The sequence below is a fragment of the Chiloscyllium plagiosum genome, chromosome 30 (assembly GCF_004010195.1).
Source record: "Chiloscyllium plagiosum isolate BGI_BamShark_2017 chromosome 30, ASM401019v2, whole genome shotgun sequence".
NCBI classification, from domain to species: Eukaryota; Metazoa; Chordata; class Chondrichthyes; order Orectolobiformes; family Hemiscylliidae; genus Chiloscyllium; species Chiloscyllium plagiosum.
This window is the reverse complement of record NC_057739.1, coordinates 23,681,823-23,808,603: the sequence shown is the minus strand read 5'-3', so window position 1 is coordinate 23,808,603 and position 126,781 is coordinate 23,681,823. Positions and strand designations below refer to the sequence as shown.

Below are 126,781 nucleotides of genomic sequence, written 5' to 3'. Positions count from 1 at the left end.
TCAAAATTGGCCTTTCTCCAATTTAGAACTTCAGCTTTTAGATCTAGTCTATCCTTTTCCATCATTATTTTAAAACTAATAGAATTATGGTCGCTGGCCCCAAAGTGCTCCCCCACTGACACCTCCGTCACCTGCCCTGCCTTATTTCCCAAGAGTAGGTCACATTTTGCACCTTCTCTAGTAGGTACATGCACATACTGAATCAGAAAATTTATTGGACACACTTAACAAATACCTGTCCATCTAAACCCTTAACACTATGGCAGTCCCAGTCTATGTTTGGAAAGTTAAAATCCCCTACCATAACCACCCTATTATTCTTCCAGATAGTTGAGATCTCCTTACAAGTTTGTTTCTCAATTTCCCCCTGACTATTAGGGGGTCTATAATACAATCCCAATAAGGTGATCATCCCTTTCTTATTTCTCAGTTCCACCCAAATAACTTCCCTGGATGTATTTCCGGGAATATCCTCCCTCAGCACAGCTGTAATGCTATCCCTTATCAAAAATGCCACTTCCCTTTCTCTCTTGCCTCCCTTTCTATCCTTCCTGTAGCATTTCTATCCTAGAACATGAAGCTGCCAGTCCTGCCCACCCCGAGCCATCTTTCTGTAATTGCTATGATATCCTAGTCCCATGTTCCCAACCATGCCCTGAGTTTGTCTGCCTTCCCTGTTAGGCCCCTTGCATTGAAATAAATGCAGTTTAATTCATTAGTCCTACCTTGTCCCTATCTGCCCTGACTCACTTCTGTTCTCAACTGTACCAGTCTCAGATTGATTTCTTTCCTCACTATCTCCCCGAGATCCCCCCAAATGGTTTAAATTCTCTCAAGCAGCTCTAGCAAATTTTCCTGCCAGTATATTAGTCCCCTTCCAATTTAGGTGCAATCTGTCCTTCTTGTACAGGTCACTTCTACCCTAAAAGAGATTCCAATGATCCAAAAATGTGAATCCTTTTCCCATACACCAGCTCTTCAGCCATGCTTTCATCTGTTCTTTCCTCCTATTCCTGCCCTCACTAGCTCGTAGCACTAGGAGTAATCCAGATATTATTACTAGAGGACCTCCTTTTTAAATTTCTGCCTAACTCTCTGTAATCTCCCTTCAGAATCTCAACCTTTTCCCCTTCCAATGTCATTGTCCACATTGGAACCAATGACCTCTTGCTGGGCCCTTTCCCCTGTGACAACATTCTGCTCCCTCTCTGAGACATCCTTGTTCCTGGCACCAGGGAAGCAACACACCATTCTGCTTTCTTCGCTGCTGGCGACAGAAGCGTCTGTCTGTACCTCAGACTAGAGAGTCCCCTCACACAATTGATCTCTTGGAACCCGACGTACCCCTCGTTGCATTAGAGCCGGTCTCAATACTAGAAACTTGGCTGTTTGTGCTACGTTCCCCTGAGAATCCAACACCCCCTACATTTTCCAAAACAGCATACTTGTTTGAAATGGGTATATCCACAAAAGACTAGTTGCCTACCTCTCTTACCTTTCCTGGAGTTAACCCATCTATGTGACTGTATCCGAGACTTTCCCCCCTTTCCTATAACTGCCATCCATCACATACTGTTGCTGTTGCAAATTCCTCATTGCTTCTTACTGTCTCTCCAACCGATCCATTCGATCTGATAAGATTCACAGCCAATGGCATTTATGGCAGATATAATCCATAGTAACCCTTAAACTCTCTTTAAACTCCCACAACTGACAAGAAGTACACATCACTCTATTAAAGGCCACCTTTGCTCATTCACAATCTACCGACCCAGTAAATAACACCGTCTTATTCCTCTACAAACACTGCTCCAGATTAAATTAATAGTCATGGCTTATATTTTAAGTTTAATCAAGAAACATATCTCCAAAAACATAATCAAGAAAGAACCCACTCTACTCAATACTGCAGATTCTCTGTAGGCCACACTTAAAACAACGGTTAACCTACCAGATTCTGTGCTGTGAACTTCGCCCAACAGTGCCTCCAAGATTAGTTGTGAATTTCACTGTTTGTTAACTTTCCCAGATGCACTCCAATGTCCAGCGATATACAAATTCAAACAGCAAAGGCAGTACTCTGCAGGTTCACACTCTCTCTCTCTCTCCTGCAATGACCTCAACATGTGCTTCCTTTGTCTGTTCTTTTTTAAACTGCTGTTGTTTTGACTTTTTTTTCCCCAACAGCATATAAAACAGTAATTGCTGCTCCAGGAATTCTAGGAAATCACCTCCAGCACCTAAAATACCTCAAAAAAAGCAGCTGTTAGTCAGAAATTTTCCTCATCCTCCATCTTGGATTACCCAGAATTTGTTATTACACCATGCGTATTGACAGGAATGCAAGTAAGATGCCAGCTTTGTACTGCCTACTGCAGTATCATGATTTTGGTGTGCTCTTTCACTGGTCATTGTCTTGAATAACTAGCGTTACTTAAAACTAGTTTACTCAGCTTAAAACTGGCTTTATCTTTTAAAGGTAAGATACACTGAAACTGCAGAATGTGCAAAGATAATTAAGGAAAGTGCTATGCTACAAGTAATGGTGACTGATCACAGAAGAGAGAATGGCCCAAATTTCCCACTAGTTGTACTGCAGCTGGAAGAAATTGATTTACTGCATCTCCGAGGGACCATGCACTTGCTCAGAAGATAAAAGGGATAACATAAACAGTTAATAACAGGACTATAGTTCTGGAAATCTGGGTGCAATGTAGGAAGTTTAACAATCTCAAAGGTCAGCAATGAATTTTCAAATGTTATATCATATCAAGTGCACTACTATCCTCAACCACTGCTTGATTCATTACATTCCTATCATTTATTTACCATCAATTAATCAGCATTTGCACACAACTTTCATAAGCTCCTTATCCTCACACATTTAGCACTGCTTCAGGTCTCAAATCTAGACCATAAAAATTGCATACGTCAGCAACTATCCAAGTAAATCAACCTATATATTTTTCATCATATTCATTGACATGCTTCCCTCTCTTTCATAGGAGATGGCACACAAGGCAGCAGGAACTAGCTGGAATGGGACGAGCACGTGTATATGCTCTAATGTTATGAAGAGATGATACTTTCCATTTTGGGAGAGCAATCTAAGGCTGTATTTATTTTTGGGGTTGGGTGGGGTAATGATTGGGAAAGAGGGGGGTGGTGAAGAAGATTGCTGAAGGAACGAGGATGAGAGCATCTGCATAGTTAATCCTCTTCCTCTCATTCCACATCTTCCTTCTCCTACAATTATTTCTGAAACGGATGTTGTGGTAGAGTGCTCCCTACCTCTGAATGATGAGGCCCAGATTCAAGTTATACCAGCTCCAGATATGTGCAATTATATCTCTGAACAGGTTGATTAAAAATATCTACTATCAATTATGACTAAGAAACTGCTCATCCAGTAATACGCACCTATTATTTTCTTCTTTTTAAATCTCACACAGTTTTGCTTCTTTTTCCTTTCAGATACCTAAGAACTGTAATTTGCCTAGGTAGTGGAGGCAGTGCAAGCAGCTAATGAAGATAAGCCACAAAAAGAAATCCAGATGCAGGAATGGTGCTCAGGCAGGGGTCAAATTGGTTTGTTATCATGTAATACATATATGCAAACTATCATTCAAAGGGATGTGATGGGTGGTACAATACTGAGGAACCACATTGTTGAGTATAACACCAGCAAAGACTACTGTATGAAAAATGCTTTGAATTCCTTTCACGAAGGTGGGCATTGTTACTCTTCAAAGGAGCGTCTAGGTCAATATACAGGTCATTCTGCTATAAACACAGCAGTTGAGTTCTTGTGACCTCACGCTGTGGAAAATTGCTATACCCGTTCAGTTGAAAGTTCTATTTACTGTCAAGAGGAAGACCTACTCATTTGGCATGTCTCAAATTAACTGGGGGTCAGTGCTTAAGAGTTTAAGACAGCAAAAACTTACTTCTCAACTCTTTCACCATTCCTGGTGGACTACTGAAATGTCAATGAAATGGAGAAAACACCAAAATGTGTAAAACTACAGCAGCCTAAAAGTGGTTAATGACCACGAAACGAGGAAAGCTTTGAACATATGATTTCTTATTCATAGCAGATCACGCTTCATGGCCACACCTAATACAGAGCTGAAAATGTGTTGCTGGAAAAGCGCAGCAGGTCAGGCAGCATCCAAGGAACAGGAGAATCGACGTTTCGGGCATAAGCCCAGTCTTATGCCCGAAACGTCAATTCTCCTGTTCCTTGGATGCTGCCTGACCTGCTGCGCTTTTCCAGCAACACATTTTCAGCTCTGATCTCCAGCATCTGCAACCCTCACTTTCTCCACATCTAATACAGCACAAATAAAGTTTTAATTTTGATTTTAAGTCAAGATTTTTAGTTTCTCTTCGATTGTTAGCTAAAGAACTAGTTCACAAAAATCAGGTTGGTTTGATAATGCTCTGTGGAGACTTGAACAAGGTTAAGGGTGACCTTGACTTTGAAAAGTTTCCTTCAAAAAATGTTTTGAGAGAGTCTTAGCTAGTGCAGCTCCAGCATCCTCCCAGCTATATCTGTCATCAGTATTGTCCAGTTTAACATTATGTACACAAACTTGCACTGATTGAGTCACCTTTTTAAAAGCCTATTAGGTTCGATAAAATTACATCTCAGTGTAAAACCTCTTAATAGTGTGAACAATATTAGTGAAGGTGAGCCCAAAACGATAATTGTATACTTAGGGTCACCATGTTCTTTGTAATGTTACATATCTCAAACCTTCAATTATCCTTGGGTGATATTTGAAATAATTTTAACATTTCAAATTTCAAGAACTCACATTAGAGTGATTGCAAATCATGGATTAGCATTTATAATTAGATACACAGAAAATAAAGACAGGGAAGTCAAGTTGAATTTTTATAAAGCTTTGGTGAGCCATATCTAGATCTGGTTGCCAAATTTTACTTAGTTGAGCTTAATCTTCCAACTTTTCACATGCGCTACCAAACATCAGACAAAAATTCAACAGAATGAGTATGTACAGTTTTTCAAAAATTATTTGTGGTAGTGCCCAAATTAGAGTTAGTAGAAAGAAAACCTACTGCATAGCTTTAAAAATTCCTGCAATTTTATTGTGCCCTTCAGGCAGGTCAAAGCTTGAGACTAGTTAACCCGATAGCACTATGCTGACTTTCCCTATTACTGTAGCAAATGTACACAAAGTATTTCATTTACTTATTTTCAGAACTAAGGTTTTGTGTTATACTTTATAAAGGTCACATCCCTTTTTTCCCAGGGCAGGTTGCACACACCAAATCTTGCAATGCTAGAACTTTACCTACATATCACCTAATTTAATGCGAAAATAAGCAAATTTCAAAGTAAATAAAGGCATTACAATTGTAGCCTCAAACTCAATTACCACAGAATTTTAAAAAGCTCAACCAATACTGTCAATAAAGATATGGTGTTTCACTTAAAGTTAGTGCTGACAGACATTTTATTTTGAGCCTTGTATTTTGTATTGTTTAGCACAGCTAGAATTTTATAATGCAGTTTATTATTCAAGCTTATTAAAACATGAATTACAGGAATACTTAAAATTAATTTTTGTTGGCAAAATTGGCATTGTGATTGCAAACTCACTATTTAGTTGTTAAACAGGCTCAACTGATTTTTTTTTAAAAACAAATCCCATAAACAAAGTTCCTTCCATCCAATTTAATTACAAAGCACTCATTTGATTAGATTCCCTACAGTATGGAAACAGACCATTTGGCCCAACAAGTCCACACTGATCCCCTACCCTATATTTACCCCTGACTAATGCATGTAACTCTGGATACTTTAGCATGACCAATTCACCTGCCCTGCACATCTTTGGATTGTTGGAGGAAACTGGAGCACCCGGAGAAAATGTGCAAACACCGCACAGTCACCAGAGGTGGGAATCAAACCTGGGTTCTTGGCACTGAGGCAGCAGTGCTAACCACCGAGGGACTGTGCCGCCCCTGCGTTGGAATGCAACATTCTCAGTAAGATTTTTATTGACCTGAGCAAACCCAGCTCAGTGATATTTAATCATTCAAGGAAAATATGGCATTGCAACATAAATCAAATGGACAGCTTTTTCACAATTTAAAGAATGAAATCAGTAAGAGATTGTTATAAACAGTTTGTTGGGGAGAGTTGACCACAAGCATGTCAATGGCTGTGAAGCGTGGTGATCACATTGTGGGGTGAGTATGGTGAGACCACTGGAGAGTGGAAGGTGGGGGGGTAGCAATCATGGCAGTGATTTGAGCTGTATCAGGTGGGCGTGTTGTTTTTGAGAGAGGGAGGGGGAAAAGGGTGGAAACAGGGGTGGGGTGGGGGAAGAGGGGTATTGGGCAGGACCTGTGTTTACTGTAGCAGGAGTAATACACAGGAAGGTCAACAGTGTTAGGGCTGGATGCACAGTATCTGGGGAGGTGTCTGGAGTGGATGGACTGCTTTGACTTTTCACCTGAACTACTGAATGATGTCGGAGAAATGGTTCTATGAACATCAGTCTAATCAACTGTTTTACCAAAGAGAAACAAAATTCACAGGCTTTTGAAAACCATGAGCAGCACCCAATCAGGATCATGGTATTAGGATGATTCTACCAAAATGCTCGAGAGCATGATAAACTATGATTTCTGTTGTGCCGTTTCTATATCATTTTTCTTTAAAGTAATATAGCATGATAATTTGTTTTGAATGGATGCTATGAGGTAAATCATTAGAATATGCAGCTCCCTGAACTGTTTTAACTGGAAGTGTAAGACAATACAGTTAATTTCTGAATGATGAAACCTCTGCACTGATGACTAAACTAAAGATTTATGCCATCCATCTGTCAGTTACCACTGCTAAGAAATGAGCTCAGGCCAATTGCAATGTACATTTGAAAGCTCAAGTCCAAACTTGAAGAAACGTTATACCAATTTCAGGTCACAAGCCTGATTACTTTAAAGTCTAAGACATAGAACATAGAACAATACAGCACAGAACAGGCCCTTCGGCCCACGATGTTGTGCCTAACATTTGTCCTAGCTTAAGCACCCATCCATGTACCTATCCAATTGCTGCTTAAAGTTCGCCAATGATTCTGCCTCTGCCACTCCCACAGGCAGCACATTCCATGCCCCCACCACTCTCTGGGTAAAGAACCTACCCCTATCCTCGTACTACCTATTCTCCATTCCAGGCAACATCCTGGTAAATCTTCTCTGCACCCTCTCCAAAGCTTCCACATCTTTCCTAAAGTGAGGCAACCAGAACTGCACACAGTACTCTAAATGTGGCCTAACCAAAGTCCTGTACAGCTGTAACAACACTTCACGACTCTTGAATTCAATCCCTCTGCTAATGAACGCTAATACACCATAGGCCTTCTTACAAGCTCTGTCCACCTGAGTGGCAACTTTTAAAAACAGTGACAACTTGAATGCTGGAAAATTACTACAGCCACTGACTTTAATGGGAGAAGGGGGCATCTGCTGTAGAATGGTCAAAGTACACAGCATGTCTGATGTGCTCCAACTGCACTATCCCAACAAAAATAATGTACTTTGAAAATTAAAGCAAATTATTTTCCAGATTGGAATGAATTTAATGGACTGTTGGTAATGCAAACCATAAGAGCAACACTAGATAAATACAACAGTAAACATCTTTTCAACAGATATGGAAGCCTGGATCACTAATACATCAAGATTATCCTGGTATAACAGCCACAATGACTTCATGCCATTTTTCCACATAAAATACCTAGTTTATTGAAAAGTGACGTTGGTGTAATCAGTGTTGATCAGATACACAGGCAAATATAATTAAACAAGCTTTAAATATGTATTTTTAATAGTTTCCAAAAGATAAAAGGCTTCACAATAACAGAAGAAATTTGCTATACCAGACAAAATCTAGAAAGAAAAACTAATACATTCCATTTACTCTTCAATGTTGAGCAACTGAAAGTTTAATATGTATTTTTTAATACCTAAAAAATATTTCATTACAAGTCATAAATAATAAATTTTACACAAAGAATGACATTAACATTTTTCCATTATACACAGACAACATCTTTAAAAGGGACTTAATCATAAAATATATACAGTTTCTAATTCAAATCATGATTTGTTCCAGGGATGACTCTTCAATGTACAAGTAAAAACCAGGGTTAAGAATTGGCCCCTTACCCAAGGTATAGGACTAAACCCATTGTGATTAGGAACATCCAGTCACTTTGGGCCTAATTTATATACCAAGGATTGCAAAAAAAGGAAGCAATTTTACCACTTTGGGTGGTTTACAGGAGGAAAAAGCCAGTCAGTTCCTGAGATCAATTTAGTGGCTTGGCTAAAAATAAGAGACTCAGTCTTCAAAAAGCTGGGTCATAGTGCTAAAGACATCTGGCTAACTAAAACAAAATCTGCACTTCAACCCCATAATATTAACCAATTTAATTCCAAGGCTGCTTGAAGTAATAGTATCAATTTCTGTAAATATTTACAAATCCACATTCACACATTACAGTACATGACTGATATGTTTAGGTTACTGCGTGGCAAATATTTTGTGACAAAGGATCAAAATTGCTTTAATGTCTTTCTGGCATGGGAAGGAGATTAGTGCAATGGATGATAAACCTCTCGTTACATGCAGCAAGCAGTGCATATCACAATCTCCAAAACCCATACTCCGTTACAATTCACGTCCTCAGCAAGTATATGCCAGATCAAGGTCTTCACTAGAAAGTTATGGATATCTTTAAAAGTACCAACAGGTCTTGTCTTATTTAAAAAAAGAGTAAAGTATTTTTCACTTATTCTTCAGTAAGGTCCGTCATATGCTATATTTGCCAACCCCAATCCACAAGATTGTGAATAATGAATAAAAAAACAATGGTTGACAGGATCATGGAAAAGAGTTGCTTTATTTGTAAAGATTATGTTGGATCTATCATAATTCAGAATAGGCAGTGTAGTGGTAATGTCATCGGTCTTGCAATCCAGTCTAATGTCTGGGGATGTCCATTCAGACTCCATGACACATGGCAAAATCGGAATTCAATAAAATGCACTGAATAAAAAAACTCGCCAAATGGCAATGATGTAGCCACCGTTGATTGTCTTAAAAATCCACCCGGTTCAATGCCCTTTATTCTGGTCTACATGTAACTCCAGATCCACAGCATTGCCAATGACAATGAACACGATGTGCAATAAATGCTTACCTTGCCAGTGATGCCCACATCCCATTCATGAGTAATTATAAAAAGATCAGTTGCGCAATACCAGGAATCTTGACTTCCGAAGTTTACGTTAGCTAAGTACCATGAGAGTTTATTTAATTACATTTAATTTCATGATATTTTACCATTTCTGTAATCTGGATCATTACCAATTCTCCTTTAAAAAGAAACTTTAATATGGCCATTTACAAGGTGTAAAACAGTTGAATGTTTAGCATTGTCACATCAAAACAAAATTGACTTGTGGAAAAAAGATAGCCAGAACATATTATTTTGGAAATATTATCTTAATCGAACACGCAGTACAATTTAACTACACATTCAGTATAAAACTTTTATTTCATTATCAGACTTTCCATGATGTATATTGCCATCAAATCTGCAACTACATTTGCATTCTTATTCTAAATTTGCAATCAAACAGAAAGGGAAATGTCACCATATAATCCAGGGATTTTACCAGCAAACCTTAGTTCAATAGAGAACTGCAAGATTATGGATGCCACTTGCATGATAAACCACAGCAAAATACCCTTGCACTGCAAAATTGCAAGAAATAGTTGAGACCATTACTCAAGTAACAGCCTTATTTCAGTCACAGTCGAAGTCATGGTCTCAGTTTTAATTAGCATGGCCAAAATTGACACTCACATTAGAAATCAGCTTTCTAGGATGAAAGGTCGATGAGCTCAGCACTGCTAATTACTCTGCTGGCATACATTTGAACCATATGCTTTAAAGACCAATAGCTTAACTTTTAAATTTTGTTTAGAAAAATAAATCATATCATACCAAGTCACTATGCAGTAATCATTGGATTTTGCAGTTCCACTGAATATCAAAGAAATCTGATAAGAAAGACTCTGAAGTACTCATGGTGTCAGTCATTGCTTGGATTTCCGAACAAGTCTAGAATAGGGAGCAGTTCGTGATTTGTTGCCAGGTACTTTGTCTGTGGGCTTATTGTACGAGTAAGCTGGGGGCCCTGTATACTCCACATCTGGGTTTTCAGCCATCATTTTAAGCTTGGTTTCAATTGCTTTTATTTTTGCACTAATGCTGCAAATAAAAAGAGATGACCATTAGAACAAGATTAAAGCCCCTTAATCTACATTATATCTGGCGGCTTTGAAAAGTCAATGGCAAAGTGACTTTTGAAATCAAGTAGGTTGCTATTAACATAATAGCTTAAGATATTGTTTGCCGTACTTTAGAAAATATAGATATGTAATGTCAAGCAACAAAATGAAAGCTGTCCTAAAATGTTTGAAGTTTTCATTTGAATACAAAAAAAAATTAACAATGGAATATCCTTGGTAGCAGAAAAAGCTAAAATCTGTTGAACAGCAGTACCTAGAATTCAATACAAACATCTATAATACAAGATTTGTTTTTTTGGTATCTTTAAATAACCTGCATGAAAAATGAACTGCAATAATGATCCAACTGCATCTAGCAAATGGCATCTATTCTATTTCTCCCCCCCCATTTTTACATAACACACTTCAAATTATATCCACTGTAGAACTAATTATTTCAGTCTATGAAAGTACAATTGCAATCAGAGTACAGAATTTAAATCTTAAATTTACATTGTCTCCAAAGACTGTCCCCTCAACGTTTTTTTAAAAAAAAGGTTTACAATTTTACAGCGGACCCAATGAAGCTGGAAAAAGTCTATTGAGACACCTCCAGCATGGGGTCCATACAAGAGAAATACTATTTTCTATCTAATTTTGCCAAACAGGAACTCTAGTTCTTAATCTGATTTTATAATAATATAAAGATTTGTTTATTGGATTAATATGGGATCTACAAATGTGTTAGATAATTTCAAAACTAGTTAGACTATATCACTGAATTTAATTTTCCTGTGAATGGCATGAGACCATGATCATTATTGCAGTCTTGGGTGTTGACTGGTGTTGCAGAGACATCTGAAAACACCAGCAGCTGGAAAAAAACAAGGGTATCAATCTCCCATGAATCTTCACACCGCTTATAGTTAATACACGTTTTAAAGCACTGACTGCACAATCTTAGGTTAGATTCAGTGTAACGAAAACCTTGCTCATCATCTTCTAGCTAGTCTATCAGTAGTTAATAGGTTATTCATGAATAGGTTGTGTCCTCTATTTAGTGATGACAGTAAAGTTGGTCTCAAAATGAATTTTAAAAATGCACTGAACAAATACATTTAACAAAGTTGGACAATACGGAGTATATGTGGTACTTTACAAGTGGTTGATTTGTCCTTTTGATGTTTATAGAAATGAGTGAAGAAAACAATCAGCTGGTCAAAGCAATCATTTCATATCTGTAAAACTTACATTGGATGACTTATTTCCTTCCCACTTTTTTTTGGTTAGTTCTGATCTTGCTCAGTTCATTATCATCATCATCACACTCAGATCACAGATCATAGAGATGGACAGTACGGAAACAGACCCTTCAGTCAAACTTGTCCCTGCCAACCAGATATCCCAACTTAATCTAGTCCCACCTGCCAGTACCTGATTAGGAATAGCCATGCTGACTATTCCTAATCAGTCCTTTCCTTTCCAAATACTTGTAAGTTGTGTCCCTTAGGATTCCCTCCAACAACTTGCCCACCACCAATGTCAGGCTCAGTGGTCTATAGTTCCCAGGCCTGTCCTTACCACCCTTCTTAAACAGTGGCACCCCATTAGCCAACCTTCAGTCTTCCGGGACCTCACCTATGACTATCGATGATACAAATATCTCAGCAAGGGATCCAGCAATCACTTCCCTAGCTTCCCAGAGTTCTAGGGTAGACCTGATCAGGTCCTGGGGATTTATCCACAGCAGAAAAGCTCTAGAACATGCAGTTTAATCTTCCTCACCCTATGCAATTCAGTGAAGTTCTTGGAAATACAGATGATCTAAGTTGCTACTATTTATTATTTTGAAACTTTGTTAATGTCAATTGGTCTGTGCGCATCCCAGCTGAACCAAATCCTACATCAACACGGACATTTATAACAGGTGTGAAGATTGAGCAGAAGCAGAAACGCTGGCTGATGACATGTCCTGACCTAACCCAATGCCTTAAGACTAATTTTAGAGTCAGATGTACAGCACGGAAACAGACCCTTTCGTCCAAATCGTCCATGCCAATGAGTGCAGTTTCTCCAACAAATATGAATTGAACCATATAGGTCTTGGATCTTAACTACTCAACGATATTGATTGAAGGTCAAAAATATGATATTCAACGTATTGTGCGAATTAAGCATAATTTAAATGTCAGTTGATAGCACCGTCACCTCAGTTGGGAGGTTTTGGGTTCAAACCTCACTTCAGAACTCAATATTACATTGAGTCTATGCTATGCTTTCGGAGGTGCCACCATCTGGATGAAACATTAAACCAGTGTTCTGAAGCCTCAGATATTTAGAAAAGATCCAACGGCAAATTTTGATAAAAGCAGGGGCCATTGTCCCAGAGACTTGACAATAATTATCCTTATACCAGGATCACTAAGCCAGATTTGATTGCTGCTACATTTGTTGTGGAACCTTACAGGTTGTAAAAATTAACTAGTCTTTCCTATATTACAAAGATTACACTGCAAAAGTACTGCTTTACATGCTTTGAGACATCTGGAGATCACAAAACTTACTGTTTAAAAGCAATTGCAACCACTGTGCCATCAATTTAAAAGACTTCACTATTAAAGAATAACATTTTCTTTCTTAGAGACTTGTTAATTTGTTAGACGAGTGAGGAACAGAAAAATGCAATTAGAATGGGCATTCATTGCAGTTTGTATTGAATCAGTTTAGCTTCTGTCATTCAAAAAGAAAATGCGACAGATGCTGGAAATCTGAAATAAAAACAGAACAAACTGGAAACATTTAACATGTCAGGCAGCTTCTGTGAAGAGAGCAAAGTTATTTCAAGTTGATAACCCTTTGTTGAATGAAAAGTCATTGACGTTGAGTTTTTTTTCCCCTTCAAAGACATGACCTGCGAGTAGCTTCTGCAATTGTTGAAATGTGCTACATATACATGAGAACGCAATGAAGCATAGTGAAAGACACGACACAGCTATAGTTTAAACTGCTTCAAGGCTCAAACCTACATTCAAAAGAGCAAAAGTAAAGACAATCAAGAAATCAAAGGAAAAAGAAAATATGCATTTTTATAGAATTTTACGTCCTTTACCAAGTACTGTTGAAATGCTGTCATTTGCTATAGACCTTGCACAGTAAGGTCTCTACAGCAATGGGACAAATGACAGTTTAGTGTTTGGTTGAAAGATAAATAATGGTCAGGAAGAATAGAACTTTCGTCCCCTTCTTTGAAGGGTGTCACGCATTATTTAAGCTAATCTGAATGGGAAACCAGAGCCTCAATTTAGTGTCAGCTGACAGACAGCAACTCTAGCTGCACAACACTCCCTGAAATGTCACCTTAAATGATGTGCTCAAGTCTGTGCAATGGAGTTTAAACTCAATCTTCCATAGAATAGAATATGGGGCACAAGAAAACTTGAGATTCCATTCCATGTAAACATGCCTTAAGCTTGGATAGTGACTCTTTTCAATTCTGGAGACTTCAATGTGCTTGTGACTAAATGGCTTAAATAACGTTCGCTACATTACCTCAGGTTGGACTGCACTGGCTCAGTGCTTGAGGAAGGCTCCAGGCTTATTGGAAGAATCTTGTCATTTTTATATTGATCATATCTCTGCATAAAACAGGAAAACGTAGACAAATTTTCATTAGATCAGAATATGCACTCCAATTTACAGCAGGAAGAAACAAGATCTGCATAAACAGTTAAAGAAAAATACATGATACTGGCATGAAAGATCACTATTTTAGTCAAGTAGTTACCCAAGCTGCTAGTACAAACACCAATTATAATTAAATAAATTTCTCTAACCTGTAAACAGAATGCTGCATTTATTTTGATCCACAAATGGTACCAGTTCTTAAAATGGTGAAACATTAACTAACCTACTTATTGATGAAACAATGAACTGCAGAATTGAATAACCGCCCACAGCAACAACTAGATTTTCAAATGTGTGATATGAAAGTATCAAAGTTATCCTGCACCTTCAGCAAAAACAACTGAAAAAGTTATCAGGGATACAACATTGGATCTCTGTCCTGTGCACATGTTCTTGGCATTTGCTCTATCCACATAATTGGAATGCATTTTATTCAGGCATGTTCAGATAAAGTTAACTTTGCAAAACAAGATATATGTATTGTACATGTATGGGGGAGGGTGAGGGCATTGATTTTGCATAAATATAACAATTCTCTAGCTAGTGCAGAAAATCCTGCTCAGGTCAAAGTGAACAGGTCACAGTACCAATTCCACCAGACAATTGGCTCAAGAATTCCACAAGAAACGCATTTCCCCTGCAAGAAAAACAACCGGGTTCTGTATTAAGCTCTCACTTTCAATTGTTATAAGAGAGGTGTATTCTCAATAGAGTGATATATTTAAATATAATTACATGTAATTCAATGGAGATTGTGCTCCTAAATCATTTATACTCCTTCCACCTGTTCCTTAACTGATTTTGAAAAATACCAATGTATTAAGAAAAGTTTTTAGCGGAGTACACTAAACCTCGTTATTTACCACTAGTTCTTGGGAGTAATAGCCTTTCACTATACATTAGATATTATTTGGGTAGACAAATGCAGTACAAATTGCAGTGCTGAAATGTTTCTCTAGCCTGACTCTAGAATACCGTTACTTCAGAACATTTACAAAGAAAAATATAAAGAATGCAGTTAATAGCTGAGTAAAAACAATTCAATGTGTCCAACCAAAATGTACATGCTAAAGTACTGAAGCCAAAAGATATTAAAAAGCTGGTTTCGGTAATTATCAAAATAGAAGGTGCAATTTTCAATTCAGCTGTAGGGTTCCCTTGAACAGAAAAGTTAGAAACACTGTTTAGAATCCTCAGTTTCAAGGCCCCTGAAACAGCACCAGCACATTCGATGCTCCCTCAAATGTTTTATTTGGCAGTTGTTCAAACTTGCTTTCTAGGTGGAACTTTTGAAATGTCCTGCAGCTGTTAACTGCTCCTTGCCCACGCAATTTTCATGAAAATAACCAGGATCCTCAATTTACCCAAGTTACAGGTCACAATTAGAATGCTATAGAACGTTCCTATTATTTGCAACAGCACTCAAAACATAAATTAGCATAGTTCAATAAAGTAATCAGTCTGTATGACTGCTGCAATCAAAAATATGGAACTTGACAAAAACAACCTTTGTTAGAAATCAGATGAAAGGAACTAGATCCGCTCTTACTTTCACTATTTCAAACTCAAGTTAAGAACCAGAACTTGTCAATTTGAAAATGTAATTAATTTTAGGGAAAAGAATAGCTTGCCTATTTTCTTCCTCACCACCCATAATGCAGGCTAAGACCACTGACCATCAACAGAACTCATTTTCTCACATTTATCGGAACTATTTTAATCTAAAAACACATTGCAATCAGAGCTTGATTTCTATTACATGCTTTGGCACATGAGACACAACAGCCTGCTTACCTCAGTATAGAGCACTACTGCCATATGCAATTCATTAGTCATAACTATTGGATAGATAACCAATGCCAAAAGTCTTTGACGCTTTGGACACAATTTGTCAGCGACTGAAATACTTCTGCGCTATCCATGAGACTGCTTGTGGTTTACAAATGTTCAAGTACCAAAAATCTTCAGAGACCAAAAATGGAAATTTACTTAACAAAAGGCCCTAACATATTTAAACTAAATGTTCAGAAAGTAAAACACTGCCACTAGAACGACAAACTGATCTCTAGGTATGAAATTTTGCACTTACACCAGGATTGAAGGCAAGATCTGGATTACTTAATGGTGCCAATTACAGCATTTGTTGCGCTAATTTTCTACAGCTTTAGTTCATTCAGTTGGGTGCTAAAGCACAAAATGACTAAAGTATAAAATTATAACCCTAAAGAGTAAACTCAGTCTGCACTTTTAAATCTGAAATCTTGCTGGAAAAAAGGGAATTTTACATTCAGGACAAAAATTCAAAAACAAAATTCACCTTCACTTGTGCATGAGCCCAACGCACTACCAGTTTCTTGGAGAGGGCAAGTTTGCCATTTAAGCACTGAATGGCTCGTTCAGCTTCCTAAAAGTAACAAAATGATACTAAGTTAATAGTGTGGAAAAATAACATTTGTTTCTTAAAAACCTCACTGGTGTACAGTCATCAAGTAATTTAAGATTAATTGTCAGTCTTAGCTTAGTTTGCAGTACTCCTGTGTTTTAATATGAAAGTCTTGGGTACAAGCCCCAAACAAGACGAGAGTACACAATCTAGTTTGGAATGTTTGTTCATTACAAAAGGAAGTACATCTTTCAATTGAAATGTTAAAAAGGGGCTCTGTCTATTCTCTTGTGGATATAAAAATCCAACGCAGCCTAAAGAGATGCATAGTTGGTGCCCTGTCTCCCCAATGTAGATGAGACCACATGGAGAATAACGGACACAGTGGATGACGTGTGGAGGTGCAGGAAAATCTCTGCTGAATGTGGAAGGTTCCTTTGGGGCCTTGGATGGAGGTGAGGGTGCAGGTTTTTATACCTCTTGCAGTGGCAAGGGCAAGTGCCGGGAGTGGAGGGAGGGGTGGTCCTAACGAGGGAGTCGTGGAGGGAATGGTCTCTATGGAATGCTGATGGGGGAAGGGGGCGTGGGGGGGAAGAATTTGACTGAGGTGGTGAAAATGGCAGAGGTGGATACATTGTATCTGTAGATTGGTGGCTGGAAGGTGAGGACTAGGGGGGGCTCTGCCCTTGTTGCAGTTAGAGGTGTGCGGTTCAAGGGTGAAGGTCCAAGAGGTGGAGGCGGTGGACTGCAGGGCATTGTTGACCATGTGGGAGAGGCAATTGCGGTCCTTGAAATTGGCAGCCATCTGGGATGTTCTGGAGTGGAAATGCTCCTCCTGGGAGCATATGAGGCAGAGGTGGAAGAATTGGGAGTAAGGGATAGCGATTTTACGGGAGGTGAAAGTGGGGGGACGTGTAGTCCATGTAGCGAGAGAGTCAGTGGGTTTGAAGAAGATGTCTGTGCTGAGTTGGTTGCTGGAAACGTAGATGGAGAGGTCCATAACAGGTTCAAGGTGTCCACAATGGTCCAGGTGAACCGGAGGTCAGGATGGAAGGTGCTAGTGAAGTTGATGAACTGTTCAACCTCCTCGTGAGAGCACGAGGTGACACCAATACAGTGATCAATGTAGTGGAAGAAAAGATGGGGAATGGTGCCGGTGTAACTACAGAAGATAGACTGTTCCACATACCTGAAGAACAGGCATAGCTGGGGCCCATGCAGGTGTCCATGGCTACCCCTTTGGTCGGGAGGAAGTGGAACCCACTGTACTACTTGGACAACATTCACAAGTCATTTGAGGTTCAATCATTATTTAGGATGCTATTGTAACCCCTTAATTATTATAGCTTTGACAAACTGCAGGTCAAATATTAAATACACTAGCTCAATTGCTATTATGTTAACTCTATTCTGAATGGGTGCAATGAAAGATTAAAATGCAACTCTGAAATCTCACTTAAAAGACATGTGCGCTAACTTCACCTGAAACCTATATATTGCCTAGTCAATTTAATATGATAATATTGCTAGATTTCACAGCCACCCACAGTCAAATGATAATGTCATATGATTCAGCCAATAGCAAAACGAATTGGGTAGGGGTTTGGCTAGTACTGCAAGTTTCTCACTGAACTGTCTCAAAAATCTATTTGTTTTATTGTCTTGGGAATTAATTTGTTTTTCCTCAATTGTTTTGGGAAATTGAGAATAATTAATAAGCATTCTGCTCTTAGTCAGCAGATAACAAATCTAGTAGAAATAATCCTTATTAGATCATCAATATTACTAAACTTCAAATGCTTACAAGATGCCAGAGAATGAGTTTTAAAAATTTAAATATTGGAAAAATAGCTGTACAAACAAACCAGGAGCCAGGATTTTTATGGCCTAGAATTCATAGACCAGCAGCTAGTAATTTCACAAAATTAAAAATGGAAGAACTTGACAATATATTTGTATGAAGAGAATCAGACAGGAGTGTGAAGATTCAAGGGTTGCATGCTTATTGTAAGAGCAGATATAAATGAGCAAATCATTGCCTCAGTTTTTACAATGGAGGCAGATACTGAAATTCAAACATTGGTGATTATTTAAAAAGAGATGTTTGTTACACAGTTACTTAACTCAAGATATTTAAGTTACTGGGATCTTTTCATACACTCATTGAGAAATAAGAATCTGGCTATATTATAATTTTCCAGAATACTTAGGAATGATTAAATTGTGCCAAAGTTAGCAAAAACAAAAGATAAGTAAGGAAGTTACAGATCAGTTAATCTCACATTGGTTATTAATAAACTACTCAACTGTACATATTACAAAGCTCACAATGGAACCCGAGTTATGGCATTTCAGCACAGATGCAAAAACAAAAAGCAAGTTGCATTTGACCAGCCTCACAATAAATTGAATAAATACCAGTGGAGGAATGGAAGTTGAAATGGATTTTCAAAAACATTTGGAAAAGGTAAAATGTTGACACTCAAGATAGAATTAAAGAGGAATGTAGCAACACAAGTTGTTGGAGGGTGTGAGCAAATGATTTGAAAGATGTGGCAAGTAATATTTTCGATGGTTCTGGCTTGGTGATGATCTTACGTAGTACATTCATAAATGATGCAGACGCGGGCTTTGATAGACCAATACGATGATTTGCTAATGACACCAAATTGTACCATTGATGACAATGAGTTTTTGACCACAGACCTGATATTACCAAGTTCACTTCTTCCCATTTCTGTAACATCACAGAACTCTGCCTGATACTTTAGATCTACAGCTGATAACATTTTTAATGCCTTAATTAGCTCTAGACAACTTTTCCAATACTGGTGGCTTACTCCACATTCTGAATCCTCTAAACTGGAGGTCATCTAAAATTCTGCCGCCCGTACCCTGTTCACCAGAACCCAGTACTCACTAACCTAAACTGGTTCCCAGTAAGCAATGTCGCCATTTTAAATTTTTTTAAATTAATGCCTGGCTAACCCACTCTAACCTATGTAATCCTTTTTAGCATTACAATGCTCAAAAAGATATCGACACTCAGTCACTTCTGGTCTCATGAATTTTTGATTTTAAACACTCCCAAACAAACCCACAGGTGAACTGCCAAAGACTTCAATCTCTGGAATTCCCTCTTTGAATCAGTCCAATTGCTTGCGCCTTTCCTTCAAGATGCTTCTTGACTATACTTGTTCATCTGTCCCATAGTCCCTTATGTGGCTCGATGCCAAATTTTAATCTCTTCCAAAGCACTGTGGAACAGTTTACAATGTTAAGGCAGCACATAAATACAAGTTTTGATTATTTCTGGTTGCAAAAAGCTGTAGCAGGACATTCACAGATTAGTTAGCTATAAAAAGGTCAGAGACTGGGCAGATGCAGTTCAATGTAGAAAAAAAAAGAATATATTTGGGAAGAATAAGGCAAGGAAATGCAGACTTCAAGATTCCAAGAAGTTAAATGGAACAGAGAAATCTTATTTTCGGACAATCATTCTTAAAAAGATGGATATAGGGCCATCAAAATGGATAAGCAAATCCTTGGTATGTCTATAAATACAGAATACGAGAGAAAGGAGGATAGCTCTTGTGCTGCAGTGATAATGTCTGAGCCAGGAGCTCCAGGTTCAAGTCTCACTTGATAACATCTCTGAACACCAAGCTTAGAAATACCTACAAAAGGATAAAAGGAGTAGTATTGGAACTACAGGACCACAATCTGAGATTACTGTGTAATTTTGAGCACCCTCAAAAAAAAGGTACATTGTAGATTTACTATAATATCATGAAGAACAAGCTGGTAGACAGATTTGACAAATTAGATATTTTCACTAATGCTGAAAAGAGCAAGGTACCACCCAATAAAGAACTTCAGAATTATAAAAGGTTAAGCTAAAGATAAAAATTGATAGATCATTTCTATAGGGATAGTGACAGTTAACAAGTGGGCAGAAATTAAAAGGAGGTGGGAAAGCATATCTTATTTAAGACTGGTTATATGTTGAATGCACTGCTGCAGACCATTGGTGAAACAAAGTTTAGCAATTCTCTTAAGTAGGAATTAAGTAATTATTTGAAAAAATATAATGGGAGGGGAAAAAAGTATGGAGAGAAGGGAGGTGCTCGAGATGACAATACTAACACAAAATTCAACCAAGTGGCCTGTTTCTGGACCCAGACATTTTATGATTCTTTGAAAACAGGGTAATATACAATTATGATTAGTCAAATACCATTTTAAAATGCTTTATTAACTAATTGGCCTCAAGGGTCTAGCATAACTAACATGGATGATTACTGGAATGAGAAATATATTCAAGCAGAATTAACTCCTGCTTGTTTTCTTTAGAATAGGGGCTTCTTGGTGACAATTTTATTTTTTAAGAATACTGAAGATGACTGACATAATTAAAATCTCCTTAAAAATGTGGGCCAAGCAACATGAAGCAAATTTTCACATAAAATGCTAGGAAGTAACTGGTCCAATAGGTTTCCCAGGAAGGCCACCAAGACAAAGAATAAATTGAGTGAACGAGTATCTAAAAACATTTCTGAATACAGCTCCAGAAGTGTGACAAGGTTGATTGGATTTCAATCCTATGAAAAAGGCAAAAGTTATTGGGCTGAATTGATGCTAAAGAGAATATAACTTAACACCTGCAGACATTTGTATATGAGGTCAGACCCACATACCTCACCTTACAAAGTGCTGGGGTCTACTCCAGCACTACACAACCTATGTTGTGTACTTCACTCAGGGCTAATTTCAGGTCTAGAAAGCAAAAAATTAGCCTAACATAAGTCTCACTTTAACATAATTATAAATATAAATCAGCATTCAAAATGAGGTTGGTTGTCCTTCACCGTCAAAGCTGTTTCTGATTGAGGGTTCTCTTTCTTTGTAGAAAAGTGCTAACTACACCTTATTAGTATGTAAGAGGAAGTGAAGTCAATAAAATAAAATACCTGAGGGAGGTCACCCAAGGTCACCAAGTATTAAGGTCTGTACAGTTGACTGGTAAACAGACTGGTTCAGGAGTTTTTCCTCATGTTTGTTGCAAAGGTTATTTTCCTTTGTTGCTACCATGTTCAAATATGTGAAGCCTTCTCCAAACTAATGGTTTATAGAATTTCCAGAGATATATTAGTTATTTGTGAAAGTAGAAATTCATATACACTGAATTTTGTATTATATCAAACTTAACTTTTAATTCTAAGAATTAAGCCAAAAACAGTTGCCCATGATAATATTCAGTGCAGTTTGAAATAAATTAAGTGCTATTAAAATTAAGTGCTATTATCAGTGTCTTTGGCTAGAACACCACAAACGGAATTGTTATTCAAAGTTTTGTAATATAAATATTAAAAATTAAGTCTGAAATATTATCTAAATTTAACATACAAAACCTTGGTAATTTATTAATTAGTCCCCTTTATGACGGTATGGATATGCTTCTGAAGCAGAGACTGTATCAGAAGGCCTTACCTGTCATCTTGTGGGTTGCGCTCAAAAGTATCAAATTTGATTTCCAAAAGTGAACCTTTACATTTTAATTTAAGCCAATAGGTATGTGGCACTGGTGCACACCTCCATATACAAAGTGTGACCTATTAATTAACTAGCCAATACACCAAGCTTTTTCCAACTGGACTAAGTTTTCATGACGAGGGTAATTGATAAAGTTGTTGTCGACAAATAATTTGTATATGGTGGGATCAATAAAAGTTATAAAGCGAAGTGTGAAGTTTGAAGGTAATAGAATTGCAAGCTATTGGAAGGACCAGGAATCTAAGTAGTAGATGGAAAAGACAGCTGTGATAATAAAAGGGACTAACGAATGCTGCAAGAAAAAGGAAAGATGGGAAATTAAAATGACACTAATTGTGATGGATAAAATAATTATTACTGTTTTATGATGCACAAAGCAGTTATTTGAAAACATTTTTCTGCTTCCTTGTTAAATAAAATTGAAATGGTTTTTGTATTGGGGTTGGACACAAGTGCTGTCAAGTCAAGTACAGACAATAGCATTACTATCCAGAGTTATTTAATTCCAAGTAAGTAGAACCAATATAAATACTACATTTAAGAGCTTTGATTTGATTTTTAATGGCCCAAAAGGAATAAACAACTTTGAAAAAATACCTACCTCTTTTGTCTCAAAGTTGACAAAGCAGTAGCCTCTAGGTTGCCCCTCAAGCGGACCAGATTTGTGAAAGAGGAAGTCAAATTGCTTCACTTTTCCAAATTTCTGGAGTAGCTTTAGAAGGTTGTATCTGAAAGAGATGAAAATACTGTTAACACCACTTTGGCTGCCGATTAAGATTTGAATATTAACAAATTTGAAAGAAACCTGCAGACATACACTATTTTAATGGTAGCCTGAACTGTAAATACAAATAGATTTTCAAAAAATGGAGGGTTCTGTTTAAAGCTTTGCTCCCATTCCAAGCTGACATGTTTTACTAGGTTCACTAAACACTAACATACAGGAACCTGAGATCAAAACATCAGTAGCATTGCTGAAATCTCTCATGCAACAGAAGAAAAACAAGTTTAATACACTCAACCACGGATAAATATTTGAGCAGGGTACAGAAGCAACATAAAAAAGTGAGGCTGTCACAGGAGGGCATATTTAGTTGTAGAAATGATCAAGTGTAAAACAGAATTTTTTTTATTTTGTCAAACAAAAAGGGAATACATAACAAGGGTAACATGGCTGGGAAAAACATACTTGGGGAATAAATTTAATTTTCTCCTGCCTGCAAATTGTCAATAAAACTATTAACAAATACTCTCACATGAAATCTCTTTCTGCCATTTTTCTTTCCCTTCAATTAATTTGGAGCTTTCTTTAAAAAAAGAAATTTTGGTTTTTCTATGTGTCATCAGGACGATTTTTAAAAACACATTCTCTGGTTGACCCCTCCCTGCCAAAATATGTTCATACAATACATTATTAGACAAGTCTGGTTAGATAGGTGCTATTTTGGGAGGAAAAAAGCTCTCCACTAATACAGATAGTCTGCACAATCATGAAACAGCAGTACACAAAAGCTGACACTTCTACTCTGTCTTTCAGGAGAGATTTACAGAAGGGAAAAAGCAGACTTACAAGTCTTTCTGGAAAATAAAGCTTTAAAAATGGTTTTGTACAGCTATTCATTTTTAAGACCGAGCTTCTGTTTTGAAGGCATGGTCAACAAGCAGCAATGGATTCAACAGCTGCAAACAACTTGTCAATCAAGCAAGCTATTTCTATCTAATTCACTGCCAATTTTCAAAAACATTTATCAGTGCCTCCAATTTTAAAGAGCTATTGTAGTAAATATGAACCCCCCCTCTTTTCATTGAAACAATAGACGGCAACTTTCTATAAGCTTTCAGAATCACAATGGGAAAGCCTTAACTGGGAAGTTGATAACGGATCTATCTTGAAAACTAGTAGTGAGAAACAAAATGCAGCCAAACATCAATGGAAGTAATTTTTGTTGCTCTGCCTTCATTCTTAGCATACAAAATTGAGTTTAGAATCAAAACAGATTAACTTGACTTCAATAGTTTATTACCAGGTTCTCTTATTTGTCCTTCAGCAGTAACCTTCACTTGCAGGGGGACTCACCTTCCCAGACACCATTCACTGAGATTGAATATATATATAAAGTTTTCATCAAGAGGGTTTAAAAAAAATTGCAAGGAACGCACAACACAAGAGAGATAGAGTTACAGAAATAGAACAAAGTTTATACACATTTATGGTTTGTGGTATTTTAACTATAATAAAATACAGAAGTATTATATGCACAGAAGAGGTAAGGAGTTGGGCTGAAAGAAAGATCATATTCTGAGACAGTCAGGCACACAGAAAACCAAAGGGAAATCAAAAACCACAGAAAAGGAGTGAAAGCATGACATTGATTTAAAAATACGAAATAGAGAGAGTAGACAAGCGTCCATAATACCCTGTACAGATCAGCCTCGGTTATTCGAACATCAATTATCAGAATTGATAATGCACCAAAAACCAAAAGGTAAAAAATCTTGGTGCACTAGAAAGTTTGAGCAGATGGTGATTGTATTTGGTTTATACTCAATACTCCAACAATTATGTTGTGAGGATATGCTTTATTGCAGCAGATCTTTAAATCCTCACATTGATACTTTGATAATAATCCACATGAAAATATTTCCTGGGCACGCCTGTTGCAATTTTTAAGTTTTCTTTTTAAACTCTATCCAATTTAGGAAACCACAATTCCAGCTCAGTCTGGTCCAAGGAGGCCACGCTGCTGCTTGTCAGTGTTGGATAACCCGGAAGAGGTTGAGACTTATTTTGGAACCTTCCTGGTTCAGGTGGATCAGATCGCTATGACAATTACTGTATCCAATGAACCTTCACGGAGTAACTCAAGTTGACACTTTGAAAATTCTTAAAATGAGACTTAAAAATTAAACAGCTTTTTAGAATGTATTTAGTTGCAAAGGGCAGCAAAAACATAGTCACATTTGTTTCTTATGAATAAGAAAAGTTCCAGCAAGTACTTGAGAATGCCACTATTCTTTATGGTGTAGCCAAAAGCATTCAAAAACAAAGGCAGAAATGAAAAACACTTTATAAATTGGCATATAAAGGAAACCTAGTGAAAATCCAGATGCATAGCATTATGAAAAAAAGCAGCTAACAGAAAGAGGTAGTTATAAGGAATAAAGCAGAGAGCAGGGTGGAGCTATAAATGGATATTTTCCAGACTAGCAGGATGTGGGTAGCAATAAGCCACATGATATGTGTAGGCCTTCTTTTGCTTTCCATTTATAAATTATGAATTAATACATTGCTTTGACGTGGACACAAAATAACAATTTGCTGATTGAGGCCATTGTAAATCAAAGAAGAATGGAAGGAGTCACAGGAGAAAACAGAGTTTAATAGACTGAAAAGTAATAGATGTCGCTCATTGCATAAAAATGCAGTAAAAGTTTAAAAACAAATGGCAAGATATTATAGGGGGGGGGGGGGGGACGAATTGCAGAAACAGAAATATTGGCATGCAGTCAATTAGGAATTTAAAAGCTACCTGAAAATAACATGAAATGCACATGGAATTGTACACAGGTATATTTCACACAAGTGCATACACACAGGGGTGGCATGGTGACTCAGTGGTTAGCACTGCTGTCATAGTGTCATGGACCCAGGTTCGATTCCAGCCTTGGGTGATTCCCTGTGGGGATTGTGCATACCCTCCTCCTGCCTGCATGGATTTCCTCTGGATTCTTCCCACAGTCCAAAGGTGTGCAGGTTAGGTGGATTGGCCATGCTGGATTGCTCAAAGTGTTGAGGGATGTGCAGATTAGGTGAATTAGCCATGGGAAATATGGGGTTATGGAGATACAGTGAGGACTAGGTCTGTGTGCGATGCCCTTCCAATGGGCCAAATGGCCTCATTCCACACTGGGATATTTAATAATAACAGCAAGCTTGTGACATTGCTGAGTTTGCGTAAAACTTCAGTTTGACTGAAACTATAATTGTTTTGGAGATCTTGAAAAAAGGATATTACAGAAACAAAGGATGCAAGGCAGATTCCTTTTGTAAATAATCAATGCAAGTGAATCTATGATTGAAGATAGGCTTCCCCCTCAAATAAGCAGAACAAAATTGGGGAAACTACTGAGAGGTTTTGAACTTTTAAAATTTGAAATATTGAGATATTAAGACTTTTTCCACTGGAAAATGATATTGTAACAAAGCAGAAGGGTAATTTCAAATATTGTAGATAGCCTAACCCATTCAGCAAGGAAAAAAAAAGCTTAAAGCCTGATGAATTCAACATGGATAGCATATATGGACTAAATGTTGGGACTGCACATCACAATAAGTTACTCTTCAAGACTAAATGAAGGAGTCAGTGAGAAATGGTTAGAATAGGTTAAGAACTCACTCCATCCCCATAAGCAAAAGGTTTTTATGAATAGTATGGATTTCTTTACAGGCCAGTTCCAAATGCCACTGCACATAAACCCATGGTAGGGTGATTGCAGAGTATGGTCTGTATGGAGGTGTGGATGCACAGAGTGTGACAAAGTCTGGCAGATAGTATTTAAAGGGCAATGTTAAGCATGTGGGAAGGACCAACATAAATATATCTGTACTTTATGTGGAACAGAGATTGGCCTTGGAGCTCCCAATTCTTTTGAAGTCAGGTCGAATATTGAGAAACCATAGCTAAAGCAAATAGAGTATAAAGCTGAAATAAAAAACAAACTGGAGAAACTCAGCAGGTCTGATAGCATCTGTAGAGAGAAAACAGTCAAATTTTGGCTCCAGCGAATCATCAAAATGCAAGACTATTTAATATTTAACAAAGCAAACCATTTTGTACTTACATAAACCTTGGCTAGAATACCTTTAGACATTTGGACCCCTTATATTGGTGGTGATTTGAGGCTTTGGAAAAAGTTCAGTGAAGGATCCAAATGCTTATTATATTTTCTCAATGCAGACTTTAACAGTGACAGCAGTCACAATTAACATGCTCCCAGCAGCCCAGAAAGGAGTGGCAATACGTAATACTCTGGCTAAGTTTGTCTTCTACTTCCTGATAACTGATGTGAACGTGAGTCATAACAGCAGCCTTCCCCATTCTCCTCTTTCCTCTTCCTCTTGTTTTCCGCCTGGCACTGTTGCAACTATTCAAACTTTTTACCATTACAGTCAAGGTTTCTTTCAAAACAATAATATCTCAAACACTGAATGCAATAAAACAGCAGTCAACCACATACGCTAAAATCATTAGAGTGATTATACCCTGAGGAACAATGCTAGCTTATTCTGACATAGCCCCTCAACACAGCATTAAAATTATGAAAGCTGAGACTTAGCTTAACAACAGCAACTTAAATCTACCTCTACAAATTCAACTTCAGTGTCATAATCTAATAAAGATTTCCAAATTAAACATTAGCTCTTTTGGAACTTGAGCAATAATCCTACACCAAACAAAGCAAGTTTTTCCATTTAGAAAAAAAAAGTGTTGAATTACTATATTATATTCTTGATAACGACAACTCTACTAAACACCTGTAGGAAAACAAACATTTGTAATACAGATTTATTAAGAAGATGATGGAGAGAGATACAAAATAATTAAGTAATCCATTAACCAGATTGCTTTAACCACAACTACTGATACTATTATTATAGTATGATCAGATCTACCTCAATATTCTAAAGACCATTGCAACTCATGTTTTAGACCGGCTTCCAAATCCCAACAGCAAACATGGAGCCTGCAGAGCTGAATCAAAATTTGCACAACTTACCTAATGAAAATACAACTTACGTTTCTCACTTTTTTTAAAAAACACCAGAATATTTTTCAGGTTCAGCGGGCTACAACTGCAGTTAAGCACTCACCCCTTTGCTGGCTTAATAGTTGGGCAATTCAATTCTGAAGGCAAACAGAAATGCTGTGGGGACAGTTTCCCAGCTTACTGATAATATCACACATCCTCACATGATTTAATTTTCTAAGGATTAGAATATTAGACGGTAGCTCAGAAGATAAAATTCTCAAATGCTTTGTTTTTAAACAAATGAAAAAGGCAGGTTAACAGCAATGAAACATTACACAGAAATTAAATCCAATATAAATTGGACCGTATATTGCCTTTGAATATGAATGATAAAATGTGTTTTATCGCTGACTGTTCAGAATCTTCTGATCCCTCTCACTGGTGGTTTAAATAACAAAGACATGGGAATTTAAACATGTACAGAGGAACCTAAATTATCTGGCATCCGATTATCTGAATTTTGGATTATCTGGCAAGATCACAATGCCCCGCTGCTTGGCTAAACTGTTATCTGGTATTGGATTATCCGTAATTTGATTAACTGAACGAAATACTCTCCCGCCCGTGTCCTTTGGATAATCGAGGTTCCCCTATATACCTCTCACTGAAATAGGGCTGTCAACCACCGTCAAATAAAACCCTCAAGATGCTTGTATTTGAATGAGGTTGCAGCGCCGTCTAATACCCCAATCAGAAAAAGCAAACATCCTGCTACTATTGCGTATTAAAATAAGTTGGACAATTATCTTCAATGTCTTAATTATGACAACAGCCAGAATATAACCTGTTATGTTAAACAATTTTTTATGTTACTATCGCACTGAATTCACTATAGGAATTTTGTGATGTGCTATCCTCAGACAACTGCTTGCAGCTTGATTGCAATGAAAAGTGCATGAGCGGAGATGTATTTTGTCTTGATATCCTGCACTCAGATAATATTCTTAACATCCACACAAAACTTGTATATTCCTGTAACCTGCTTCTGTAAGACCAAACAGCATTCAAAATGTTTGAATACTCACCAGTAGAAACACTGGCCAGATAGTTGCCGTTGTGCAGACTGAAGTTCTAGCTCAGATTCTGGAGAATGCCAGACACAGCTGACTCTGTGGGAATTTTGCCTGGGAAATTGAGAATTCCAATGGGTAATTCCCCTTTGTTGAGCCCTTTGAGAAAACACTAGAGAATTGAGGCTTCCACTTCCATCAAGTTAATAGTTACCCAGGAAAATTTAAAAACTAAATCAAAATGTATTTTTTAAAATTAAATTAAAAACCTAGTCTGCCTCCTGGGTAACTTTTAAAGTGACCCCCCTCAACTCTGTGCCAACTAACTCCCATTCCCCAACTACATTGTTCCCAGCTTTATAGACCCTCGAGCCAGCATTATTCCAGATCCACAGGACCCAACGTTGCTCGACATACCCGTTGCCTGTCAGGCCAAACTCCCCCCACCTCACTCAGGCAAACTCACCCTCCTTTCTCCACCACTGATCATTAAATCCTCCTGGACTTTCCACTGGCCCTGCCACACCCACCATTGCCCAACCTACCCTATGCACTATTACTTACCTGACACCCCACCACTTTAGCCACACTAACTCTTTTCTTACCCTTTCAGTGGTCGTTAAAGTGTCCGGCTGTGCTGCTGGACATTTTACATCACAGATCATGGCAACGGACTGCTGCATAAGGGAGTGTGGCTTGACTTCAAATGCTCCGCTATTAGGGAAACTGTTGATTTTGTAATTGCTCAGGATTTCTAAGTGGCTTGGATAAAAATTCCCAGCTATAAATGTGGAGCTCATGTGAACGTAAAGATAAAATGAGTGAAGTCACAATCCAACTGGGTGTGCCACCCTCAGAATATCTGGGCCAGACTTCTAAATGCATATCAGAGAAATAAAAATCATCCTAAACAGCACTTTTATGCTTAAGGTTTGTGAAGATTTGTAGCTCGGGTTATGGTTGAAGTTAATGGTCAGTTTGCCAAGCTGGTTGATTTCCTTGCAAATGTTTTGTCTCCCTCCTAGGTGACATCTTCAGTGCTATATAGTCTCCGGGTGAAGTGCTATTGTTGTGATCTGCCCTGAATTTACATGGTTATGTCTGCTGTAGCAGGTAGTTCAACTGGTTTTGTACTGTGGTGGTTCTTAGATGGGGTCTATTTCAATGTGTTGTTTATGGAGCCAGGGGATAAATCAGGCCTCCAGAAATTCCTGAGCTCATCTTTTTGTTACCTGTCCTGGCATGATAAGGTTGTTCCAATTAAATTGGTGTCCTTCACTGTCAGTGTGCATTGATAGGAGGAAAGACTGGTCATATTGCTTTGTTGCAAGCTGCTGCTCATGTATTCTGGAGGAGAGTTTCTGGTCTGTTTGACCCATGTCATGTTTCTCACGTTTGCCGCATAGTATTTTATATATCACATTTGTCCTGCATGTTGCGGGTATGGGGTCTTATGTCCTGGATAATAGCTGATAAAGTGTGGCTGTTGGTTTGTGCTGTCATTATTCCCAGAGGATGTAGAAGTCTCATCGTTCATTGAGACATTTCTAACATAGGGTAGGGTGGTCAGTGTCTTCCTTAGTTTGCCAGGCATTGGCAGATGAAGCTGATAGGGCACCCATTATTGGCAAAGATTTGTATAAATGTTCCTCTTCTTTGCCGAGTTTGGGGTATTGCAGTATTGCAGCTCGTTAACACAGGGCCTTGACATAACACTCTGGATTTTGGGGTGGTTAATGTTGTAACTGAGGTTCTGGCCTGTATGTGCAGACTTTCTATACACTTTGGTAAGGAACTCACTGTTGGTCATTTGTTCAACCAGTACGTCTAAAACAGGAGTTGGTTGTTCTCTTCTCTGGCCAACTTGATCCCAATGAATGTGCTGTTGAGGAGGTAGTGTGTACTTTCCAACTTGGACCGTTTAACAATAACAAAGGTATGGTCTGCGTATCGGATTAACAGTTTGGGCAGGATCTGGGGGAGAGCTGTGCTTTCTAGGCTTTGCATTATTGCTTCAGCAATGAGCATAGAGATGGGCAAGCCTATGATTTGTTCATATACCTGGTCATTAAAGACAAAGTGGGTGGCAAAGACTAGGTCTAGTTGTTTCAGAATATTATCTTTGCTGATAGACTGACAACGAAACAGTGTTGTCCGTTTGTTTAGAAGTGCAGTTAGTGTTTCCTTTGCTAGTGTTATATTGCTAGAGGTGAACAATGCTGCAACATAAGACCATAAGACATAGGAGTGGAAGGCCATTCGGCCCATAGAGTCCACTCCGCCATTTAATCATGGCTGATGGGCATTTCAACTCCACTTACCCGCATTCTCCCCGTAGCCCTTAATTCCTTGTGACAATCAAGAATTTATCAATCTCTGCCTTGAAGACATTTAGCGTCCCGGCCTCCACTGCACTCCGCGGCAATGAATTCCACAGGCCTACCACTCTCTGGCTGAAGAAATGTCTCCGCATTTCTGTTCTGAATTGGCCGCCTCTAATTCCAAGGCTGCACCCATGGGTCCTAGTCTCCTTGCCTAACGGAAACAATTTCTTAGGGTCCACCCTTTCCAAGCCATGTATTATCTTGTAAGTTTCTATTAGATCTCCCCTTAACCTTCTAAACTCCAATGAGTACAATCCCAGGATCCTCAGCCGTTCCTCATATGTTAGACCTACTATTCCAGGGATCATCCATTTAAATCTCCTCTGGACACGCTCCAGTGCCAGTATGCCCCTCCTGAGGTGTGGGGCCCAAAACTGGACACAGTACTCCAAATGGGGTCTAACCAGAGATTTATAAAGTCTCAGTAGCACATCGCTGCTTTTATATTCCACCTCTCGAGATAAATGACAACACTGCATTTGCTTTCTTAATCACGGATTCAACCTGCATGTTTACCTTTAGAAAATCCTCAACTAGCACTCCCAGATCCCTTTGTACTTTGGCTTTATGAAATTTTCTCACCGTTTAGGAAGTAGTCCATGCTTGTATTCTTTTTTCCAAAGTGCAAGACCTCGCATTTGCACACATTGAACTTCATCAGCCATTTCCTGGACCACTCTCCCAAACGGTCTAGATCCTTCTGCAGCCTCCCCACCTCAGTACTACCTGCCTGTCCACCTATCTTTGTATCATCCATGTCAGTAGCTCACCTCGAACACCATGGGCCCTCACCTTACTCAGCAGCCTCCCGTGTGGCACCTTATCAAAGGCCTTTTGGAAGTCTGGATAGACCACATCCACTGGGTTTCCCTAGTCTAGCCTACTTGTCACCTCTTCAAAGAATTATTGACAATTTGAAAGATGTTGATTTTTATTCTGAGGAGTATTTTTGGAGTCAGTTGATAAACGACTTAAGTGCTCTTGACCAATACTGTTTTGTGAATATGCTGTTTGTTTGGAGTTAGCTCCTGATGAATGGGCAACTGTGCAATCTTCACTTGTATTCCACAGTGATGTAATTTTATTGTTGTCTTCTTCCCTTAGACTAATACGTTGATTCTGAGAAAACAAAAATTCTTGAACTTTATTTCTTCCACTTCGTTCTCCTTTTGATGCTTCACAGAAGGTCGGTTGATTACTACGATCAGTCTGATTTTCACTATCATTCAGCCATTGATAATCGTAAGAATCACAATTACTACTACATTCATTCTGATCATCTGACCTTTGGACCGCACACTGCAGTGACGAAATAGATTTAATTTCCTCATCATCCATTCTAATTTTAGGTTGATAGCATTGCCTGAGAAGTTCCTTCAACGGGTGATAACCCAGCTCCTTTGTGTCAATGGTGATTGTTGAAGTTGGAGTTGATGATAAAGATGCAAATGTCTTTCCCGTTCCTTTTGCAGAAGGTGCATATTGACAGTTGACTCGAGTCAGGAGACACATTTTCAAAATTCTCAGAACTATTTCTTTTATTGGACAAACAGTTATTTATTACCTGTTCAGTACAGTGAAATCTAGTCTTTGAAAGGATTTCTTTCTGAATGGGATAAACAGCTTGAACTTTCACATTTTTAGTTACACTAGATTGGTTTTCTGAAATTAAATCTTTCCTTTGTCCATGTTGAATTATCTTGGATGTTCCAGGTTTGGATTAGTCAGAAAACGCTCTTTAGTCCTACAGCTCTTATCGGTTGAATCCTTATCCTTTGAACATTTTTTGATACTTAATGAACCTTTCTTAAGGATTTCCTTATTGGGTGTAGTGTAACTTAGCCACATGCCTTTTGAGGGGGTCTGCAAAAGCACATCTTTATTTGCTATTTTAGATGTGGAACACAGGACATTAGGTGAATGAAAAACTGATGTCGATTTTGGCTGTATTGTTTTTAGTCTCACAAGACGACTGTTCAATTTTCGATTTCACATTTTCCTGTATTGATTGTTTTCTCCATGTTGTACAAGGTGTTTCCTTAATACATTTCAGAGATGGGCTTCTAGCTCCTTGACATCCAGTATGTATTGTGCTGGATGTTTTGGTTCCTCTCTTTAGTTCTTTTATCCTATCTGCATAGCATAAAGTGTTCAGTGTAGGTTCTGTGGCTATATGGCTAGGTGAAATATTAGCGATCATACAGGTTTTAGAATTCCCAATAAATGAGTCTTTCAATACCAGTGTAAGCTTGCTTTGCCTAAAGGGTGTGTGAGGATGTTCCTGGTCCAAAGCTCGAATACACTCTTAGGGCCAAGAGACTGATTTATTTCAACTCCTTCTATTTTAGTTTGTTTGTCAGAATCCCTGGCATCAGCAGCTCTCTCACTCCCAGCTAGGTCAACGAAAGAAATCCTTCCAATTGTATCATTTAGGTTTTTAAGCTGGACTTGAATAATAGCATGTGAACATGAGGAATCTTGTATTTATCCCAGAAGCACCAGTACTCAGTGCTTTACTGCCCAAGAAATCACCTCGAACAAGGTTTGCACTGCATCCATTTGAATTTCACGCAATCCCACAATTTGTACTGCATAGTTGCCATCTTCCCTGGCAAACAATCTTTTTCGCCTATTCAGCAAGTCATATAGTTGGCCACAGTATATCTCAAAGAAGCTTATCCAGATGAAAAGAGGTCTGTCTCGCTCGGATGTCTGCAATTGTGTGAAGATGTCCTCAGCAGCAAGTGCATATCGCCCTGGATTTTGATCAGTCCCAATCATAGTATAAGTTTTTCCAGCTCTAGTCTGTCCATATGCAAAGCATGTTGCCATTCCATTGTTGGACATACTGCTTCAAATCAACCGCTTCCTTTTTCTCATGAAAAAGGACAGAGCTATTTTCTTCCACTTTTGCAACATCAATTTCTCCACGTCACACTTCTCGTACTCCGAAGTCGCTTTCGAACACAAACGTGGATTTTTTCAACCTCAATCCATGCCTGTTCTTTCCCAGGGTTCACAGGCCTCAAGACAGCACGTGATAGTCCATAATTATATCCTGAAACATGCAAAATCATTTTTGTAGTTTGGATTGTTGAGCAATCAGTTTCCTTCTCAGGAAGAGAGTGCATATCCTTTAGACATAACTTGACAGGTAGCTGGTCAACTGAAGGAGGTTTCGAAGGAGTATCCTGAAGATGATTTTCTGATGATAGCGGAGGATAGCTACTAGTTTCAGAAACCTGACTGATATTGTCCCTTTTATGATTAGGTATGTACTCAAAGTTCAACTGACAGAGGGCCAGGTTTAGTTCTCTCCACAAAGACATTAAGTGATTCTGGCTGGGAACAGTCAGTACTTGCACTGGCATCATGGTCCTCATTTTGTACAGCTTTTATAATTTGAATGAGTTGGAATAAACGCTTTCGATCATGCATGCTATGCATTCCCTGCACAGAGTAATCATTCATGGTCAGCTTAACGAGATCTTGCGATTTCAGAAAACCCATTGCTATGAAGTGAGTGTAATACTGCTCCAGTCCAGCTTCACGTGGACATTCGTTGAGACACGAGGACATTCTAGCCCTTATATTGCCACAACTTTGCAGCATTCCCTCATTCTGCCATTCTCCCTTCTACCATAACAAGAACACTGCTCGGATCCATGGCAACACCGCCAGCCGTTTGAAAGGCGCACAACACAGTGCGCGTGCACGTGCGCTGCGACCCCGCACATGGGGTCAAATGGATACCCTACCAGCTTCATCTGCTGATGCCTAGCATACAAACAACACCAAGAAAACACTGTGACCCCAAACACTGACTACCCTACACTACATTAGAAACATCTTAGAACGATGTACATCCTCTGGGAGTAATGACAGCACAAACCAACAGCCATACTTTGCCAGCTACTATCTCTGACAAATGACCCCATACCCATAACATGCAGGACAAATGTGATATATAAAATACTATGCGGCAAACATGAGAAACATTACATAGGTCAAACGGACAGGAAACTCCATCAGAATACATGAGCATCAACTTGCCACAAAACGACACGATCAGTCCTTCCTCAAATTCAAACTGAATGAAGGACACCAATTGAATTGGGACAATGTTATGATACTGGGACAGGCAAACAGACAGGCTTGGGAATTTCTGCAAGCTTGGCATTCGTCTGGTTCCATAAATAACACTTTGAAACAGACCCCAACAGACCATACCGTACAAAACCAGAAATAGAACCACCCATCACAACAGAACCGTACAAATTCAGGGCAGATCACAACGACAATTCTTCATCCAGAAGCCACACAGCACTGACGATGTCACCCAGGAGGAAGACAATGTTTGCAAGAAAATTAACCAGTTCAGCAGACCAACCAACTTCAACTTGTATGCTTAACAAATATTTTGGAACATTTTAAAGAGGTTCAGCAAATATTAAAAATCATTTAACAAACTGTGAAGTCAAATTGTACATATGGAACTTCAAATGGCCAACAATGTGGCACCGAACAGTAGGCTGATGAAAATGATTACTGAAGGTATAGTATGATCAAGATTGATGAACGGGTCAAAACTATTGCTCAATGGATAACATCTGAGTTAAGTAATCAAAGTAAACAGCTAGGCTAAAATATAGTTTTTCAGATTAGATGAAGGTAGAGTAGAGGGGGAGGTAGTGGGACCAATGCAAGTCAATGGTTTTTAACTGAGGAATGTTTCAAAGTTTATAGATTATAAACGACAGAAAGTGGGCCGAGTTGCAAACATTCTTGGAGAATGATCATAGACAGGTCTGACTAACCTCTGCTAGGCCAACAACCAATGAGTACAACTATCCTAAAACCTTCATCTGCAAATAAATACCAAAAAAGACAATTGACAAGTAACAGTTTTGTTACACTTGCAGGTGACTGGTGGTGCTATGCTTGAGAACTGTATATAATTGTAGTCAAACTATTAAACAAAAGAAGAAAATGCAACACTTACAGGGATAATACTAGACCAGAGAAATGATTGAATTAAAAAAGTTAACATTCTCTAGACATCTTATTTAAAATTAAAAAGGTAATTGGATAGCAAAATGGAGGAAATGTTTCCTTTTGTGGCAGAACTTAAAACGAGAGTCACGCATACAAGTTAGCTAACAATAAATCCAATGAGGAAAAATATTTTCACTCTGATTAGAATGTGAAGCACTAACACAGGGAATGGTTGATGTACGTGGTTTAGATTTTTTGAAAAAGGAATCTAGACGAGTGCATAAAAAAAGATTAGAAAAATATGCTGAAAGGTTGAGATGTGGCAGTCAGAATGAGGGGGGTATGCTCACTGGGCCAAGTGGCCAATTTCTGTGCTCTACGAAATATACTATGCATATGGTATAGGAAAAATATATTCTTTATAAGTTAATATGCAAGCATCTTAAAACACCGCAAGTATTTTTAAACTCCTTTAAGTTGGGCACATCAAGCAGGAACCCACAAGTTGAAATATCAGGTTGCTAGTGGTCCTGCACATATATTATAGACTATTCAATATATGATCAAGATTGATGAACGGGTCAAAACTATAGCTCAATGGATAACATCTGAGTTAAGTAATCAAAGTAAACAGCTAGGCTAAAATATAGTTTTTCAGATTAGATGAAGATAGAGTAGAGGGGGAGGTACTGGGACCAATGCAAGTCATCAATGGTTTTTAACTGCTTTATAGACTATTCAATATATGACTGAAAATATGCAGACAGAATCACAGAACAACAACAGGATGGAAACAGGCCATTTGGCCCAAAACGTCCACATCAACCCTCTGATGAATAACCCATCCAGACCCATTCCCCTACCATATTGCTCAACATTTCCCTTGACTAATGCACCTAACTTACATACACCTGAACACTATGGGCAATTTAGCATGGCCAATTCACCATCTTAGGTACAAGGTATTAAGGTACAAAATCTTGGGAATAAATGATGTAATCTATCTGGATTTCCAGAAGGTTCTTAAAGTGCTTCAATGAAGTAACAAAGAATTGATGAGGGCAGAGTGGTAGTTGTGATCTATACGGACTTCAGTAAGGCATTTGACAAGATTCCCAATGGGAGACTGGTGAGCAAGGTTAATACTCATGTAAAATAGGTAGAACTTGCCATTTGGATACAGAACTGGCTCTAAGGTAGAAGACAGAGGGTGGTGGTGGAGGGTTGTTTTACAGTCTGGAGACCTGTGACCAGTAGCATGCCACATGGATCAGTGGCACTATTTTTCATCAGTTAAGAAAATGATTTGGATGTGAGCATGAGGTATAGTTAGTAAGTTTGCAGAGGACACCAAAATTGGAGGTGTCATGGATAGCGAAGAAGGTTACCTCAGATTACAACGGGATCTTGACCAGATGGGCCAATGGGTTAAGAACTGATAGATGGAGTTTAATTAAGATAAATGTGAGGTGTTGCATTTTGGGAAAGCAAATCTTAGCAGGGCTTATACACTTAATGGTAAGGTCCTAGGGAGTGATGCTGAACAAAGAGACCTTGAAGTGCAGGTTCATAGCTCCTTGAAAGTGGAGTCACAGGTAGATAGGATAGTGAAGGAGTTTGGTATGCTTTCCTTTATTGGTCAGAGTATTGAGTACAGGAGTTGGGAGGTCATGTTGCAGCTGTACAGGACATTGGTTATGCCACTGTTGGAATATTGCGTGAAATTCTGGTCTCTTTCCTATCGGAAAGATGTTGCGAAACTTTAAAGGGTTCAGAAAAGACTTACAAGGATGTTGTCAGGGTTGGAGGAACTGAGCTAAAGGGAGAGGGTGAATAGGTTAGAGCTGTTTTCCCTGGAGCATCGGAGGCTGAGGGGCGACCTTATAGAGGTTTATAAAATTATGAGGGGCATGGATAGGATAAATAGACAAAGCCTTTTCCCTGGGGTGGGGGAGTCCAGAACTAGAGGACATAGGTTTAGGGTAAGGGGAAAGATATAAAATAAGACCTAAGGGGCAACTTTTTCCACAGAGGGTGGTCAGTTTATGGAACGAGCTGCCAGAGGAAGTGGTGGAGGCTAGTACGATTGCAACATTTAAAAGGCATCTGGATGAGTATATGAATAGGAACGGTTTGGAGGGATATGGGTCGGGTGCTGGCAGGTGGGACTAGATTGGGTTGGGTTATCTGGTCGGCATAGACGAGTTGGACTGAAGTGTCTATTTCCGTGCTGTACGTCTCTATGACTCTATGGAGAATGCTAAATAAGATAAGACCCCATGAAGTTAGGGGTACAGTACTGGCATGGATAGATGATTGGCTGACTGGCAGAAGGCAGAGAGAGAGGGGATAAAGGGATCTCTCTCAGGATGGTAGGCAGAGTTCAACATGAGACCACAACCATTCACACAATATATTAACAGTCTGGCTAAAGGAACTGAAGGCATTGTTGCCAAGTTTGCTGATGATAGAAAAATAAATTTAAATGCATTAATAATTAATAATTGATTGCTCCGCATCATGCTATAACATGCTTGAATGTTACATTTAACTTATTTTAAAGCTACTCCACAGGAGTCAAGCATAATATAGAACTGAATTTATTTAAACAGGCAACAGAAATATGAAGCACTTTGTTGTTTAGATAATGTTTATAGATAGCAGTGCCATCATTGAGTCTGAACACGATTGGAAAATAAAAGCAACAATTACAGCACTTACTCAGTTAACCTGGAATCAAGATTGCCAATCCAGAGTCGATGACCCTCTTGTGAGGAGCTTTCAGATAGAATAGAAGCATTTTCCAGTGGAAGAGATTCATTTTCAGTCCCCATATGTCACTAGAAGAAAGCAAAACTTTATCACAGTTTCAACACTTCCCGAAGTGCTTAAGTACTTTTGAAATGTGGTCCGTGTTGTAACATAGGAAACACGGAACAGCAAGGTCCCCAACATGACAATGAGATAAATGGTGAAATTAACAACTTTTTAAAGAGATACTGGTTGGGGAATAAGTATTTTTCAGCACCCCAGTGAGAAATGCTAGTATTTCTTTGAATCATGTTATTTGATTTCTGATGCCCATCCAACGGTAAATGGGGCTCTAGTTTAATTTCTCATCTTTCAGATGAGACATCAGACTAAGTATTGCACTGGTGTCAGCCGAGATTAAGTGCTCAAGCCTGTGGTGTGCAACTTGAACTAGACAACCTGACTGAAAAATGAGATCTATTCCGACACTACAAGAACAACTAACAGATACGTTGCTAATTTAGAATTACTTTTCAATTAGTTTCAAATAGTGATTGAAGACAGACAATACAAAGTATTTTTAATTGCACTCATTACTTTAGTAATAGCCAACTTACAAAACACACTGGCCAAATTAAGCTACTTTCCAACGGGACAATACTATTCTGACCTCAAATTACATTGCTTAGCATACTTTATCTCAGTTTAAGAAATGGGCAAACACCATCCTCCCCCTATGTGTACTACTGTTTGCACCACAACTCCTTTGTGAAGACTCAAGTTGGCAATGTGTAAGTCAGCCATCATGACCAAAAAAAAACAAGACATTCAAATAGTCACAAGGACCATGGCTGCTTAGAGAAAAACTGCGCACATGTGGATGAATTTGGCCTAACCAGTAGAAGCTGACATGTGAAATATACAAATTTAGGAAGAGATAGGAGTTGGTGGCCAGCATCCTGAAAACCAGAGCAGCACAAGATTTACAACATTCTAGAAATTCGGAAGAAAACTACCAAACAAGGTAAGCAAGAAAGAAAAGAAACCAAAACCTTAAAATTAAACACAGAAACGTGAAGTACTTTGTTTAGTGAAAAATAACATAATTGTCATCCAAGTGTGATTTTTGTTTTGGACGTTTAATCATTACATAATAGTCTAGACAATGGCATACTGTAAAGCCAAATTAACAAAGTCTATGTTGGAGGCTATATATGAAAATGTATGGAGCCAAAATCTGACAGCATCTCATGTAATAAACCTGGCCACCAACACACAAGACAGATACTCAGGCCCTCTAGACAATTAACACAAGAGACATAAAGCACTTTATGAGAAAGACCAATGTATATTACCTCTTCAGAAATAATTGCAAACGTTTACATTATTCAGACAGATTTGCATGGTCTACAATATGTATTATAATATTATTGCATTGTACTGCAAATGATCCTGCATAAATCAGAAAACGTGTTTGACAATAATTTACATTTCTCACACACTTTATAGGTAATATAACAAACAAAAATCAGAAAACAATGTGAAACTATCACCTACGGATGTGGATGACGTTTGTTGGCATGGGGATGTGCAGGGGAGAATCTAAAATTTGTTATTTCTCAGCAATGATTGAAAATACATTTGGAGAGTGTTCATGGGGAGCTTCGAGAGACAGGAAACAAAGTTGCAACGTTGATGGTCAGAGGTCAAATACAGTAAATGACAAATAGTTGCAAGTGCTGTAGCAAAGGTCGAATGAGAATAAACATTGACCCATGCTGGATCCAAGATCAAAAGACCAAGGTTGTGGAGGCTGAGGTGATAACACAAAGGAATTTAGGAGGGGGACCCTCAACCAATTCATTTAAGCAACCAGGAGAGCCTGTTAAGAACATGGGCTGTGAAGTGCAATTTGCAGAGGTTACAAAAGTAAGAAAGTAATTAAAGAAAACAACTTAAGCACATGATAATATTGTTGCTTGACACTGCTATGTTCCCCCTTATTCCAACTGGCGATGCTGAGCGTTATCCCATTTTGCCTGAAACGCATTTTTCTTTACAGAATTGCGCTAGTTGGACAGCTAGTTACTTCTTATGAAAAGGATTTATATCACACCTTTAGTTTAGGGGGAAGGGCTTCACAGCAGTGCCATCAGACAAAATTCAACACCCAGCCATTTAGAGACAGGTTACCAGAAAGTTTGATCAAAGAGGCAGGTTTTAAGAACCATCCAAAACGAGAGGGGGGGGGGGGAGCGGTGTTCAGTAGGAAATTCCAAAACATCTGGCCTTCGTAGTTGTATGGATGGGAGACGGAGAGGGAAGAAAGATAAACTTAGGGCGAATTGCAAAGGACTGGCATTAACATGAGGGGTCGAGGGGCCTTTCTCCCTTTGTCCTGTGGCTACTGTATGGACATGAAACAGGCTCGTCTGCGTCGGTGGGTCGAGATTAATCCCCGAGTGGGGTAAATCTCTCTCACTGCGAGAGTAACTCCCGAAGAGTCAAGCGTAAAGGAAAGGCCGCTCTAAGTTACTGACTTCGCCTCGGGCCCAAGTTTGTGGCTCATTCACTTCCGTTCGGATTCCGGGCGACCGCTTAAAGCGGCGCCATTTGGTTGATTTGAAACTCCCTCCACCCAGCGGCATTCCAGTTCCATCAACCTCCCTCCCTTACGCCGTCCGTTACCTGTCCACTCGGGTGAACCTTTCATTCCCTCGTCGCTCCCAGCTTCCCCCTTTTATTACATCCGGTCTAGACAACGGCCTAACCTTTCACCTCGCGGCAGACTCTTCCGGTTCGTGCCGTCACTCAATGGGCAGAAAAGACCACATCGCCCGTCGGGCGACGCGTGGCGTCCTCGCGCAGCCTTCCCTGCGCAGCCGGACGGAGCATTCTGGGTGATGTAGTCCTTTTGCCCCAGACACACTGTGGGTTTGCGTTGGCCCGGATGTGGCAGCAGGGTGAACGCTAGGAGCAACGGAGACTCTTGAAACTCATTGGGTAGGTAGTTGATCTTCGGGTCTCATTGATCCCATTGACAATAAAAACAACAATAATAACGGCCACTTTAATAGAAATGTATTGCATTAAGGTGAAACCATCCCCGATTTAAACTTTTAATCTCTTGAACTCTCTCCGCTTTCAGGCCACATTGTCCTTCAGTGGTAATACTGTTCCGCAGGGTCAGGTTGCTAACAGATGTCAGTGATCAGCCCCATGTGTTTATAAATTGTTATGGTTCATAGTAATCATATAATTTAAATAATAAGTATAATGGGGGAGTAGCTCCAGGGGTAATTGTTCTTCCGCGCCTAAAAACATTGTCTCCCCTCCTCGTAATAATGTTCGGGAATTTGCTTTAGTTTCTGTGGCGTAGCATAGTGCTACAGTATTTATTCTCCTTTTGATTGTTCAGAAAATTGGCCGACCTCATTTTGATGATGAAATTGATGCAAATTGTTCTATTTGCGTTAATGAAAAATACATTTGTAGAGACGAGTGAGTAGCATTTTTGGAGTTCTGCAGATTTCCGTCAATTGCATAAAAATGTTTAACACATTATTCTTCCTTATTGTACATGGCTTTCCGGTTTCATAATTTGTGCACTTTTGCTCACCTAATCATTGGAGAAGTATTATTGCCTTTGAGATTCTGTGATGAGGTGTTTCTGGCGAGGCCATCATTTGTTGCCCATTCCTAACGGTCCTCTGGGCCCTTTAAGTCTGGGGTCACACGGAGGCCCGACCGGGTGAGGACGGCAGATTTCCTTCCATCTTATTAGTGGATTCATGGTCATTCAGTTTTTAATTCCAGATTTTTTATTTTGAATTCAAATTAAATAATTTGTCATGGTGTGATCTGAACTTTGCTCCCCAGAATGTTACTTGGGTCTCTAGATTAATAGTCAACTGATAATACCACTAGGCCATCATCTCCCTTGTAATGAATAAAGTCAGAAGTCACACAACACCAGGTTATAGTCCAACGGTATATTTGAAATCACAAGCTTTTAGAGGGCTGCTTCTTCATCAGGTGAAGTAGGGGGAAGTGTACAGACACAGAATTTATAGGTGGAGAGATAATTGCAAAATAATTCCAAGAGTAATTAATAGTGTCAAAAGATAGTGCAAATGGTGTGAGTGGCGTGTCAACAGGCTGAATAACAAGTCTTGTTATTGACACGCCACTCACACCATTTGTACCATCTTTTGACACTCTTAATTACTCTTGGAATTATCTTGCAGTTATCTCTCCACCTTTTCATTCTGTCCCTATGTGCTTCCCTCCACTTCACCTGATGAAGGAGCAGCCATCTGAAAGCTTGCGATTTCAAATAATCCTGTTAGACCATAAGACATAGGAGCAGAAATTAGGCCGTTCAGCCCATCGGGTCTGCTCTGCCATTCAATCATGGCTTTTAAGTTTCTCAACCCCGTACTCCCGCTTTCTCCCCTTAACCCTTGATACTCAAGAATGTATCTATCTTGGTTTTAAATATACTCAATGATCTGGCCTCCACAGCCTTCTGTAACAACAAATTCCATAGATTCACCACTCTCTGGCTGAAGAAGTTTCTCCTTATCTCTGTTCTAAAAGGTCTTCCCTTTACTCTAAGCCTATGCCCTTGGGCCCTAGTCTCTCCTACCAATGGAAGCATCTTCCCAACATCTACTCTGTACAGGCCGTTCAGTGTTCTGTATGTTTCAACTAGATTCCCCCCTCATCCTTCTAAACTCCATCGAGTATAAACACAGAGTCCTCAAACATTCCTCTTATGTTAAGCTTTTCATTCCTGGGATCATTCTCGTGAACCTCTTCTGAACATGATTCAGGGCCAGTACATCCATCCTGAGATATGGGGCCTAAAACTGTACAGAGTACTCCAAATGTGGTCTGATCAGAGCCTTATTGAGCCTCAGTAGTACATTCCTTCTTTTATATTCAAGTCCTCTCAAAATAAATGCCATTGTTGCATTTGCCTTCCTAACTATTGACTCTACTTGCAAGTTTACCTTGAGAGAATTCTGGGCTAGAATTCCCAAATCTCTTTGCACTTGAGTTATAAATTTTCTGCCCATTTAGAAAGTAGTTTATTTCTCTATTCTTCCTACCAAAGTGCATGACCTCACACTTCCCCAAGTTGTATTCCGTTTGTCACTTCTTTGCTGTCCTAACCTGTCCAAATCCATCTGCAGTCTTCCCATCACCTCAATGCTACCTGTCCATATTCTTATCTTTGTAATGTCATTATGATTCACACATGTATTGGGACATAATTTTTAACCGTTTCACCACATTCCACTGCTTGGAATTTTACACCACAACATACCCTCAGTTCCTTCATCTAGATGGTTAATATATAAAAGTGAAAAGTTGTGGTCCCAACACTGAGCCTTGCAGAACACCACTTGTCACTGGCTGCCATCCTGAGAAGGACCCGGTCATCCCTACTCTCTGTTTTCTGCCAGACAGGGTCTAGATTAGCATGATGCTGAAAAAGCACAGCAGGTCAGGCAGCATCTGAGGAGCAGGAAAATCGACATTTCGGGCAAAAGCCCTTCATCCGGCCTTTCTGCCAGATAGCCAAGCTTCTATTAATGCTATCACCATGCCTCTGACTCCAAGGGCCCTTATCTTACTCGGTAGCCTCCTGTGAGGCACCTTGTCAAAGGCCTTCTTGAAGTCCCGGTAGATAACATCCATAGGCTCTCCTTGGTCTAATCTGCTTGTTACTTCCTCAGAGAAGTAAAGCAGATTTTGTCAGGCATGACCACCTGTTGATGAAACCATGCTGACTTTGCCCTATTTTACCATACACTTCCAAGTATTCAGAAATCTTATCCTTCACAATGGATTCCAAGATCTTACCCATAACAGAGATTAGGCTAATTGGTCTGAAATTTATCGTCTTTTGCCTTACTCCCTTTTTAAACAGGGGTATCATGTTAGTGATTTTCCAGTCCTCTGGGACGCTCCCTGATTCTAGTGATCCCTGAAAGATCACTAGTAATGCCTCATTACTTCTTCAGCTATCTTCCTTCGAATTCTGGGATGTAGTCAATCTCGTCCATGTGATTTATCCACGTTCGGACCATTGTTTTTCTAGCACCTTCTCCTTGGTGATGGTGACCATACTCAGCTCTGCCCCCTCACTCTCTTGAATTTGAATTTTTGGGATATTACACGTGTCTTCCACCGTGAAGACTGACACAAATTGATTATTCAGTTCCTCAGTCATTTTCTTGTTCCCCACTACTATCTCTCCACTACTATTTTGCCCTTTATACATGTAAACAAACTGTTATAGTCTTACTCTATATTACTGGCTAGCTTACCCTCCTTATTTCTTTTTCTGTTTCCCTCTGTTGTCTTTGTAAGCATCCCAATCCTCTGGTTTCCCACTGCCTTTCACCGCATTATATACTTTCTCTTTTAGTTTTATGCTATCCCTGACTTCCCTGGTCAGCCATGGTTGCTTCATCTTCCCTGTACCATGCTTCTTTTTCCTAGGGATGAATTCCTGCTGTTGGACTATAACCTGATGTTGTGTGACTTCTGACTTTGTTCACCCAGTCCAACACCTCCACATTACTGTGAGTAATGAAGAGGATTATGTGTATTAAATAATCGTAGTATTGAGCAAAGATTAAGGAAGTTAATCTGTTTGGCAGAGACTTTACCATTGTGAAGTTGATTTTTAATAGAGATAAAGCTACATTTTTCACTAATGGAGAATTCCAACACCCAAGACACAAATTTAAAGGTTAGGAGAAAAGAGATTTGCTTGTTCTTTGGAGAATAAACTGATTGCAAAATTTTAGTTGAAATAGGCCAGATTTATTAAGATGTTTTTTTCCTTTTCCTTGTCCCTAAATCTCTTCTTCATATTTATGCATCTATTTATGTGCGTCTTGTAAAATGTCCTAGACATGTTTTCCACAGAGGAAATTATAACATTAGTTAGTAGCCTAATTAAAGCACTTTGGGACAGTGCTTTAATTTGTGAAACACGCCATATGAATACAAGTCCTTTCTTTCAGGGACATCCATTTTTCTGTAAGTTCCAGATCCGAGATCTGATTTGGATGTTCTTCCAGATCTGATTGAAAACTTAGCAGTTAATGAAGCAGAAGGACTGCATGATGCAGTTGATATTGGCCTCTGATGTCTTAGAATAGTCCAGTTAATCTAAGTCTACATTTTTCTAGTCATGGATTCAGAATAAAATATAATACAAATAATTTTAAGCAGCTCACCAAAGCCATTGAAGGCATTGAATAATCTATGGCTCAGAAGGAAGACATTTGGTCCATCAAGTCTGTACAGACTCTAAAGCAAACCAGTCAGATTTGTTCCTATGCTTTCTGTTCAGCCTCACATGTTTATTTCTTTTCAAAGTATTAATTAACTCCTCTTCTGCACCCTTGTGGGCAATGGGTTTCAGATCATTACTACTCACTGTCTTTAAAAAGAATCTTATTCTCAATTTTATTTTTCACCCTTTGTTTTAAAATTATTTTAAATGAGATTTTTCATTATTTATTAAACAATGGAAGGGGCTTTCAAAAGGAGAGAAGCTGATACATAAATGTAACATCCCACAAGAGACAAAGGATGGGCAACCAAAGCTTGAGCCCACTGATTGATTAAACACAGAAATTTAAATATGGCAGAAATAGAACTTCAAATTTTTCTGAAGGGTAACTTGTTAATGAATAGTTTTTCTCACAAAATATATGGTAATTAAATAGTGCATTTATATGTTAAATGCAACTTTTTTATAAAATGAAATGTATGTATTCATATAAAACTGGTGGGCATGCTATTGCAATTGAAGGACACAAGGCTGATTCCAATATCAGGACTTCATTTTCAACACAAGTTGGTACCTCCCTTATTCAACATTCTCTAGACTGGCAGCAACAGTGCTTCCAGTTTGAATCATCCTCCAATCTCATTCCCTATAATACGTTTTTAAGTACCATTTTTAAAAAGTTAGTATTTAGTAATATTAAGTGGTTTATTGCTACAGAGGAAATAGTCACTAGTTACCAACAACATTTGCTAATAGTCATGGTTAGATCTGCACCTCCCTGTCACTCTCAGTACTCCACCGGGGATGCTGTCATTCTGAAGCACCTCCTTGAAATTGTCTCGTCCTTCCGAGAATGTCACTGACCAAGATGGCCAGACGGAGCAGGCAGAAGGCCACATGCCGGGCTTCAGTCTCTTTGAGGGGAACGCACAGGGCTGCAGCCTTGGATTGTGTGCTGGATATGTGACCGCTTGTTGTCTAGCATGTCCTCTGTTTTGGCACAGGCCTGGTCCCAAGGCTGGTACAATCTGTATTTTAATGTGCTGTTGTAGGCCTTGTGCTGAAGGTAGATTCTTGATAGGGAGTAAGGGCAAGTTTGTTAGAAGCCAATAAGCCTGTACACGTCCCAGCACTTAAATCTATGTGTAGGCAGAGCACAGCTTAGCCTCTGATTCACAGAATGGTGAAATGGAAGATGATAGAGATAAAAAAAGCAAATAAAATATCAATTGAAAATAGACCTTTCCAACATTAATCAAAAATATCTAATTACAGGAACCATACTTCCTGTGTTAGATAGAATTGAAATAATCTTTATTTCTGATATTTAAGTTACTGGGTTTTGTATTGTTAATTCAAAATATGGTTTCCAATAGAATAAAGGATCCAGTTATTATGATGCATATTGCTTGATGTTTGTCCATTAATGACTTCAATCATGGCACTGATGCAGTAACCTGCACCTGTATCATTAATGTCATCTAGAGTTTGACAAGCTGAATTTATTTTCTATTAAACTAGAGTTCAAAAGATAAAAGGAATGCAAAACCACTTTACTTCTAATTTTTTTAGTGGTCAGCAGTGGCTGTATTAAGTGAGGCTTCATTTTGATTTCGTACAAATGTCTCTTGTATAAAATTCTGTGGCAGAACTGAAAGAGGCTTAGCTCTTACAGTTGTCAGCTACAGAGTTTAATTCAATTTAAACATAATATAGCACTTCATATTAATTGGTTAGGGTCCATGTGCTTCAAGATTTTTGAAATTTAAAAAAAATTGTTCTTTCTTTTCTCCTGCACCCTGGTACTGTTTTACATAGTACTGGCCATATTCTGATACTTTGCCAAAGCTTGGCTATGCAATCTAAAAGGTCAGCCGTCGAACGACAGCATTGGCAAACACACACATCTCCAGTCAGGATGCTGTATTCCATTCAGCAATCATAAATTGTGGCTGATTTTCTCAATTTCTAGTTCAGTGTTACTTTCAACTGAACATTTATGGAACATTTAAATCTGTAATCTTAGCGGAAGTTGTATATGAACTGGGGAGTCTTCATCTGAGTGTGGTTCAGAAGCAAGGATTCCACTTTTGAAACAAAGACTTCTGAAGTCTGCAATTTTTGAGAAGATTTGTAGCTCAGGTTGAGATTCTGTTTGTAAGTTTGCTCACTGAGCTGGAAGGTTTGTTCTTGGATGTTTCGTCACCACACTAGGTAACATCATCAGTGAGCCTCTGGTGAAGCGCTGGTGTTATGTCCAACTTTCTATTTATGTGTCTTGGTCTCTTAAGGTGGGTGATATCATTTCCAGTTCTTTTTCTCAGACAATGGTAGATGGGGCCCAAATTGATGTGTTTATTAATGGAGTTCCAGTTAGAATGCTAGGCCTCTAGGAATCTCTGTGCGTGTCTCTGTTTAGCTCGCCCTATGATGGATGCATTGACCGAGTCAAAGTGGTGTCCTTCTTCATTTGTATGTAAAGATACAAGTGATAGTGCGTCATGTCGTTTGGTGGCTAGTTAGTGTTGGTGTATCCTGGTGGCTAGTTTCCTGCCTGTCTATCTGAAGTAATGTTTATTACAGTCCTAGTAGGGTATTTTGTAAATGACATTCGTTTTGATGGTTGTTTGTATAAGGTCCTTTAGGTTCATCAGCTGCTGTTTAAGTGTGTTGGTAGGTTTGTGGGCTATCATGATGCCATGGAGCCTGAGTAGTCTGGAAGTCATTTCCGAGATGTCTTCGATGTAAGGTAATGTGTCTAGGGTTTCTGGGTCTGTTGGGTCTGCTTGTTTGGGTTTGTTGTTGAGAAATCAGTGGACTGTGTTTATTGGGTACCCGTTCTTCAGAATATGCTGTGTAGGTATTTTTCTTCTGCTGTTTGCAGTTCCCGGGTGCTGCAGTGTGTAGTGACTCGTTGAAATAAAGTCCTGTTGCAGCTCAGTTTGTGGGTGTTGGAATGATTGCTTCTGTAGTTACGTATTTAGGAACCAAGGACACAAACACCAGACAGCACCAATTTCATCAGCAAAGACAACATCCTCAAGCTAGTAGACCTGTGCCTCACCATCCACTTTATATTTAATAAAAAGACCTACAATCAATGGAACACCAGGGATCACCAATATCAGGGTTCCCAGCAGAAGCAGTAATGCACAGACTTGAACAAACAACCCTTCCAACTATCTAAACCAAACTTTGGGTCCGCTACATGTCTGACACCTTCAACATCACAAAACGGAAAAAATTAAAGGAAACCTACAACACCCTTACTAACACAAAATTCACAAAAGAGGAGGAGAATGACAACAGACTCCCATTCCTAGATGTCACAGTAGAACGAACAGTTAATGGAGAACTTCAAACCAGCATCTAAAGGAAAACAACACACACAGACCAAATACTTAACTACTGTAGCAATCATCCCAAAACCCAGAAATGGAGCTGCATCAGGACATTATTTCAATGAGCTACAACACAACGCAGCACCCAGGAATTCCAGACAGCAGAAGAAAAATACATACACAGCGTATTCAGGAAGAACAGGTACTCAATAAAGAGTCTACCGATTTCTCAATGACAAACAAGCAGACACAACAGACCCAGAAACTCTAGCCACATTACCTTACATCAAAGACATCTCTGAAAAGACTTCCAGACTACTCAGACCCCTTGGCATCATGATAGCTCACAAACCTACCAACACACTTAAACAGCGACTAATGAACCTCCAGGACCCTATACAAATAACCAGCTAAACGAATGTCATTTACAAAATACTATGCAAGAACTGTAATAAACAGGCAAGTAGGATACATAACACCAGCTAGCCACCAAAAGACATGAACCAATATCACAAGTATCCTTACGTATAGACGAAGAAGGACACCACTTTGACTAGGACAACGCATCTATCGTAGGACAAGCTAAATAGAGACAAGCATGGGAATTCCTAGAGGCCTGGTATTCTAATCAGAACTCCATCAATAACCACATCAATTTGGACCCCATTTACGATTGTCTAAGAAAAAGAACCGGAAATGATATCACCCACCTTAAGAGACCAAGACACAGAAATAGAAAGCAGGACATAACACCAGTGCTTCACCTGAGGCTCACTAATGATGTTACCTAGTCTGGTGATGAAACATCTGAAAACAAACCTTCCAGCTCAGTGAGTAAACGTACATCCACTTCTGAGGTTATTATATGATTTGTGGAGCAATGAACTTTAGTTATCCTTAAAGTAGAATTGTTACTTGACCAATCTGACTGTGAGCTTCGGAGTAAATCGGTTAGTGGCATGTTGGTCGTATATGGAGATTTAACAGAGAGCAGTAGTTGTGGCTATACACTGTAACCCTGCTCACAGCCTACGATACATTTTCCTTCTGCTCGCTCAGTTATGGAACTCAGCTCTGAACATTGTGTATTTAAGTTTCAGTACAGAAATGCGATTGAACCGAAGGAGAGCTATCTTTGAGTCATAGAGTCATAAAGATGTACAACACTGAAACAGACCCTTCAGTCCAACTCATCCATGCCGACCAGATATCCCAACCCAATCTAATCCCATCTGCCAGCACCTGGCCCATATCCCTCCAAACCCTTCTTATTCATATACCCATCCAGAGATGCCTTTTAAATGTTGCAATTGTACTAGCCTCCACCACTTCCTCTGGCATCTCATTCCATAGACATACCACCCTCTGAGTGAAAAAGTTGCCCCTTAGGTCTCTTTTATATCTTTCACCTCTCATCCTAAACCTATGCCCTCTCGTTCTGACTCCCCCACACCAGGGAAAATACTTTGTCTATTTATCCTATCCGTGCGCCTCATGATTTTATAAACCTCTATATAGTCATTTGGACGGATATGGGCCGGGTGCTGGCATTTGGGACTAGATTGGGTTAGAATATCTTGTCGACGTGGACGGATTGGACCGAAAGGTCTGTTTCCATGCTGTACATCTCTGTGACTCTATGACACCCCTCTGCCTCTGACACTCCAGGGAAAACAGCCCTAGCCTATTCAATCTCTGCCAATAGCTCAAATCCTGCAACCCTGGCAATGTTCTTGTAAATCTTTTCTGAACCCTTCCAAATTTCTCAACATCTTTCCGATAGGAAGGAGACCAGATTGCACGCAATATTCCAACTGTGGCCCAACCAATGTCCTGTACAGTTGCAACATGACATCCCAACTCCTCCCAACTCAATACTCTGGCCAATAAAGGAAAGCATACCAAACGCCTTCTTCACTATCCTATCTACCTGCGACTCCACTTTTAGGAGCTATGAGCCTGCACTCCAAGGTTTCTTTGTTCAGCAAGACTCCCTAGGACCTTACCATTAGATGTATAAGAACTACTAAGATTTACTTTCCCAAAATGTAGCACCTCACATTTATCTAAATTAAACCGCATCTGCCACTTCCCAGCCCATTGGCTCATCTGATCCAGATCCTGTTATAATCTGAGGTAACTTTCTTCGCTGTCCAAGACACCTCCAATTTTGGTGTCATCAGCAAACTTACTAACTATACCTCTTATGTTCACATCCAAATCATTTATATAAATGCTAAAAAGTAGTGGACCCAGCACTGATCCTTGTGGCACTCCACTGGTCTCAAGCCTCCATTGAAAAACAATCCTGCACAACCACCGTCTGTCTTTTACCTTTGAGTCAGTTCTGTATCCAAATAGCGAGTTCTCTCTGTATTCCATGAGATCTAGCCTTGCTTTCCAGTCTCCCATGGGGAACCTTGTCGAACGCCTACTGAAGTCCATATAGATCACATCTACCACTCTGCCTTCATCAATCCTCTTTGTTTCTTATTGGAGTTAATTAGTTTTAGATGAAATATTGAATTAAGACCAGGTCTGTCTGTATAGGATGAATTAGAAGATACTATGACCTTTTTGAAAAAAAGAGCAAGGGGTCCTCCTAATGTCTTGGCCTACACTCAACCCTCAACCAACACTATCCAAAATATACATTAATTTGTAATTTTTGTTGCTGTACATAAGTTAGCTTTCATGATTACTGATATGGATGTGATTGCACTTCAGAACAAATTTATTAGTTGGACATAACAAAAACCAAATGAATGCAAATTCGTAGAAAAAAGCACATGGTTTATTAGCTGCTGCATTGTAAAAGCTCAGTGATTCTCAAGTTCATAAGTATGAATGAGCAGGAGAACGTGGTGTGGAACTATCTGATTTTGAAAGGTTACTCCTCCTTGTGTTCAGATGTGTTCTCACTTATCCCATGATAGCAGTACTGAACCCATTCTAGTGGGTTCCTATTTTCTAATGGAAAAGTGAATTTATTTCCTAAATACAGATATGGGGAGATGGTGGTGCAGTGGTAATGTCAGTGGATTAGTAATCCAGAGGCTCAGATTAATATCCTGGGGACGTAGGTTTAAATCCCAACACTGCAGCTGATAGAAACTAAATTAAGTTCATAAAGATAACGAAGATTAAATTCAAAGGTCATCTTGGTAATCAGAATATGAAACTATCATCACTTGACATAAAACCCATCCAGTCCATTCTTTAGGGAAGGAAATCAGCCATCCTTACTTGGTCCGGCCTAGATGTGACTCCAGATCTACAGTCAAGTGATAACTCTCAACTGTCCTCAAGCCGTTCAAGGGCCGTTCAGGATAGGCAATAAATGTGGCCTTTCCAGTATTGCCCACATCCATGTGAGAAACAATTTAAAAAATATGAACAACAGATATGTTTATTAGTCAGACATCTCTTTGCTGGAAAGGTACTGTAGCAAAGAGGCTTATCACAGCTGTGATTCTTGTAATTGTAAAGAATGATCCAGTTTTTATAAATAACTGTAAAATAGCTTATAACACAGTGCATAGCAGAATCAGTGGTTGTGCTGTATGTGATGGGACCAAATACTGCTATATACCATTTCTCACATTTACATCCTTCTTAAAGTGCAACACCAGCACTGCATACAGTACTCCAGCTGGGGTCTAATTAGTATTCTAGACAACTGAGTGCCGACATAGCTTGGATGTTGCCAGGAAAAAACATAATGCAAGTGATATTGTGATCTGAAGATGCTATTCTCATGCAGTTCATCAGCCCTATGGGAGCACTGATAGGGATTTCTACCCTCCCAAGTTTGTAAACAATACCTTGTCCTAAACAACAGTCATCAAAATTCTGGAAAGATTTCACGTTGGACAGTTTTGAATGGCAGTAATGTAAGGGGAGAAAAGGATGTTCAAAGAAATGTCTGTTGTCAATGCAGTAGAACAAAACTTCCCAATTTTAAAACACATGGTGATCCCATTTTTATGCTAGAAAATTGTCATGGCATGACCTCAGAGTCAGAAGCAAAGCAGTGGGAAAGGTCGTGTGGGAGAGGAGAGTGGTACAAGGTAACATATAAAGGCAGCAGATTGGCATTAAGTTCCTAGAGACAGTGAGGACACAATAGGCCATGTTACCTCCTCCTAGACAAAAAATTATTCTGGTTTAGGGGGTGTGAGTTGTCAGACTTGGGGGAATGAGAAAGTTGTCAGAATCAAAGAGGGCGGTGATGGGAAAGGGGAAGAGCATTCAGTGTTACGTTGAGAAAATGTTATCAGAGCATGAAAGTGGGAGAGCCACAGAGAGGGAAATGAGTTTTTAAAGCCAGTGAACGAAAAAGACTTGTACATGACTTGTACAGCCATCAGATCAAGGGGACGGACAGAGCATTCATAGCAGGGGGATGAAAGGGGAGGGTAAAGGCTGATGAAGCAGTTGGGAGAAGGTGGAGAGAGAGAGCGATTGGAATAGTGAGACAGGGAGAATGGTGGTGAGGGAGAGATGTAGGAGGGAGAGCACAGACTAAGGAAGTGGGGTGCAGCTAGGGATAAATGAATTCTTCAACAATATTTGCTGGCTCTAATAAGACCTCAGAGAAAAATTCTCTTTGGATGTGCTATCAGAATTATGGATAGAAATTAAAATCCATGTAAATGTACCAAGCGCCATGGAGTTTGTCCCAGGATTATCCCATTGTTGTCTTGAAGCTCATGATCCTGATTGCTCCTGAATGGGAATCATAACCCGCAGTCTGGAAACCCTACAATAGACTTCAAAACAATCAGTGCAACAACAACAGCAACCTGTCTTTAACAGATAGTCCAAACTTGACTAGGCAGTTTCTCTACAGCACATGTTGTTTAAATTTATAATTTAGTGTGGGACCTCATTTTCCTAATTAGACTATTCAAACACAATTCTTCATGCTTGTAATAGGCAATCTTTTTGTTTCCTACATAGGTGTGGAACAAAAATAAATGTAAAATACTTCCGAGGTACAATTATCCTACCCATTACTAGAATATTAAGGCTATGGTGTATAATTTGGGTTATATTCAGACATACGTTTAGCTGTTGTCCTCATGGTGAGGTTGTTTTGTGACTTAGGAGACACACAGGTAACTCATTCAGTAATGTGCCTAAAGAATGATCTGTTGTTGTATTAATCCACAGTTTTATTCATTCCAGACACAAAAGATAATGGTTGGAAGTGCTTTCAAACTATTGAGGTATTTTGTGTACTCCGTGACACTTGCAGCTTGGAAAATTATTTGGAATTTGCTGATGCAATAATCAACTTACATCTATATAGCACCTTCAATATAGTAAAACATTTAGTGATTCTTCACAGAAGTGTTAAAACCTGCAGTATTAGTCAATCATCTGGTCAGTCTAACGCCATGTATCGTAGCCCTAATTTCTGTGACACAATGGTAAGATGCGAATTTGTAATTTGCAGAAGTTCTACCTCATAGGTTGCTGGAGCTTTGAATGTTATCCTAGAAATAGAGAGACCATCTGCAGATAAATCACCTCAAACCATACTTCTAATGGCTGTCTTGAGCAGTAAAGCAAGTTGCATTTTGCATCACAACACAGGAAGAGTAGAGCAATGATACCTTATAGGAGAAAGAGGACATGAATTATAAGGAGATGTGAGAATTTTTAAAAAAAATCTGCTGGAAGAAATTTTCTGAGATTGACCGAGGCATAGTATTTTTACAACTGTATCTAATTGTGCAGTTGAAAAAATGCTGATTACATTTTGGGGAACTGAATTAGAGTTATATTCATCAGTTAAGCCACCTCTCATACATTAACTTACAAGGGGAAATTACAATGTAATGTTAGAACCAAAGATGTAAAAGAGCTGCTTCTAGAATGAGATTACAGCACAAATTCTAATTATTAATGAGTAAAATAATAATTAAGTTACAAACAATAATGGTGGCTGCCTTTGAGAATCTAGTTTCAGGAAGAAAGGGTTAAATATGCAGCTGCACGAATATAGTAATTACAGATTTCATTGGGAATTAAGATTGTTAATGAGCCTTAAATCCTTAATGCGGATGCTCCACAATTGCACCATTCTTCTTTTGTTTTGGTGTTTTACTTAAAATACTTTTACACAGCATATGTGCTTAGAAGTTATATTGAAAACCTAACTATACATTGAGATAAAATGACAAAAATAGTTAGAAAAGTGCATGAAAGGATTTGAATGAACCATTATGAATAAAGTGAAGGGAAACATTAAAATGTGCATCTCATTTGCTCCTGAAGCACTCTATACGTGATTGCTTCTGTATTTGAAGATATTAAGAAAGGTTTTCAGTTAAAACTTTGCATGTCATTTTGTATATTATCCTAAGTTAAAATCAGGTTGCTAAGGTTAAAATGAAGCTTGTATTGATTGGGGAGTGATCTGTGTGAGATGCTTTTATTCAGATGTGTTAATATCAAATTTGAAGTAGCTGTTTCAAAGCAGATTTTTTTGGCATTATTGCTTGTACAGTATTTAAACCCATTAACTACAATAGCACATCCAGTCTGCTGGGATATATTTTCCCACATGCTGAGCTCCTGGACTCAGGTCGATTCTAATGCTGAGGGGTAAGAGTATAAATTGATTTATTTTCAACAAGAGAGCCACCCTAGATCACTGTTGGGCACCTTCTAGTAGCCAGATCCAGAGCAGTGTAAACCTGGGAAATGGTTCATTAACAATTCTTTTAGTAGTCAGGAGGCAAAGCACTTAGCTCGTGGAACTATAGCAATATTTTTTCCACCAGGTTCTGTCAGGTTGCTGTATGTGGTGAATATTAATAGTTAATGAAAGATATCTGCAGCATACATGCTGAATATCTGATATCTTGGTGGCTACTGTGAGTTAGTAATACATTAAGAGTTCATTTGACGTCAAGCTAGAGAGCAGAAATTCACAGTATCTGATCTTTTGATACATAAACCACAGTTAACATGTTGTACTGTCCTCGTTGTAGGTCCTTTCTGCTACAGATTTTGTCAAAGGGGCTGGAAATTTGATCAGGCTCCTTACTTATTAAAAAAAATCACAGCCATGTTCTCTCTTTTGGTAGATACATTCTAAAAGTTTTGCTGTCAACAAATCATTGGGAATTTTACTTTGATTTCAGAACTGATAATGAATTGGTTGTATCAGCTAAAGTGAACTCCAAGTGATATACTCCAAGTTTGCTTGCTGCAGTTTGAACAACTGATAAAGAAAAATCTTTAGATTGTTGGAAAATCTTGCTAAACTATTCATAGTCAGTCCTCAAGTGACAAAGTTGGCTCATACATTTTCTATTTTCTGCACCCACAAAAGACATGCAAGTTCTTACGGCCAAAGTAGAAAATACTGTAAATAATCAGCAGGTCAGGCAGCATCTGTGGGAAGAAAAACAAGTTATTTTAATAGCTTTTCATCAAAAACTTTGGTCTGATCTGATGAGCATTTCCAGCAGTTTTTTTGTTTTTATTTCAGATTTCCAGTTCTGAGGTAAATTGCTTTTGTGGGAAGGCTCCTGCTTTTGTAAGAATGAATGATATTTATCCTCATATTTTGTTTGCTTTTTATATTTACGTTATGTTTGTTTGCAGAGTGTTCAAAGCAGTTTCAATTTCATCCTGTCCTCTAACTTGAAATATGAGTAATAATCCTGATGAGTGCCATAATTATTAACAAAAGACAATAATTGTGTGGAGAAAGACAATATATATGGGTGGTTCGAATTAAATGCTCAATATATGTTATGAAGCAAACGAATGATCATAAGTAGATAACTATACCCAATATTTATTTTGCAGTTGTGATCTACAAGCTTAGATTTAATTCCATAAAGGAAATACTTAATTTTGCAGCAGCATTTTAACATGTTTGTGAAATATGTTCTATCATTTCAATACGTTTGCCTCACCTTGAGCTCTGTTCGGAGGATAAGAGACATATCTATCTGAGAATATGATGGAGGCTAGGAGGTCCATCATTGAGGAAATCCTTTTTTATCTAACAGTGTCTTGTAGGTTTGATTCACACCCTTAGTCTTCAATTTGAACCCCATGAATAGGTTGATGAAGATGAAGTCAGCTCAGTGTTGGTTCATGATCACCCTGAGGAATACCAGGTTTCACTTATTACTGTTTTGCTGGACCATCACCAACTTCTACAGATGCACCTTTGAAAGCATACTGTCCACATCCATAATGGCCTGGACCACCAATTGCTCTGCCCAGGACTGTAAGAAAGAACAGAACGTGGTATTCCATCCATGGACTCCATTTACACGGTTTGCTGCCATGATGAGGTTGCCAACATCATCAAAGACCCATTGTACCCCGGTAATGATCTCCTACAACCTCTTCCATCATGTAGAAGATACAGAAACTTGAACACATGCACCGGCAAATTCAGGAACAGCTTATTCCAGGCCGTCATTAGACTGATGAATTTGAGGGAGTCTCTACTCTCAAATAATGCTGATCTTGCTAACATTGATCTCACCTAATGCACACCCTGTGCAGTGTAACTCGTATGCCTCTGACCAAGTTTTCTTTACAACCTCTGATATACAGCCTTGCTTTCTATGATCTGCCTGTTCTGCTCATAAACAAAGCTTTTTACTGTACTTCGGGAGAAGTGGCAATAAATCAATCAATCAATTTTATGCATCCTGCCCGCCCACTTCTCAGTAACTTGCCTCTTTTACTGCTGAAAATGTCAGGAATGGTTTTGTTGATCTAGTTCTCATTCTTGCTGCTGCCACTTGTAAAGCCATTACTTCTCATGCTGACTCTTTGAACACTACTACTACATCACATTAAATGTCAAAAGCTGCACCTGAGATTTTGGAGAGCTGCAGGTGACTAAATGTAGGGAATGTCAAGCCTGTTGGTTCTGGAGTCAGTGAAGACTTTAACTTCAGATTTTTACTACAAATATGATTGTAACCTTATCCTAATGCTTTCAGGAAATACCATGTTTGCATAAATAATAGGTGCTCAGGAGACATTATAAGACTGTAATCTATTTGCTACAGAGGGAGGTTCAGACTCCCTCATCATACCTATACCATTCGTGAGTTTGAACTGGAGTTAGAACTTCAGAATTATCCCTCTATTTTTCTAATGGCTTTAGGTTTATGTAAGGATTTTAACATTATAAGTTCCTTTTTTTTGCCATTTTTATATACACCTTAATGTTCACACAAAAGGATTTGCAATTCTGATGTACTTACCACAAGTATACTATGTATTCTGTAATTAGTGTGCATTAAGTAGATTCTGCCCACATAGTCATAGAATCATAGAGATGTACAGCACTTCGGTCCACTCGTCCATGCCGATCAGATAACTTAATCAAGTCCCATTCGCCAGCATAAAAACGTTGCCCCTTAGGTTCCTTTTAAATTTTTCCCCTCTCACCCTAAACCTATGCTCTCTAGTCTGGACTCCCCCACCCCAGGGAAAAGACCTTGTCTATTTACCCTATCCATGCCCCTCATGATTTTATAAACCTCTATAAGGTCACCCCTCAGCCTCCAACACTCCAGGGAAAACAGCCCCAGCCTATTCAGCCTTTCCCTGTACCTCAAATCTTTCAGTCCTGGTAACATCCTTGTAATTCTTTTCTGAACCTTTTCATACATATGAATAGTTTTTAGCAGTGGCATCATTACTAGTTTGTTTCATTAACAATTTTCTCAGGTTAGTGTTAACATAATTAGTGAATAAGAACTTTGCATGATTGGGCAGTGGTGGTTAGCACTGCTGCCTCACAGCACCAGGGACCCGGGTTAAATTCCACCCTCAGGCGGAATTTGTGTGGAGTTTGCACTTTCTCCCCATGCTGCATGGGTTTCCTCTGGGGCTCTGGTTTCCTCCCACAGACCAAAGATGTGCAGGCTAGCTGGATTAGACATGGTAAATGTAGGGTTACAGGGATAGGTTGGAAGGATGCTTCTAGGTGAGATGTTCTTTGGAGGTCGGTGTGGACTTGAGGGGCCAAATGGCCTGCTTCCCCACAGTAGGGATTCTAAGATTCTATTCTATGATAATTGATTGAGATTCTCCATCTTAGTCGAAACAACTGGATTAAGATGGAAATACTAATTGCTGGCAATGCAGTTTAAGTTAAGAACTCTGTTCATAGGGTTCAGAAAACTTTATGGAATTCTGTGAATATTTTTACAAAGTATACATGGTATATCAGGAACATTTAGCTGAGACTTTCGTACTGTTAATTGACATGAAACAGTTAATACTGATAAATGTATGCATTCAGAACTGAGTAATTTTTGTTCCAATAACAGGGAAAAACCTTTGTGATTTTGGGTGATAACAGATGATAATCCTATCTGTTTTAGGATACAAGGTGACATATTGAATTTAAACCTGTTCTTTGACCTTTGGCATATGTATTCATATCCAGTCCAAATCAATGAACAAATGCCTCATTTTTTTTCTGTTAGAAAGGTACTCCATAAAACAAGTTTGGACAGTTTGAACTCAGTTCCTAATGGGCATAGATCTACAGCAGAAAACGGCTTGAAATCGAACACTAATTAACAATCTAACTCAGACCACCAGGAGGTTTGTGTGAAAATTGGAAACATTCACACCCTGTATAGGGTTTGCTGTAGTGAAAATTGGTTTAAGGTGCATTGAAGGATAGAGTGGAATGAACTTTCCTTTGCATCTGGTGTGTGTTATACCTGAACTGGAAAATAGTTCAGTAAGTGTTAAAAGTGGAAAAGGTTTATATTTCCAGCACTGACCTCTATCACCTTGATCAGCATCAAGTTCAACTCAAAATTGAAAAGAATTAAGACATACCTTATTAGAGACTAATGCAAATTGTTCCAACTTGCAGGATATTTCCCATACTTCATGATCTTCCCTCTATCTAAAGCAGCAACATGAACTTTGTTAAAGCATGTTAAGGCTTTGCTTTCTATCATGCAAGATAGAAATTAATGTCATACACAGCTTAAATGTTTGGTGCAATAATTGCTTGGCGCTACCTTTTTTGAGGCAGTATGTGGTTTAATAATGCATTGAATTGGAGGTAGCTATTTAGGCCACGTGTAAAAAAGACCTTAAAGAGAAAAGCCTGGAATTAAAAGAGTTTTGCTCTCAATATTGGAAGTTGTTGAAGGGAAAGTCTGACTTGCGACACTGGGAATAGAGAGGTGACTCACTGACAGTAGACTGGGAAAACTAAAATGAGGGAGCAAAATGAAATTAACAAGCTGCTGAAAGCTCCTCAGTCTTGCGTGAGTTTCACAATCTTTTTGAACTTTTCCTCAACCCTGAAAATGCCTTTCTGCTATACTCCAGGTAACAATTAAAAGCAGTTTCCTGCACAATGTCGATTGTGCTGAGACAGATGTACCAACTAGGACCTTCACTGTACAAATTCCGGCCGCTTTTCATGCGCTCAGCAGTGGAGAACCGAGTGGGACCAGCAGCTGTGTTCCTGAACAACTGCAAGCAGTGCGGTGCCCTGCTTGAATCCCTGAGCCGACCACTTGCTACCAAGAAAGCCAAAGGTAACAACTTGCCTTTTTTACTTCTCCCTGTCTGATAATATATGTTGAAATTGAAAAAGGTGTGAATTTTACTGTTGATGAAAAATGCCTATGTAATTACAATTGTGAGACTTAGAAAGTCATCTGGTTCATTTTAGTTTCTAGTTTCAACTGGTTATGTTGAAGTATTGGTTAAAATTGCAATCTTAATTTGGGCTCAAAATCCTTTCACCTGGGAACCTATTTTGTAAGATGCAAGTGAGTGGAATAAATACACAACTTTTGGCTCCCATCTCTGAATTCAATATACATTACGTTCCTGCTTGTTTATGGGTTGCAGATGTTTCCAAGTAATTGCTAGATATCTGTTGGTTATACTGCCTGCAAGATGCAAATACTACCACGTGAATGTAAGGAGATTATCAAATGTGAATATTTGCCAATTGAGTTCAGTGAAGATTTTAATAAAATTCTTGGAACGTAAGCAGCATTGCAGTACTGTATGCAAAGAGCAGTCAGCAATCAATATAACCCTGTTTAATTTGATATACAGAATATAGGAGTTAAAATAAGTGATCTAATTACTGAATAACCCAAGTGCATTTCATGTACAAACATAAAATGACCTCATCCCAATGTTACAACTGTGGCAGGTAAACCAATGTAAATTTAGCTGATTTCAGCTATTTATAGATGAGCTCCCAATAACAGGTTATGGTAAGCTTATAACAGCTTATAATTTATTTGTAGAAGCAGACTGATGTACCCAATCTGATTATAAATTACAGTGAAAACTAAAGGACAACAAGGTCCTCGAGTGAACATCAATGCTGCTTTGGTCGAAGACATTATTGACCTCAACAAATTAAAACAAGATATGCTGGAAATCATAGACAATCTCAAGGATGATTATGGGAAGAATCTAAATATAAGAACTTCACCAGGTAAGCTTTATAGATGTACAATATGTCTTCATAATCTAAAATATTAATCATTGATCTAATTCCCAAACTAGAAAAATTTAAAAACTTGGAGCTTTAAAAATAATATACATTTTATTATAATTATAGAGTGTGTGTGTGCTTAATCATGCTGGTTTGTTACTTGGCTGGAACAGTGATCCTTCCATAGCTATTCTACAGGTATTGCCACGTGTCATTCAGAGATTTAAAATTGTCACTCACTACTTCCTAAAAATATTAACCAATGCATTTTTTAAAAAATGACATATACAGCCATCAATTGTCCACACAGCAGTACTATAGAGCAATTTTATAAGCAGTTTCCTGCACAATGTCGATTGTGCTGAGACAGATGTTGTTGAGACAGATGCTGAGACAGAAGCTGCTGTTAGCTAATGTGGTCAAAGTGGCTACCAGCTCACTACAATCAAAATGGACCTTCTTACCAAAAATGCACAGTCATGACATGCAAGACTAAATTGGCCTCCATTTTACATAGTTTTGTTCATTATGCAACAAGTTGATTTGATTCCCCATAATATGTTAAATACCTAAGTTGCTGCTCAAGTAATCACATATTGTTTGGCAATAATTGACATTCATTTCCACCACTGTGCATTTCAGAGAATGTTCTTTGCTGGTGGGTCATTACTTTTATGTTCAAGTGTTCCTGGATTTGCTGAAATCTGCCTTGGAATAAACTTCACTCTGCTCTTTGAGTTCTTGGAGCCAAAAAGTCAAGATGGATGATTGCCCAAACGTCCTATTTAAAAGATGTGTGGTGTAAAACTCTGAGAGCTTCCAGAAATTATTGACTGAGAACTATGTTTTTGACCAAAATGCACAAGTTTTCACTTTCACTTTTGGAGAATATGCCAACTAAACAGGAAGCCATCCACAATTATTATCTTTTCACAATACCATAAGAAACACAATTTTACTTCTCTTTTTCAAAAGAGTGTTGTTAGATTAAATACTACATACTTTTCTTCCTGATTATGGTCTTATGAAAATGAGTAAATATCAGTTATTATTTCCAAATTCCTTATTTCAGTGATCTAAATTTAAAACTTCACAGAAAGGGGAATGTGAAATGTTTAATTCTAGAAGTTAGCCATTTAATAATACATTTTTAAAAAATCATATCCGCTTTGAAAAGGACTCTAAATATCATCAGTTTAAGAAAGCAAATGGTGTCAGCTATCCCATATTCATGCTTCCCAATTTTTTTATCTACCTTATTTTACTTTATAAAATTCAAATACTTGGAGCATAATCATGCTTTGGATGTTCTGCATTATAATTTGGTCACTTTATGTGACCTTCCTGAGCTCCTCTTTACCATGGTCTTGACCAGGAAGAATCCAGTTTTGCTAATAGCTTCCTGAAAATGGTTTTTGTAGGAGGCATATGTCAAAACCTTCTAGTAGAAGTGTTTGCAGATGGTTTTCTATGTAAGCTGACAGGTAACAGCATCTCAAAACAGGAATAGAAGTGTTCCAAGTATCTAGCACTTTATCAAATACTTAATTCTATTATTTAACGAGTTGATTTTTTTTCACCTTGGTTGATTGAATGCTGACATGAAACTTCCAAGTAAAAATTTCTAATTGTATTAAACTGCAGACTTGGGGAGAATGAGCTGCCAATGGTAAAGTTAATTATAAAATGTTTCTGCCGACAAGTTAAGTGCATCAGAAATTATAGCATGTGGAATAGTAGGAGTAAAATATTACCTATCAAGTTATGTGCTGAGGTACCGTTCTGTACTCCCTTATTTATAACAGTCAATAGAAATTTTGATACCTGAAACTTTAATTGCCACGCAGTATGGTAGGTAATAAACGATTCAATATCTATTTGCTCTGCTCCCTCACAATAATGCAGTTTTTTTATAGCTATAAATGAATGGGTTAAAATAGGAGAACAAATGACAACCTGGATGTGAATGATTGATTGCTGATTTGGACTGCCCTGGATCTTTTAATTTATTCATAGTAGAACAGTCTTTAGGTACCAAAGTTCTTTTAGGATGAAATGTGAGGTTCTAAACCTGGAGCTATGTTTCATCAATATTTTTGTCCATGTTAACTATAAATAAATAGTATAAAACCTATTATTATAATGACTGAACAAGCATCAGAACTATTCAACCAAAATTTATTTTAGTCATATCTGTGTAGTGTGCTGTTAATTCAAGTAGATTTACAGAACATCTATAGCCCTTTTTGTCTCCTGAAAGGTAATAAAATCAAGGAAGATTTTCTGGAAATTAAGACCATAAATATTCCATTTTAAAGATCAGATATTTACAAGAAATTCTTCCTCGCTTGTTTTGCTGCATGATGTCCCATTATCAATAGGATTCTTGAATATGTTTACTTGAAGTAAACTAATTTATCAGTGATTATTTTATGTCTCATTCATTTTTACAATAACAACAGTAGCCCAAAATAGCACCATTAATATCCTGCTGTGTGGAAGTTGTGGTGAAAAGTCTTGAGACCTACAGGATTATATCTGGGTTCTGGCATTGATTTGTGTTGACAGCAGCTCACAAGTCATGATTATCCAGCAACTTGGAACTTTTTTGTATTTTAGAAGAAACTTATTTCTGATCACAAGAAAGAAAATGATAAAAATGTACAATCAGCAGCTTTAGGGTTCCATTGTTTTCTGCTTATTCCAAATTTGCTGCTTTGTACTTTCAGAACATAGCAGTCAGTGAGTTGTTGCATGCCATCTATCATTAGTTGGATTTGATTTTTAAAATTTATTAAGAGAAAAAATGGGCAGAATTCTATTACTTTTAGGAGATTGTGACTCTCGACCAAAGTTCATCTTATAAGTAGGATCAAGGCGTATGAATTTTGAAGTAGATTAATGGGATCAATTCTAAATTGAATACAGGGAAGACCGCTTTGCAATTGGATGAATATTCCAGTTTAGGAAACCTGGTCAGCATGGACAAGTTGGGGTAAAGGGCCTATTTCCATGCTGTATGACTATATGACTCTAATTTAAACATATACATCTATTACAATAGAAATGTTATCTAAAATGCTCCATTTTGTATTTACTTGATCTTGTTTGTTAAATATAGTCACCATTCACTGGAAATGTGATATTTTCTTTAGGTGCTTTGGATCATATTGCCGTTACTACTAATGATGGAAAATTTCCATTAAACCACCTGGGACAAATCTCCCTGAAATCCCCTCAACTCATCCTAGTAGATATGATGAGTTTCCCTGAGGTGAGTTAATGTGTAGAATATACACAATATGTTTGTGATATTTGAGATTAGTGTTAGGTGCCTTTTAAACCTATATTTAAAATGTAGTTAAGTATTGGTTGGGGCAAAACAGTAGAATTTTGTGTAGGTTATTGTGTAAAGAACTTGCATTTCAGCAATAAAATATAACAGTTCTTTTGTTATAGCCCATGTTTGCTAGAATAATAGAATGTACATTTTTTAAAAAACTAATGAACTAATGATCGTAGTTCTAAATCACTTGAAATCTTAACAGCCCAAGGCATCAGAGCTTGGAGAAGCTTTATATTTAATAGTCCACTAAATTGATATTCAGATTCAGGCTATCATCTTTAAATATAACCAATTGAAATAAATACACAATGGTTGTAAAACTCAACAGATCTGAAGCACTTACCTCAATTTCTCCCTCCCTACCTTGCATGCTATTGACTGAAATGTGAGCTGGTGAAGACATACTACCCCAGGCCTCTGTCAATACTGGTATCTACAAGCCATAAAGAGTTGTGCCTTTCCTTATTCTTGATGAGAAGTGCACTTATCCCTCACAGCATCCTGAAAGTTGGGAACTTGTTGTGTGGAGAATCATGGGCATTCAGTTGCAGTAGCTTAGCATTCTGGTGCCTTTTCACTGCTGAGTGATGTGATATGAAGTATTTTCCAGTCAGTAAAAGTACTGTGAGCCTTTTACGACATTTTAAAGTTTTCCAAAACTAGGAGATATTTGGAGAGGGCAGTGTAAAATTGTATCTAGTTGTATTTAATGATTATTAAATTGTGGGAGTACTTTATTGCAATTAGCTATTGGGGCAGAAATGATACTATTTAAGAGTTAGAATCAGCACTAAAAGAATATATAAGGATAATGGAAAAAACTGGAATAAAATGACATTAAAAATAGTTGAAGAGCTAACATCAGCCTGGTGAGTTAGACTGCATAGCTTGTGCTATAATTTGCATGATTCTGACCAATTTTAAATAAAGTATTCTATCAGATATTATGATTGTTCCTTATTTTCTAGGCCACCACCAAAAAAAAGAGGGTTATTCAGTTAAAATCCATGTCCTATTACAATAAAACCTTTTGTTTATTGTATGACAAGATGATGATTTGTTCAAAGCCTATTTTAACCTTTAAGAACTCAGTTCCAAAGCATCTTTCATGAGAAGGAAATAAGCCACACTTCCAGTGTAGATTGTTTTATTCAGAAACATGTTTGCTCGGTAAACAGTGGTCATGCAAAAGTGCCCTGCCTGTTCTGATAGCATTGTTTACTGTTATGAATGTAGTTAAAAAGACACAAATGTTGTTAGTAGAACTGTCATAACAATTAAGGTTCTGCTTTTTTTTCTATCTTCATGAACTACCATTTGTTCCGCCACCCAAGTTTGCTACTCTTTGGTGACACTAACTATTTCATTCCTGAATGTGCTACCTCATGTGGGTACAGTTCTGTACCATTAGCAACCCTGCAGTAACTCAAAGAAATGGTGAATCTAAAACAAGAGACCAAAAATTAGGGTCTGGTCTTCCAAAAGTGAAGTTAAGAACATTTCTACACATGGATTATGATAGAAATTTGGAACTCTGTTCTACTGGAGGAAGATGAGGTCAATTGTTAATTTTAAAACTATGGAACTAAATAGCCTATTCCTGTTCATATATTCCTAAATTATTTGTAATGTATGATTCTAAATGAGTATTAACAGGCTATTTATCATTGACAACTTTGCACCTTTGCCTAATTCTGTCATCACCTGAAGCAAGTTGATGTATTTCACACCAGAAGCTGCAAAAAAGATTGGGGTAAATAACTGATTTTGTTCATTTTCTTGCAATTCCCATAGGTTTATGCAGTACTGTATCCTTAATGGCTGAATTGGAATACAAAATTACTGCTAACTAATGACATTTATACAAATCTTATAGTACTGTGATTTTTCTAAAGTCTGTTTTTACATATTGATGTAACTGCATAAGATTTCAGTTCCACAACTTTACAAAATGTTACTGTTATACAATTAATACCATGCATAAAGGTAAGCATAAAGTGGTTTATCTTTATTTAATCACCACTTTGCTGTCTACTTGTGACTATTTGTCATATCAAGACATTGGTGTTTCTGCTTTCATCACCAGAAATTCAAGCTGAGCTTAGTATTGCATTCTGATTTGTCTTTGTCTCTGAATAAAAGGGAGCTGGTCTGTCAAAACAATCCTGATTTGTATCTACAGTACAGACATTTATGCAAGGACGACATGATACTGAATTATTTTGTCTCTGAACAGTTTGGGTGTTTTATTCAATGTTAAAAACATTTAGTGATTAATTGTGTCAGTGTATTTGTAGTCCATGCAATATTCAGAAGGCAATTAACACTGCCTCCCCTCATTTAATTTGACCTAGGCTTAGAAAGAAAAATTGTGTACAAATAGTGAAAATCTATGATAACTTTTTTTAAAATTATAGTCAGAGCTCTAGTTTTCCTAACGATATATTGAATACTTCAGATTGTAGATTGGGATCTAAATTGGCTTTTTTTTTTAGCATTCTTTCTTTCTTGATAGCACTGAGTAGGGCAAATGGACAACATAACAACTTTTATTAGTAAACGCCTCTTCTGTAATTTGTAACTGTAACTGAGTTAGTAATTGAGAATATTGTAAAGATACTTGAGGCATTCCCAAAAGCATTGACAAATAAAAAGATTAGAACATGTACTGCAACTTCATTTGTTGTTTTGGACAGTTTAGTGAACAAACCATTTAATCCCACTTGTTTGGAGTTAAAAATAAACAGATGCAGAAATAGCCTATAAGTAGTTTAGTTAATTAGTCTCAGTAAGTATGATAATTTACAATATCTGGCTGTAGGATGCACAAGCATTAATAGTGAAGTTATCCATTTCCTTTACCCATGATCGATAGCTGTGCCTTCACCCAGCCTTCACCCAGCTACACCGCATATTCTAGCATTCTCTCCATCAGCCCATCTATTTCTCCAAGCGTATTCCTTCATACAATCCACTCTGTCTACATTCTTTCACTCTGTGTCTATTTTCTTTTTGATTACACCTCTGTAAAGGAGATTCTTTTTTTTTGAAATTAGAAACACAATATGTACTAATTACTTGTTCATTTAAAAGGTCATTTCTGCTATGTTACAATTATTTACTGTTTGGTGGTTAACGCCGTGCTTCAAAAGAAAACCATCACTTCAGAAAAGGTTGTTCTTTAAGCATTATGTACATGTCCTGCTCATTCATTTACCATGGGAACCATTAGCGCAGTACAAGCAAAGTGTGAGATCTTTACTGAGATTTACAAGTAGCTTTAGCTTGGTTTTTGACATCTGGCTTAGAAACCACCTCTGCAGGAATGTTAAAAATATCCCTCAGAGGATATCAAATGTTTTTATTTGTACTCAGTGCCAGCATAATTAACATTCTTTGTTTCTCCCCAATTTTCTTTCGTATTTCGCTGCTTTTCTCTTCAAGATTGACTTTTGCTTGAGTATTGTTTTACAGAGATAGCAGTATTTTTCACAACCGACTGACCATTTTTCCAAATGAGTGATCTTAGTCAAACAATTTGACTATGTAAAGCTTCAGAATCCATTGATACTCATTGATACAAGGTGTTTACATTTTGCAATAAGAGTCACATGACAATGATCAGGAGTGAGAAACTTGGTTAACATTTTTTCTTCCTTACTAAGATTAATTGTTGTTCCTCAGCTGCTTTCATGACTGATTGTACCTAGACTGGGGATTAGTTTTTGTTGTATTTCATATGATACCCTTGTTTGATTTTTTTAAAAAAAGTCTATTGATTTCAATCTTGAGAATTTAAGCTGACCCAGCATCTACAACATTTTGGGTAGACAGCTCCAGATTATCACAACTGTGTGGAAACAGAGCTTCCTGATTTCACTGTCAAGCAGCTTCCATCTCTTTTTAACATTATGCTCCGTCATCTTTGATTTTTCCACCACACAAGATCATTTCTTTGTATCGATGCTACTGAATCAAAACATCTCAATTAAATAACTCATCAGCCGTGTATGACCAAGAGAATGCAGGCCATATTAATGCAACCTGTCCTCATAATTTAAATCCTTAATCTTTGGTATAATGCATTATATTCTCGCCAAGCCCATTACGTCCTCTCCTGAGGTTCAGTGTCAAAAATCAAGTATAGTTCTCCAGTTATGGTGTGACTAATTTCCTGCGCAACTAAAACATTGCCTCATCACTTTTGAGTTCTAGCCACCTTGAGATAAATGCTAAGAATCCATTAGTCTTTTGGATTATATTTTGTGCTTAGGGAGTACAATACAGGAAAACTCAGAAAAGGTGGCATCTTTTGCATGTCTCTCAGCATTTGGATTTGGTAAAATATTAGTGGAGACTTTAGAGCAGACCAACTTTTAAGCTGTGTTGCAAGGAGATTCATTGCCAAGTAGAAGGGACAATGAGACCAAATCTGAATGCAAAATTAGATTATTAGCTGGAAATCATTCTCACTACTTAGACTTAGGGGTATTTCTGCTGAAGTTTTGAGTTCCTGTTTGCATTGGCAAAGAGTGCCATGGTGGACACTGAGTTTCGCTACTTGATGCTGATGTGTATCGTTATTGCTACTTTGTCAAGAAATAATTTGTAGTTGATTAATGCACAATTCTGTGTCCAGTACATAATAAAATAAATGTTTAGCACAATTAGGGGCAAATCTGGTTTTGATTATGACGTTCTTTCTGTTCATTGCCTTCCGATCAGCCCCAAAATTACTCCTTCTAACTACCTACCTGAGTTTTTATTGATGTCAGATCAGTATCTTTAAACAATTATGTAACTTGCAGTTTTAGAGGTATTTAGATTTACACTTCATCCTAAATCTGTCTGATATTTTCGAAAGTGGATTTATTTCAATTAGCGCAAACACTGTATAAAACATTAGATGTCTAAATCAAACTTTTAAAAAAACTTAGATTTTAAAAATATCTTGGTTTTGTAACCATTCCCAAGGGCATTAATTTGTGGTTTCTAAAATAGATGGCCTCAAACCATTGAAAATATGTTCAAAGAGGCAGAACTTTTTTTCTTTCAATTTTTTTTCCCCTTCCTTTCTCCTCCTCTGCAATACCACAGTTTTATCCCTGTGTGTGCAAGGGGACTTAGCTTGCAATTCACAGTGGGATCAAAGCTTCTTGGACTGAATTTAACTTCCTGATGTTCTTGGTGAAAGAGGTAAACGTTTCCATGTTCTGGGCAAATAGATTAGCCGGACGGAGACGGAACAGTCATCTGTAAGTAATTATTCTGCTAATGCCCTTTACCTTTTGATCTGGTTCACAGGCAACGATGGCTGCCACCAAGGCCATAAGAGAAAGTGGAATGAACCTGAACCCAGAAGTGGATGGGACTGTGATCAGGGTGCCAATTCCTAAGTAAGTAATTTGAAGGTTATGCCTAAGGTTTCCGTCTTTGTCTGCTGACTGTCATTACAGGGCAGTTGCTGGCAAAAATACTTAAGGCTGAAAATCAAGTTTTTGAATTACAATGCATATTTTCTTGAAGATTATTTCTGTTTTGTTTTCTCTATTCAGGAAAATAATACAAATTAAATCCTTTAACTACTATTTGTTAAAATTTAGAATACTCTATCAAATGCAAAATAATTTATTATTTGATGCGTGGATTTGAAAATTACAAAGCCAATTCAAGAACTTGAAAATAAACTTGGTGATTCAAATGCTCACCAAACATCCAGTTTAAATGCTGCCAGAATGAGATAATTATTTTAAAATTCTTGGTTCCTAGTTTGAAGCAATGTAATCGTTTTGTCAAGTTTACTGATCTCTTCTAAATCTGTCTTAAATTCAGGACAAGTGGAATATTCAAAAACTATGCTGAAATCACTGGGGATAATCAAGTTATTAAAACAAGACTTGGTTTGTGTTCATTTAGAATACCACATGTCTTCTTTTAATCATGAACTCTCACACAATTTGAGTTAAGCTGTGTGATCCATTTTACTAATAATATTGTATAATTGAGTGTTAACACAGACCAAAATCATCCCTTTGTTATTCAACATGGACCAAAAATCTGCTGGTTGTTTTCATTTAGACAAATTTTCAGACCAAAAGTTTTGAGTGTGCATAATTAGTTTTTTAGTCACTGTTGAAGCATCACCATGTAATATGTAGTAGCAATAATAAATGGTGATTTAATGTTTCAGAATGCACATTCTTGTTGCTGTTCCTTAAATATGCTGAACTGCCTGCTTCAGTGCCATGCATTCAGCCTGAAGACAATACCATAGAATAGGGATGGATCAGTGGCAAAGGAACATCAAGATGGCTTTGGTTTTCCCACTGTTGAGTTAGGAGAAGTTGTGACATATTCAAAGGGAGACATCAAATAATTAGAGTGACAGCACAGAGACAGTCGCCCAAAATGCCGGGGTGGTACATCCAGCTGTCATTGTATAAGTATAGAGTGACCCTGTTGCCCTGTCTCTGAGGTCCAATATGTGAATGAAGAGGAGCAAAGTAAAAATAGCTTCTTTGGGAACACCAGTGTATGTGATGGGGAAGGAAGAAAAACCATTGCTAAAGTTTCCCAGGTCACGTTCCGCTAAATAGTAATAGAACCATACAGTACCAATTAGCTATAAAGCTCTTAAGTATTTGAAAAGACCCAGTAAAGTTTCTAGTAGGCACAGACCTACAGAACAAAGCAACTTAGACATAGGTTTAGGGTGAGAGGTGTAAGATATAAAAGAGACCTAAAGGGCAACTTTTTGACACAGAGGGTGGTGCGTTAATGGAATGAGCTGCCAGAGGAAGTGGTGGAGGCTGGTACAATTGCAACATTTAAAAGGCATCTGGATGGTTATATGAATAGGAAGGGTTTAGAGGGATAGGGCCGGGTGCAGGCAAATGGGACTAGATTAGGTTGGTATATCTGGTTCAGCATGGATGAGTTAGAACTGTTTCCTTGCTGTATATCTCTATGACTTTATGACTCTATAAGTCATGCTGCCCAAAAACCACTCAGTTTTTTCAGTGTCTACACCAGCCAAGTGTTGGTTCCTTTAATATATTTTGTTTCAGACCCAATAACTAAAATGCAAGTAACTTTATACAGGGGTACCTGTGTGTACAGTGAAAATCCACTATCCAACTATACCCAGGTTTCACTTTGATCCCAACATCCAATTAGTTAGTGCTTCTATATTGGTACCCGTAGGTTCTATCTTGTGGAGTAACCAATAATAAGATACTTTATTAAACATTTTCTATATATATATATGTATATATATATATATATATATATATATATAGGAGTCATTCATCCACAACCTTAATGGCTTCCTCAAAATGCTCTTAATAAATTTGTCAGGCATGATCTATCCTTTCAGAAATCATGCTGTACATTTCTCATGAACCTTTCTTTTTCTTAATGTCTATAAAGAACATTCCTTATCCTTCCTGCCATCTTCTCAGTTAGGATAGTAGTCTGATAGGCGTAGTTCCTTGGCTCTGATTATCCATTTTTCACCAATTATCTGCATAAGCTGACTTCCAGTCTAAAGAATCTGGGCAAGGAGATCATTAAACATGGAACATCTCTTTAATTTCACTAGCAGGATATCATCCAAACCTGGAATGTTATCAGTTTTAAAGTTTTCTAATCTATCCAAATCGACTTAACTATCTAATGTTAATATTGCGTTTCCATTCTGATCAGTTTTCATTTTGGACATACAGGAATAGAGGCTGATTCAAGATTGTCATTTAACATCTCTGGAATAATCAGAGAATGTGTTTTATTCCAGTATCCTTTAGTGCTATATACAGCTATTTAAGATATTATCATCTTGCTGTTGCATGCCACAGTTGATCAGGTATCATATCGGAATAAAATACATTGGCACATTGCAACCATGTAGGTTAATTGGCTTAGTCAGTGTTCCCTTGAAGTTACAAATTTGATTAAGTGATAGTGTAATGACTTGGCAAACAGCAAAAACTGGTATTGGTACAGTGTCTTGGAAAAATAAAGTCTCCACTGGATAGGAATATTAAACAAAATTTGGTATCAAGCGGCTTGAGATATTAGAAAACATGACCAAAACTCTAGTCCAAACAGATTGTTTTAAGGGTTTCTTAAAGGATGAGAGGAAGTTAAATGTTTTAAAGAGAGAATTTCAGAGGCCCAGCAACTGAAAGCATCTGAAATGATGAAAATTGCGGAGTGGCATGACTACTCAGAGTAATGCCATGATCGCAAAGGAACATGGAAATAAAAGAATTTGAAAATTGATGTATTATTGGCTATTGGTCCAGTACAGGCCAGCAAGCTTATGATTGATAAGTGAGCAGAATTCGGTGCAAGTTAGGATGCAGGCTGCAGATGTTTGGATGTTGTCGCCTTTCGTGTGTAAGAAAGGTTGACTAGGAGAACATTAGGCCAGTCAAATCTGTTGGTGACAGACACATGGATAACAGTTAAGCATCTTACAGTTGTACCTCTGATATATTTGTATTTATTACTTCATGTAATTGTAATAGTAGTGTACTGTTTGTATGAATCAATGTCTTGTAATTCTGAGGTGTAAGTTAACATCCACAGTTTGGCACACAAAAACTTTCAACAATGATAAAACTACTGGGTGGAGAAGGCCAAATAATGATTAGGTAAAAGGAGATGTTTGATATTAATGCATATTTATTATAAAATTCCTTACTGCTGGCTAAAAGCTTTAGTGGCAGGGTCCCGGGAATGGTGTAAGATGCTGCATAGATCAAATGCAAAGAGAGAGGAGAAAATAGGAGGGTTTTTTTCCCCACAATATGGCAGAATCATAGAACAGTTACACAACAGTAGGAAGACCATTCAGACCACTGCTGGAATACAGTGACCTACGTACAGATTTGACTATTCCAAAGCTGTCTTGGCGAGCCTCTCATTTTTACTTTCTGAAGGTTGAGATCATCCAGAAATCTGTTTTGGGCCTCCTATCCAAGGAAAGACATGATGGCATTGGAGACAGTCCAGAGAAGGTTCACTACCATGATACCAGGTATGGAGGGACTGTTTTATGAGGACAGGCTGAGTAGGTTCAGCCTGTACTCATGAGAATTTAGAAGACTAAGAGGCAACCTTATTGAACATACAAGGTTCTTGGAAGACTTGACAGATTAGATGCAGAAAGGTTATTTCCCTTTGAGAGAGAGTCTTGGACCAGTAGGCATAATCTCAGAATAACGGGTCACACATTTAAGACAGAGATGCAAAGTAATTTCTCTTCTCAGAGGGTAGTGAATGTAAGGGACTCTTTATTGAAGGTGGCTGTTGAGGCTGGGTCGTTGAGTATACTCAAGGCTAAGATAGACAGAGTTTTAATTAGTAAGGGATTCAAGAGAAAAGGATTATCATATCAGGCATGATTTATTTGAATGACAGGGCACACTCAATGGGCTAAATGGCCTACATTTGCTCTTACATCTTATGATCTAATGGTTATTTAGCCCATCAAGTCTATGCTCTGAATAGTTCAACTAATTGTGCTTTTTCCTGATAAACTTATCTTCACATGCTTATCCAATTCTATTCTTAAATACAAAATAATTCCATTCAATTGTGCTTTATTATGTCAAAAGTTAGAAAATGCTTCACACAAATAATTACTTTTGAAGCTCGATGGTTGATGTAGGCAAATACAAATCTTGCACTTCCCAAATGTTTTTGATTTACATGTAGAAAATACTTGTTTATAATGGTAGGTTCAGAATATTACATTGTATACGATATATTTGACTGTTGTTTACCCCGAAGAATTGTTTTGACAGCTAATCAAAATGAGGGTTGTGATGTACTGATTGATTTATTGAAAAAAATTATAAGTTTCACAGTTTTAATTTGTTCTAAATGCAAAGAATTTTGTGATTTTTTTTGAAAGAACTGATGGTAAGTAAGATGTGAGGGAAGGTCATAAATGCTTGTCTTCTAATTTTCTCTTCACAAATAAATTAAGATGAAAAATATTCGTATCTCAGTGATAAAATGCAAAGTGAATGTTAAATATAGAAATCTATTATTTCATCCTTAATATTCAAAAAGGCAAAGCAATTTATAATCAGTATATTTTATTTTAATCTCTGTGTTGTGAAGTACATTGTATATAATATATCCTATTGTTAGCCAAATCAAAGCTCGTTATTCATGTAAATAGAAATGTAACAAGTGTTTTTTTTTGCATCCTGGAAAAGAATAGGAACTTTAGATACGGTCTAATCATAGTTATTAAGGAAAATTTGTATTTTAAATTCAAATTGCTTCTTCATAATTTCAGTTGGCCCATTGTAATTATACTAGATGAAGTTCAGAGTCAATTCTAACCGCGGATCTTTCAGGGCTACTATTACTATGCGAGATTGTTTTTATAATGAATCTGTAACTCACACTGAGCTGGTGCCATAATGAAGAATAGCAAAATGTCAAGGTTTAGCCTAGCAATACAACTGACAAATATTTTTGTCATATATATTGTAACTGGTTTGCAAGATGAAAATTGAATATAAATTTGCACTTACTACAATTTCAAGATAAGTTTTTGAGGCCTAAGGACATAAGTCACAAAACTAGCCTGAGCAAAAACCAAATTGTTAAATATCTTCACAGTTGGTTTTACATGTGAAGAGACTTTATACTTGAGCTGTTTTGTATTGAATTTTACAAAAAGATAACATAAAAGTTAACCCTATGGTCATTGATGATCCACTTTGTCTAAGTATTAGCAGCATTTTCCACATTAAATGAATACAATGCTGTAAGTTTTCAATGGTAAAACTTCACAAGTAACATTTGAGATATGTAACCATCAAAATTTAATAGGGAATATCTGAAGACAAGAAATAATATTTTTAAACCTTCGGTTCAGAAAACTTCTGCATTGACATGATGAACAATAATTCTAATTGATGAGCTGTACATGGAATAAATGAACATTGCTTGTAGTTACAGTTAATGTTAATCTTACATGAGTTGCAGGAAGCATGCCGAAGGGAGACCAGGCACCTTCACATAAGGTTGGAAAACCAAACATGAGTTACTCCTTACCAGTCTTGAACATGTACAAGCAGATCACCGCCAACTCTAACTAAATGGCTTCCGTGCAAATCTACAGTTCACAAATGAAATTTTAAAAAAATAAAAATCTCCTTCATTGGAAGTTGTTAATAATTACAGTGAATGACCCTGTCAGTAAAATAAAACAATGGCACAATTATTTTGCTCAGCATTCAAGTGACACTTGCACATTCTGATCAACTATGTTTAGATTAGAAAATTTACCATTGAAAGTACAGAAAACAAAGTTGTTAGTGTCTGCATATAGAGCTATTCTAGCAAGATTCTAAATGCAGTTTTTGCTTTTTGAAGGCATATAGTGTGTGTATCTATATATGAATGCACCCTTCATTCTTTATGTTACTGGAATTTGCTTAGATATCTGTAACTATTTTTGCAGAGTGACCAGAGAGCACAGGGAAAATCTGGCCAAACTAGCCAAACATTTTACAAACAAGTCAAAGGAATCACTCCGAAAAATACGTACTAATGCCGTTGCTCAAGTAAAGAAATCAAAGGACTCTACCTCTGAAGATACAATCAGGCTACTAGAAAAGCAGGTTAGTGTTGCAACTTTTAACAGAGGTTGGATACAATTTTTCCATCCCCTATTTCTTTCTCTCTTCATGCTTTAGAACGTAAAGGGATTTTAAATGTTTCTTAAAAGCAGCGCGATAATGTTAAGACATTTGTTGTTCCCAATTGAACACAGACCAAGTACAGTATTATAATCTGTGCTTTTCTGTAGGTTGACAAAAATAGAATAAGGAATAATATTTGAATGCATCACTTAATTGTTTATGGCTAAAAGTTAACATATTTATAAACTCTTTATTTTTCAATCTTTTCTTTTCCCTAATTATTTCTTAATCACCGAATCCTTACAGTGTGGAAAGAGGCCATTCAGCCCAGGAGTCTGCACTGACCCTCCAAAGAGCATCCCATCCAGGCCTAATTCCCCACCCTATCACCGTAACACCACATTTTTACCCTGTGGCTAATTCACTTAACCTGCTCATCCTTGGACACTATGGGCAATTTAGCATGGCCAATCCACCTAATGTGCAGTGGATGGTGGGAGGAAACCCATGTAGACATGGGGCGAACATGCAAACTCCACACAGACAGTCATCCAAGACTGGAAATGAAACTGGGTCCGTATCACTGTGAAGCAATAGGGCTAACCACTGAGCCACCATGCCCTGCTTATAAATTAGCTGCTGGTGAGAAAAGATCACAAACTGGATCTGGATGTGAAGGATGAATAGGCCCATCCATCTAACTGGAACTTTAAAAAAAATTGTTCATGCAATGTGGACATTGCTGAGAAGGCCAACGTTCATTGCCCTAATTGGCCACCCTAGAAAACATTGGGTTTGAGCTTCCTTTTTGAAATGTTGCAGTCCTTGGGTGTAGAGTAGTGTTCAGTAGGGGGAATAACAGCTCTTCACCTTCCTGCCCCATCACCATAATCAGCACACCATTCTGTTTGAATTAGATGATGATATTGGATGTTAAAAAATACAGTACAAGAAAAGGGAAGTAATAGTAGCTAGGACTTTGCTCTGCATGACAAAGGAATGGCTGTTCACCTAGAGTGAGGTTACAAAGAAATCTTTTGAGGTTTTGTCATTTAGAAATTTAAGGGGGGTTGTGGTGTCTGTAAGCAGATCAAGCTGAAAGTTATTGGGTTTGATTCTTTAACTAGATTGAATAATCTTCACTGAATAGTAGTCTGTAAAGCAGGAAAAGTAAAATAAATATTGTTGTTAGTGCATGAATTAAGACAAAGATATAAGAAAAATAAGCTAAGAATTATTTTATTAAAACATGAGACTTTGTTTCTGAGAGAATGAGACTCCACATTTGTAAATTTTCAAGTGTCACTTAGTACCATTGATATATACCATATTGTTTAGTACTTACTTATTTCTGATTACACTAACCCTAACTTTGTCATGCATTTTTAGTCTGAGAGTAGTGGGTAATTACCCCCAATTCTCAGTGTTCCAGTGTTTTTTGTGCTGAGTCGCATCAGCAAAGGCTAAATTTGCACAGCTATGGAAAAATAGCACATCAGTGACAAATGACTTCTAGATTTCCACATATAATGTTCAGTTGCCATAAATTGCTGTTGATTTTGTCCTGTATTAACAATGGGCACTGATAGCCTCACTGTTAATAATGCGGTGAAATATGGGCTCTTGTAAATTCGGACCAGCAAGCATGAAAAATAAAATTTTCTTCTTCATCCTCCACTCCCTCACAGCAAAGTAAGGAATAGCTAAAGGGGCACAAATTATAGAAATAAGGCAGTGTATCATGTGAGACTGGCAATGAAATAAAATATCAAAGTAAGTCTGACTAGAAGCGACTCCAATTATGGCTTTAATGCATTCTTGCTTAAATTAATGTTATATAGAACTGTATTGTGTATATTCAATACTGTGTCTTAATTGCTAAAATGCCAGTGCTGTCTGATATGACCTGCAATCTTCCTGCTGCTGTAAACAAGGTAGGCTTGCTGCTTAGGGTGAATTTACTTAGCAGAGTAACTTAAGTTTTTCTACGTGGTGGGCCAATAATTTGTGTTGAAATTGAAGAATTGTAATGTACAGTAAAAGTCGCTTCTGGGTTTTTTTCTGGTGGTGAGTCAGACATGACATTGTTACAAAGAAGGAACAGAGATGTGATGGGCTTTCCATTTCTGCAGCAGTTCTAGTAATTCTGTAAACTGGGTTGAAATCAGATCAAGTTAATCTGCAGTGGCAACTGTCCACACAACAGCTAGTGGATTTAGACTTGAATTTCAAATCTCAGACTCTGATCTCTGCAGTTCAGGACAAAAATGGCTTAAGATTCAGTAAAACTACAGAGGAAAATGGTATTGATAATTTGTGAAATTGTTGTTTCAATGGTTGTCATTCCTTAAAAAAAGTTTAGAAAAAAATTAACCTCTGAAGTGTAGCTTGGTAATGACATTTGTGTCACCTGTATGCCAGATAAACATTAAAATTTAGGGAGGAGTTGTAGGCACAAACGTGGCCAGTCTCACATTCAAATAGCATAGCGTTTGAAGCCATATATACATCCACTACAACATTAAGTCTATTCCAGTAACAAAGTAATAGCCTTTCGTTTGTTGGAAATACAAGATTTGAATGTAATACTAAATGCTTCAGTATGAAATCTTATTGCACAGATGCAGACCTTCACGTTCAGTCCATTAATCACTAATCATCAATTGCAACCCCCACATTAATAAAATCAAAATAATTATGAAAATGAAAAAAACTAACTTCAATGCCCCCATGTATTTGTCATATTTTTGATAAACATACATTATTTTCTAAGCCACAAGATCATCTAAGGTTGCCCATGAAATCAGTCAATAAATCTCCCAATTGCATCTTGGCTTTACTTTTATTTTTTGCATTACATAGGAATATATCAATCTATTTTGGGAGGATGGTAGCTGTACAGCTTGATACATGCCAGAAAGTTTTGTTGTTGTTTGTGGGAGATCTCCCAAAGATGCAAGAAGTCAATGAGTCAAATTAAACCCAGAAGGTGGGAGCACATTTACTAAAGAACTTAGTCAATGGATGGAATGATCATCTATTCAGCAAATTTAGACTGTGATTGTGGATTACATTACATAAAATACAAATGCGTTGTTGCATGCAGAACTGTTCATTGTTTTAGTTTGAAGCTGGCAATTATTCTGCACGTTCATGTTTTGTGAGTTCAAGATCCAGTTTGCACAGTGCTCATGAAAAAGCATGCATGTACTGGCAGAGAATGTGCATTCTATGGAGGCCTTGAGTTTTTTAAATTTTCAGGACTTGGTTTGGATTTCTTGTGTTTGGTTGTGCTTAGTGAGAGAATGAAGGTTTCATACCTACAGATTGGACATGATGCCACATTAGGTATCAATTCTACTCTCCAATTTTCTGGATTTAGCCTTGCTACAGCAAAAACCATCCATAGTGGGGCCAATTAATCCATTGCAGAGGTTTGCCAGTGTGCCAGTGTGAATTTGGCAGCTAGGAGACACACAACAGACCAACAGTGATTCTTCCTTTGATTTTCTTTCTTAACCTGGACTGTGGAAATCTTAACATAGCAGGCCAATTAACATTAGCATATGTATCATATATATCAAAGATTAAATGCATTCTAAATAAAGCAAAACATAATTATACTGGCATTGCTACATTCATTTTCTGGTCAATGATATTCTAGCCTAAAACCCATTGAGGTTCAGTGTATGCAGTCTCTTGCATGAATTCCTGTAATTACTTCCTTCAGACTGAGTTATTTGATTTTCTTCATCATTTTATAGCTCTTTAACATTTAATTACAATAGTTTCTATACTAGTTGATCACATTTGTAATGTTAGTCTGAAATTGCAGACTGTTACGTTGGCGTAGAGGTATAGTTAGTAATTTTGCAGAACAGAATGTTACTTTGCAGAAGGGGGGTGTTTTGCTTTGTGTCATTTAAAAAAAAATCTCCCTGACTTTATTGAACTGTGTGTAAATTGTTTGCCATATGGGAGAGTTGGCACAGTGTTTCAAATAATCAAGGAATCCTCCTTTAAATAAATCTTTTAAACTTGGGCTCGGAAATTACATAACCATTTAAAATGGCTTGACACCTCCAAAAAAGTAGTGATGTGAGTAATTTTAATGGAGTGGATTACATTATTGTACACATTAGATTGAAATTAAAAATTAGTGGATTGAGTTTTCCCATTTTTGGCAGTGGTTTCTTTCAAGATATTTATGGCGAGCAGTCCACTTTGATCCGTGTCACCTTTTCTCAAGCAGTCTGCTATTGTTCCCTTTGTTAATTGTGCATTTGCCTCGATGGTGCCTGGCTCGTGAAACCTTGTGGCAGGATAATGCTCACTGTTACTGGGAGTTTGCAACATTCATACAGCTGGTGCCATATTTAAACCCGAGCTCCGCGGTATTTCAGACGCTGTAAGCCGAGGCCTGTGACCAGCTGCGTCCACTACTTTTTGTCATTTATATAAATGATTTGGATGTGAGCATAAGAGGTATAGTTAGTAATTTTGCAGATGACACCAAAATTGCAGGTGTAGTGGACAGTGAAGAAGGTTACCTCAGATTACAACAGGATCTTGATCAGATGGGCCAATGGGCCAAGAAGTGGCAGATGGAGTTTAATTCAGATAAATGTGTGGTGCTGCATTTTGGGAAAGCAAACCTTAGCAGGACTTATACACTTCATGGTAAGGTCCTGGGGAGTGTTCCTGAACAAAGAGACCTTGGAGTGCAGGTTCATAGCTCCTTGAAAGTGGAGTCGCAGGTAGATAGGATAGTGAAGAAAGCATTTGGTATGCTTTCCTTTATTGGTCAGAGTATTGAGTACAGGAGTTAGGGGGTTATGTTGTGGTTGTACAAGACATTGGTTAGAACACTGTTGGAATATTGCGTGCAGTTCAGGTCTCCTTCCTATCGGAAAGATGTTGTAAAACTTGAAAGGGTTCAGAAAAGATTTACAAGGATGTTGCCAGGGTTGGAGGATTTGAGCTATAGGGAGAGGCTGAACAGGCTGGGGCTATTTTCCCTGGAGTGTCGGAGGCTGAGGGGTGACCTTATAGAGGTTTACAAAATTATGAGGAGCATTGGTTAGGATAAATAGACAATCTTTTCCCTGGGATGGGGGAGTCCAGAACTAGAGGGCATAGGTTTAGGGTAAGAGGGGAAAGATATAAAAGAGATCTAAGGAGCAACTTTTTCACGCAAGGGCTGGTACGTGTATGGAATGAGCTGCCAGAGGAAGTGGTGGAGGTTGGTACAATTACAACATTTAAAAGGCATCTGGATGGATATATGAATAGGAAGTGTTTGGAGAGATATGGACCAGGTGCTGGCAGGTGGGAATACATTGGGTTGGGATATCTGGTCGGCATGGACGGGTTGGACCTAAGGATCTGTTTCTGTGCTGTACATCTCTATGACTCTATGACTCTACGACTGCACCAAGCATTCCCGCAATGTTGGAACCGAGAAGATGTCTCAGAAAGATGGCAACGCAGTTTCGCAGACAGGAACGTGGAGATGCTGGGGAACTGGGTAGTGAGAAGTAGGGTAGTGCTTTTTCCTCCTGATTGCCAAAGGACGCCACGCAAAAAGGCTGGTCTTAAATAGCAGCCTGTATCATTGTGGTCTCATTGGTCCAACACAATGCACAGCAGTGCCAAAATAAGTTTAATAAGCTTCTGTGCTCTCAAAGGGCAAGTGTCACCATTTTCTCTCTGCTACCTACTACTCAGTTACTTGAACTCTTTGACTGCACGTAACTCCTATCAAGGCTCATAGATGACAACTTGCATTATTGCATATCCACTTAAAAGCTCTCATGCACCTGATTCCTCTCAAATACTAACCCATTCTCTCCTCTGCATTTTGTATTCATACACTGGGGAGACCGAATCACCTCTTCTGTCCCTGCATCACCAATAATGGCTCTCCTCCCAATTCTATCATACACAATTGCCCCTTTATGTCATTACTCCAACAAATGTCTTATAACCTGGTTTAGAGGGCAAAGACATCCAGCAGGGTGGTAGACATTAGGTTTGTCATGCTATATGAAGAAAAATTCTGGAGTTTTCTGAAAAAGAGGATTACTGCTCAAGTGGAGATGTGGGGTCCTCCATGAGCAAAGAATTGAGTACTGTGTTATGCTGCTCTCCCACATCAGTACTAACCCATCCTTAATGTTTACACAAGTTTTTAGACCTTTTACACAGCTACTGGCCTTTTCTTCCTCTATGCAGGCACAAGTGGGGCCCAACATAAATGTAAGTCCCTCAGTGGAGACTCTGCATTCCACCTTTGAGGAGGCAGAAATTGATTGCAGAGAGTGCACAGGCTGGGCTTTACCTGTACCAAATACCAGCTTGGAGATTTGCACCTCAGTGGATTCACTTTTTAGATTAGAATCGGGAGTGCAGTCTGGTGAGTGTATAACTGATTCCTCTCTGCAGTTCCTGGAAGACTGCTCAGTCCCATGCTGTGAATGATCCAGTGGTCTCAACCATTAATTGTAAGGTCAGAATACACAAACAGTCACAGGTACAGCAGGAAGGTTTGTCAGAGTTTTTTGGTAAATTGGATTGATCATCATTATCAGTGGTGGCCCCTGTATATGTCAATCTGGCTACCATCATGGAGCGGCTATCTATGTGCGCTTACCACCCCCTCAAGGGCAACAAGGGTTGGGCAATAAATGCTGATCCAGTCAGCGATGTTCATGAAGGAATATTAAGATCGCTGCAGCCATTGGTGCTCAGTATCAGTAGCAAGAAGAGAAGGCAATGAGGGACTTCAAGCTCAGTGCAGATTATCTTGGGGACAGGGTGCTGCCTGCACATGACCAGGAGGAGGAAGAACCACACACAGGACCTGCAGTGTGACTGCCACCTAAGCTGCTGTTGGTATGACATTGACATAGCACGGTGTTGTGTAGTGATATGCCCATCTCTTGACTGTTAGGTACTCTGAATGATGACCTGTTACTTGTTCTACTCTGTACATTAAGTAGCAATGCAAGTCCCAAATGCTGGTTACCTGTAAGTTCAGACTGAACAGCCAGTGCTCTAAAAGGTAATACAAGGAGCTGACAGTCTCCACCTAATGCAAAGTGAACAAGTACAGAGGAACTTTAATTATCCAAACGACGCGGGCAGGGAGTATTTTGTTTGGATAATCGCATGTTCAGATAACACAGTTTAGCCGAGCATCTGGACCGTACAATCTTGTTTGGATAATCCGAAATTCAGATAATCGAATCCAGATAATCGAGGTTCCTCTGTGCTACAGAAGTTATCTAAGAACTATTTGATGCATTGAGCATGGATGCAAGAGATGTGTGGCACTGCGTGCTAAGTGACGGAGCATTGACATTAGAATCATAAGTATGTCTGAGCTTCAAATTGAAGCGCTGAAGTGGCGTGTAAGTTGGTCCAGAAGCCGTCTCGATAACGTGATGATGCTGATGGTTTGGTGGTGCGCACTTATATGGGTGTGTGGATGAAGAGGACAGTGTCCGCAGGGCATGGAGGAATGGCTGTGATGATGTGGTTAAATGAAGGCCCGGAGAAACAAGCAGCAAGCTACCAGCTAACTGCTGGGGCTTGGTGCCATCTAAATTTGTTTGAGGAAGGTGCGGTAAAATTGGAAGTTGCGTAGAAATGTGACATAATTAGCTAATAATGAGATACAAATGCATGCAAGTAAGGTAGTCACCGCACATAGTGAGATTTAAATCCGAGGGAGGGAATGTCATAAATATTTTTCTAGAGATTGAGAATGTGCGTTGTTCCATATACCAACTTTTCCCAACTTCCATGCTGCTGCCCACTCTGCTCAAGGCAATGGAAAATTCTTCCAGTGTTTCCCAGTGTTAGTATGCTAATGTTGTTGAACTGAATGAATTGAGCTGAACATGTTTATTGTAAAGTTCGATAACTTTATACCTTTACAGTTTGGGAATAATCCTCTCGCTTATATTTAAATATTGCAGCTCAGGTAAACTGGCAATGAAATTCTAAGAATGCTTTCCAGTTATTTTTTTAAAGGCCTCATTTATTTTGAACTCTTGTAAGATCATCCATTTGTATTAAACTACAACAATCAACATTTATCCACCATTGGTAAATTGTGGTGGCTTCTAAAAGGCACTGCAAACGTCAGACTTACTGGTTGTTTTCGTACTTTTCCAAATTATTTGCTTTGCTTCTTCCCTTCACTGATTTTTCAGTATTTATTCAATTTATAAGTAATAATTTGGTGTGGACTATTGATAAGTGGAATGAACTGGCGTTTTGAAGGCACTGCTGTTAGATTCGATCATCAACGGAAGTTAGTGTCAGTAGAAGCAGGCACAACTAATTTGTGGGGCTGTGGTAAATAGCATGGGTAATTGGATAGCTGTCTCAAAGACTCAGCAGGGATGTGATTGGCCAAATGGCCTCCTTCTGTGGTGTAGAATTCTACGCAGAGAATTGAAAAACGAAGCCATTAAACAATGGCTGATTAGAAAACAACAAAATCAGAAGCAGAAGTATGACGCATTTCACCCTGAAAATGGTCCAGCTTGATTTGCTGCTTGTCTGTAATGCATGGTTTCTACTTATTTAAAGCCAACTTTTGTTGAGCTAGATCTCCAAATCCTGCAACAATTTGCTGAACATGTTGTGGTACAGACACAAAAATATGGTGTGGCATTTAAGCCTGAGCATTTTCTGTATTGTTTAAAACTACAATTGTTACAAGCTCTAAGTCTTGCATACTGAAAAGAAAGGTTATAATAGACACTTTATGAACCTGGAGTGTACTTTGTTCTGTGTGAAATTAATTAAATTTACCGTACTTTGAAATATCTCACAAATTAACAAAATACATACTGACAAATGGTGACTGAGAGACCAAAGCAATTTAACAAAGTTAATTCAGATTACTATTGATTTGCTGGTCAAATTGTATTTACATCTTTATTAAATGACATACATACTGCATAACTGTGTTAAAGGCAACATCTCCCTCCTTATCAGCCTTGATCTACCGGAAGCCTTTGATGGGTTTGTTCATAATTGGGCCAGCACTCAGTGGTTAGCACTGCTGCCTCACAGCACCAGAGACCCAGGCTCGATTCCACCTTCTGGCGACTATGTGGAGTTTTCGTATTCTCCCCGTGTCTGCGTGGGTTTCCTCCGGGTGCTCTGGTTTCCTCCCACAATCCAAAGATGTGCAGGTTAGGTGAATTGGCCATGCTAAATTGCCCGTAGTGTTCAGGGATGTGTAGGTTAGGTGCATTAGTCAGGGGTAGATATAAGATAATAGGGTACGGGAATGAGTCTGGGTGGGTTACTCCTCAGAGGTTCGGTATGGACTTGTTGGGCCGAAGGACCTGTTTCCACACTGTGGGGATTCTAAGATTCTAATTGTCACCAGAGTACACTCGCAATGGATTCTCTTCCTGCTCCCACTCTATCCCCCCTTATACCCTATACTGTCAGTTTGCAGAGGTGGAAATAGGTGGTCTTAGTAATTGGCATGAATAGAATACGTGCTTGGGAGCTCAGCTGGTGGAGTAAAATAGAGAATTAAACATTTCCTTTACCACCTCCAATTTTTCATCTTCATGCTGCCTCTTGGCAATATCATCCAAATGCACATTTTATTACATTAAAGCTGATATACACATACAGGTTGTTGCTGTTGGTTTAAATTCAGATTTAACATTCCAAAAGTAAATTGCATTCAGCACTGTAGCAAAGGTTTTCTGAGAGATTAAGTGGTGGTTGCATTTGCTAAGGTCTTTTGTTATTCTTCGTAGATTCAACAGATGGCAGACGATGTTGCTGCCGACATGGACAAACAACTGATGGCAAAAACCAAAGAGCTTTTAGGATGAACAAGATGGGAAATATAAATGGATCGGAGCTGAAAAACAAAGCTGTTCTACCATACCTATTCTCAACCCTCTTTCCCCAAATTGATTCCTCCAGATACTTGCATTTCCATAGGTTCTGACAGTCAGCTGCTTCTGAGTTCGAGAGACCATTTTTTTGTAAGCTGTACAGAACCTTTGAAGTGCAGTCACTATTGTATTCTAGGGAACACAGAAGCTGGTTTTCAGCATAGCAAGCACTCAAAAGCAATAATTAAATAAATCAACTGCTTCTGGTGTCAGTTACAGAGTAGATATTGGACAGTGGATGTATTTCCCTTGTTCTTCTTTGAATAGTAGCATGAAAGGTACTTTTTGTTCATCTGAGGGCACACAGGGCCGTGCTTCAGCATCTCATTTGAAACACAGCACCTCCAGTGTTGCAGCACTGTTCTCAGTACTGCTAGCTAGATTGTGTGCTTTGGTCTCTGTACTGGGACTTGAACACATGACCTTCCAACTCTGAGGCAGGTGTAACCTCCTGAGTCAAGGCTGAGACTTGTTAACTTCGCCATTCAATATGCACTAAGTTCTTATCATTTAACTTCCCTATGCATTTCCTGTCCTGGCATCAGTGACAATGAGGTCAGTAGAGTGAACTCAGAACATTTGTCAAACCTGGGATATACCAGGTCAATTTATCTACTTGACAACAGTGACTGTACTTCGTTAATAAAATATTGCTGGTACTTAGTATGTTCTGGAGAGATGAAAGGATCTGCAAGTTCTTTCCTCCTTTTGTATGGCACTATATTACAAATTCATGCGCCTCTGAAGATCAGTTATACGTTAAAGAGGTTCCATACATTTTCATTTTACATAATTTCTATTTTGACCTGTACAAAATGAAATTGACACATTCTAAATTGCGTTCCTGATCAACTCAATTTTGTGGAATAACTTAATTTCACTGGCTGAAGTAAAATATATCATTTTATCTATTGAATCATGGCAATGATTGTCAAAAAGTATCTACACATGTCTTTACAATAAAAATATATGATTTCTTCACCATATCCTCGCTTTGTAATCTGTAATAGGTGTGACACCATGTTTCATAATTTTAAGACAATAAAATCACTAATGGGCGTTTTGTAAATGTTGATTCTCAACAAGTGATTTGTGTAACAAAATTAACTCAAATAGCATGAATATGACTAACAGAATCATTGGTACTTACAACACAGGAAGAGGTTATTTGGCTTATTGTGAGTGGGCTGACTTGTGTAAGAGCAGCTGTATTTAATCCAACATTACAGCTTTTGTCTATGACTGTGTCAGTTTCTCATGCTCAGTACCTGTCCAAAACCCATTTAAAATTATTTGTGGAAGCATCTTCCAGGTCCTTTCAAATTTCCTTTTTTATTCACTTGTGGGACATGAGCGTTGCTAGCTGGCCACCATTTATTACCCATCCCTAGCAGCCCTTGAAAGTTGGTGGTGAGCTACCTTCTTGAACTGCTGTAGTCCACATACTGTAGATTGACTCACAATTCCTTAGGGAGCAAATTCCAGGATATTGACCCAGCAACAGTGGAGGAATGGTGAAATGTTTCAAAGTCAGGATGGTGAGTGGCTTGCAGGGGAATTTGCAGGTGGCAGTGTTCTCATTCCTTCGAGATGGAAATGATAGTGGGTTTTGGAAGGTGCTGTCTAAGGATCTTTGGTGAATTCCTGCAGAGCATCTTGTAGGTATCATACTTCGCTGTGACTTAACATTGGTGGTAGAAGGAATGGATGTTTGTGGGTTTTCTTCTGGATGGTCTCAACCTTCTTGAGTGTTGTTGGAGCTGCAACCATCCAGGCAAGTGAGGAATATTCCATCACACTCCTGACTTCTGTCTTGTAGATGGTGGATAGCCTTTGGAGACAGTAGATGAATTACTCATGACAGTATTCCTAGCCACTGTTTATGTTGTGAGTCCAGTCAAGTTTCTCATCAATGGTAACTCCAAGAATATTGATAGTAGGGGATTCAGTGATGGTTATACCATTGAATGTCAAATGGTGTTTGTTATTGGAGATAGTCATAGCCTGGGATTTGTGTGGTGTGACTGTTATTTGCCACTTGTCAGCCCAAGCCTGCATATTGTCCAGATCTTCACTGTCTGGGTAGTCACAAATGGTGTTGAACATGGTGCAATCATCGGCAAAATTCCTCACTTCTGACCTTTTGCTGGAGAGAAGGTCATTGATGAAGCAGCTGAAGATGGTTCGGCGTAGGATACTACCTGAGAACTCCTGCAGTACTGTCCTGGAACTGAGATGACTGACCTCCAACAACCACAACCATCTTCCTTTGTGCCAGGTATGACTCCAATCTGTGAAGAGTTTTCCTAGGGCTCCTTGATGCTGTATGCTCACCTCACCTCTGGAATTCAGCAATAGAGAATTCCATATCAAAACATCTGAAAAAATTCTCATCCCCTTCTCCGTATTTTGTTTGTGGTTTTATATCCGAGACTGTCAAATTATGGACCCATTGCTAGAGGCACTAATAGGTTCTTTCCATCTCCTCTACCAAAACATTTTATCATTTTGAAAACCTCTTAATGTATCCCTTAACCTCTCTGTTCCAAAGATAATAGTCCTAAACTTTTCCAACCTCTCCTTATCTCTGGTAACATGCTGGTAAAATTAGAGTGTAATGAGGAAAAGCCTTTTACTCTGAGCTGAAGTATGCTGTCCAGAATTGGCCACAATACTCCCACTGAGACCTAACCAAGATTCATAAAGTTCTAGCATAATCCCTGCTTTAAATTCGATTCCTTTGTTTATAAATTCATGTAACTTGTATATACACCTTCAAGGTCCTCTAATTATCAAATATTTTGCATGAAAATAATATGTAAATTTAGTCATCAAATAAATATTCTGGGGTTGTATGTTTAACCTGGCTTTAATTTATAATTAAGTGTTAATGTAGGTTTTTTTTGCAGATGTTAAAGCTTTCATAAATTGAAGAATATCTTAGTTCTTGAAACTTTTAAGTTGAAGCTGAGCACATCTGCACCCAATCTTCACACATTGGTTTCTTGGAAAATGATGACTTTCTTCAAGATAAAAGAGTGAATTTTTAAAAATAGTCATAGATGACCGAGGAATACATGGGTGTTTTGTGATGGTTTAGTGATGCACAGTCAATCCCAATTAATCCGTATCCAAATCTAGTTGCATTTCAAAGGAGGCTCCTGAGATCGAATTTTCCCCAGTCCTTCGGGGATGGTCGGGGCAGGGGATGGGGCAGTTTGATAACATGACACATAAAGGGTTTGGGATGATTTATATATCACTCAGCAACAGAAGAAAGAAATAAAGAAAGAACCTGCATTTGGTTAAGGCCTTTCACGACCACTGGACATCCCACAGGATCTTTTCAGTCAATGAACTAATTATATGTGGCACTGTTGTTACATTGAGAGACAGAAGCCAGCTCATACAAAGCAACTCCTGCAAATATCATCATTGTAACCCATAGTTAATTGGCCCAAAGATCAATGGCAGTGATCATGATTGCAAAAGTTATACACCAATTTTAAAGAATTGGAAACTTAGAATTTGCAACAACAGCATCGAGGTTGCTGACAAAATAATGAACAATACTTGGATGAGAGAAACTGCCAGCAGACATCTTACTTTCTCATGGATGACGTTTGCCCCAATTGCTGTAAAGCAGAAAACAAGACTAATCTGTTTCACAATTCAATACTGAGATTCTAGCTTCTGGCTAATCTATAGGATGTTAGAAGCAGACCCTGGGTTCTGTTCCTGAGTTTGTTCACTAAAGTCAATTTGTACACAATAATCATAATGCAACAATACAAAGCAGTCTTTTGTAAATATAGGACATGTACATATGTTAGATATTTAAGATTACACCCCTGTATGGTTTGCATTCATAAATTGGACAGTCATAAATGTGACATCCCTCTGTTTTAAGTATTTAATTATGAGAAATGCACCTTGTGAGATAGGAATATTGCATGTGAATATTCAGAAAAGTTAAGTTTGGCTTTTTCCCAGCCTTTAGGATTTTTATATTTAAAAGTGTGGATTGAACAATGTGCAATAGAAGAGGTGTAGAACCTCCCTGAATCAATTCCAGGCTCTAATGTATAAAGTCTTGCTCCCCACAGACTTTGATGACCGAACTTGGAATGTGAGACATGTAAAAGGTGAACCTGCCATTTTTGTATGAAGCATAAAGTATGTTGCCAGATTCATATCACATAAACGTGGAGACAAATATTAGACATAAAGGCAGAAATGTCAGTTTTGGGCCAGAGAATTTCACCTGTAGATATGAAAAAAATTGTATGATACTTTTAAAGAAGCATTGTTAATTGGTTCCTGCATTTGTGTTTTTGATGATTAATTGGAAGACAGCAAGGCTTTCTGTATAAAGGTTTACTAATGCTCTACTCTACCCTGGGTAGAAATAAATCTTGCTTAATGCAGTGTTTGAACTCACCCATTTACTACTTTGGAGGGTCACTTTTACAAAGGACACAAGTTCAAACAATTCTAACAATTATTAAAGCACAAACCTGACTGCATAGCACCACTAACTTGATTAAAACAAGAACATAATTCAAATTCCCGAATCAGCATTGTTGCACTGAAATGGTAGACTTAGTTATGTAAGCAGAGGTGTCCAGGAACTCAGATTCTCAAACTACTCATTATGACAAAATAAAAATTACATAACAATGTTACTGAATCATGTTTCCAAATTGCTGTAACAAAATCTGAAAACATAACTACTAAAAAAAAGTTAAATTTTGACAGTAATTAAATCTTAATATTAGCTTGTGAGGACATTCTGATCATTGAAGTCAATAAGTTTTTTTCAGATTTAAGAAAAAAATAGAGCAGGATAGGTCGAATGTAATTTTGAAATAAATTTTCCTTAATAGATACTTTGGAACAGAGAGTCGACAGCTTTTTTTATCTACTTTTAAATCTGTCTCTTCCTCAATTGGTTACAGAAATAAAAAAAGTCTGGATCAGAAATCAGCTGAGCATGAAAATTCAGTTCTGCCTGCATGTGTTTGTCACCAAAAAGATGATTCGGTGTTATGAATGTGTTCTTAGAGGTTTTCTCAGTCAAATAATTAACGTCTATATTATTTTACAAATGAGTTTACAATAAACAGAAAGTACACTTTATGATGGCATAGCTGACCTTTGTAGTATCTAAGTCCTATTGACGTTTATAAAGCTGCATAATTTCAACCATATACCTCAAAGTGCTTCATAAATTTTCAAACGTGTAATTCTCCATCTAAAATATCCAGCATAATGAACTGTTTGCTAATGCACTTCAAAATACAATTACATCAATTGGCATTAATTCTAATTGCTGATACCATAATTAGAGAGTTAAGAGCTCAAAGCCTCTCCACAACTCTCCAGAGTAACAGTAAGGTAACGATTTTAAAAGTTTATTTTAAGTATGATGTCATTATGTATTATATAAAAGAACAGATGCCAAGGAGTTAAAAAGCTGCAATTAAATCTGTGTTCTGCTGATATCTCAATGACATCACTGTAATCCCTCTGCAGAGTTAGATTTATAGCACCCTTCTAGAATAGTATCTATTATACTGTAAACATCCAGCTAAACACTGGCACTGGTGCATGGACCAGACGAAAGCTGTATGTGATTTGTATGGCATATTTACACAGTGGGGGACACATTATTTATCCAGCTGCTGTCCCTGCCTGTACTGTAGTTAAATAGAATACTGGCTCCTCCTTCACGAATACAGCTTGTTCTGCTATCAGGTATCAGATTTTCTGCTGTGCTGGGCACGCAATTTAACACACAGTTTACAGCAAACGTAATTTTATTTGGCGCATTGCTGCAGCCATGAGAATCAAATGTGACTGCAAGATTTATTTTTAGCTAGGCCTCTAATATCAAGTAGAAATGCAAAACATGTATGTAACAGTTTATTCGATTGTTTGGATTGTTCAGTGAATAAAATTAAAAGGTAGATGTAAAGGAATAATCTCTCCTCAGAGACTTTATTAGCATACCTGTGGATACAAGGTGCTCGTTTAAAGCTTTACCAATTCATTTCCCTCCATAACGTTTCTCCTCAGTCTATTAAAAATGAAATTTTACACCTCTCCGAACTTTGAAAATAACTTTATTTTGCAGTCAAAGGTAGTGCTATAAAATTGATGCTTTTTGTTATTGAACTCAAATTGAAGCGCAATGTATTTTACCATAGTTTAGATTTTATGTCTATGCACAAGTTAAACCTTTCTGTTTAGAAAGGGCTGCATTATTATCTTGCAAATCAGGCCATGGTTGTAATCCTTCCTAATAAACTGAGGAAATTGCACACTGTTTAAGAATTGCATTAAAAAAACATCATTGCTAATAGCGAGAAAATGCTCAATGGTCTTCAAATAAACATAAGTTTATTTTGCCCAGGCCCAAGAAAAATGTGGGTTTTTTTTTGCAGTTCGTCTACATATGTCAGCAATTTTACTGCTTTGTGTATTTTGGCTAACAACAGTATTTCATGATAGATGAATGAAGGAAAATCATAAGCCTCTGGCAGTCCCAGGGCTATGCAAATTGCTTTCAGCTGATTACTTTATTTCATTTGACATTTATCAAATACTTTTCAATGGATCCATCGTGGTACTACTGTGCAAGAGTTGCTAAAATAATAATAAAAAATCTCAACATAATGTGTTAATAAGTTTAGCCAATGTAAAAATGTTAATCTGCTGAAATTAAGACACAGAGCTGGTGACATTTCTCAAGACATCAGAACTTTTCTAATAAAGCATGCTGCTCTTGAATGATTTTGTGCAGTCTTTTGCCCATTCTTTATGTTTTGCCCCAATACAATCCATGTTTAAGGAGGTGAAGATGGCCCATTTTGAAACAGTCAATAAATTATCCCACTTTTTTATTTGGAAATGCATGGGAACAGTAAGGCAACAGTTTATTCTTTGGCTTAAATTCTCTTGCCTCCATCATTTGGCTCAGATTGGGAAACTCCATCTCCATTGGGGATGGGGTGGGGGCGAACTAGAGTATCATTATTAATTAAAATTAGAATTTTAAGCTGGAAGATGCCCTCAGTAAGGTTAGCTTTAGAAATGATGAGTTTCCTTCTCCATTCTAGTAGATTTGAAGGGAGTGGTTCAGATATTGCTTGACATGATCATTCACCTTACTTAAAATAGGCACAAATAAAGTCACTGTAGGTGACCATTCATAAGAGTGCCTGACTTGTTTAACCTAACAAATACTTTATTCCAAACTCTCTTCTAAGTTCTGGTATATTTTTACATTATTTTTCTCTCCTTTTGGAAGTGAAACAGTGTTGTTACTGAAAGGCTTTAATCAAACTTTAAACTGGACAAAGTAAGTGAAGCTGTAAATAAACTATTGCAGAAAAACCCTTTTGTGTACATAGGTGGATACAACTGAATTCTCATCAGGAAGGCAAATAGTGCATAACATTGCAATTTTTCTAATGCATGGCAGAAAATTGTTTGGATTTCACATTTGCAAGAACATGGCTAGAAAGGAAAGGCTGTAAAGACAGGTAAGACTTTCTTGATGCAAACACTGCTTGGAATGAACTGTCATAGGAAGCAGTGGGATCTATTATGTTAGCAAGTTCAGAAATTATTTGAATATGTATCTGGAAAAATATTTTCTAGAGTGGGAGGCATCATGGATACCATTAAAATATTGCAGATGCTGGAAATCTGAAACAAACACAGAGATTGCTTTAGAAACTCAACAAGCCTGGCAGCATCTGTGAACAGAGAAACAGTTAATGTTTTGAGTGATATGACTTTGGAACTGAAAGGTTTTGGAAAACATTTTTATTCATACATTTGACGGAGGGGGAGGAGGAACAAAAGGTCACATGATGTCAAGGTATGGTGGGTTGTTAATGGTGTTGAAAGAGAAAAAGAGAGGCATCGTGGATTGAGATGTTTCCCAGCTACTGGAACTGGTCAGATTGACTGCAGTGGGCTTTTTTTTCTAGTTATTTATTATTTCCAGAGTTAGACTTTGACTTTTGACCCCAACTGGTCACCCATGTTTGCAGGAAAATGGGGGTCAAGATTTCCAAGCTGATTTATCTCATTGACACCTTGCTGATGTGTATAGATCATCTAGTGGGTGTCCTTCAGTATGCTAATTAACACTGACCAATAACAGGAGCCATTTCTAAACCACCAGTAAGGCCAAAAATGTGGAGTGAACAAAGGTAGCAGCCACGTCAAATTATCTTTGTGGTTCTAGAGGAGCACCTATTGTCCACCCACAACCTGTTACTCTTGCATCCTACCATTATCTGAACCATTTTACTTGCCATTTAGGTTTTGTCACCTTTAGGAAGTGATCCGTTTGAACCATGTTTATTCATTCATTTACAGGATTTGGACACCACTGGCTAGGCCACCATTTGTTACCCATTGGTAATTACCAAAGGGCAGCTGACAGTCAGCCATGTTACTGCGAGTCACATGCAGTCCAGACCAGGTGACAATGGCAGACTTCCTTCCCAAAAGAACATCAGTGAACAATCAACAATCATCACCAGCTCTTTATTGAATTCAAATTTCACCAGGTGGGATTTTAACACATACTCCCAGAACATTGACCTGAGGTTCTCGATTGCCCATTCAGTGACATTACCATGACACCACTGCCTCCCTCTGTTCTCCAATTAGCTGCAACCTGAAGTGAGAACTGAACATCTGGGAACTCTGCATCATAAAATTAAGGGAGCGTTCCACTTAATCATTTAGGTCCTCCAATTGTCCTGTGGCCCTTTTAAAATGTTGGTAGCACTGAGGTCAACAGGGCACACAAGATGTTGCTAACTCAATTTTGAGGCTGTTACTGGCCTGTTAGTGCCATGTAACATAAGCAACAGTAACATGCCATCAGTGCGTTTTTGGAGTTGCCTTGTGTCGATCATTGGTGGTAGAATCATAGAAAGAGGCAATGTAGTCTGTGTGAGCTGTTTGAAAGTGCTATCCAGTTTAATCCCACAATTCAGTCTACTCCCCATTACACTTGCAAATTAATCCTTTTCAAGTAAATGTTCAACTGCCTTCAAGGTTCAACAGCATCTAATTGTACGAGTCTTTGAGGATTTGAGATAGTGCAGAGGAAATTTGCTAGAATGTTGCCTGAACAGGAGGGGCTGGGCTACGAGGATAGATGGGATAAGCTGAGATTGTTTTCCTTGGAGCAGCGAAGGCTGAGAGGGGACCTGACTGAGGTGAATAAGACTAGAAAGGGTCATTGATGGAGTGGATAGAAAGCCTCTTTTGCCATTACTCATGGGGTCAGTATTCAGAGGAGCCTAGATTTATGGTGAAATGTAGAAGGCCAAGAGGAGTCATAGAATCATTGAGATGTACAGAATGGAAACAGACCCTTCAGTCCAAGTCGTCCATGCTGACCAGATATTCGAACCCAATCTAGTCCCACCTGCCAGCACCCAGCTTATATCCCTCCAAACCCTTCCTATTCGTATACCCATCCAGATGCTTTTTAAATGTTGTAATTGTACTAGCCTCAATCACTTCCTCTGGCAACTCATTCCACATACACACCACCCTCTGTGCGAAAAAGATGCCCCTAGGTCTCTTTTATATCTTTCCCTCTCACCCTAAACCTATGCCCTCTAGTTCTGGACTCCCCACCCCAGGGAAAAGACCTTGTCTATTTACCCTTTCCATGCCCCTCATGATTTTATAAACTTTTATAAGGTCACCCCTCAGCTTCGACTCTCCAGAGAAAACAGCCCCAGCCTATTCAACCTCTCCCTATAGCTCAGATCCTCCAACTCTGGCAACATCCTTGTAAACCTTTTCTGAATCTTTCAAGTTTCACAACCTCCTTCCAATAGGAAGGAAACCAGAATTGCACACAATATTCCAAAAGTGACCGAACCAATGTCCTGTACATCCACAACATGACCCCAAAACTGTTTTCACCCAGATTATGTTGGGAGTCTGAACATGATGCCTAAAAAGATGCTTGTGTGAGATACTACACTTATAGTTTTTAGATATTCACTTACATTGCAATAGCATCCAGGGCTATGGGCTAAGAGTTATAAAAAGGGGTTCATATAATCTGATCTTTATTGACTAGTGCAGACATGATGGGCCAAGTGGTCTTCTGTGCTGTAAATGTCTGTGAATCCAACCTGCTGCATGAAGAAATTATTCTACAATTGATAGTTTCTCCTTACCGGTTACATCAAAACCCCAGATAATTTGATGCTACAGTTGGTCTCCATATACGTCTGCTGTGTGGAGAACAATCCAACAATCTCTCCACATAACTGAAGTCCTATATTGCTGCTATTTCTCCTTATAACCTTAATGAGAGTTTATTATGGGAATAACTGAGTCGGCCATGTGTAAAGAGGGCTTACTGTGACATTAAAAAACAAACTTGCAATTTCTTTAAGTACTAATTTCAATAGACAATAGACAATAGGTGCAGGAGTAGGCCATTCTGCCTTTCGAGCCAGCACCACGATTCATTATGATCATGGCTGATCATCCTCAATCAGTATCCTGTTCCTGCCTTATCACCATAACCCTTGATTCCACTATCCTTCAAATTAAGCGTGACAAATTTATCCAAAGTTTGAAGAGTCATTGGACTTGAAACATTAATTCTGTTTTCTCTCCACAGATGCAGCCAGACTTGCGGAGTTTTTCCAGAGATTTCCATTATTCCAAGTCTAGTTGGCCTTTTTATTGCAAGAACAGGGGAGATGGTGGCATCGTGGTTGTGTCACTGAACTGGTAGTTCAGAGGCCCAGGCTATTGCTCTGAGGACATCCCGCCACAATGGCTAGTACAATTTGAATTCAATTAATAATCCTAGAATATAACTCTAGTCTCCATGCCAGTGTCCAAATTAAATATTGTTGAAAAAATGCATCTGCTTCATAAATGTCCTTTAGAGAAGGAAATCTACCTTCCTTCCTGGTCTGGCCCTTATGTGACTCCAGATCCACAACAATGTGGTTGGCTCTTAAATGCTCTCTGAAATATCCTTGCTAAACACTCAATTAAAGGGGCTATTTGGGTGGGCAATGCTAGAAACACCTAAATGCTAGATATATTTAAGCAGAAAAAAGAAAAAAAAATTATAAAGTGCTCACTGGAACAATATTGCATTCTAGTCACTGCAATTTCACAAACTATACATATCAAACTAACAACGAACATCAAAAAAGCAGAAAATGACATTCTATAAGAGCCTCACTTTTCTCCAACAAGTATAATCCTGAAAACTTTTTAGGTGCAGTATACAATCCAATCTAGATGACTAATTTCAAAGTCTACATTAGCATGCAACCAGAAACTGCATTTAGAACACAAACTGGACAGGCTTGCAGCCAGACTTGCTGGATGAATCACCATGGATGTGACAAACAGAGCTTTACTGAAACTGCCCTTATGACAAATTATTGGAGAATAAAAGGACCTTCAATCAAGCCTGCAATTTAGAACAGTACAGCACAGGAACAGGCCCTTCGGCCCACAATGTTTTGCCAAACATATACCAAATTCAACTAATCCCTTCTGCCTGCCCTTGGTCCTTATCCCTCCATTTAGGGCAGGAATTAGAGCTGTGACATCAAAACATCCATCCCTGATGTAGAAAGGCTAATTTCTAATACTGAGGCTGGGAAAGTGCACCATTCCAGAGTACTTGAATCACCAACAACTAATTGCAAAACAACTGAACTCCTATAAACAGCAATGTTAGATAATCTGTATATTTTTGTGATGTTGATTGAGGGATAAATATTGGCCAGAGCTGTTCTAAAACCCTGGAGAGGCACATTAGCCCAAGACCATGTGACTTAGAAGCAAGCATTCTACCAGCTAAGTTACAGTGGACACTCAATGTTTAAAAATATATAATTTTCTTAGTCTTGGTCCCAGAGCAGAAAGTGTCTCCTGAGCTTGGGTGAATTAGGGAGACTGTTTTTGCTTGCCACTTTTCACCTGTACCTTTATGTCCAAGATGTGGTGGACTATCTGTCAGCATGCACCACCACATCACTGCAGGGAGAAGGAACCAATCTACTAATGTTCTTGGCATGATGTGCATATTTTGCACTCTCAAAAGAAAATTTATTGTAAAGTAAAGCCAACACTTCCTTTAAATAAATGTAATCTAATAATAGAAGAGCAGAAGTCAACAACAGTATGCCTATGTGTGTGATATAGGGGAGAACATTCCAAATAAGTCCCAGATCTCAGCTCACGCAGTTTCTCTCTGAAGCATAAGCAAGTTCAAAGCATCTATTATGGGCCCATGAATAAAGATAACAGAAAACAAATGCAGCTCCTTTAATGCTATTGGGAATATATTATTAACATTTTGTAATTTGGTCCCCTTGGCATCCTGCCTGTCTAGCACACAGAAAGGATATTGTGTATTCTACACTTTGTTGCTCATATATATTTACACATTTTACTCATTATCCTACCTATTTTCCATTTGACAGTTATTATGAGCTATTTATAATTTGGTGCTTGGTTACACACAAAATAACCCTTATTTCAAAGGTTAAAGGTAATGTGATTTATTGAGTAGGCAGATATGAGAGAACACAGCACCCTAAGAAATAGCCCCAACTTCCTCATCCAAGATTGTTTGGTGATGCAGGTCCAAGTAAAAGGTTCAGAAGGGTCTCAATTAGTTTGTAAATAACATGGAAATAAGTCTTTGTTGTTATGGCCAAGCTTTTCCATTATCCACAAGCAATCCCAGGAACAGGGATCCTGTTCATTCCCCCTGTTTTTCATAAGTAGAATGTAGTTAACTGGACCTTTAGAAACCTCCATGATACCATCACTACCAATCTATCTGACCAATCTGGAGTTTTTGTCGGATGATGTCACCACATTTTTGGATTTTAAATGTAGATACTTTTGCAAGATTGAGTCATATATGGCCCATGAATGAGGATTCCCTCCCTACTACCCATTGTCCAATAACCTAATAAATATGAGTCCAGCAATCGAACAGAGACCCTATTGTATTGTATTTTGAGCTGAACAGCAGATATAGTTTTCTCAACTGCGAAACAAACATTCTAATGGGGGTAGATTTGGCTATGAGTTATTAGCAATGTATATGAAACAGATTATATATTAAATAGGATAAGATGCAACAACTAGAACAAATTTTATTGCTCCTCCATGGAACATCAAAAACAACAAAAGCAATTCTCCTACAGTAACAATATACAGCAGAACATAATCCCTGAAGTAACAGTTTTCAGTAGACTGACCCAAACTATTTGTTTCTGTCATGGTTCTGGATACTGACAAGCCATGCTAGATATAAACTCAGACTAGACTGCTCTTGGCTACACGTCTCTGAGTCAAATGGTCTGCAGGAATCACAGACCCTCCCCTCACAGTCCTTGGTCAGGACAAAAGACATTCCAAGCAATGTTTGCTGTTCATAGAGATTTGTCACTTACACTTGGTTCCAAAACATCTCTCAGCTCATGCTGGAATTGAATGGCTTGACTATCTTCCTGGGAAACAGATTAATCTCTCCTCAAATACTTGAAATGACCTGTGAGATAGGTTGCCATGCTGTAACAATGGTGGGTACAGTGTTCACAAGGCTAACCCTCAGCTTTCATGCTACTTTTAACTGCTTCATCTGTACAGCAGGCAGCCATTTGTTTTTGTGTTTGAACCTAATTTTAACCCGTGCACAGATAAACATTCATTGCTGTCAGCTTGTAAAACAAAGCCTTATGTTGGGAAATAACTTGTTAGCAGCCTGGAACATGATCACAGTGTTAAAACACGAGGCTTTAATGAACAATTCAGTCAACACCTCCCCCACACCCAAGCCACCCTCACCATGTGCAAGAACCAGTACTTGCTGCAAGAACAGCATTACAGGTCAGTTAATGGCATCAGATTCAACAGTTTGGTGAATAGTAACTTTTTACATGATTACAACAGCTACTGAAAGGTAATCGATGACAGCAGGATTACTTTATATATTCTTTTAGTTGAAATAATCTAGTGATCATGTTTTTCAAATTTAACTTAAAGCATTCCAATTCAAAGTATCACTTGGAGAAATAATAAAAGAATGATTGCAGCAAGCTGACAAATTAGGAAAACATTTTATTCATCCAGTAACTAGCTAAACTGTACTGGAAAAATGCAGTTGCGCATTGAAAATGTTAAAAATTTAAGTTTTAGGTAAATAATTTTTGTTTGGGTTTTTGAACACAAGCGTATGTTAACTAACTAGTCAAATCAGCCCCTCTTTGTTGCTTAAAAAAACCTCACTATTCAACCAATGCCAGGATATGTTAGCAAATAGTTCTGTTAAAAAGTAAATTTGGCTACATGCAGGAAAGTTAACGATCCTTGTGGGAATGCTGAAATCAATCAACCTGCAAAGCCCATTGACAGCAGTGTATTTTTCATGTCCATTGTTGTCTGTCTGCCAACTGTAGCTGGTTCACTTATGTTGCTTTATTTACAATTTTTGTTAATAGGAGGTGGGAGTCTCTGGCTAGGCCAATACCTATTGCCCCTTGCTAATTCTCCTCAAAAAGGTGTTGTTAAGATAAGAGTTCTAGGATTTTGAGCCAGTGACATTGAAATGTAATATAGTTCTAAGTTAGGATGGAGGAGAACTTGTAGTTGTCCTAGTCCTTCTAGATGATAGAAGTCACAGTTTTAAAACCAGGAACACCACAATCACAGCAGATTTTTAGACTGTGATCATTCTAGATGCATGTCACACCCATTAAATTTCAGTTTCATAAACTATAAATAGATTTTCTTTCATTAGCTAGCTACAATTTACAGCATCAAAACAGTTATAGATCAGAAATTCAAACAGGTTTGGTACATCAGAGCTGTTCCTATGTAGCCCATAACTTTGAAAAGAATCATGTTCGAACACTGCCAAAGTTCAGTGTGTGTCATCTTTGTTTTACCAATTAATTTTCTTGAAAAATTATATACAACTCAAATGGAATTTTCTTAGCTATAACACACAGTAAACCAAATATGGTGAACTTGATTATACTGTACAGACATATAGTATTAGCTGTAGGCTGCACTTATTCCAAATATACTTTATACTGATTCCTTGCTCCCAGGGTTTAGATTCAGAAAACTTCACTGCATTTAGCATTAGTCCCTTCCCATGGTCCCAAGCTGTTGGTAAAACAAACCAGTCTGGTCTGGTGCATGGCATTGAACTTTCTTTTGAGTCACAGAGTCATAGAGCTGTACAGCATGAAAACAGACCCTTCTGTCCAACTTGTCCATGCCAACCAGATATCCTAAATTAATCTAGTCCCATTTGCCAGCATTTGACCCATATCCCTCTAAACCCTTCCTATTCATATACCAAACCAGATGCCCTTTAAATGTTGTAATTGTACCAGCCTGCACCACTCTCTCTGGCAACTCATTCCATATATGCACTACCCTCTGTGTGAAAAAGTTGCCCCCTAGGTCCCTTTTAAATCTTTCCCTTCTCACCTTAAACCTATTCCCTCTAGTTTTGGACTCCCCTATGCTTTTGCTGATGATTTTACCTCAGATTATGAATTCAGTTATTTCTTTCCATTTTCTTTTCATATTGCTACTACAATAAATGTTATCTGCTTTTATTATCTGTTATTTTTTGAACAACTTTGGAAGATAAATTGAAAAGTCATTGGAAATGCCTTTAATTGGTGAATTGATGGGTGTAATGCAAATCAAACATACTTTATAGGACATCAGAGACGTTTTTGTAATTTTTTTTAGCTTTGGTTACCTTTTCTAACATAGTTCGCTGTAACTTGTGGTTTATGTTCATTTGCATTGCTACTTTCAACTGTATTGCCAGTCAAGGTAATTTTCTTCTAATAAAACTGTGAGAGAAGACATGGACACCCTAAGGGGGGATTCTCAGGCAGGTCCAGTTGCTACTGGTAATTTTCTACTGCTTTCATGTGGACCTTAGTTCTGCGGATTTCTCACTTGTGCTGTAAAAATTAAATTTTCACAAATGTTTTTGTCACCTCTGTTACAAAACAGCAACAAAATGGCCTTGATCAAAATTAGAGATAGGCTAAATAATTTTGTTCAGCTTGCCTATCTCTTCTGAAGGATTTTAAATCACAAACCTGAGATATATAGCTTTTATAAGACAGCTTGTTCACACCACAGCTGATGTAATGACGTTGTGTTTGACAAATATTAGCAGCTGGTATAATCCCATCAAATTCATAAGTTAGAGCATTCAATATTGCACTTACTTCAACTTTCTCTGGTTGAAATACACCTACTGTTATCAATAGTCAGATCATATGTAGTTTTGGGGAAACACTCACTGTTTTAATAATCAAAGCTGTGAATGTTTCATTATTTTATAGGCTGGTGAGCAGGATCAGGCAGCTAAAGTTGTAAAATCCCAAATGCTTTCACAATAAGAACATCTCAAGATTATAAAGTAAACACAGAGGTACCTTCCACTGTGTAAATTTGTGAAAAGCGTTCTGCCTTTAAGACCAATTGATTAATTCTGCAGCCTGGATGAATGTCCCAAGTTATTGAGCAAGTTGAGCTGTTATTTTAGTTGCTCAGTTTCCATGTATGTACTTTGGGAGTCTTCCATTTTCTAATGGGAAGATATTGCAATTTTGAACATGGGATACATATTTGAAAAAAGCGTAATACATTCCAGAGCTAACATAGATCAGTCTTTAGGCTGGACCACAGTAGGTAGCTAGAGTTAGATTTAGAATTAGATTTTATTGTCACTTGCACTCAAGCACAAGGGTACAGGAGTACAGTGAAAAGTGTACAACATTGACGTCCCTGGTGCCATCTCAGGTACAAAGGTATCTAAGTATAAAATTTTAAGTACAAAAATGGAGAAATAAAGAAATAAGTTAAAAAGTGTAACACTACAGTTCTTTTTAGCATAAAGTAGAAAAATGAAGAATTAAAGTTAAAAGTTAAATATTACAGACCTTCCTTAAGCCACAGGCTGGCAGATACTCCATGCTGGGCTTTTCCCATGAGGGCACGCTTTCCACTGCACGGAGCTCACTCTCACCCATGCTGGGCTAAGTCCTGCCCAGGCTCTCCAGCTGCTGCTTCACTGCTAACTGCTGTCGGTACCCAGATGGGTGGAGGAAGAAGGTATGAAAGTACATTTCAAAAGGGAATTGGATCTAAACTTGAAAAGAAACAAAGAAAAATACTTGCACGACTTTGGGGAAAGTGGAGGGGAGTGGAATGAATTGGGAAGTCTTTCAAAGAGCATGACAGGCTGAATAGTCTTCTTTGGCATTGTACAGTTTTATTATTTTATTATAATCCAAACCACACACAAAAAGAGAGGCTTTTAAAAATGGTAACATTGTTATTTTATGTCGACCTCCAAAGATTATTAATCTGAAAGAAAAGAAAAGTACCTTTAGACATGACGAGGCTGTTTGAGGTCAGTTTAATGTAACATTATTCAAATGTGAGCCACTTTGGCTTGGAAGAAATGAAAGAAAAACAACTTTGCATTCATCTATATTTTAAATGTTTCTAAGGCAAAGGAAGAGAGAGTTTTGATAAACAAGGGAGTGAAAGGACATTGTAGATAGGCAGTAACATGGAGTAGTCAGATCAACCGTGGTCTTATTGAAAAGCAGAGTGTACTCAAGCATTCTGGAGGGGTTGAGTGGCCAACATCTGCTGCTGAGTCTTGGGATTTTATTTACACATCCTCAAGGAGTGCTTTATAAATCAATGAAATCCTTTTGAAGTGTAGTCACTGATGTTTTTAAGATAAATACAGCAACCAGACTCAACAAAGAGCATTGCTAAGAGAAGCAGCATGATCTAATTCTTGTGATGTGAGTTGAATGATCATTATTAGCCAGGACATCAGGAGACCTCCCTCTTCTCAAGGAATGACCTAAGTTCAGGAAACCAGGACATAGAAGCAGTTTGGCTGGAAATGAGAAATTATAAAGGCAAGACACAATTTGTGGTAGTCTTATACAGGACCCCCAACACTAACCACTTAGTAGGATGGAGTGTAAAGGAATAAATAATGGGAGTTTATCGAAAAGGCACCAGGATAATTATGGAGGAGTTTAATCTACATTTAGGTTGGAAAAATCAGATTGGCAAAGCAACTGAGATAAAGAGTTCGTAGAATGTTTCTTGGGATTTTTTTTAACACAATTCTTTCTGGAGCCAACCAGAGAGGATGATGCACTGTATTTGGTGTGGTACAAGATAAGATAAATGACCTTGTGTTAAAAGTGCCCATGGGTGGCAGTGGCAATGATTGAATTTTACACTCCATTTAAGAGAGAGAAGAGAGGATCCAAGGCTAGAGTTTTAAACATTAATCTGAGCTGTTATGAGGACACAGAAGCAGAGCCAGCTAACATAAAATGGCAAATTAGGTTAAAGGGATAGGTCAGTGGAGATGCAGTGGCAGATATTTAAAGGAATATTTCACAATACACTGCATAGATACATTCCAATGAGACTGAAAAATTCTAAGGGGAAAGATCATCGGTTGATCTTTGATATGGAGAGATTTTATGAAGAGATGTTGAGTAGGTTGGACCTGTGCTCATTGGAGTTTAGAAGAATGAGAGGTGAACTTTTTTGAAACATAGAAGATTCTTAGGGGACTTGACAGAGTTAGTGATAATAGGTTGTTTCCTTTTGTAGGAGAGTTTTGGACAAAAAGGAATAATCTCAGTTGTAGTGGTCTTGTAATTTAAGACACAGATGAGGAGGAGTTTCTTCCCTCAGGGGTAGTGAACCTGTGGAAGTCTCTGCCCCAGAGAGATGTTGAGGTTGGCTCATTAAGAAAGTTCAAGCTTGATTTTGGATTGCTAAGGGGATCAAGGAATATGTGGAAAAAAAATGATCAGATTAGTCATGATCTCATTGAATGGCAAAACAAACTTAGTGGCTGAATAACCTTCTCCTGCTCCTATGTCTTTTGGTCAGATAGAGTCATAGAGATGTACAGCATGGAAACAGACCCTTCAGTCCAACCCATCTATGCTGACCAATTATCACAACCCAATCTAATCCCACCTGCCAGCACCCGGCCCATATCCCTCCAACCCCTTCCTATTCATATACCCATCCAAATGCATCTTAAATATTGCAATTGTACCAGCCTCCACCACTTCCTCTGGCAGCTCATCCCATCCACCTACCACCTTCTGTGTGAACAAGTTGCCCCTTAGTTACCTTTTAAATCTCTCCCCTCTCACCCTAAACCAATGCCCTCTAATTCTGGACTCCCCCAACCCAGGGAAAAGGCTTGTCTATTTATCTTATCCATGCCTCTCATGATTCTGTAAACCTCTTTAAGGTCACCCCTCAGCCTCCGATGCTGCAGGGAAAACAGCCCCAGCCTGTTCAGCCTCTTCCTATAACTCAAATCCTCCAATCCTGGCAACATGCTTGTAAATCTTTTCTGAACCCTTTCAAGTTTCACAACATCTTTCTGATAGGAAGGAGACCAGAATTGCACGCAAAACTATCTGTGGTTAACAAAAAATCTTAAAATTTGTGGCAAATAAAAGGATATATGACTGATCAGAAGATGAGACAGAATATTTTAAAAGTGTGAAAATTGGCTAAAAGATTAGTAGGGACTGCCCAAGAGAGAACTAGCTAAAAATATAAAATCAGATAATAAAAATTGCCATACTATTTAAAAAAAGGAGTTAACGAAGTGAGTGTTGCCCTATAGGAAGTGAGACTGGGGATTTAGTAATGGAAGCTAAGGAGATGGCAGACAATCTGAATGGGTATTTTCAATCGGTCTGAACTAAAGGATTCAATATCTTCCCCAAAGTAATGATAAATCTGGAAATGGAAGGGAGAATGGAAGCCAAGAAAATTACAATCACCAGTGACATGGTACTTAGCATAGTATTGGAGCTTCAGGCTAACATGCCCCTGATCCTGATGGATTTCATCCTAGGGTTTTAAAAGGAGTGAATACTCAGACAGTTGGTTTGAAGTTTGCAGAGCTCCGAGGTGCAAAGGGATTTGTGCACCGTAGTGCACAAGTGACAGGAAGTTATTCTGCAGTTACAGCAAGTAATGAGGAATGGTAATAGAATTGTGTTGTTAAGTTCAAGGGAAATTGCACATGGAAGTAGAGAGCTTATACTTCAGTCATACAGAGCATTGGTGAGACCACATCTGAACTCCTGTGCTAGTCTCCTTGTTTAAGGAAGGATGCAGAAGGTTTACCAGGTGAATACCTTGATTAGGCATGTAGTCTCATAAGGAAAGCTTGCACAGGCTAAGCTTTAATCCACTGCAGTTTAGACAAGTAAGAGGTGACTTGACTGAAACATATGCCTCTTCTTACACGAGTTTCCAGAATTAGGGATCACTGTTTAAAAATAAGAGGTTTCCCATTTATGACAAAGACATAGAGAATTATTCTCCTTAGAGAGCTGGGAGTCTTTGGAATTTTCTTTCTTGGAAGACAGCAAAGGCAGAGATAGATGGATTCCTAATAATTGAGGGATGAAAGGTTATCATTTGTAGGCAGGAATGTGGGGTAGAGATTGTGGTGCATCGACTCAAGAGGTAGAATGGCCTACTCCTGATCCTAACTCATATCTTCATAAGAATATGTTTCACATCCTTAAAATGTGTTTTATAATCGATGACATTTTTAGAAATGTATTCATTTTTAAAATTGTCACAAATAACAATGCTGCAAATAATATTCTGCTTCATGTATTTGGCTTTGAGTTATAAATATTTACCAGGACATCAGGAGATGACCCTTTTCCAAATATTTGGAAGGTACCTCATGTCATTTTAATATATTTGGTTCTTTTGTAACTATTCAAACTATTAAGGGATGTACCACTCAATTTTGAGCTCAGCACAGAAATACAATGGAAAGAACATTTCTGATTTCCTCTTTTTGACTTTACTGCAACTGCATCAATTTTCAGTGCATCTCAGTACATGGGCTTTGGATTGGACATGCCTATCTGCAGCACTCTTTTATAATTTGGTCTGGAAGAGGAGCAAGTTTTCATGTGGAGGCAGCTAAAGTTAACTTTTGTCTTTGTGATGTTTGATAAACAGACACTGCTCTTCTCTCCAGGCATTTAAATGCTATTTTAGTCTTACAGGTAAATGCATCTGCCTTCTTTTGAGGTGCTGATCAGTTAATTGATCTGGAAAGGAATATACATTCAATCCCAGGTGTGCAGGACATTTCCATTTCCCGAGGGCATCAAAGAGGAAGAAGAATTTTCCATAATTCCTGCAGTTCACAGAGATTCCTACTTTGATTTCAACGATATGTAAATGTTAATAGTTCTAAAGGAGATTAGGACCCTGAAAGACATAAATGCTCAGCCCAAGCTGCTGTCATAGAGGTAGTAACAATAAAACAGTAACTGCACATATGTAAATTATAATAAGAATTTCAACTCAACGCATAAGCTGCAGAATCTTTAGTGGCATAAAGCATTCAAATTTGGCATGAGCAGGGGCTTTGGTGAAATCTTTGCTGTAATCATTGTTACATTGATAATTATTACTGTGCAATTAAATTGATTTTTTTGTTGGCAACTTCATTGATATAGTGCCTTTTGCATTCTCTAGATGTCCCAAAATGGTGTTAGACTGTGAAGAATGTTTTGAGGTTTAAAAAGCATTTGGGGGCGGCATGGTAGCTCAGTAGTTAGCACTGCTGCCTCACAGTGTCAGGGTCTCAGGTTTGATTCCAGCTTCGGGCGACTCTCTGTGTGGAGTTTGCACATTCTCCCCATGTCTTTGTGGGTTTCCTCTGGGTGCTCTGGTTTCTCCCCACAATCCAACGATGTACAGGTTAGGTGAATTGGCCATGCTAAATTGCCCATAGTGTTAGGTGCATTAGTCAGGGTAAATATAGGATAGGGGAATGGGTCTGGGTGAGTTACTTTCTGGAGGGTCGGTGTGGACTTGTTGGGCCAAAGGGCCAGTTTCCATACTGTAGGGATTCTAATCTAATAATGTAAGAAATGTGGTGGCCAAAATGGCAAGTTTCTATAACAGCAGTTAGATAAAGGCCAGATTGCCCCTTTTGCATGCTGAGGAATAAGAGTTGGCCAGGAGACTGGGAGAACGTCCTTGCACTTCTTTGAAGAATTGGTAGATGTCAGATATTCCAAATTGAGAAGGCAGAACCGTCTGTGAATGTTTTATCTGAAAGACAGCACCTCTGAAAATGCAAACCTCTCTCAGTGCTGCGCTGAAATGTCAGCCTCGATTATGTGCTCAAATCTTTGGAGTGGAACTTGAACCATAATCTGAGGCAAGAGTGCTGCCAATTGACTCAAGGATGACATTTTAAGACAGTGCTCAGAGAAAGTTAATCAGTTGCTATTAGACTCAATTTAGAGAATTAACTTAACTATTATTTTCTCTTGAGCACAGGTATCCAATCCACAAAATTGAGGAATATTAGGTAAATCCAAAATGAATTATGCATTAATTCACATTTAAATTAGGACAAGGACAAGCATGATTGTAAGACAGCACAAAGTTTTTTTCTGAAGCAACAATGATTCTAATGTATGAAATTAAAATAAAACATTAAATGTGGATAGGTAACAGCATGGAAACACAACATTTTTGACAATTCCCCCATGCAATGTGCCTATTAAATGGCAGAATGTGCTATTTTACCAGTGATCTTCCACAGGAGAAGACAGTAGAGGCTGGAATTTATGCACAGGATGGGGAGCAAGATCAGTAAAAACAACAAATATGCAATTATATGGGGCTTTTTTTTATTCTTGAGATATCCTTAAGTGATATATAGCCAATTAAGTATTTTTCATGTGTACAATGCATTGGTATAATGCATTGGGTTATGCTTTTGATAGAATTAATATTATAGGCTACATAAAGCTTCACCTAATCTGATTATGCCATACAGTCTTACATGGGGCAATGAGCAGAATACAGTAATTCTAGATTTTACTGGGAATCTTGATGCTTACCTAGCAGTCTTAGTAACAATGTCTAGCTAGTTAAAGCAACTCATACCTAATTGCTAGCATCTTATTAAGACATGAACCACTTCTCACGAAGATTCATTACTCTACTACTGTAAGCCAAATAGGTCAGTTGACTCAGTCAAGGGAAAAGGAATTGTTGTACCTGTAAACATCACGTGGTGGGCATTGTTGTTTAACACCACAGAGCACAGTGATGAAAAGATTCATTGGATAGAAGAAGACATTTCCAAAAGACCAAGTCAGTTTGCAGTTTTATAGACTTTAAGAACTACTCACACAAACAGACTGCAGCTACAAGCGCCTGAACAAACAAGGAGACAGCAGGAACTCACAGAAAGACCAATAAAGGAAAATTGCCAATGTTTTTACTTCAGCCATATCAAGAAGTGCAGAAGAAGCAGTGTGAGCAAGAAGGACCCAGTCACTGATTATTCCTGACAGTTCCAGATTTCATTGAGAAACAAGTGTCTGTTGGAACAGTTCTGGTGAGAGATTTGTCAAGACAGTGGGCATATTTTGGAGACAGTTCAGAAGCTATTTACCAAGATGTTGCCAGGGCTGAGTTATAAGGAGAGGTTGGGTATCCTGGGATTTATTTAAACTGGAGTGTAGGAGGTTGAGGGGTGACTTTGTAGAGATTTATAAAATCATGAGGGGCATAGATAAGGGGAACAGCAAAGGTTTTATTTTCTTCAGGGTCAGGGAGTTCAACACTCGGGGGCATATTTTAAAGGTGAAAGGAGAAAGATTTAAAAGAGATCCAAGCAGTAACGTTTTCACACAGAAGGTGGGTTTGTACAGGGAATGATCTGCCAGAGGAAATGGTAGATGTAGGTACATGTGTAAGCTTTATAAGACATTTGGACATGTATATGAATGGGAAAGGTTTCGAGGGGCCAAAAGCAGACAGGTGGGACTAGTTTAGTTTGGGAAACTTGGTCAGCCTGGATGATTTGGACTAAAGGGTCAATTTCCATGTTGTATGTCTCTATAACTCTATATCCGAGCTTTGTGAATGTTAAATCCTTGTTGGACAAAGGGTCAAACTATAAACTAACAGTGTAAAAATCAGGCCAAAATGGAGAAGGACAGAAGTTAAGTAAAGGAGTATTCACAGTGAGCATTGATGCCATAACAAGCAGACACCATGGCATGGCTCTAGTCAGGAAAATAAAGGCTTTATACCAAGGTTGTATATTGCATTCCTGTTCACCAGAACTAAGCGCTTTAAAAAAGGAAAACAATAGAGCGTTACGGTATTGCATAGGGTAAAAGCTTTAACACATGGAAATACAACAGCATTGCTTTTTACAGAATTAAAAGTCTTCAAGGGAAATACTCTACAGCAGCGTAGATAAATTTCAAACAATTAAATTCTGCAGTAAGAAAAATAAGTGATCATGTTAAGAAGATGTGGCAGGAAAAGTTATTACTGTCTGCAAATTTTAGTAGTAGAGATATGCCAAATAGTACAAGGGATTGGACATCTTGATGAAATAGTTCTTAAGATGCAGAATTGCATCATGCTTAAATATGAAATCACAGGCTGAACAAATGTAGACACTACTGTCTTTAATAGAATATTACCTGATGATGTTATGGATCACCAAAACATAAAGTGCCAATAGTTTTCAAGAAAATCTATGAAGTTTTGATAATTACTTTAATCAAAGAAATAAATAAAATTCATTAAAGAGTAAGAGTTATCAGAAGAGTTCAGCATCTATGGTAATCCATTAATAATTTATTTAAATAGCTACAGAATATTGGAAAATTGTGACTTTAATCATTTGAAATCAGAATTCAGAAAAGTCAGTCTTGTTGGAATTGACAGAATTGTTTGAAGTTTCAATGAACTGTTGTCAGCTTTATTACAATCCAGAGAAGATTGACTTTGCAGAAAGCTATTCAGATTGTGCTGCAGAAGTAACCAGAAAGAATTATAAACAAATCCTGAGATGAGATAGACAACCATAATCACAGAGGAGCAACAGAACCTGTCTACTTTATAAGGACAGGTACCATACCAACACAGCCAATCTCAAGAATCATTGTAAACGAAACAGCAGAAACTAAACATTAGTGAAATACTATTGAACAAAAAAAGACTCAAGAACAAGGAGTACCTAGCTATGATATGTTGGTAAAACAAAATTTTGCTTCCATAGAATGTCTAGAGGCAGGACAGTTTCAGAGCAGTAAATCAAAAAATACCGACAAGGATGATAAAGCAATCGAACCATCAACATTAGAAAAGATATTTCAAAGACTATTTCTATTTTCTAACAAATGAGAAAATAAACTGCTTTAAATCGAAAATTTGTGGATTGAAGATACTGCAGTTTTTTTTTGAAAGGATTGAGTTACTGGAGCTCATTGTGAGTTGTATCTACAATCCTGCCATATTCAAGTGGTGGGGAAGGATACTAAATACCTCAGCTCTGTGGGTATATGTTCAGGGCAGGTTTACATTTAGTTATGCATTCAGGAGTGCTTAGTATAGTAAATATTACTTGATGGATGAATGACTACAGCCTTGTGTTTAGATTAGATTCCCTACAGTGCAGAAACAAGCCCTTTTGCCCAACAAGTCCACATCAACCCTCCGAATAGTAACCCACCCAGACCCATTCATTTACTCCCTACTAATGCACCTAGCACTGTATGCAATTTAGCATGGCCAACTCACCTAACCCACACATCTTTGTACTGTGGGAGGAAACCCACACAGACACAGGGAGAATGTGCAAACTCCACGCAGGCATGCTGAGGCTGGAATCGAACCTGGGACCCTGGCTCTGCAAGGCAGCAGTGCTAACCGCTAACCACTAAGCCACTGTGCCACCCAGATAGATAACCCAGGAGACACATCCAGCCAGAGAAAGAGAAAGCACCCAAATCTCTCTTGCTGTCTTCACACCCCCGCTTCTGCGAGTGAATTAAAAGAAAATTCTGAGTAGCTAGATAGTTTCTGTTTCTGCAGATTTCTTCTTGAAAGATTGAAAATCAGTGTGTACACAGCATTTTGTCCTCAAAAAGTCAAAAGGAATTGGAAGGGAACTGAAAGATCACAAATCATCAACCTCTGCAATCTGAACTGGTGCCAGAAGTGGGCTTCACTGATATTATTGTTCCTTCCCCACCCTTAATATCTGGGTCTCATCTAGGTAAAAACACTGACTGCAGATGCTGGAAACCAGATTCTGGATCAGTGGTGCTGGAAGAGCACAGCAATTCAGGCAGCATCCAACGAGCAGCAAAATCGACGTTTCGGGCAAAAGCCCATTCCTGATGAAGGGCTTTTGCCTGAAACGTCGATTTTGCTGCTCGTCGGATGCTGCCTGAATTGCTGTGCTCTTCCAGCACCACTGCTCCAGAATCTGGGTCTCATCTGTCTGTTTTGTATCTATTTGTTCATTAATGAGAAGTGCTTATGTTGTAGATGTACATATTAGCAATTCATGTTTCTTTCTTGACATTGGTTGAAACTAATTCATTGCAACAAAGTGATTTTTTTGTTAATGATAAAATCCTGGTGCACATATACTTGTAATCTGAATTAGACAGTTAGTGAAAATTGGGCTGTTTAATCAAATTTTCACATCTGTGATGACTCCAGAAATATTGGGTCTTGATTTCAATTGCATTCCAAGGAGACATGATGATATCAATAAAATCCTGGGAAAATTGGTAATGCTAACAACTTGGTTTTGACAAAACCTGCTCAAGTCAATGGATAGCTAATTAATTTTAAGCTTGATATAGATAACAGTGTCAAGAGTGTGGTGCTGGAAAAGCACAGCAGGTTAGGCAGCATCCGAAGAGGAGAGAATCAACATTTCGGGCAAAAGCCCTTCATCTATGACTCTATCTGCAGTCCTCACTTTTGCCTATAGATAACCGTGTCACTGTCCAATCAGATTGAAAAGAATGGCTGAAGAAATAGAATTACAGCCTACAAAGATGAAACTGCACAGTCTCAAAGGCATTACACTCAAGATTAACAGGTGGGCAACACTCTGAAATACAAAGCATAAGAGAATTGATAATATATAAGTGATACAGCATCGACAGTTCTTACTTCTGACCTAAACACACGTCTCTACATCAACATCCTTGAAATATTAGAAAATGTTGTAGCAAATTGGTTCTAAAAGACAGTGAGCATGTCGAGAAACAAATTTATTCCAAGTCTATTGAAAGAGAAGTGAATCAGAGAGTAACTGGTCCAGCAACAAACCATTGGTGTCAAACCAGTCAAGGAGCAACTGATAAACAATTTAACTGGACTTCCTATAATTGTGGTGGAACATAAATAAAATGTATCTTCTGAAATTATCTATGTTGGCAGAAAAGAATTGTTTTGTACTGTAACAGGAAGTCTGTGAATGTACTAGACTGGTGGAAATGGTTTCTGTTTCCATCAGTGAAGAAAATTCAGATGAAAGAAATTGACTGATTTTACAAGCCGAAACAAACAATGGTAACTAGAGTGAGCAGTATAACTTACTTGAGTTTATTGAGAAAACTTTATCTGAAATTATTCAGACTATGAAACCGTCTGCAGACCAAATTGTTATTGCAGGTTTGAATTTGATGTTAGACGATGAAAAGACATGGGAACATTTCCAATCTTAAAAAGCAGAATATTCAGTACCAACGACAAAGATAATGCTAAATGAACAGGAATTCATTTAGACCATAACTGAGTTCTGGTGCAACAGTAGAACAACCAGGGGCAAGTTAAAACATCCAAATAATCAATAATGTGAAGTAAAGAGTTTACATACTGCAACATAGATCTAACCTCAGATTGAGAAGAAACACAAACTGAAGGTAAGCTTCAAACAAATCCATGGAAGCCAAATCAATATCCACAGATTTAGGACATGATCGAAAAGAAGAAATTAACAGCCTCAGAAATGTAGGATACTGCAAAGAAATAAAAGCTTGTTTCCATTCAGCAGCCATCTTTTGTGATAGAATTTTATTTTAGATTAAAAGGTCTCCAGATGTTGTTATGGGGCAACTACCTGATTCAGAAGGGAAGAACTCCTCTATGAAAGATAATATAGTATACCAACAATCTGGATTTGCAGGAATGAGTTCTCTATAAATAACATCAGCAGATGAAAGTTTGAAGATCATGCTAAGCAGAGAATTTTGCTGTCCGAATGCCTTCAGACCAAGGTCAGAATCAGAGGCAATAGTCCTCAAGCCCAAAGATCCATCAATCATCCAAGTCCAAAGACAACATGTTCTGGAAGGATTGTGAAAACTCCAGACTAACTGAATAAGTGAAATCAGGAACTTGGTGGGAAACAGTGATAAATGTAATTATGCGTATGCTAACTATGGTGAATAAAGCTGCAGTAAGACATTGTATAAGGCAAAGATTGTGAAAGGGTTAACATTGAAGATTGCATTAACCTTCATGATGTCTTACTGTCTTCCATTGAGAAACAGGGAGAATGGTTCTGGATTTTGGAAGAGGACAGATGTGCCATCTATGTTTCCTAATAATCTTAGTAGTAGCATCTAACTTGCTAATATGTCTTGAATATAATTATAATCATGTTATCAATCTACATCTTGTTAAGACAAGAGCTTCTTCTTATGAAAATTCACTAGCTATTGTTTTTATCCCGCTGTAAACCAAATAGAGGCTTAGGTCCAGTCAAGTAAAGGGGCATCCTTGTACTCACAAATGCTCCAATCGCAGGAAATACAGCAGCCAATTTACTGAAGTTAACACAATATTCATAAACAACTGGGAATAGGTTGCCCAGGTGGTCACACTCTTAACTAGCAGCTGCAACCTAGCAAGGAGGGATGTAGGAGCAGGGAATAAAAAAAAACAAAAAGGGAAGTCATTTTAGAATTACTGAATTTCATGTGAAATCAGCCAATTTATATGTGAATGAAGCATGGCAAATAGGAATAAAACAGGCTTTGTGCATCGAGCAAGAAGGCATATATTTCTTACATTTCAGTACCTGTTGGCTACACTGTGCCCAGTTAGTTTGGTTCTGTCTCGTTTTATTATGATACAAAAAACAGTTTTCCAGATTACCTCACACTCTGCTAAGTATAAAGTGAACCTACTTAATAATACTTAATGTTCCTGATGAAGAGCTTTAGCCTGCAATGTCCTGTTGAAGGGCTTTTGCCCAAAACGTTGATTTTCCTGTTCTGCGGATGCTGCCTGACCTGCTGTGCTTTTCCAACACCACTCTAATCTTGACTCTGATGTCTAGCATCTGCAGTCCTCACTTTTGCCTACTTAATAAAGGCACATTCCAGGAGCAAATACTGGAAGAGCCTTAATGGGAAATGTTGTTCTAGAGAGGAAGCAGCATACAGGCAGTGCAAGTAGATAGGATTATGTTATCAGAATGCTTTCGGATGCTGTCAGCATTAACCCTTTCAGAGCCTAACATCAAATATGGCATCTCCAACTGCCCCTATCAATTACCTCCACCCCATTGCTCCTGCCTCAGATTTTCTCCCATCTTATTAGTGGCCTGAATATTCCTCTAATCAGACACTTACCAAGTATTTAATAGTAATCCTGGTCTCTTAATGGCTTTACTGATTGAAAGCCATTCTTTGGGGCTCTATAAGATGAATCCTGCTGCCCCTGAACTTAATAAATTCATATTTATGTCATGTTCTCAGTATTGTGACTTCATTTAAAATTACTTCTGTAGCTGCCAATTTTCCTTACTGCAGTTATGGTACCTGCCTAAGTCAGCAATGCTCCTCTGAGCTGTTGATTCTATGCCCACTTCTACCTTTCTCAGCTTATAACTGGACCATATTTTCAAAACAAACTCTCTTCGTCCATCAGGGATTTCAGCATTATTCATACACCATCCGATGTCCACTCACTCTTGGTTTGAACCTCCTCCTATATTCCATCAACACTCTGCAATCTGTAGCAGCCTAATGTTTCAGCTCCTAGCTCACATTTGTTTCTGAGAGTGCCTTACCAGCTCTGAAATGCTGTTCATCATTGACTTATAGCTGTATGACCAAGTAGCCATCTTAAAGCCGTATGTAAAGACTTCCTCACAGCTCACTGGAATCCACACCCACTGCTCACCATGTTGTATGATGACTTCAATAATTACCTTATGGAAGAATACATCAGGTTTGCTCTCAATATCCTCCTTTTATGTTGGGATCCAAAGGTCCTGGTTGGCCAAGTATATGAGAGGAAAATCATTTGGTTATCTCAGGTGAAGAAGCTCTTATCTTAAACAAGATACAGTTTATCACATGACTGTAATCAGGTTCTTTGGTATGATAGCAACAAAGTCTATGAGACAGAGTTAGATGTTAAGTTGATCTCCTTCATGATCTAGAGTTGTTCTTCCACCCAAGTTCATGACATCATTGTGTTGGGCAGTGCTTAATACAGTCTTCAGCATTAACTGTCTCTGAACCTTGCACCTAATAAAGTCATCACATCCTTGCCAGACCACAAGACTGCTCTCCTATTAGAGAGTGTTGACTGGTTGTGGTTTAACCTAAGGGTCACACCAAGCCTCAGGTGAAAGGGGAGATTGAGAAGGACAGTCCTTAATAGTAACCTCAGCTGGGGAGATTCCAACAGCATGGGTAACACCTAATACAACAATTGCATTAAAAATATCAATTTAGCAATCATATACCTGCCTATCAATCAATATTACTCTGTTAGACTTTGTGGTAATCTGCAAATGTGTATCAATGATTAAAGCCTCCTCCTTCATGTGGACCAAGTTCAGAGGGAAGTAGGAAAGTTAGAGTGTGGCTCACACTAAGCTAATGTCACATAAGTTTCGGTAACCTGTTACAGAGGATCAGATAGCATTTTCCCCATACCTCCCTGGCTGAGGTATGTTGGGTAGCACAGAGATAAGGTTGATTAGACAAAACCAACAAGTTATACATTATTACCACATCTATAGTGTATTTTTAATAGTTGGAATATTTTTAAAACAAAAGAAACGCTAAGGGAATGTACAGCAAACGTATAATTTCTATTTATGGATGCCACTTTCATATCACTTCTTTAAAAATGGAATAACCACGCATTTAAAAAGGATATTTTCTGATCTCTATCTTGGCTGCTTCCCTGCCTAGCCTTCCCGTGTCAAGCATTGTTGCATATCTGCTTACAGGAAACATCTTTCACTGGGCAGGTTAATCTTCATTACTTCCCTGCAATCTGTTAGTGCAGTATTTTCGACTAATGACTGGGGAAAGTCAAGTTCTCGAGATGATGGAGAGATTTCATCTCAAGTCTGCCACTCAGATCTGCCACGTTCAACATCCAAAATTCTAAGTCTACCTCATGGAGGAGCTTGCTATTTGATTTTGTAATCCACCATGAGTGAAACCAAACATTCTACCTAAAATTGAAATGTTACAGATGCTACATTGTTATTTGTAGTGCATATTCTAATGAACATATTCTTCATATTAATTTGGAACAAGGCATGATAAAATCATGCTTGAATCTGGAACAGGCAATGTTTAGAAAAGAATTGAAATTACATTATTTAATAAATTTGTTATTTTCTCAATAAATTTGCCTCATTCATTGTAATGATTTGGAATGCTCAGCAGGTGGAGTGTCTTTAATATGAAAGTTTATTTTTCTCACACATTTTAAGAGTTTCTCACACTTGTTTTAAGACCCAACACTTTGAACAAGATTTTGGCAGTGTCAAAGTATTTGATAGCCTAGAACCTCAGTTTGAGAATAAAGAGAAATAAAATCCCTAAGAAACTGAAAATAGTTCTGCCCATTCCATAGCTCAAAATATATTTCCTTGCCTTGATAGTTCCATGTTGAGATTTCTCAGGGGTGCATCTTGTATTCCCCTTAGAGGAGTGGCTCCTGTTGTGTTGCTGTAACTTCAATGGAAGTGCAATGGAACCTTATTCATGGAAAAATAGAAACACTGAGAAATTTCCAGGCTGAGCATTTTTCCAGAGTTTCAACAATTTAGAAACCATCCTGTTCCACAGGGAAAGAAATCTCAGTCCTGGTCCTTACTAGATATTCATCCAGCTGTGTGTTATAACATGTAGCTGAAAATGTGTTGCTGGAAAAGCGCAGCAGATCAGGCAGCATCCAAGGAGCAGGAGAATCGACGTTTCGGGCATGAGCCCTTCTTCAGGCTCATGCCCGAAACATCGATTCTCCTGTTCCTTGAATGCTGCCTGACCTGCTGCGCTTTTCCAGCAACACTTTTCAGCTCTGATCTCCAGCATCTGCAGTCCTCACTTTTTCCCTGTTATAACATGTAGCCTACTTCATGTAGTCCCTTCTCAGTAGGACAACACACTATGTTAATCAGCGACAAAACATAACAGATTTGGGAAATCTGAGATATAAATACTCAGCACTCAAAATGCTCAGCCAATCAGGCAGCATCCAAGGAGAGACAAACAAAGTCGAAGGGTTTGATTTTAACTCGCTCAAAATCCAGGCTTTTGAATAGAGTTAAAATTAGGCCCACACTGTTAAAACATTTTGGACCTGATGCATAATCCTTTCCTTTCTCCATAAATGTTGCCTGGTCTGCTGAATACTTGCAACACATTTGGTTTATGTTTCATATGTTAATCTCAAGATTGAGTTGTTAAACTATTTGACATTTTTACATTTCCTGCGCATTTTAAATAACCTGCTGGTTCCAGGTTTGTTAATTCCTGTCAGCATCTGTTTAACCACAATCATAACTGCTTCCAATCCCACATGACAACAAATTCTAACCTGAAACCTGTTGCAAGGTGTTAGTGGGAGAAGGTCAACAGTGCTAGTTATGTACGTTCAGCTCTGACAAGCATTGGAGAGCTACTAGACACCTGTTATGAAAAGTGGTTACCTGTCAGTCTTGCAAAACAAAACTTGCTTGATACTCAGTCACAGATTCATAGTCATACAACGTGGAAACAGACCTTTCAGTCCAACCAGTCCACGCTGATCACGTTCCCAAACTAAACTAGTCCTACCTGCCTGCGCTTGGCCCATATCCCTCCAAATCTTTCCTATTCATGAACTTATTCAAATGTCTTTTAAAGGTTGTAACTGTACTCACATCCACCACTTTCTCTGGCAGTTCATTCCACACACGAACCACTCTCTGTATAAAAACGTTGCTCTCATGTCCTTTTTAAATCTTTCTCCTCTCACCTTAACAATGTGCCCCCTAGTTCTGAACTCGCTCCCAACACACACACACTTGCCATGCATCATATCTATGCTCCTCATGATTATATAAACTTCTCTCAACCTCCTATGTCACCCCTCAACCTCCTATGCTCCAGTAAAACAGGTCCCAGATTATCCCAACTCTCCTTATGCGTCAAATCCCCCAGCTCTGGCAACATTTTGGTAAAAGTTTTCTGAACCCATTCCAATTTAATAATATCTTTCCTATAATGGGGTGACCAGAATTGCACACAGTACTCCAGAAGAGTCCTCACCAATGTCCTGTAGAACCTCAACATGACATCCCAACTCCTTTAGTCAGAAACAAAAAAAACAGAAATTGTTGGAAAAGCTCAGCAGGTCTGGCAGCATCTGTGAAGAGAAATCAAAGTTAATGTTTCGAGTCCGGTGAATGTTCCTCAGAACTGAAGAAGGGTCATTGGATCTAAAACATTAACTCTGATTTCTCTCCACAGATGCTGCCAGACCTGCCGAGCTTTTCCAGCAACTTCTGTTTTTGTTTCTGATTTACAGCATTGGCAATTCTTTCAATTTTTATTTCCTTTACTCTAAGGTCTGCACAATGAAGGCAAGCACGCAAAACACCCTCTTAACCACCCTGTCTACCTGTGACATAGATTTCAAAGAATTATGGACCTGATACCCCAGGCCTTTCTGTTCCAAAACATTATCCAATCATTAATCGTGTAAGTCCTATCCTTGCCTGTATTACAAAAAGGGCAATACCTCAAATACATACAAATTAATTGCATTGCCCTTCAATCTCTCCACATCTCAATATTGTGCCTGTTATTTCACTGAGCACATCTCCTCTTCAATGTAAAATAGTCTTACACCTCACTACATCATATTACGTTCAAAGCAAGGATGTATTCTGATTGATTAATCCCAGGGATTCCCCATATGTGGAAGCCATCACCTTCTTCTGACAATCTATGCCTTTTAAAAGGCATCATGCAATCATTTTTGCTTCAACCTGGGATTCTCCAAAGACAGCCTGTTAGTCTAGAAGTGATTGTGCAGCTGATTGTTGGAGAATTAGTTTCGACTGTGTATTATCTCTGTCGTTAGGAATTCCAGTCAGAAGAAGCCAAAACCACTCTGAGGGGTTTGGAGCTTGATGCACAGCTGATTTGTCATGTGCCTGAGCTGGAAGGTCTTCATTAGACACCATCTGCTCCAGCTAATACAAGTTGTCATTCATGTTGAGTATAAGATTATGAAATAAGACCTGTCATTCAAAATAATTTGTGGTTTACTACCGAAGGTATTACTGATGGCACAGCAGTGTGAATAGATTAAAACACACAGCAATTAAAATGAACTAATTAGTAACCACAATATCAGGGTTAAATAATAAGGTGAGAATGCAAAGACAACATGTGATTCTAAGCTGTGCGGTTGTACTTGTGCTTATTCTAATTATATAGTTTTAGGTTATCAAGACCCTATTACTGTACTGAAAATAGAGTCTTGTCAACCCAATCCTTCAATAGGATCTACATTGGACCATTTTCTTTTCTCATTCGTACCAGCGAGTCATTGATTAGTGTTGCCTCATTAGCATCTCAGAATGCATGGATTTTTAAAAAGAAGCACTTCCAACAACAACTGCATTTCTAAAGCACCTTTCATGCAGCAAAATGTCCCAAACTACTTCATAGGAGTTATAATCAAAATTGGATTTGAGAAACATAAGGAAGGATTAGGATAGATGACTGAAAGTTTGGTAAAAGAGGTCGACTTTAGAGTATTGTAAAAGAGGGTAGAGTCAAAGAAGTGGAGAGTGTTGGAGGGAAAGCCTTCGATAGCTGGCGGCACAGGCACCAGTGATCGATGTTAAACTTCTGGCAGCCAGTTGGTGAAAAAGGAGACCAGATATCAATCTTTTGGGTTTATTCACAGAGTAAGACATTACAAGTATTTAAATCCTATCGGCAGCAAATAGCCACCAATGCCAATAAAAGACTCTTTAAACATTGTCCAATGAATGCCCCTCAGCTAATTAACAAAAGATGTAAAAACGATGATATAGAAGCCAGAACTGGAGCAGCACAGATAACTCAGGTAGTTATAGCCATGGAGCAGATCAGAGACAATCGGGGTAACATTATCATGAAGTATTTAAAGACAAGAATGATAATTTTATAACTGAGGCAGTGCTTAACCTGCTGTATGTTTCACTGGTCTAACTCGGAGAGATTACAGAGTTTTGGCTAGGTTTGAACTAGTTTATTAAAAATCAGGGAACTATAAACAGCTTTACCAAAGTATAACTGATTCACTTGAAGTTAAAAATCACACAACACCAGGTTATAGACCAACAGGTTTAATTGGAAGCACACTAGCTTTCAGAGCGCCGCTCCGATTAAACCTGTTGGACTATAACCTGGTGTTGTGTGATTTTTAACTTTGTACACCCCAGTTCAACACTAGCATCTCCAAATCATGATTCACTTGAAGACATCATGTTTCTCTCTGGCTAAGTCTTTCTCTCATATGATCTCTTATGCCATCACAGTGGAAGGAGTTACATCATTTTCAGACATTAACCCTTTCAAAGCCTTATACTACATCCCTCCTCAAGTCTTTGTCCAAATATATTTCCATGCAATCATTTTTATTTTACATACAACCACATCTTCCTCCCCCAGTCTCTAAACTCCCAAAGAAAATCTGTCAGGATACTTCAGAACTCTCTCTGTACCTGTTCTTGTCAAAAGATCAGTAGTCATTCCCTCAGCACTTGTTTCTTGACTTTGATGGCCTCCATTGAGTTTTTTATAATCAACTTTTTTCCTGAATTCAAGCTCAACATCTGATCCATCCAAATAAATGACTAATAACATCTTTGGTGAAAATGAATAAGATTTATTTAGTTTCTTCTTTCAGTACGTTGAAAAGTATGTTCTAAAGAAGATCTCAATTGTTCATCACCTCTCTGGACAATTACTCCTCCTCTGCCTTGATTATATCTCGATCTCTTTTCTCCTACCTTTAACTGAGTAGATTTCTGATACAATATCTCCTGTTTGGTTAAAAGTTTATTGATTTCAATAAGACTTGTCTGTCTTCAATTGTCTGATAATCCTGGATTTATGGCCTTTGAAATAACATTTTGGATAGAACAGAAACTTGTGTCATAGAACATAAGAACTAGGAGCAGGAGTAGGCCATCTGGCCCTTCGAGCCTGCTCCACCATTCAATAAGATCATGGACTCAGCTCCACTTTCCTGCCCTCTCGATGTATCCCTTAATTCCTTTATTGTTCAAAACAAAAATCGACTTTAGCTTTAAAAACGTTTACTGAGATAGTGTCAGCTACTTCACTGGGCAGGAATTCCGTAGATTTACAACCCTCTGGGTAAAGAAGTTCCTTCTCAATTCACTCCTAAATATGCTCCCCCTAATTTTGAGGCTATGCCCTCTTGTCTGAGTTTCACCTGCTAGTGGAAACATCCTTTCTACTGCTATTTTATCTATTCCCTTCATAATTCTTCCCATCAGGAGTTCTGACAGCACCAATCTACATAGCAACAGGGTAGATCTGCAGCTTAGGAAGATTTTTGAAAATCTTCATTCTTTTCTAACAGTGCTTGAATATTTCGGACTCCTCTTTCAGCTTTACCATTGTACTGATGGATATCTAGGAGAATTGTAGGATATTATATAAATAAAGTGTTCCGCAAAATTGTATGAAGTAGTCATTTACAAACTGTGGATCATTATCAGAGACATCCTGGTTGGAGGAGTTAGGTGTTGCAAAATCCTTTGTTAAATAACTGTTTCAATGGTCATTGTGAACAAAGTTTTACTTCAATCAATGACAATCAAATGAGGTTTCCCACTAAACACAGGAGTAGTGGTTCAGCATAGGTTTACTATGAGCTTGGTGAATAAAGGAGTATATTTTAGAATTTTAAGGGGTTATCTTTTTTATATATAAAATCCAGCTACAGCTTACATGCAATTAGTATCTTACTTAAACTCTTCCAGGTTTGTTTGGGTGGGTCTACTCAAGTTCTGTACTGGTGAGAAGATCAACCAATTTAGTAACTGGTTTAAACTGGCCTAGTTCTGTAACTGCCAGATAACAGATTAACCTCAATCGCAGCAGTATATATAAGCAAGATTAAGTGTAGTGCACAAAGCATAGTGGGACAAAATGGAATTACTGAGAGTTTGGTGAGTAAGGGAGGGAGAAGGAAGGAGACCGGAGGGAGGCAGGAACGTGGGAGGAGCTTTTAACTTTCTATGTTTGTCAGCCGCCGGAGATCAAGAGTTGAAAAGTTACGAGACAGGGCTGAGATTGAAAAAAAAATCAAAGTGTGGCATCATTGTAAGTTAATTGACTTCTGATCTTCAGTGGGTTATCAGTAGTACATGCATTTGGGAAGGCAAGGACTGATTAGGGACAGTCAGCATGACTTTGTGCATGGGCAATCGTGTCTCACAAACTTGATTGAGTTTTGTGAAGAGATGGCCAAGACAATAGGTGAAGGCAGACTCGTAGACATTGTCTATATGGAATTTAGCAGGGCCTTCGACTTGATAGACTAGTTAATAAAACTAGATCACATGGGATCCAGCGAGAGCTAGCTAATTGAATAAAAAGTTGGCTTGATGGTAGGAGACAGAGGGTGGTGTAGAGAGTTGTTGGTCAGACTGGAGGCTTGTGACCAAAGGTGTGCCACAAGGATTGGTATTGGGTTGTTTGTCATTTATATAAACAATTTGGATGAGAATGTAGGAGGCATGGTTAGTAAATTTGTGGATGACACCAAAATTAGTCATATAGTGGAAAGTGAAGAAGATTAGGCAAGAGTAAAATAGGATATTGACCAACTGGACCTGTGGGCCGAGTAATGGCAGATGGAGTTTAGCGCAGATAAATGCAAGGCGTGGTATTTTGGTAAGACAAACCAGAGCAGGACTTATGCAGTTAATGTTAGGGCCTTGGGGAGTATTGTTGAACAGAGAGATCTAGGGGTGAAGACATATAGTTCCTTCAAAGTACTGTCACAGGTAGAAAGGGCAATGAAGAAAGCATTTGGCATATTTGCCTTCATCAGTCAGAGCACTGAGTAGAGGAGTTGAGACGTCATGCTACAGCTATTGGTAAGGCCACATGTATAAGATATTGGTAAGGCCACATGTACAAGATATTGGTAAGGCCACATTTGAAGTACTGCATACAATTCTGGTTACCCTGCTATAAGAAGGATGATATCAAAATGGAAATGGTGCAAAAATGATGTACAGGAATGTTACTGAGACTAGAGGGTTTGAGTTATAAGGAGAGGCTGGATAGGCTGGGACTTTCTTTCCTGAGAGTGTAGAAAGCTGAGGGGTGGCCTTATAAAAGTTTATAAAATCTTGAGGGGCATAGATAAGATGAACAGCCAAAGTCTTTTCCCCAGCGTATGGGAAAAGAAGAGAGGGCATAGATTTAAGTTGAGAGGGGAAAGATTTAAAAGGAACTTGAGGGACAACCTATCACACAGAGGGCAGTAAAGCACATTTAAAAAGATATTCAGACAGGTACATGGATAGGAAAGGTTTAGAGGGATATGGGCCAAACTCAGGCAAATGAGATTAGTTCAGTTTATGAAATCTGATCAGCATGGACGAGTTGGGCTGAAGGGTATGACTCTATGATTCTATGAGTAGAAAGTAAGCTGAAAGTCATAGCAAGGCAATGTGGCCATCCTGTAGCACATGGGGAAGCGTGAATACTCACGTGACCTAGACCAGCACATGTGCAAGAAGTATCACAAGGTGTGGAAGCTTACAAACACGTTTCAGAACTCGAGCAGCGATTAGAGTCATTGTGGAGCATCTGTGAGGTTCCGCATTATGTGGATAGCATGTTCAGAGAGGTGGTCACACCACATGTAGATTGTCAGGGAATGGATAAGCACCTCAGACTCCAAGTGAACCAGGCAGGTAGTGCAGGTCCCACTTGATGTCCTACTCAAGAATCATTTTTCCATTCTGGATGTTGAGGGTGACGGTTCCTCAGAGAAGTGTAGCAATCTCCAGGTCCATAGCAGCCAAGGTAAGCAAGCTGCACAGGAGGGAAGGAAGGAGAGGGGTAGATCAGAAGTGATATAAAATTTAGCATTTATTAATTTGGGGGGATAGACAGGCATTTCTGCAGCCACGTCTCTGGGACAGTAAGTTAATTCCCTTGTGCCAGGGTCAAGGATGCCACAGAGCTCCTGCAGGACATTATACAGGAGGAGCTTGATCAAACAGAGTTCAGGGCCCATGCTGACACCAGCAACATAGGCAGAAAGGGAATTTGGTCTTACAGTTAGAATTTGGGATGCGAGGCAGAAAATGATCAAGCACAATCTCATAGAGTCCCTACAATGCAGAAAGAGGCCATTTAGCCCTTTGAGTCTGAAGCAACCCCCGAACAGCATCCCACCCAGACCCAGTTGGCCACCC

General features: G+C 38.3%; 2 protein-coding genes across 3 annotated transcripts; one reads left to right on the top strand and one right to left on the bottom strand.

The window, feature by feature from the left end:
* Positions 1 to 7,845: 7,845 nt before the first annotated feature.
* rbm18 (RNA binding motif protein 18) lies at positions 7,846 to 41,691 on the bottom strand. The gene is made up of 6 exons (XM_043720106.1): positions 41,602 to 41,691; positions 38,884 to 39,002; positions 22,564 to 22,690; positions 16,344 to 16,430; positions 13,892 to 13,977; positions 7,846 to 10,322 (listed from the first exon to the last, which is right to left on the bottom strand). The coding sequence occupies exons 2-6, from the start codon at positions 38,994 to 38,996 to the stop codon at positions 10,148 to 10,150; spliced, it is 588 nt and encodes a 195-aa protein (XP_043576041.1). The 5' UTR covers positions 38,997 to 39,002; positions 41,602 to 41,691; the 3' UTR covers positions 7,846 to 10,147.
* Positions 41,692 to 41,813: 122 nt separating this feature from the next.
* Positions 41,814 to 88,007, top strand: mrrf (mitochondrial ribosome recycling factor). Of its 2 annotated transcripts, none has more exons than XM_043720103.1 (7): positions 41,814 to 41,916; positions 60,931 to 61,142; positions 61,910 to 62,065; positions 65,221 to 65,339; positions 70,716 to 70,807; positions 76,900 to 77,059; positions 86,878 to 88,007. In XM_043720103.1, the coding sequence occupies exons 2-7, from the start codon at positions 60,959 to 60,961 to the stop codon at positions 86,953 to 86,955; spliced, it is 789 nt and encodes a 262-aa protein (XP_043576038.1). In that variant the 5' UTR covers positions 41,814 to 41,916; positions 60,931 to 60,958; the 3' UTR covers positions 86,956 to 88,007. The 2 variants fall into 2 exon arrangements, with proteins under 2 accessions (XP_043576038.1, XP_043576039.1); XM_043720104.1 differs by lacking the exon at positions 41,814 to 41,916 and adding an exon at positions 45,470 to 45,509.
* Positions 88,008 to 126,781: the final 38,774 nt, after the last annotated feature.

What these genes read in the sequence shown, in the direction of transcription:
- mrrf (XM_043720103.1), top strand. Translation starts at nt 60,959, where the DNA reads ATGTCGATTGTGCTGAGACAGATGTACCAACTAGGACCTTCACTGTAC. An exon ending in TGCTACCAAGAAAGCCAAAG is followed by an intron (nt 61,143 to 61,909) that starts GTAACAACTTGC and finishes TATAAATTACAG; the next exon opens with TGAAAACTAAAGGACAACAA. An exon ending in TCAGGCTACTAGAAAAGCAG is followed by an intron (nt 77,060 to 86,877) that starts GTTAGTGTTGCA and finishes TATTCTTCGTAG; the next exon opens with ATTCAACAGATGGCAGACGA.
- rbm18 (XM_043720106.1), bottom strand. Translation starts at nt 38,996, where the DNA reads ATGGGGACTGAAAATGAATCTCTTCCACTGGAAAATGCTTCTATTCTA. An exon ending in TCAACTTTGAGACAAAAGAG is followed by an intron (nt 16,431 to 22,563) that starts GTAGGTATTTTT and finishes TGTTACTTTTAG; the next exon opens with GAAGCTGAACGAGCCATTCA. An exon ending in CCAGTGCAGTCCAACCTGAG is followed by an intron (nt 10,323 to 13,891) that starts GTAATGTAGCGA and finishes TTTTATTTGCAG; the next exon opens with CATTAGTGCAAAAATAAAAG.